This window comes from Sturnus vulgaris, chromosome 5, assembly GCF_052056855.1.
Source record: "Sturnus vulgaris isolate bStuVul1 chromosome 5, bStuVul1.hap1, whole genome shotgun sequence".
Classification (NCBI taxonomy): domain Eukaryota; kingdom Metazoa; phylum Chordata; class Aves; order Passeriformes; family Sturnidae; genus Sturnus; species Sturnus vulgaris.
The window spans coordinates 25,158,911-25,275,544 of record NC_142247.1 but is presented as its reverse complement, the minus strand read 5'-3'; the positions used below and the strand labels follow the sequence as shown (position 1 = coordinate 25,275,544).

At 35.4% G+C, this 116,634-nt stretch overlaps 1 protein-coding gene across 1 annotated transcript; it reads right to left on the bottom strand.

The window, feature by feature from the left end:
• Positions 1-1,054: 1,054 nt before the first annotated feature.
• Positions 1,055-103,503, bottom strand: CFAP54 (cilia and flagella associated protein 54). The gene is made up of 69 exons (XM_088166104.1): positions 103,265-103,503; positions 98,074-98,179; positions 94,393-94,539; positions 92,192-92,363; positions 90,067-90,125; positions 88,589-88,732; positions 88,058-88,168; positions 87,860-87,958; positions 87,138-87,336; positions 86,019-86,093; positions 85,031-85,143; positions 84,748-84,916; positions 84,023-84,108; positions 82,003-82,131; positions 80,826-80,973; positions 79,026-79,081; positions 77,954-78,082; positions 76,543-76,690; positions 75,739-75,816; positions 75,534-75,655; positions 72,117-72,290; positions 69,749-69,841; positions 67,182-67,367; positions 66,023-66,165; positions 63,449-63,596; positions 62,326-62,481; positions 60,550-60,672; positions 58,385-58,516; positions 57,852-57,948; positions 55,043-55,132; positions 54,273-54,399; positions 53,387-53,480; positions 52,299-52,438; positions 50,500-50,718; positions 49,961-50,097; positions 48,130-48,275; positions 47,261-47,488; positions 46,835-47,058; positions 46,599-46,734; positions 44,920-45,034; positions 44,224-44,376; positions 43,519-43,716; positions 42,558-42,645; positions 41,911-42,117; positions 40,286-40,352; positions 38,271-38,453; positions 35,694-35,780; positions 34,588-34,710; positions 33,637-33,690; positions 32,105-32,321; positions 31,632-31,726; positions 29,996-30,165; positions 24,708-24,810; positions 23,288-23,426; positions 22,224-22,381; positions 21,842-22,027; positions 20,517-20,643; positions 20,060-20,212; positions 18,918-19,023; positions 16,344-16,449; positions 15,506-15,595; positions 14,849-14,990; positions 12,521-12,718; positions 11,094-11,287; positions 7,950-8,135; positions 6,630-6,733; positions 5,645-5,831; positions 4,203-4,280; positions 1,055-1,592 (listed from the first exon to the last, which is right to left on the bottom strand). Exons 1-69 carry the CDS (start codon positions 103,501-103,503, stop codon positions 1,473-1,475), a joined length of 9,456 nt encoding a protein of 3,151 aa, XP_088022230.1. The 3' UTR covers positions 1,055-1,472.
• Positions 103,504-116,634: the final 13,131 nt, after the last annotated feature.

Here is a 116,634-nt window from a genome sequence, read left to right as displayed (position 1 = left end):
GAGTGTCTCCTCCAAACTGGCTGTTAGGCAGTCGAATTAAATAATAATACTAACTCACTTTTTAAATTGTCTTTCAAAAATAACTGCCCTATCAATTTTTCCTTTCACTTTTTCCTTTCTTTTTATCATTGTATCATTATCTGTCTAATTTTCCTGGTACCTACAGCATTCCAGAAAAGTGTACACAAAAAACAGCACAACTTTTAAATAGGTACACCAAACCCAAATAACATATATAACCCAAATACATCCAGTCTTCTTTCTTTCATAGGAATGAAGAAAAATAGAAGAAAACTTTATTCCCTTTCTTCCTGTACTGATCACATTTAAGATACTCATTATTCAGAATGTTACCTCTTTCTCCCTCTTCCTCCCTAAAAGAAACTCAACTAGGCAACATTTTTCTGAAAAGCACAAGCCAAGGTAAATCTGCAATTTCCAAATAGCTCAAAAAGTTTATTGTTTTGTCACTGGGCTACAGTACAGGGAATGCCTGACTGCAGTGAAAGGGACTGGCATCTTTCACAGGAAATGAACCCCAGACTGGTAACCATTAATGCTGAATTTTCCTGGAAATACAAAACAATAACTAGTTATAGGACAAGTCTCACAGGATTCCTGCCAATTTCCTGGGATTTTTTGCTGTTTGTAGCTCTCTGGTTAGCTAACTCACTTGTTCATGACAAATTCTCCATCTCAATCACTGGAACATTTGAGATGCTCCACCCATTGAGATGGAGAATATGCTCAAGGATATTGCTTCAGGTAGCTTTTGTTAGGACTTGTTTGTGTTTCTCAAGCACTTTAAAATAATACTTAGAGCAACATTCAGAAAGGTTCCCCTAGCTTTTTAGAATGATATAAAACATATTCTGTATTGTACCATTTTATTCTTTGCACTGCCTTGTTGGGGGAGAGTTGTTTATTTGTTTTGGAGGTTTTGTTCTTTTAAAAAATGCTATGAAATTATGAAGACATCTGAACGATCACTTGCAACCTCAATAACCTGAAATGCTATTTTCCAAACAGATGAATGAAAGAACAAACTCGGTGATGATTTTAGCCCCTCCAAAAATTCTCAACTTCAGAAATAATACCAACTTTTGATAACTTCAAAAGCAATTTTTAAATTGCTGATGAGCATACAACTTCAGGGAAAAAAGGACTATCTATTAGCAAGAGCTAGAAGGCTACAAACTATTCAGCTTTTCTGAACAATAAGACATTATTGAAAAGCTACAAAACCTCTTATAAAGAAACTACTTACAAAATATTAAATTCCTTAAAAATTATTTTCATTTTAAAAACTATTAATGCTTAATTAATTAGAAATAAGCTAAAAGTGAAAATTATAAAACATAACAGGAGCCAAATCCTGGTGTGATTAATGAAAATTTTACATTAACACTAGAACTCAAGTCTAAGTCTGTAACATTCAGCTAATAACTGATTAAGTTTTTGCAAAATAGCATTTAGTGAAGCAGAGAAATGATCCAATCTAAAAGATTTCCTTCAGTTATTATGCATCCATTGGCAAGATCAAACATATCTTCCAAATTTGTTATTGATTTCCAAGTAATATCAAATGGGATCTGAAAGGGAAAAAAAAGAAAAAAGAAAAAAACCCAAATGAATAACTTTATTAAGCTTAGAGGTACCAAAAAGTACATATATACCTATATGTATATATATATTTTATATATATTTGTATATTGGTATATATATATATATATATATACAGGTATATACCAACATACATACACATATATACCAATAGTTCCATATAAAGCCAGATTTCTGAACTACAACCAGTGAGTAAGTTAGAAATATTTATTGGCTTGGTATAAATTTGTGGTTCATGACATCTCTTGCAGGAAACTAGTAAAATAGGATTCAAGGGAGGAAACCTTTATGAACAGTCTTGCTCACAAAATTTATTATGATCACCTGTAGGTAAAATGAAGAGCAGCAAGAATGGTCAGTAATTTGGAAGACTTTTCCTAAGATAAGAAATTGAAGGAATTGAGCTAACAGTAAAAGGTGAAATAGAGGGCGATGATGAACTGGTTTGAGTGTCCATTGAACACAGAGAACTATTTAACTGATTTAGGTATCAACAAAAAATAATTGAAGGAAGAGTTGCTTGGAACAAGCTACCTAGGGAGGTTAATTTTTAATGCAATTATTTTATTTATAAATTTGCTTCTAACATTTAAGATTGGAGCTTCCAAACATTACACTTTATCTCCCTCAAGGACATAGCTACTCATTAAATAGCATTAAAAACAAGCAGGCTGATAATTTTTTATTCTTAAAACATGAGGAGTCAAAGAATTTTAAATGAATAATTCAATGAAAATGCACTTTTTCCATTTATAAATATAATTCAGGGCTGAATCAAAAGCACTGTAAGACACATAGACAGAAAAAACAGAATCAAAGTAGAGACAGTAGAAACACTATGGATGTGTGACAGTTCAGACAATGAGAAAACAAAGACTACAAATTAGAACTGACTTTGTCCAATTAATTCAGCAGATGATGCGCAACAGAAAAGTGTTTGGTGGGGGAAAATGATGAAAAACTACATATGAGAAATCTATCTGCTGCCTTCTCCTGCATGCTTGAAAACAAAGGGATTGTTCTATTCTATGATGTACATAGTCCCTCTCTGAGCTTTCTCTCTCTGGCTGAGACAGGATAAGCACACATACAAGTTATATGAAAGTTTGGAAATGCTACTTTGAAATATGCTATACATAATGAAGTGCTAAGCACCCTACAAGTTCTGTTGGCTTCAGAGAAGAATGAAGATTCTCAGCGTTTTGAAGGATTAGGCTTCAGCTGTTCAACAAAAACTCCCATATCTCCAAGCATCTTAGTTTAAAGTTTATATTTGAAACTTCATGATGAAAAGCTTTGTGATGTTCCACTTGTTGAAACATTTTCGTTTGTTGTGGAATTTAGTGAGAATAAAACAGTGCCGTAAAAATCATATTCTTAATAGGAGAACACCAGTAAATTTGCTCCCTCACTTCTGTTGTAGATTCACAAACAAAAGTAGACAAAGTGAAAGGAATTCACAAACATTTAAACAGTTCCAGAAAGTTTCCATGATTCTGTGAAAGTTTGTCTATATCTTTTCCTAGGAATATATCAAATCTTGTTACCACAGAAGAAACTTCAGTGGGCTCTGAAAAGTGCAGCTTTGCCGAAGGGATGTGGGTGTATTCTGATGCACTGAGAAAGCCAGATTGAGTGATATGAAGGCCTGGGAATCGTTTTAAGAGAGAACTTTCAGGATGGATAATGAGGGGTGGCAAGAGTGGTGCAATGTGTGTCGAAGGGAATTGTGTACTCTCAGGTACTGGACTGCAGGACACACAGGACAGCACGAGATTCTCCCTGCTGTAACAGGCATTAGCCCAACTATTCTCAGATAAAACTCAGATTCTGTTCTGGTAGGAAGAGCTCTCTGACTGGAAGAGTACAGTGGATGCCCTTTCCATTATCATTCCATTGTGAACAATTACTGACAAGATATTTGAGGATTAGTTGAGGGAGGGATATGTTACAGTGGATTCCAGAATCTCCCGTGGAGTCCCTTGAGCCCTGGCAGCTGTGATCCTTCCCTGATGTCCCCAAGGTGGCTGAGAACACTGGACAGCACTGCTCCCCACCACAGGCCAGTTCCCACAGTCTCTTCTGGGATACTGGCTGCACTGGGTAACAGGATGAATAAGATGTTTTGTGTAATGGTGTGCTCTCAAAATATGTCATGGGCAAGGCAGAGAAAGCTAACAAAAATTAAATAATCAAGCCTGAATAACTGCAAAAATGCAAGAATGGAAAGAAATTGCATTTGGCGATTGCATCATGGAAATTCACTGGAGTCTGTGTAAACAATGACCAGAGAGTGGTGGATAATCTGTATTAACCATTGTGAGCAAAAATCCCCTTGTAATACATTTTTGTGTATGAAAATTGACTCTAATGAACAGTGAAGATATTCACAGTTTGTAATCATAAACATTGTATTTTATTTGTAAAGAAGATAAAATAAAACCAAAACAGAAAGTCCAACAATGAGGAAAAAAATGGGAAGATGCTTAGTGGAAGATGCTTAATGCCGTGTTTCAGTTAATTCGAACAACTGTTTTATTTTAGGAAACATATTTTTACTCTTAACGAGAACAACATACCTCAGTTAATGGAGAGGACAGGGCTGGACCAACAGACAGCAGTGCTTTGACTTCAGATAAACACCTTTTAGCAATGTCCTAATGGTATAAAACAAGAAAAAACTTGTACTATCTGTGTAGTACAAACATATGCTGTACTACCAGTCTCCTCTGATAAGCTAACAGATGGCTCAACCTTACAAAATTTTTCAGAATATTCAAGTTTTATGTTATTCTAATTGAATTCACAGCAAAATAAACCTTAGCTATTAATATAAATTTTCTGCAACACAAATAGTTGTGTTTCCTGTACAAACACAATGCCCAAATCTTGCAGTTTCTACTGAGGCAAAATTGCTCCTGATTCAGGTTTTAAATCCAGTGACTGAGCATAATTTTGCTATGTGTTTACTGAAGATATGATAAGCAAACACCCTGACAAGATGATATTTATACATTTATAATGCATGGCATGTTAATCTTATTAGTATTCTAAACATTGTTTTACCAATTACTGAAGTATATTAATGAAAGTTTGAGCAAACACCTTCAGGTAATCAGAAACACCCACTAAAGGACAGCTCTGTCTTCCCTCCTGAAAACAGTGATTGGCCAAAATATCATTTGTTCTCCAAGCTAGTCAAAATACAGCCTCGTAATAATAGCACAGTGCACAATTGTCACTGTTTCACAGCATCCATCAGACAAAATGACAGCCTCTACATCATTAATCATTTCACATAATAGATATAAAGAGAATCCTGTCACATGATAAATGTCTCCCACTTTGAAAATAAACGTCTGTTTTGCCTTGGCATTTATCAAGCAGCACTTAGGCTGTGGCAACATTGTATTCCAATGACATTATCTCAAACAGAGCACATGGAAAATTCTGAAATTACCTTTTGTGTGTGTGTATGTGGGGAGAGTTATTTTCTTGTGGACCATATTCAGCCTTGCTAATAAAGGAAAAGAGGAAGATGGCATAGAGAAAATGAAATTAAATTCAGTGCCAATTTTAGTCATCTCTCAATAACGTTATTAGAAGGTTCTTATTTCAGAAACCACTACTGCCCATTATACATTGAAGATGTGTAACTGATGTTTAAAAAGCACTTTTGGGTTGATCACCAAGCTAATTTAACACACTGCCGAGGATTTTCAGATGTAGATTACTATAAATTAGGTATCAGTTTCCAAATCTATGTACCTGAAGACATAGCCTTTATTTTCAAGTAAAAGGTTGAAAATGCCTGGGTTTTTTTCCTAAAGTGACAAGCAATATTTAAGGAAAAGTTAAATATTAAATGAAGAGTGAAAGTACTTCAACTTTTCTTTAAAGTGGTGAGGAAAGCTTACGTCTGCCTTTATTTCTGCCTTCCAAGCTGCCTGTTATTTATTTCCCCAAAATAGACATTTTAAATCAAGTCAAACACAAGAAGAGCTGAACTATTCTCACTTACTTCTGTTTTTTCATCAAGATACACTTTTGCATCACTCAGTTTGGGTTTATTTGAAGGAATTATTTTCAAAGTTTCACTTTGCTCAAGAAAGTTTGTAGGTACTGAAATTGAAAAGCTTGTAGGACCTTGCATCAATACTTCAACTTGCTTCCTCAGATCAGACAATTTCTCCCTTAAAGAAATAATGCTAAAAGAAGACAAAGATTTTCATTATTACTGTTATAAAAGAACAATATTTGTTGTTTCCAGGTTATAATTAAGCTGACCTAGCTTTTATTACATATTGATTAGGTTTTATATTTTCTTTCATTTCAGGACTGATCTCATAATTTTACAAAAATAAGTTTTACATTTAATAAAGTGGAGATATAGAATGCATTAGCTTTTTACATTAAAAATGGGAGGTTGTGTTTTAGGAATGCCTCTCTAAGAAAAGGTTTTTTCATCCAACCAGCACAAGGGTGGCAGAGGCTGCCCATTATTTCTTTCCTTCCACCCACTAAGCAGTTCTAATAACTTTCAAACTAGACGAATGACAAGGAAGAAATGCAAAATGCCATAGGATGTAAAATTAAGGGCAGAGTCTGGTGCTACAACTGAGAAAAATTCTTGCATTCTCAGAGTTGTAATATGGGATGGAGAAAGTAGGTGATCTCTGAGAGAATGGGAATAACTGCTGGGAGTGCTTCCTAGATCTGCTACATTGCTATGCCAGTGTAATATAATTAGCATATGTTACTTGGTTCTTTAAGAATCAAAATTAAAATGCTAATGAATGCATTGAAAGAGCAACTGTTTAGCTGGTTTTAACACTGTGTACAACATCTTACAGTTTTTACAGTGAAAAATCTTTGAAAAGCAGAAATGAATGCTTTTAAAGATTTACAGCTCTTTGATATTTTGTACTTTATTTTCTCTCATCCTAAATGGCTGATTGATCTTTAATACAGCATGAAATAACAGGACAGAGTCAGTGATTATTTACCTAGCCAATGGAATCCACAACTGGCCTGAAAACACAGATGTACTAAAAATCGCAATGTCGCCAATCTTGACAGGGTTTGTATTATAAGCATAAAGCAACAAAACCTATAAAAGAGAGGGAATGGGTAAACTGTAATGCAGTAGACCTGAACTATTTCAGTGATACAAGAGTACAATAAATATCAAATACAGTACTGATGAAGCCTTAGATAACTGACCTTCAAAAAAGAGAGGAGTGTGATTTCATATAAATTTATACTACACTCAGTTTTTATAGGTTTTAAATTAATTGAATTAAGTAAACTGTATATAGTTACTATGAGTTTAAAAATTAGGTAAATCCCATGGTGTCACTATCAAAATCCCAGCGTTGTCCTGATCCTGGTCAATCATATGCATGGCTGTCATCATGCTAGGTTTAAATCCATGCAGTATGCATAAGTCACCAATCTAATATAGCCATACCATTATAAGAAAATTAAATATAATGTTCTCATCTTTCAATGCAAGAATTTACTAATGTGGTTGAAAATATGCTTCCTAATGGTAGCTGAACATTTTGACTATGTGGAAAATAGAATATGGCATTCATGCATTATTTGCTTTTAAGATTTGTTCCTGGTTTTCTGATGATCTGTAGGGCCATGCTAAAGTTACCTGTAAAACCATATTAAAAGGTATATTATTTACATTACCTTCACAGGGTTTCTATCAGTTTCTTAATTAAGATAAATAGGTCTAATAGAAATTTAGAAACATATCTGCTATGCTAAAAGTTTTGAGATCATAGATTTTTATTGCTGTAGCAGAAATTTTACCTAGACTTTGTTCCCTTGTGTAAAGATAAAACAAATTCCATGTCATAGTCGCTCACATTCCTGCAACTCTCCCATCTCTTTCATCTTTCATGTTCAGTCTGATATTTTAGGAAAATGAGGCTTCAAAATCCTATTTTCCCTGTATATGCTTTGTATATCCTTGCTTTTCCAAGAGTCTCACACCAAACTATTATTCAAATGTATCAGTCAGGTCTACCCAAACTTAGAGTGGAAGTCTTAAAGACATCAGGGATTTACAACTGGCAGGAATACAGCGTGGCCTGGAAGCTCTGTATGGGAAAGAAAAGGTGGGTTTTTGGCCTGCCAACAAAAGACTGTCAGGGCATTCTGTTTTTCTAAAGAGCAGGTTTGCAGCAGAGTAAATAAATTCTTCCTATCAGCATAATTCGATTAAAAAGCTGATAACTCCTAGCACAAATATCCATTGGAAATGAGATTTAATTTGCTCCACTACCTAAGGAACTGCTTTGCTCTAGTTATACCTTAGTTTCTGAATCGTTTGATGACTTTGCCACAGAAGGAATATACCACTGAATGCTGATTTCCTTATCTGGAGCTCTTGCTGCCTTACTCTCTGTCCGCTCACATTCTTCTGCAATGACAGAAACTGGAGAAGCTGTTCTCACATGTGACACTATTGATGTAATGTCAGAAAATTCAAGAGACATCTGAAACACAAAATAAAGGTTTAAATTATATTTTTTGTAGCGAAACAGGAAAAATCTGTTATAATCTAGCATCTACTGGAATTGGTATGACTTTCATCCCAGCATAAATATATGTTTATTTTGGTAAATGGATAGTTCTTTAAAGTGCCCTTTTTACCAAGACTTTTCATAGCTCATGTGATGACACACTTCTAAAGGTAAAACAAAGGATTTGTAGGCTGACTTAGAAACACCTACAGTCACAATGATTGTTGCCTTTGACTTAAAATCATTATGGCATTATGAGCTTGGCTCAAATCTGTTATTTGTCACACTGATGATACAAAATTTAGTGATGAAAAAGTAATTTGTCAAATATACATATTGATAATTAAAATAGGATTCTGAATGTTAAAATAATGCTTTATTTATGCTTACCTATCTGTTTTCTCAGCTGTGCAACTAACAAAGGGTGACACCTGCTGAAAATTTGATCACTTAATTTGTGAGGATTTGTTGTATTTTATAAAATACATATGGAATATTATGAGAGGTTTCATCAAATAGCTACTGTTGGCTGTCATTCACCAGGGAATTAATGCAGCAATATTGTGAGCCAACATTCATTCATGAACAAAATCTTTTCTAAAAATTGTGAAATATTCAATTTAAAGGCTGAACAGTAACACACCATCTCTATTTTTTAGTGTTACACAGATGTGCAAAGAACACTGGCCAAACTGTTGCATTTTCAGGGAATGTGGAAGCTATTTGGAAGGGTGCTAATATGTCCATCATTGATTCCAAAATGTGGACTCTGAAAACAGCTCCCTGGGAAGTTTCAAATTTTGAATGTTTATTGCTGAAAAAATTGAGAATTTTACCTACTTTCTCTACAGAAAATTCAGCATATGACAACGACAAGACAGTAAATCCAAATGAGCAGAAGATGGATTTTTCACAATAACCTAATTTTACACCATTAAGCAGTTACCATCCCACATGAAACCTCAGTAGAAGTGAAGGTAACGATGAATCCAGGCATGTGGATGTCATAAATTCGAGCACATGGATGTGCCTTCAGTGGCCATAACCCGTGGCAAGCCATGAGGTGAGCATGGAGGACCCACCCACTACAGCCTGCATCACCCACCATCCTGCTAGCATGGACTGTGAACAAAACTAGGAGAAAACACATATATGGACATGGGAAGAGCCTAGTTTATGCTGTTCCCCTGAACTAGAGCTCTTAAAATTCTATTTTATGCTATATATTGCTTTCTAAAATGTGTGTTATGGGTTTTTTTCACTAAACTGCATCCTTTGCGTTCCTATTCATGTTGAATCTTTTGGAAGAAGGACATTACAACTGCTCATGTCAAACTGGTGGGTTGCTGAATAGTATACATAAATATTTGTCTATTCAATTTTCTCAAAAGCCTGAAAACAAACTGTCTTAGTTAAGTATTTCTAGTCCTACTTACTGTCATGGACTAGAATGAAAAACAAGCATGAAAAATGTAACAAGGCCCAGAATTTTAATTACAGACCTAACGTAATTTGGATTCTTTGGTCAGAAGACCTGAAAAAACCTTCAAGAGTCAAAAATAGAATACAGAGATAGATGTAAGTGAAACAACTTCTTACCTAAAAAATTATTATTTGAAAAAGTATGTCTATTTGTACTGTTAAAACTCACAGTAATAAATTACAGTTACAATTTTAAAATAACATCTATAACCTTCTGGATGGTTAAAGCTTCTAAAAATGTTGTGATAAAAATCAATGAATCTTAGAATTTAAAAAAGTATAAGCTTTATGCTTGTTAGCTGTCTACAACAGTGAAGTTAACACATGATTATGCAGCTTGCACCCGTCATGAACATGACAGTGAGCTCTGAAGCTTATTATTCTAGGATACTGTAATACTAATTATGTCAAAAAAAGAGCAGACAGAGTAAAATAATTTTTGATATATGATGGCTGTTATAAATGTCACATACCATATATTTACAATTTATTCAGTGGCACAGTCAGCTCTTTGTTAGGAAATGAGTAATGATATGCTGTCCAACACTGCAGAAAGTTCACCAGCTCTAGACAAGCCACTTTCGCAGAAGTACTTTTATTCATTTTTATAATATACCAAGTACTCCCTCCTCAAGGCTCCCCTGTCTCCATTTAATACTGAATATAATAACTAAAAAATAAGCCACAGAGAGTGATCTGTCATTTTAAGTTTTAGTATTAGGATAATTATTAATGTGAGAAGTGGGATTGAGAAACTTTGAAGACAATTATTTTTACAGTGAGTCTTCGAAGACAAATTTCAATCGATGTTCCATGACGATGTGCCATGGTCAGTGCAGAGTCCAGAATTCTAATTCAAGATTCATCTGAGTAATGTATTCTGAGCTGCCTGCATTTGAAAGCTCAAATAGACTGCTCATAAGCCAGAGATCTAAAAAGGCTTATTTTCTAGCCAGCTGATAATCAGTGAAAAAAAATTGGCATAAGAGACCTTAAAAAATTTTTGAGAAAATATGATGTACAGATTTTTTGAAAATGTTTTTATTATAGACTAAATTAATAATATAGAGAGTCGTATATACTAATTAAAAAACTAACATCAGGACAAAGATGAAGATCTAAAAGGTATAAAACCTCAGTCCTTATTGAGTAACAGCCAACTTTATTAACCAACACCTTTTTAAATATCATTCTGCTTAATCTCCTAGAGTCTAAATACAATGACTATGGGATGGAGGTTATTTTTGCAGGAATGAATAACACAAGGATATTTACATTTGTTAACTACAAAATTCACTGCTTGCACAGGATTTTGGTTTTGTACTGATCCTCTGCATAAATAATTTCATTCTCCTATAGTGCTCCCAGAAATATAACCACTGAAATTACTGAGAATCTGAATGAGATACCAGTATTGTATTTCTGAAGTGTTAGAAAGAACATAAGTACCTCTGAAGAATCAGTTTGACTACTGAGTGATTCTTCTGCATCATGTAGTTCTACTGGAAAATTCTCAAGACAACACACTGAATATTCAAACAAATTCTTTTCCAGGAAGGAATGCATTTCTGCTATGCGTAGAACAATTCCCGTGTCAGAAATCAAACCAAGGTGTCCATATCTTGCAAAAAGTGATCCAGGTGCTGCGTTAGGGACAGTTTTAAAAGAGATTTTTAAAAATTACATCATTAGTTTTCATTAAAATGTCAAGTTACTACAGCTACTGTATATTCATAAATTTTGGAAGCATAATAAAATATGTAAATAGATTCAATATCAAATAAATGCATTTCCAAAAGTTATACTGACTGTCCTTAAATATTGGTAGCTTATGCCGTTTGTAATTTTTCACCAGTGATTAGATAATGAAACAAACTCTCTCCAGACATTATAAAGTAATATCAAATGGGACATATATTTTGAGGTGTAGGTACTTAAATTCAGAGTGCAAGCAGCAGTAGGCTCACTAGATGCCTAAGCACGCACTAGAATAAACAAGTATTTATTCAATACAGTCAAAATAAGCTTTAAGAGCTCTTAACACCCCTAGGTCTTAAGACTGTTTAGACAGCTAGGGGCTGATGAGCTGAGTTTCTCCCAGGCTCCCCAACACGTAAGTAAAGCTGAGATTTATATGCAGGTTTTGACACCTGCTTGTAGATACCTTCCTGTCCTTACAATTCTGTGGTGAGCCAGAATACTTTCATTTGGTGCTGCAAAGAGAAAACTCAGCCCTCTCTGGAATTGTTATTTGCAGAGTTGTTAGGTTTCTCTCTGAACAACACCTCCATGTACAATGCGGTATTGTTGTCACCTATTAGGTCATCACTTGTATATCCAAAAGCTGGTCATCACATGTAGCTGCACAGCATTAGGGCCTTGCAATTAATGGATTCTTACTCTCTTTGAAAGGTCCTATCTATTACTATGTTGTGTTTACAGTGAAATAACCCAAGCATGCAAATCATACCTGGTGTTTTATTCAAAATACACTCAGTAATGCTCAGCATTCCCATTTACCCTACACTCAGGTCTCTAAAATGGATTTGTTTATGATGTGACTTAAGCTTGATTTTTGTAGAACTAAAAATAAATATAGATTATTAATTTTTTATAAATGCTTCAGATAAAGTAATAACAATTAAGTTTTGAGGGAGGCCTTCCTGGTATTGTGGAGGCTTATGAATATCTATGATTGCAGCATTTGTAAACTGACATAAATCTGGATTTCCATGAAGATTTTTTTGCATTTATGCAATTGAAAGTAACTCAAAATTAGGCTATTTCAGATTCTAGCCTTTGAATCTGACACTGTTGGCCCTCAAGAACAGTATCTCATCTGTAGCAGTTTTCTAGAAGGAAATAAAAATATATACCAGATAGGTTTGTGTTATAAATTCTTTTTAAATGATTGTGGTAACGAATCATGAGAAACCATGTAATTGTATGTTTCTTCGGGGTGGCCTTGGCGGCAAGATTCTCTGTTCCTTCTCTTTCACTCTGACAGTCTTCTGGGATTTGTTTGTTTTCAGTAGAAGATACTTCAGGAGTTTCAGGGACAACATTGTATCCATCTGCAATTCCATAAGAGTTCAAAAACATGAAGTGCTTGGAATTCAAGAGCTATTTCTACATTGTGTTAGAATTGACTAATCTGTAACTAGAAGTATAATTTGTGGAACTGCTTATATTTTTCATACAAGAAAAATTATTTCTATTCTGTTTTAATGTGAGTTGAAATAGTAAATAGCCTTAAAATTAGTTGAAAACTCTTTCTCAGATCATGGGCAGGAACCTTACTAATCCTTATTCAAAACGAGTAGAGACCAAGGTGCATTCTCTCTGAATTTGATTATAAAACCATTATTTCTACACTTTGTTCAATAGAAAGTATTTACTAAATGGAAACAACACAAGAAGTCATGAATCATAACTGCAGCAGCTGAACTTTCCACTTATGTTGATGCAAACTCAGAAGTATTCATTGTTAGTTTTAATCCTTCATCCCTTTTAGATATTAAGCACATTTTCAACGAACTATACTTTTAACTGTGAAATAAAACAAAAGATAGTATTTTCTTTTGCACTGCCTAAAAGTTGTATTTATGCAGAAAGAGGAAAAAATTGTAAGTACAGACACCAGTACAGCGCTGCTTATATTTAATACTGCTTTTTACTGTATTAGTACATGGCTCTTTCAAAAGCACAATTCTTCACCTCTGTTTCTCACTCCAAATCAAACAAACGTTATGTTATAGTGATTCCTAACAGTAATCTTTCAGGAAATAACTATGAATGCTTCTACAAAAGCTGAATGTCTCTATTGCTCCTGATATTTCACTGTCGATGCCAAAAGTTTAAATGGCCATATTGTCTTTCAGATGAAAACTTAAATATGTGTTTCACTAAGAGTTTTACAGAAAATATTTAGTGTGCTATGCTAAGAATTTACATTTCAATTTACATTTTTGTGTTTTGGTCTACTATTGCTTTTCTACACTTTCTATTATTCTTTGTATTCGCTAACAGAACTATCAGGAGAAACACCTGCTGCATTTGCTAAAAGAAAAAAATGATCTGCAATTATAAGCAAATGGAGCTAGTACAAAACAATCAGATTGAAAGTCTTAGCATACAACACTTGTTTTCATAAACCAATCAAAACACATATGTTTAAACACTGTACAGTGTGCAGACATGGCTCAGATTTGCCAGCACCTATCAAACAGAGCAATTTAGTCTTTGTTAGTCACTTGGGATAATTGAAATTAAGTCACTGAACCCAAATTTTATCACTAAATTAATGGTTTCTAGTTTAAAAACAAACATGAATATTTTGCCTTGGTGTTTATATAACATCTAGCAGTCATTATCTCAGAATTCCTAGTTTCACTGTTGGGGGGGGTTTAAGATCAAAACCTTTCATTTCATCCACTCCTTTAGCTGAAAAATAAAGGCAGAATTTAGAAATAAAGCAGGCAAAGTTCTACCAAGCTAGTGGAAACATATCTAAATAATGATCCATTGGATTGGAAAGACAGTGACAATTTTATTACACTGGCTTTGACTTTTAGAATACAGTACCCAGGCAGAAAACTTTGCAAGAGTTTGGGCTCGTTAGTTTTGGTGGGTTTTGTTGTTTGTAGTTTTGTTTTTATTTTGTTGGTTTGGTTGGGTTTTTGGGGGGATGATGCAGGGAGAGAAGCTAGTCAACACCAACATCTCCTTGCAAAATCAAGAGTAAAACTGAAACTCTCCAAGGGAAAGCTGATATACCTAGGGAAAAAAGAGTTATAAGTCAATATTTGAAGAAAAAAAAAGAAAATAAGCAGTGATGACTGATAGGGAGACCAATATCTACTTTATATGTCTGGGGAAGTCCTGTACCAAAGGACCACCTGCTTTTCCAAAATTATGGCAGTATTTGCACCTTGACTTTCAGAGCCACAGTATGAAAACAAGGAATTTTTCTTAACGTAATGAACACATGCACAGGCTGATATTTAAAGACCTATGAAGTCTCTATTTAATATTTTGTATTGCTGTGCATGATGAGGCTTTTGGTTTTACTTTCCAAAACTGCTATATAATTTTTAATAAATTATAAATAAATAAATAAAATACTAAATTTATTACTAGATTACATGGCATATATCACTTATTATTTATTTAATTTTCTGATATTACTAGGTATAAAGGAATACCAGATATGAAATCTCTGTACGAAGAAAAAAGATCCATAGAAGCAAACTCTGGGATTTGTTGTTGCACTTCATCCTTCATGTTCTGTTCTTTAACACTCTTCATTCCAATTACCAGCTGAGAAGCAAGCATAGCTTCACTGACCTAAAAATGACAATTATTTTATTCGGGACTTGTTCACTACAGAATTTATATAGATTTTAAAATCTTCGAGTAGCAAGATCAGGACAAAAAATTTATTATTAAACATACTACATCTTTAAAAATTAAGAAAATATTCTATTTCTTTCTGACATAAGGTACACATTATATTTAAATAAATCATTACTGCTGACAGCTTAATTACTACATAGTGATTTCAAACCAGGTATCCTCATCTGGCTGCCAGTAATGTCTGCCCACACATCAAATACATGTGCACACATATCAGGTCATGTGCCATTTTATTTGCACTGAATCAAAGTTAAGATAAACAGAGTCAAATCTGTCCAAGAGAGATTAAATGCATTATTCAGTGTCTGCTTTAATTTTATTAAACAAGACCCATGCCAGAAATTTCAGAAAACCTTAACACTCCTGTTTGCATTGCCTTATTTGCTTGTGTAAGTAGAATAAGAAAATGTAAAAAAAAAATTACTTCTTCAGAATATTGCACTAACCTGTGAAGCTGCTCTTATTGCAACCCAGGCCTGTACTTGGTAGACTTCTGATTTTATAGCCTCCTCAGAAGACCGTTCTCCAGAAGAGGTCTAAAAATTATATACCAATTCATAATCAGGATTCTAAATAAATTACAGCAGAATATATTCTAATCATAGAAGAAAGTCCTCCAGCTTATAAAGTAATTTTTAAATTTGTAAGTCACAAAAATTGGCATTGACTGCAAATCCATGTATGAATTGCTAAAAATGAAAAAAATTTCCAGAGCATACTAATTGGATGCTCCTGGAAAAAGTGTCCTCAGAGCAGCTACAGTCACTACTCTATACAGTGTTGCTATCATATTCTATTTTTTTTAATCTTAATTACCTCTTTTCTTCAATGTTACAAATTTTGCTTTCCATCTATGGCTTGTAGGAACTTTAATGTGCTTAAAGACACTTCTATTTCTCATGCTGTCATTCATATTTGTATAGAAAAATTGAAATCTGATGAAGTTAGCATTTAAAAAACCAGGTTGGAATGTTAAGTATATTTTGCAAGGTCTGAATTAATTCGTATATAATCATAAATGAAAAAGATTATATGAAACAGTGAAAACACTGTTGGTTCTGTATCTTCCTATTTTATACAGAAAAATATTTTAAATATGCTCATTAATGAGAGATAACATCAAAAAAGATCAAATTCTATTATATGATTTCTTTATGTGATTTTTCTAGGAGGACTTTCAGTATCAGTATGATGTATAAGTCACTGCAAGTAATAAAATGGCAAGGTCCAAAATACATATTTCCTGTTTTGAAGAAGCCACTGCCCAAAAGATGGAAAACATACACTTGCTTTGGAAGGCACCAACTCATCTGTCTCTGATACATCCTCATTATTTTCGGCAAAATACAAATATGATAGTGCTATTTCAAGGTATGACTGTTTTATTAACCTGTAAGAAACAACACACAGAATAATCAGCTTTACTATCAAAGTAAGCATTACAGTGATACTGACTCCTGCAATAAGACTAGCTAGATACCTCACCAAATAAATCATTCATCCAGTCCCCATCATCTACTTTAAGTATAACATCTTTCAGAAATCCATGGGATCCTGTTTTAAAGTCATGTGAGTCTAAAACATCCCTATGGTATGCTTAACAAATAACACCTTGATTTAAAAGTACATCAAATATAATTTGCATTATTTGAAACGAATATTCCATAAATAAATTGCACATGTTTAGTAAGAAAACCGTAATTCTGCAAGGGAAGTGATCTCTCTGTACTCTTTGTCTTCCTTGATCAAGTTAAGGCATTTATCCATTGCCCTGGTTTCCCTGAAACATAGGTAGCTGAATTTGGATATCAATCAAATTGGGTCATCAGTCAAACTCTCCTAAGAAGCAGCAAAAATACCCACGGTGACCAAAAGAGACTTTTGTTTCCTAATTGGGCTCAGATGAGGAACCTTCTTAGTTTTGAGTTCTGTACAAGAAAGTTTCACATCCTCAGACAGTGCTTGCTTATTCCCACTCTCCTCCTATGTTTCCTTCTCTTTTCACTGATTTTTAGAGTAGTATTGTAAACTAAACAAAAATCATAGAAGCATAGAATGGTTTGGGTTAGAAGGGGTCTTTAATGGTCATCTAGTCCCACTCCCCTGCAAGGAGCAGGGACATCTTCAACCAGATCAGGTTTCTCAGAGGCCTGTTCAATCTTACCTTGAATGTTTTGAAGAACAGGGCATTTACCACCTCTCTGGACAACCTATTGCAGTCAATCACCATTGTAATAAATGTCTCCTTATATCTAGTCTGAATCTACCTTCTTTTGGTTTAAAACCATTGCCCATTGTCCTATCACAACAAGCACTATTAAAATCTCTATCTCCATTCTATAAGCCCCCTTTAAGTATTGAAAGGCTGCCAAAATATCTCCCTGGAACCTTCTCCAGGCTGAAAATTCCAATTCTCTCAGCCTTTTGTCACAGTAGAGGTGTTCCAGCCCCTCCTAATTTTTGTGGCACTCCTCTGGACCCGCTCCAACAGGTTTATGTCTTTCCTGTGCTGAGAACTCCAGAGCTAGGTGCAGTACTCCAGAAGGGATTTCACCATATCACAGTAGAGGAGCAGAATTACTCCCCTCAACCTGCTGAAAATCATTATACCTGGAGAATTTCTCCAATGTTTCTATTCCCTATAGGTTGATAACAGTCTTTTTATGCAGTTTTCTCCTGGCTCTGAAGATTTCTTCAGATCTCACTTATGAATTAAATTCCCCAAGCATAGCAACAAACTCCTGCTCACATAGTTGCTATTCTGGACAGACTCTTACTGCACAGACTTGCTTATATAGTACAATAAATTCCAGCTTTAGTACAACTTGTGCAAAGCAAAATAAAAAAGTCAGAGTACTGCACAGTTGAAGATTGAGCAAACGAAGAAGATGGCAAATTCTACACCTGGTTGGCAACAATTTAGTTAACTGTCTAGTCTTGCTAACAAAAAAGGATGTGAGACATCAAGGAACAACTTTAATTAAATAATCCCAAAGATATCACAGGGCTTGTATAAATGTAAGCAGGATGTTAAGTTCTCTAAAACAAGAAAGCCATGGTCCATTGATGTCGCTGTATATTCTTTTAGAAAGATGGTAGCAAATTAAATAAGAACGTAGCAAATTATACTTGCAAAACTTCACCACAGTCCATTTCTGCACCATCTTCCATCATGCTGGCTGCTTGTTGAGGTTTATTACTGTGCTATCAGAGTTCTGGTTCATTAACTTAAGTAACAGAATACCCGAACAAGCAAGGTAAATTGCTGCCTTTACACTGTCTCTAACTAGATGTGGCACATTATTCATTTAGACTGGTCAAGAAACAAAAAAAACTGAAGTCCAATGTATCAGAGCTGCTTGACAGAATTTATTGACTGTCTTGGTTCAGCTCTTCAGGCATCTTCTAGGCTGATAACTAATGCCAAAGTCACTGTCCTGATATCTGTTTCAAACACATTTCCTACGCTCCTTCTGCCTCTGCTCTTCCAACTATTTCTGGCTGGTAACCTTTTCAAGCTGGATTTCTGTTATCTGGAAGGGGGCAGACCACAGCTCATCTTCTGAAATATGAATAAACCTGCTGTTGAATTGATAGCTCTGTTTCCAGTGTTGACAGATAGGGTACAAATTTGGAAATAGAACAGAAAGCTTTAACTTGTGTAGCGTTAAAAAATGCTTTTAAATATTCTTAGCATTTGTTTTAAATAAGGGAACTAATATCCACTAGCTCTTCTCTATTGAAATAAAACTCTAAAAAATAAAAGAGAAGTCCCACACAAAATCTCAAAAAACTGTTTAAAAATTATATTCATGTATGATTTAAGCTCTTTTCAAAGTTATATAGATAGATTCTTACTCATATTTTTGATCATGTTGCTGGCTGAGCTTAATAGCTTGCAACAGGGTTTCAACAGCTTGAGACTTGTTATGGCCTGCTTCAGTTAACTGGCGCTGTGTCTTACCTTAGAATGAAACACAGAAAGTAGATTTTCAATATGTGAATAATTTTTCTTCTATAAGACCCACCCAATCTGTTTTCCCCTCCAGTTAAACAACACAGTACATTATCTATTCTCCTCCTGATTAGCAAGATCTTTTCCAGTTTGCTTAAAAAGGTAATGCACAATGCTTGTATAACAACTGTCTTCATAGAGTAGCAAAAATAACTGAACTTGGGAATCATAATGACCACTAACATTTCCTGATCCCAACTAGCAGAGCATTATATATGAGGAGTTAATGAGCAGGCACAGGCCTGTTATGTGCTGTACTGCACACACAGTGTGGCACTCAGGCCTGTGTTGTGCTGGGCACATCCCACAGGATAAACACAGCCAGCTTGCTGTAACAGAAGAGCCTGCTGGCAGCATCTTCTCAGGTACCTTTCTGTAAAATGAAGCAAGAGGTTCCTATGTGAACGTGCTTTTTGTTTGACAGTAGGAATGATGAATAGCATTGTTTTCTCTCAAGAATAGCTAAAATACCAAAATGAAGCAATTTTTCAAAAACAGGATTTGCATGTTGTGCTATATCCTGATTGGAAGCATGTTCAATACTGCACAACTTGGAGTCCTCAGCCTCTGCAGTAATAGGACACTATTTACACGATAACATTTTTCTTTTATAGTGTTAACTCCAAAAAAAATGGCATTCTAAGAGATACATCACAGAGACTTCAATGTCTTTCTGGCTGGGATCCTCACAAACCAAAACCTCCTGGTGCAATCAAAATGTTCTTAATCTTTCTGGCCATACCCTCGGATCCCTGATAACATACAGATGAAAGTAGTTCTAATCCAGTTTTGAAATTATTTGTAGAATAATGCATCCTGAACTTCTGTGGTGTGGTAATAAACACAGGAGATAGACCTCCATCTAGACAGTGAGAAATGTCCAAACTTATTCTAGTTTTACAGTAAAATGTCTCCATTGAAAGAGATACCATGTATAACATTGTCTAGGATGGCTCTCGGGATGTACAAACAGGGGTTTATTTACCTATCTGAAAAAGAACTTCAGCTTCCAGATCTATTTTTTTTGTTGCAGATGCTCTGCAAAGATTCAATGCTGATTCTAAATGCCCAAGAACACGTAGCCATTGCAAGCGATCTCTTGCAGCTGTAGAAGCTACTTTTTCAGCTAATGCATGTCCTAAAAAAAAAAAACCAACACAGTTCTTGGCAAATTATTTAGTTGACAACCAATTTATTAAAAAAATAAGCTAATTCCTTAGAAGAAATGCTGCTACATATTTACTGATACAATCCAATTCCCAAAATTTCAAGTGATTGGATATAAATACGAAACTATAATATTGTTTCACTATTGTATGATGCCATTGAGGTTTACCTAGGCCACTCAAAAGAAGCCCAAACTACACCAATCAACCCGTTCATAAAATATGAGTGAAAATTAACTAAAACTTAAAACTAATAATGAGTTGTGTTTTTCTTACCAATTTTCATTTTGACTTGGGCTAGCAAGTTAATATGTGGCAGGTAGATATTCTTCGTGGGTAAGACCAGGCAAGTCAATGTACGGTCTTCTATTTGCTGTTCAATGAGTTCACCACAATCAAAAAGCTATGAAGAGAGTATGCTCAGTAAAATAAAGTTGTAGACAGCAAATCCAACAGCAGTTTGCAAAAGTAAGTTAGGTATTGCAAAACTGAAGTGTCTTGAAAAGAGCTCTAGAAAAGGATTCAGTATTCCTGAATTATTTTACTTTAGTTTGTACTTGTCTTGCAGAAGAGTCTTGTGACAATAAACAATTTTAATGGACTCTTGATTGAATTCAATAACATTAGGCTTTGGTTTTTAAAAGAAAATTCCCTAAAATCAGTCCTTAAGAACTAGATCTCACAAGTAACCAAACCCCTGGAAAGAAACTGTCATTCCTACAAAGAAATCTGACATGCAGCAAAGGCTGGAAAAGAAAAAGAAATTAGAATGTAGGGGCCAGTCAAACCTTTCATTCATGGAGATAAGACAATGGGGAGACACTGTAAAGTGTCAAGTCACTTGAAGGCTAGCAAGTCTCACAGTTGGAAGTTTGAGTCTGAAGTGATTCATACGATTCTTTATTACTTAGGGAAATAAATATTTCAATGGATTAAACTTCTGTTTTAGAAAATATGAAAAAAGAGTTTGATCTAAAAACTTTTTTCAATAACCTGTACCAAGTTCTGATAAAAATGACTATTCTATTTTTGGATCCCAAATAAGTAAATGGTTTAGTACTCTCATAAAGTTCATGTCTTTAGATTTGTTTTTTTTTTAATTGCATATTTAAATATTTACATAGAAATTATTTCTTTATACCAATTGTAACAACCTACCAACTAAAAATATCATGCTATTTTCAATAGATTGTCCTGATTTCAATTATTCTAAGACACAAAGTTAAATTCTTGGATGCCTAAGAGTTAGTAATTTAATGAGATCTACATTCTCCCTGAAGTGTTGAGTATGAACATGTCCCTCATAAGTGAGTGTTCTGCATCTCTTTAAAAAGTCAAATACCTGTTTCTTTTTTCACATCTGGATGTGTATTTTGAAACTATTTAATATTTTTTAATTCTATGAAAATACCAGACTACATATGATGAGTATGGATAAAGAATTTGGTAAGATGAACGACTTCTTTACACTATTCTAATGCAGATGAAACTGAAGGGATCAATTACTAGGAATAGTCCTTTTTAATAACTGATAAAATAGCTTCCAGGATAAATAATTAAGGCTGTTGGAAGGATTTGGAAATGCACTGACATATACTCACTGCTTTAATGGTAAGCTCATGAGCCGAAACAAGCAAGTTTAATGGTTCTACTGCAGAAGAGCAATGTTCTGAATCCTCTACTATTTGCAGAGGCAGTATGTCTGCCAGGAGAAGCATACTTTTCACAAGAGTCAAAGAAGCTGGCAGGGAAATAAATGTATCCTCTTGGAGCAAACCGATGATTTTCTGTGTGGACATAGACAACATAAACCAAAGTAGTTACTATCTTCCTGTCTATTTATGAGGACAAATCACGCAAAGTGATAAAAAAATCTATTTTAGAGGCACTATTTCAAGCTTATTTAATGCTGCCATCAGCTGTTCTGACTACACCAAAAACGCATCAGAGAAAAGTGAACAGTTTTTTCCTTTGGGTTCAAACCTGCAGAAGAAGTTTGATGTCTGCCACAGGACGTTTTTCTTGCAGGTCAAGAATAGCAGCTTGAACCATCACTTCAGCCTGAGTGTCAATATCACCAAAGGCTTCTGCCTCTAATATAACTTCTTTTATCACACTTCTGCGCTCAGCCCCATCGTTTCCTAAAAGAAGAGAATATATGAATAGTAAAAATACAATAGAAAAGAGTATTGTGCATTCTACCATTCCTAAGTAACAGAAAATATGATATTATAAATTCCACGTTGCACGTGCACCATTTCATCAATTTTGTGTCAAATTTACTTTTACTTTCTCTTACTTTCTTTTTAAAAAAGAAAAAACACTTAGTTTCTAAACTCCACTAGGTGTAAGTTATCCAAATACAGGTTTTTATGCAAGCCACCAACATAAATATTATGATTACTTTAGATCTGTTCTACTTATTTAAAATTTGATTTTAGTTAAAATTGCAAAATAGTAACAGACTTCAGAGAAATTATCCAGAACTGATTAAGTAAGAGTTTGGCAATAGACTTAGACTGATTTTGATACTTAAGTGGACATCAGAGTTGTTCATAGAGCCAAGGAATGAAAAACATTTTATTCATAAGCAAACTTCAAAAAATGTATTTTGCAATATCTCTCTTAAATATTAAAAAAAAAATCTAGAACATTTTTAGGAGCTATGTAGGGATTTTTCATTTATTGTAGATATAGAAAGAAAAAAAATTTTGAGACTTTTAAAACCAGAAGCAACAGCATATTTTAAATCAACCGTACTTTCTTAATTACACTAGAACATTTAAAATTTTAGACACAATTATCAAAAGATAATGACCATTAAACGAAAATTAATATAATACTTTCTGTTTTCATTTTCTAGGAGACAATGTGCTCATAAATATATTTTCCTTATTGGACTTGATGAACTTAATATAAATAATTGTTTAGTGATAATACAGCCCCAGAACTAATGCTAGTATTTTTTAACAATGAATAAGAATTGTGTCTGTATAGGCTCATTTGCCCATTTTAATCCCAAAATCTAAAGCAAGGAAGTGTAGTACCTTTGATATGACCAACACCGTGTATCTGTGTCACGAGTGCAGTCACTAACATTGCTCGACACCTCAGCCACAAATGTACATTCATGAGACCTCGTGCTGTTACATGGGGAGGGAGCTGAACACCTTCAGTGGTGGAGTCCTAATGAGTACCAAAAGCAAGAATAATGTTACTTTCTGAGTAACATACTTTACTACAAATACCAGGAGGCCATTTATTATTTAAATTTTAATATATATAAAATAATGTTAAGCATTGAATATTAAACCACTTTTTACATAAGACTCCATGAATATATCTATATACTACATTTGTTATGAAGAATAATTCTAAGAGTTTGGATTTTATTCCACTCAAGCAGGAACATTACACAGAATTCTAAGGCACATAAAGGTCTACTTGTAGAGCAGGATCAGTATCAATTTCTGGTACCTCAATAATGACTAGAAAGAAATTCTTAGTTTTTGATTTCTAGTTTTTTGTGTTTCTTGTGTTTAGAAACAAGTATTAGTGTAGTACAGCAAGTGTTTGTGAGAATTCTCAGCTCAACTCCCTGTGTTATCTTCATATATTCTAAAAAGTCTTTCTACTAATAAAATTATCCATTTCATGTTCTACTATTTCTTTCAGCAAGCAATCACTGGACAATGTACCACCTGTATTTTACTTGTAAAAAATTATCATGCCTGACTTGCATTGATGCAAATGAGGAAAAAAACACCTTAGTTACTGGCTACAGGACCATCCTAAGAAAAGAAAGGAGCAAGTGCAGAGAGACAGAAGCCCCTGATATGCAACACACAGAGAAAATAATTACATTGCATGCAAGAAAGTCCAGTCTCAACATACATTACAAAATCTCACTGCTCAGTTGCTCTGTCCATGTGAGTCAGTTTGACTCACAGTGCTCTGAAGAGTGACTGTGTGGTGTGTGACCAACAGACTTTCCAAAGCAGAGGTCAGAATCCCTATGTGCTGCACAACAGAAGTCAGCTGAAATCATGTGGAATACAGCAATAATGTGAAACGGTCCATCTGGTTCTTTGAAAGACAATTCAGTCCCCAATCAGAAAATCTAAAGTACCTTAACTGAATAATATAAAATTTTCAACTGATAGCTATGTTTTTCACTTCCTTTTTGTTTGGGAGGTTTTAAACAAAAGATTTTCAGTGCTGCCATTTGAGAGAAATAGAAACTGTAATTCCTAACCTCATACAAGTTATAATGATGATTACACACACACTGAACACACCTACAAGCAAGCAGGTATCCAAAATGTGTCAAAGATCTTTTTTCCCCGGGTTAATGATAACCACATAATACAAATAACTCAATGCTCTAATATTATGAAAATCAACACTTAATACAAGAAAGATTCATATATAAAGACAGATAAGTTTAAAACAAATATCCATCCATACCAAACACTCCCTTTCTTCCTTTTCTTCTTGAAAATGTTCCACGTCCATGCTAAGAACTTTTGCATCTTGGAAAAGTCGAATTGCAGAGAAAGCCAAAGCAACACTGTGGTATAGAGAAATATTATTTTTAAATATTAATTATATTTGCCACTTTATGATTTTATTAAAATACTTTAGTTTTTACTGTGTCAGAGACGTAAATCACCTTTACCAATTTTTGCTTCAGTAAAACAAGATTGCACTCAGACTATTTTCTAAATTTGTAGGCACTGCATTATCAAAATGACAAAACAGCAGTAAGAGAAAAAGTTTTTCCAATAAAAGACATAGCCTGCTAATATATCACTGTTAGGATGGTCAGGCATTGGAGTAGGCTTCCCAGGGAGGTGGTGGGATCACCATGCCTAGAGGAGTTTAAGAGGCATCTGGGTCTCAGTGATACAATTTAGTGGTTTAGGGGTCACAGTGGTGATGCTGGGTTGATGGTTGGACTTGATTAGCTCAAGGTCTCTTCCAACCCTGATGATTCTATTAGTCTATCAATAGCATATAAGCTAAAATATATCATGCTCTGTTGGAGCAATCAAAATAAAACTTCATTATAATTTCCAGTTACACACAGAATCATAGAATCATTTTGGCTGGCAAAGACCGCTACGATTGTCAAGTCCAACTTTTAGATCTAGTGAAATCACTAGATCAAGACCAACCATGGCATATATCAGGGATAAGTTCTTAGAAACTAGAAGATGTAAAAATACTGAAAATTACAGGTTCTATTAAGAGTGTTCTATATCATCCACAACTAAGGTTAATACCTTTCTCTTTACAACTTTTCCATTAATATGCATTAATCCTTCTGTTAAATCCACATGGCCAAATATTCACAGGATCTTAGTAAACGCCATCAAGGTGATGAGGCAAAACCTTATCAGTAAGAAATCACATGACATTGCATCTACCTTACTCCCCAACCCATATCCTAAATTCTTTTCTGGACAGCACTGAACTCTGAACAAGACCTTTGAAATATACAGACGCCATTAGGACTGTGCAGCATTCAATCATATGTGTCAAAAATGATGGGCTTAGATCTCAAAATATTGTCAGGTCTCTTAAAATATGAATCAGGGGCTACTGGGTTTTTTCATTTTTTGCTGTCCTTATAAGCACTCAGATACACTCAGATGATGTTCCATTTTCATTATACATACAAAAATGTGTATCTACAGCAGGCAGATTTTGTGAATATAATTATTTGAGGATATGAAGACATCTGCAAAGCCATCATAGACAGAAGACCTTTTCCATAACAGGAATTGCTGTTCAGAGAAGACACTTCTCAAAATATTCTGAGAATTGCCGAAATCAGTGTCTCTTTTTATTGGTTTCTCCCAACTGCATATTTTCCTCTATGTCTGTAAATCTTTACTATCCTACATCTTCTCTAAAACATTTTTGAGTTTGGTTTTGGGGATTGTTTGTTTGGGGTTTTTTTACAATTCTAGATGTTCTCTGCCCACAGAACCATTTTCTAATAATTCTAAGCTACCAGAGAGTATGCCTAGCTCACCACTTAAAAGATTTTTTTCAGCAGGTTAATTGTTAAAAATGTACCAAAGATCTGATCAAAGATCTGATCAGAACCAAAGGTCTAATCTATGCTGTTTTTTTACATAGACTCTCTATACATAGGCTTACATAACATAGGCTGTTATGAAGCATATTAAAAAAAAAATAGAAAATAATTATTAATACTTTAAGTTCCTTTTTATGCTTCCAGAACAACGCAAAGAACTTCTAATGCAAGAAAGATTCAGGGTCTGTGTGAATTTACTCCTTTTGAGATGGTCTAATGGTTGCAAAGGCAAAGATCTTGCTCAAAGAATTCTGAACAAGAGCTGAACTACTTCTAAATTACACACATTATTCTGTCAACATATGTATAACCACAGGATGGATAACCTCCTGTTAAGAGAGCAGTTAAAGCTTTCCTGTCATTTCTGATTCTATCCTCCTTGCTGTTTTTGTGATGCAGACCTGGATGGATTACACCAATTCAGCACAACTAGACCCCGAAGTAACAATGAGAACCAAAGCCGTTAATATCTTGGCTTTTACCTTGCAGAATTCAATCCTCATGAATCTCCTTCACCATCCATTTACCTCAGTTTTATTCAACAAAATCAAAACAGAATAAATCAATGTTGAATTTGATGATAAGTTTGTCTCTAACAACGGAAAAGGTGAAACAGAATGTGCTTATGAAAGCAAACAGAAAATAAGGAGATAATGCAATTATGTACCCCAATTGCTTTTCTTTTTTTAATAGTTCCCCCCTGAAACCAGGCATCAAAGTTAAAATTACAGCAAAATCTGACTTTTCTTAAAACATTGCTTGAGATGCTATGGTTCACATCTCAAATACCTCGGAGAAGGTACAGCACCTTAGAGTATATATAGGCTATAAACAAATATTAACCTAAATTCCTCAGCAACACTGCCTCAAGTTAACTGCTCTTGTCAACATTTAGCAGTATTAAAAATACAGGTATTTTTTACTGACATGTTTACACATAAATTTCCTAAGTAAAATATAGACTACCAGCCCAAAGATTTATATATGCCTTGTTTTAAGTCATAATTTATTCACATAATCAGACAAGCACACATCTGGGTAATTAAAAAACTCACATTTATAGGACAGACACCATGTAAGTACTCTCCTTGAGATCCGTGGGATTAGTCCTATACATAAACATTCTGAAGCATACATTTTTTTGCAAGACAGAAGCTAGTAATGCAGAAGCTTCCCTTGATGAAATTTTTGTGACCCTCTTCTGCTGTCAACAAGAGTGATGTGTCTATATATTTCCCTTGACAAAATACACATCCTTTTATCAGCTGAATCAGAAAGTGACAAGATGATCAAAATAGGAAAGTACAGCTGACTATAACAATTTCACCACTAGGTCATTTTGCCAAAGGAAAAAAAAAGATGAATTTCTGTAATACCATGCAAAGTTTGATTTCTAGGCTGGCAGGCAGGAAACATTCAGCTGTCTGAAGAAATGTTTCATTTCTATCTGAGGCAGACATATCAGCAGTTTCCACAGCAGTACAATAAAACTGCAAAATAGGTTAAAAACCCCCAAACTCTTACTTTGTTTTTTTGATGGGTTTTTTTCCCTGCTACTGACCACTATCAATATATAAGACCCACTAAACAAACACCCATCAAAAATTTGAGAGTCACAAAAAGTGATCTATAAAATGTTTGACATCCATGGAAATCCTCGATATTCCAAAAAAGTTTCTTCAATCTGAGAAAAGTTATAAACCAACAGAGAAACTAGGCTCTACGATATAAACTGCATGGCAAAATGAAGGGTGCTGCATTGAAATGTCTTGCATATACTGGAACCAGTTCAGCAGGGTGAGAATGTCTGAGACAGGACTGCACTAATGCAGGTTTTACCAAGCCTAGTATTAAGGTAAGATTACACACACGATATTTCATAAGTGTGCATACTGCTCCTTGGTCATCAGTATAGTGACTTTATAAAATTCAGGACACTCAAAAGTATGATGAGGTGACTGTCAGTGACTCGTGGATTTCTCCTTGACAATGTGTAGCAAATTAATCTAATTCAAAAAGCAGTAAAATAGATTTATATTTAGTGATAAGAAATGTCCACAAATAACCTACAAGTTCTTACTTTGCATCTTCACTAATGACATTACTGTTAAATGATTACAGTCCTAATATCTGAATTTTTGGGAAACTGCTTTCTTCTAAAATAAGATACACAAAACTTGGGGGAAAGACCACATTGCAGACTGTTACTGTTTTCAGTTCAGTAGTCTATACAGCACTGTGAAGCTCCTGTCCTGTTAATTATTTTTATTGCTGTACCATCATAATGCAAAAGAAATTGTACTATTTAAAAGGTATTGATTTGGAGAGTTTTTATTCAGCTAAGATAGCTGAGAGAAGGAAGGTGACTTCTTTTGTCATAGACTAAATCAGATTTTTTTAATTGGGTAAAACATCACACTAAGACTGATTTATCTGTTGGCCTGATGACCCACATACCACTTCATCAGCAATCTTCACCACTATTTTAACAATAAAGAAAGGGTTAATTTTCTCTTTTTTTGATGCTTACTGTGCTATGAGATTTATTGTAGAAATTCTGGTGCGTTTAGTTAGATTAGACCTAACAAACAATACAAATACTGATTACATTGTACCAAATCTCAATCTAGCCTGGCAGGTGATGGTGCTACACCTGAGTATGCTCCATCTGTAATTAGCAATGTGTATGCTCAAAGATTTTTCCCTCTAACAAAATATTAGATAAAAAGAGCTTCACACTAATAAAATGATACATTGTTAAACTAACATCCTTCTTACACAAATCAATGTAAAATTACAGATATGCTAAATAGACAAATCCTCCTAGGTAAAAGACCAAAACAATGCATTGAATTCAACATTTACAAAGAGTTAATATATTTCAGTATGTCCAGTATATTCCAAGAACATGAAAATTGTAACTTCATTAAATTCTCCAAAAGAAATCAGAATCTCAAAAAAAAAAAAAAAAATCACAGAAGTTGGGAATGTTAATTTGGAGAAAATATCAGGCAGATATATACAGATTCATAGAGATAATTCAGCCACAGAGATAATAGTGTCTAAATACTGTTGTATCACTAATAATATAATTAATTCTGCTAAAATCTCGTCTAACATGTTAATGTTTACTTCAATGCTTTTTAAACACTGTAATTTAAAAAATAAAATTTTGACGTTTTAATTTGAAACCAAAAAGTTCATCAAGAAGAAATGTTCCTGTAGGACAGAAATACAAGGCATTCTAGAACAAAGTAGAATTCAGTAGTTCAGAGATAACATCAATGCTCTATAGTACACTTTAAAATTGTAAGAACACGCACAATCTAACATATCCAGATTTTAACCAAATCCATGAAGGTTGCAACTTCTTCTTTGTTTTTATACAACACTTTATCACAAAAACATCTCATGGAGAAATCGTAACTAATTCTCTAGGCTGACTGAATCTTTTACACCTTGTAAAAAGCAAAATAAAGCAATAAAAAAAAAATAAATGGCTACGTATCTTACATATGTAAATATACTAATGGAGTTGTTACAGGTAAGTGCTAAGATGTACAATATTGATGTAGCAATAAAGAAATTAATTTTTTAATCATTGGTGGTCAAGGCTGTGCAAGATAAGGTTGTTCATAGTATTACTTACCTGAGAGCTGCTTGATGCCTTTGCAGAGAAATAGAAGCAAGTTCAAGTTTGGCCTCAATAATAGCCTCTAAATCTTCCACAGAATACCGAGATATGTCCCCATCATATTTTTCCTGTATGTCCTGTACAAGATAGCTAAGACTTTCTTCAGCTTCTGTCAACAAAATCCCCTAGAGAAGAACACAGGCTTGTATGATTTCAAAAAGTAAAGAAATTAACATTTTCTTTAGAAATATTTTTTTTTCTGTATATCCTGTTATCACTGCATCTTAAAATAAATCATATGCCTTTTCTATAAATGGGGGTGGGGTGGGTAATTCTGCTTTTCTCAGGTTTTCAGAATCATTATATTCAAATCAGCAACATCTTATCTGTGCCTCTACTATTGCCATGCATGCTTAACTACATATTTTAAGGCTTAGCAATGCTACTCACTAATTTCCCATTCTTTAACTAATAGCTATATTTGGTAATTTTATACTACTCACTATGCTTAGTAATTTTAAACAACAAATACAATATTAAAAACATTAGAGATGTCAAAAGAAGTCATTACATTCTTTATTAGCTATATTTTGACATCCTTGTGTGCAGTATGAATCCTGAAAGTTCAACTATAATTTACAGTCTTTCTGATCAACAAATCTGTAGGAAGCTGTGAAAAACACACCTTTAAAAAGAAGTTAATTTTAAATTAAATCTCACTTGTGGAGCTTTCAGCAGAATTAAAATTTAATTTAAAGGTTTGCATCATCCAATACATTACTTTGATCAAAATTCAGAGCTCTACTTAAAATAAAATTACAAAAAAAACAAGCCATAGAAACTCCTCCAAAAGAATAGAATAGTTAAAGAAAAATCAAAAGTAAGAAATATATTATGCCTCTTAAATAAGCCCTATTCAATTCAAATGAATATTTCTATTTGAGTTATTTTCAAGTTGCTATTTTCAAGTTATACTACCACTTTCAAGTTTCTAATGTATGACCTTATGCCAATTGCCATACAAAATCATCCTTCCTTCTCCAGATGTACTTTTTGCATTACTTTGATTGTAACAATGGCCAAAAGTAGTTACTTCCAAAGTGGAAGACCTCTCTGAATGAAGAATATGTCAGCCCTTAATTTTGATTTTTTTGTGATATGAAACTGCCAAGCATTAACTTTACAACTAAATAAAATCCAACTAAACCAAACAAAGAAGTTATAAGCTGTGGTAAAAATTGAAATATTTCATATATAACAATGGTAGAGAATGATTTTTTATTTGTATAGCATATTGCCCCATCAAAGAGTGTCTGACATGTTCTACAGATGGTACCCTCTGGAAGGAGATTATTTTATCTTGAAATCCCATTCAGTCTTTACTCTTTATGCTGAAATACTCACACTGAGATCTGATTGTAGAAGTATTTCCCATTATTTGAAAAATAATGCACCAAAAATGAAAAATGATTACACCAAATAGTCAACACTTCATGCATAGCTACTACTACAGTCAAATTAGAAACAGAAGTTTTTAGTCTCCTTTTTCATACCATCCTCTCATCATAATTTCTGTTACATTGAAGGCATTAACAATGTTTTTGGATCAATCTGTATTTTCTTAATCCTTTTCTCCTAAAAATCAAATTACCTTCAGCATGGCCATATTTAATTCATCTTTATAGGCAACAAGATGCACCATTCTGTCTCTTTGTCTCCATTGTCTTGAATTCTGATCAGCATCAACTGTCAAATACATTGTGGATAAAATTTCAGATAACAGATGCAGAACCAAATCGTTCTCAGCAATTTGAAAAACATGGACCTTTCCTCTCTACTTACAATTGGGACTTTCAACATCAAAATAAGTAATAATGGAACAAAATAATGATAACAATAATAAAAATAATAATAATAGTGGTAGAATAGTAGAAGAATAATAGAAGAATAATGAAAAGAACTTTAACAAGTCTTAATGCTTATTTCAAGAATGACAATTTTTTCAGCAACATTTAAAATTAATATTGTTCATAACATGACATGTTAATTAATATGAAGTTAAAAGTGTAAAAAAACCATACTTGAAACAATATAAATAAAATTTTCCACCATCCTTATAATTACCTTTTATAGTTGATGTTGTAGTTTTGTTTGGCTCTGGCAAGCTGCTGTTGTCAACACAATATACAGTTTTTTCAACTTTTTCAGGTATATTATTTATTGTGGCAGAAAGACAAATGATGAGATGCATTTTGGCTAAGGTTAATTTATTCATAATTTGTTGGTTGCACAGTGGTACCACTGTTGAAGACAGACTCCAATTAAATGTATCTTCCAGTACCTACAAGAAGGTTAACAATTGGGATTATTTGAAATGACACATTTTACATTTTTCTTGTTCAAGACATATTCTGCTTCTATTAATAATGACACAAATCAACAATTAACATGAATAATATTAGTAATATCCTCATTAATATGAATGAGTTTGGTTTTTTCCCAAACTTCACCCCTTAGTAGCACTTGCTACAGCCTCAGAGGTTGGTTTTACAGCAGAAGGTGCATCTATGAAGTTATAACTATTATCACTGCAAGTTCTAGTTTTCTGCATTGCAGGTGAATCTGTAGTTCAAAAATCTCAACTAAAAGAAAAGTTTGTTGTTAAGAAAGGGAAAAAATTCTTGCATCACATCATTTTAGCATATTTCATAGACTCTTTTTGTTATTCATTATAGCATCCTTTTTTTATCATGAGTTTAATAGTCTCAATTTAGATTAATAAATTTATAAGTTGAAAGTCTACACAGATTTGCAAGATCATGAGACCAGTAACAGCACTACATATACTGTGAAATGTTCAAGTCAAAAGCCCAAGATAATGCACAACTTCAAAATAAATCAGAAACTAGTGAGATAAAAAGCTGTCAAGGTACATTTCTCATTTCCATCCTGTAATACCAACTGCTGTAGGAGATAGACAAGCATTCTGTAAACAAGAGAAAAATGGAGGGGAAAAAATAGGGGGTTTAATTTACCAATTTATTTTAATGGTACAACTTTTTCACATTCTGCTAACATTTACCCCTACCAGCTCAATGGACCTATGAGAAGGTTAATAAAAGGAAATTATTAAAACTTAAAAATACAAAAGAAGTAATTGATGAATAGGTGATTTAAAATAAAATGAGAAAATTACTGGTTTATGGAGTCACCATTTAAATTTTTTCCCCCGGAAATGGACTTCAATCTCCATCTGAATTAGGACAACTCTACGAAGACAACTATGATTCATAGAAATTATAACATTAAAAGTTTGACATTCTCAATACTTTAGCAGAATATTCACCCAACCTTCCATATCACAACAAAGCCTGAATAATTCCATTAGTGTGTTTTGCACAGAAATGCCACAGATTTGTACATACTAGATCTCCCATCTGAAAAATGGTGAAAATGGTAGTTGCCTTTCCCTTGAGAGGTCAGCCATAAAATTTAAAATTTAGGAAATAATAATCAATTGAGAAGAATGTCTTCTATTTACTGGATTTTTTAATAAGAACAAGGATATTTTCTGAATGGGATAATTCTTATCTTAAGACAGAGAAATAAATATTTATGTACAGCATAAAACATTTACTCTTTCAGGGTTTTTTTACCTGCAAATTTGTAGCAGTCATGAGAGGTTTTGAGGAATCAAATTTCTCTAAGGCCTGTAAAATGGACAAAAGCAAAAGAAAGTAATGTGTTACCATATGAGTATAAAACCAATGAGTTAACAGAGGTGGAAGGAGGGAAATATCCTTTCAAATCAGCTCATGGAACTCAATTTGCTCTGCATCACTGTCTGCAACACAGGGTAAAGAAAGCAAACTACGTTTGTCCAATGCTTGACAATGCTATTGTTGATGGAATTTTTCCTACAGTTCATGCTGAATTTCATCTGGTGCTTTGTCCAGAAGTCTTTTGTCATTTCACCTACCCCAAAGCACCACTCAGATAAGAGAGACCTTGATTGCATTCATCCAGGATTAAATCATTAGCTTATTTTAGTATGTGCTTGGGAAACAAGGAAAGGATGGTCATGGGAGAGGCTTACTCGACAGCCTGATCTGCCTGCACAGGTGTGCTCACAGGTAAGACAAAAGTCCAGGTCAGTTGCTAACAGCTTCCAACCCTTGTAGCACATTAGTGGTCAGATGGAGAGAAAATCAAATTGGCCTTGGGTGATGTGAGTGTCAAGGCTCTGTGGGCAGCAATAGCTTTTATGGCCCAGCATCTCCTGAGGCTGCCCTGCCCTCCCCAGGGTCCAAAACCCCAGGTCAGCTTTATCCATACTTTTCATGCCTGCATATGAAATCACAAATTGTTTTTTTTACGGTAGTGTCTGCAGTACTCAGTGTATAAAACACACGTTTCAAAACTGATTTTTGTTCCTGCTGTATAGTGAGAGATTTTAATGCCATCCAAAGCCTACTACTTGATTCATCTTTTGAAACAAATTTAGGAATTTCTTAGGAACGTGTAACAACTGGCAGATATGGAGTATATGTAGTTTCATGAAGAAAATGGATTGTTACAGTTCAATGTCATACTTTTCTGGTGTTTACCTGCATTTGTTCAGTATATCTGTATCCTGCTGGTATTTTCCATGGAATTCTCTCTCCCAAAAAAAGCAGGGATAGTTCATGAAAGGCCTCCGTAAAAAATCCTATATCTGTAAGTACTTTAATCTATGAAAAATAACAAAACCTTGATTTGAGTGTTATTCACTATTTTTTTTGCTCAAAATAAACTGTATTTAAAGGTAATTTTCAAATAGATTTGGCTATCAGAATAGTACATTGATGGAGAATGATCTTCAATGGAAGGAAATCTTTTATATATTATAGGGAATAATTTCAAAGATGGGTCTTTCTCTTTTAAAAACAAATTCTTTAAAAACTTGCTCCTGACAAAGGGAAAGAACTTGCTACATCTGGTAAGAGTTTTGCCTGCCTGCTCAAGATCAGTACCTTATCAAAATCTGCTTCATAGATTGTACTCATCTCATAATACTTAGCTACTCTACCTAACCTATATCAGCATTTCCTGAAAATACCTAAAACCAATATCACTTTGACTCTTAATACTCTTACTAACTCTTGATACTTAGATGACTTTAAAAAAAAACCCAAAACTCACAAATTATTTAAACAACAACAACAACAAAGGTGAATATTAGTGAAAAGACAAAAAAATCTGTTCCTAGATTTCATGGAACGTTGTTCTACCATGATAGTAAGAACAAATCCAGAAGGGGAAAAAATTGTCATTCGTGTTTTCCACTTAAGAAAACATTAAAAAAGTGGAACAAGAGAAAAAATACCAAGTGAGAAGTCTGGACCACAGAAGGAAAACCTCCCCTTCATTAAATAGAGAGTAGAAAGAATTTATAGAACCACTCAACAGCCTATGAAGGGAATTAACAGTAAAAATGTGTAAATAACTCTGCATGCTACTAAAATTGAGAATATAAATAATAATTACATTTAGAAAGTACCTGTACCATCTGCTGTGCTACGAAACACTAAGCAATACCGGAACTTCAAAGCATGACTTTTAATAGGAGAAATATATGAATATTAAATTCACTACATTTGACAAAGAATTGAATGTTTTTCAAGCTTACTTGAAAAACAATGTGTTTTGAGAAAGAGAAAGCTTATTTGATTACCTTGAAGATTCTTCCTTCAATATATTTAGCCGGGTCCTTACAAATCTCAGATACAATATATTGGTATAATGTGAACAGAGGTAAACTCTGTAGCAAAATAGTAGGTCATGCAGCTATAACATCATACAGGGTACAATTATGGAAATAAGCATTGCAATTACATATCAAAAGTATATAGATAACATAAGATTACTACTTTGACCATCACACACCATCACTATCTCTCTTATGCTTTCTGAAAGATTAATGTGTTAAAAAGTTCTTCAGCTCGCTAAAGCTAACCACTGATACTACCTTATATGTAATTCACAATATAGGAAGTGAAGTTTGTCCAAATTATTCTCTGTGTTCAAGGTGGGGTCTTTTACAACATCATTACTGAGCAAACCTACCGAAAATAGGTTGATACAAGGGATTTTTAAAACTGTCTGCATTTTGATGCCATATTTTTTTCAATATAACTAACAGAGGAATAGAATTCTGTAAGCTTTTTTAAATAAACAAAATAAAAATTAAGTCCTGCAACTGTCTAAGTGAAACTATACCAGTTGTAAAATAAAGTGGATGGTGATGAGACTTATTGACAAATTTATTTACCTTCATTTTAAATTGAAATTTTTTCGTAGGGACAACTAACCAAAAAAAACATTTCTAAACTGAGCTTTATTAAAGTATAGAGACACTGTATATCCTTCCACTATCTGAAGGCAGCCTACAGAGAAGCTGGAGAGGGACTCTTCATCAGGAACTGTAGATAGGACAAGGGGTAATGGGTGCAAATGAAAAAGGGGAAATTTAGGTTAGATATTGGGAGAAAGTTCTTTACTGTGAAGATGATGAGACACTGGAGCAGGTTACCAGTGAACTTGTGGATGTCCCAACCATGCAAGTGTTCAAGGCCAGGTTGTGTGGGGTGTTGAGCAACCTGGTGGGAGGCATCCTTGCCCTTGGCATGGGAGGCTGGGACTACATGATCTTTAAATGTCCCTTCCAACCCTAAACATTCTATGATTCTATGATCTACTGTTATACAATATTTCAGAAAAAGCAGATTCTTTCCTAACACATTCATGTGTTTATTGAAAATGAAAGAACTTCCAAAATTTAATTACTATTCAGCTTTTACATTTTTCTTCACTTTAAAATGTCCCCAAGCTTAGAAAATGCTAACAGTATTGTCAGATTTTTTGTCAAATTCACTTTAAGTTTCATAATGTAGCTTAATACTTCTGAATTTGGATCACAAAAGCTTGAGGCAAATGTTTTAATTGCACCCATACAGTTTCCTACTGATATTTGAAGTAGTTCAAAAAAATGAGTCTTTGAAGTTTTATTTTTAATAAAACTTGAATCTTCATGTATTTTGATTTAAGTGTCAAATCAACTTTGCACCCCAGCATCCAAAATATCTCCACACAATAAGCATTCAGGGGAAACGAAGCTCTCATTCAGCTAAAACTGCAATTGCTTTGACCATGATCCATGACTTGGATCTATGTTCTGCTGGCAAAAGTGCAGAAAGCATAAAAAATGTGCACAGCTATGTGAAGCAAGCAGTCAAATTAAGCGCCTCTGGCTTCAGGTAATTGTCTGCTCCTTGATTTTACTGCATCTCTCATAGCAAGGACAGTTACACAAAGCTAAATAACAAAGTGAACAGTAAAGCAGGATGGGAAGAACCAACGATAGGAGTTAGCCTGAAGTTCCAAAAGAAATCAATCCAACAAATGGTTTGCTGACAAATAAGGGATAACATCTTTCTGCCTCCTCCTGTCTAACTCCTCTTCTATCTCTACCTCCTAACATTTATTACTCCCTGCTGCCAGCCCTGCAATCTTTTCCCCTCCCTGGCATTGACTCTGCCACTTGCAGGACCTTACCATAAGTGGATTCAACTCATCAAAGCTGGAAAAATCTATCTGCTTTTTCATTTGGAGAGTTTTCTGTCATGTATGATTTACAGAGGTACAAAATAATCACCTGACATGAAATTCTGTTAGTGCATACAGGACCAAACCAGAAAAAAGAGAGCATTGGACCTTTTTCAGTACTACTAATCAATTCAATCTATTTATTCTAATGTACAGCACTGCACCATTGAAGTAAACTGGATTAAACAGGAAATGGTCAGAAGACATGAAATGGAGGAAATAAGAATATGACCAGCATAGGAGGGAAGTTATAAAAACACTTCATACAGAGGAATAAGAGAACATGAAAAGGAGAAAGGCAGAAGGGACTTTTATCTACTGGAAGTTAAAGTATGGAAAGCATTCTGGACATACTGTATTTAAAGTATTTTTCTGTACTGTGTATTTTAATAAGTATATAATAGAAAATTTCCTCTAAAATGCCTAAGCTAAATGAACCATGTGTTGCCATCTTCCAAAATAAAAAAATTTCCCGTGTTTTCTAAAACATGCATGCAGCAAGCTATACCTTGTTTTAAGTGCCACACAACCTAGCCATAGGGGTATTTTACTAGAGATTCTGAGGTATCTCATAAGTAAAACCCAGACAAAAAAGTAAGACTAGGCATCTTAAAAATAATTTCCAGAGCATGAAAATAATACTTACTATTAAATTTTGTTTTGCATAATGTAGTTCAAACATAATGAAATTCAGACTTGCAAGTACAGTAGAGATATCAGCTCTGTAGCGATCAGAGAACAGGTCAATACCAGGAATAAGAATATTTGTTTCATATTGTACAAAGTCATAGTCAGATGTTGGATGTGGAAGAGAAGCTCTAAACAGGGTCTGAAAGTAATAACAGTGAATTATTTTTGAAAAGTTGTACAGCTATTAGTGAGAAACTACAAACTCCAACTCATAAATTACTTCATAAACACAACTCCATCAATGCCTTAATTATTCAGCTGTTTCCAGACACAATATTGAAAAATATTTTTAGAGAAAATGTTTCATGTATGATGGAGAAATAAACAAGCTGTAAATAGTCTAAGGACAGTATGTCTCCCATCATTTCTGGCAGAGTTGCTGACTCTAAGGCCAGTTAAAAGCTAGTTCCACCCCACTTTCACCTCTAACTAGGTCAGGTAGTGCAGCTTATCAGCTAGCGCAGCTCAAATCATGTAACTAAAAACTAATACGAAATTTAATAATTTCTGGGAAAGTTGCTGACTTTAAAGCCAGTTAAAAGCCTGTTTCAGTCTAGTTCCACCTTTAATTAGGTCAGCTAGCACAGCTTAAATTATATAACGAAAAACTAATATGAAATTCAAGGAAATAATTTAAATGTTCTCTCTTAAAAAGGGAAGAACGCTAACATTGTAACTGATGTTGGATATTCCTTCCCAATTGTGTTTATCTTGGTGTAATTAGCAATGATATGCCAGAGAAATTTGCATTTACACTCAGATCTGAGATATTAACAAGCCTAAAGCCTACACCAGAGGTGGAATTTAAACAAGGTTATAAAAGCTTTCCAATTCAAGGAACAAATTATGGCTTGAACTTCTTGCAGTACAGAGACAGTAATTGATTATATTTTTCAAGACAATCACCCTGCAAGCTGCTTCTATCCCAATTAATATCAGACCCACTTCAGTCAAGTCACAATTATTTCTACTGTTATACAACTGGAACAAATGCTTGCTACCATTTCTGTCGAAAGAAGGAATCATCATTGTTCAGCTTTGTAATTGTTCAGCAATTACAGTGCTAGAAGCAAGTAAAAATTCTCCTTTACCTTTTTTTCTTCAATTTGTTCTCCCTTTGGTGAACTTAGCAAGTTTTCCAATGTGGGCTAGGACAGGTCTCACAGTCACAATCATGACACAAGATATCAGACAGTGTCATTGCTTGGTTTTGGAAGAAACCAGAAAACTTCTTGCAGCTGCACTGGGATGAGTCATCATTGATCCCAGGAGAGTATAACTGGCAGAGCACTTGCAGTTTATTTTCCTGTACTACATTTGCTACTGGCATCTTAACTTCAACTTAAAAGTAAACTGATTTTTTTTCTCTATAGGTATTTTTGCTGAAAGTCTGCAAACTTAATTTTAATGATCTTATTTTCTTTGTGAGTGAAACTGGATCATTTTTTAATATCCTCTGGTTTTAGAGCAAACTTATTATAGAGCTGAGATTTCAGTACTACAAACTAATATTTTTCAGTGCTAAAAAGGATTCAAAAACTTCTTTTTTTCTAAAGAGTCTGTGCTCTTGGTTGAAAATGTAAGACAACTGTGAAGACTGCAGATCTAAAAGAGAGCATTCTGTTGTTGTTGATGCCATCCAGCTCTTCCTGAGCAGAATAATTCAAGAGAAGAAAAATACATTTGACTATCAAATGTTTTAGTCATCTTCTCTTTTCAGTATTTTTTCTCTGAGACACTCTGACCTTCTATTGAAGTGATAGCTTTTAGGCTATAATACAGAAATAATGTTAAAAAACAAAGAATAAAAACATTGTATCTAATATGCATAAATTGTCAACTACCTCTGATCTCCATTTTTCCTTTACAACCACAAAGAGAAACAAAACAAAAGGAGAATTATTTTAACAGAGGGTCATTTTAGAAGCAATTTGTTAACTTCATGAATTTGAACTGAAATTACATTCTTACCTTAAAAAGTATAGCAGAAAAATAGCAGTATTTTGTTCTTAATCTCATCTGTGATGTTGTTATATACCTAAAGCACAACAAATAATAATACAAATGTACCCATCAATAAAAATTATTTAAATCCTTGGGGTTTTAGTCTAATGTGAAAGTAATACTAACACAATCTAGATGTTTCTCCTACTGGAAAACAACTGCCTGTTTTTAAATAGGTGCTCAGCCACACCATGCAAAGAAGCATTTGACCAGAGACATACCTAGACAAAGGGAGGTGTCTAGGTTATCTTCAAATTTAAAGGAGAGACACAGGTAATCTAAGGGCAAGCTCCATCTCATACAAAACTAAAAAGATAAAGCAGATTAAGCTACTCACACTTTAAAGTGTATTTCTTTCCATAAAAGAAGCTTAAGATAACTAGCACATGGATTTTAACATGGCAGGTGTCTAGCTACATTTAATGATTCCCACACAATACCTCATCAGAGCCTTAAACCATTATGGTAGCAGGGTAGTCCTATGATCAACAATCCTAGAAATCTTTACTTCAAATATTAGAATCCTTTAATGTGCATTTACAGCCTGTGACTAAGCTCCTGTATAAAGAGCAACTCAAAAGATGTTTAACAGTCCAAGTCAGGTCTAAACACAAAAGAACCACCTGAAGGAGAAGCCAGGAGAACAGCTCCCTCCAAATCCTGCCAGGATTTGGAATGGATGCATTAGCAGTGAAGGGATAGTATCCAGTGCAGCAAATAGGTGCCACAAACACCTGTAAAAGCAGCTAGGGATTTGGTCTCGCCTAATTAGACCTGAGACTGAAGCACAGCTCAGAATTAGAGGAGCTTTCATTTATAACCAAGTCAAACTCACTTCTTTTCCTTTTGGGTGCTAATTTTAAGTGTGGCAATGCCACTTCATCCTGAAATACCCATGGTAGCACTTGCAAAGCTACCTTGGCTTATAGACATTTTGCAGGTCTATTAATATGACCTGCTCCACAGGTAAGGCAATTTACTTGGATGAAGCTCTGGCCTTTCATGGTTATAGTGTTTTTAAGGTCATTTAATGCTGTCTTGGGTACTTCTAGATTTATATTTTGTACATTACATTGAGGAGCAACTCAGAATTACATTCACAGTGTTTTACCAGCAGTCAAGGAGTACTGGAGGCAAATAGTTATTGACAGTACATTTTTATACAGTAATTCAAATTTCATTTAATTCTAATTCATCAGAAAACTAGTACTCCAGGGCAGTAAATCTGACCTCAAGATACATTAATATTTAATATGTGCAAAAACTTGATAAATGTGATATTTTGATTGAAAATCAATATGACTCTAAAGTCCTTGAACTTATGACTCTTTATTATTTTGTTTTCTTTTAATGATCTCTTCATATAACATACAGCTGCATTTATGATCAAAGATGAGCACTCAAGAAAAGGTAAAAACAACATTCTCCAAAGGAATAAATTCCTCCCTGAAAGGAAAAATTCCTCTGCTTTTGAGGAGCCTTTTTTATAACAACTCACCATTGGTTTTTAATTAATTTGAAGTTGCCTCATATCTCGGATGAGCAATTTGTTTAAAATACAATAGAAATACATATATGGGTGAGATACTTACTGAGCTATCTTAGCCACTAGGACTGCTGCATGTAAACATCCCCAAGCTCCAGCCTGAGAAAGAAATTTCTGACTCATATCAGTTGATCTTCTAACTGCAAAGCAGTCTGTAGCATCTTTTGGAAAACTTAACTCTTGCCAGGTGTTAAGAGCATCAGCAATGTTGAGTGTTTCATCAAGGGCTTGACACCAATATTTAAAAGCTGCGCTGTAACATAAAAAATATCATCATATTGCTGACATTTTCCAAAGTAGGAGATAAGACCTGCTTCATTTTTCCTTTACTGCCTGAGATTTAACTAATTCTGATTGGGTCACAAACTGAAATATAGTTTCTATAATACACACACAAAAAAAGATACCATTCCTGGTCAAGAGACTTATTTGGACTCAAATCATCAAGCCATAGACATTACTTCTTAAAAACACAAAAATGCATCATTCTTTGCTTAATTAATTAGGTAGCTAAGAAAAATAAACAATTTATAGGAAAAAAAACCCTCTCAAAATATAGATAATAGTAAGTTAGATGAAAGAAGTTATATGGACTAGTGGACAGCACAAAACCTTACAAGACAGTTGAGGGGTTAGGACTAATAATCAAAAAAAAATTAAACTGTGCTCTTTTTTAATGCAGTATCTATTTACCTTTTATTTCTAGAATAAAAGTGAAGATTTCCAAGTTCATGTAGAGCCTGTACCTTGAGATCTCTTTGGTTATTCATTTCAAGGATTCCTGTAATTTATTTTTAATAAATTAAAAAAAAAGTTGTCATATCATTAAACTGGTTACTGAACCTTGAACAAATTTGGCATGAGTAGCCATGTATTCAAATGTAATTCAATGCATGAATTTTTTTTTCATTTATTGGTCTTGGATATTTTACCTTCAAATGTACCATTTCTTATTTCAACTAACTTTGAAAGCAAAAATAAGATATAGGGACTTCTTTACCAAATCTTTCATATTTTTGTTTTTTCAGATCTCTCAGATTTTTTCTTGTTCACAAGATAAACTAGAAAGCAGGTCATGGGCCCTGCTAAACAACTCTGCCTGTATACAGCACAGCACTCCCACAGACATTTCTGGAACCTGTGCTGCAAATAAAAGCACTTAGAGCATCTGTTGACCTGGTACACTTGCCCTGTTCAGTCATACAGCAAGAACAGGTATTAGTGAGGAGCTGTGACTGTATGAGTAAAGCCACACCAGAATGTAAGATGGAAGCCAAGTAACTAGGTCACATATTCAAATGCACAGAATCTGAAAAGTCTGTTTGCTAGGGAAAAAAAATTGTCATGGAATTAAAATGAATCTGCTAAACATTACATCAAATTCTGAATTGGGGATTAATCATCATAACACCACTGAAGTAATGCTTTTTCATAAAATGAGATAACTAGAAATGATGAACCAGCTAATGGCTTGTTTAGGATCTAATGCAGATTTTCTCAATCAAGAGGAAGAAGGTTCTATATTCCTGGAAACCAGACTTCAGTCAGTTACAGCTGTCTGACAGAGAAAAAATAACAAAGAGATAAACATATGTAAACACAGGCAGAATGTTGTTACTTCTTAGCTGTAAGCAGAAATTTATGAAAAAATTACCTATTGTTTGTTCATAGGAAGAGATAATTACTGAAAGCTGTGACTTTGGTATTTGTCTCCTCTCAACCATACTGGAGAAATTATATTTTTCTTTAGAAAGGTCACATGGTGTCGGTAGAAATATCACTTCATCTCCCACGTTAAATTTCAGCTTTCTGCTTGAACAGATATGACTGCTGATTGCTCTTCCAGCATTTTCTAGATTAGAAAAGTGATTTATATGATCAGTTGGGAAAAGTGTTATACTATTTCTAGCACCTCAAATATTTCTACACCATGTTAGTCAAACAAATATACAATTCCTGTGTACCCTGTTTCCATTTGGTTTCCTATGCTATTATCCTGTGTCTCCTAATTAACTTATAAGACATAATTCACTGGTCAGTGTAACCAAAGGATATGTGCTCTGTTAGTGAAAATAAATTTGGGAAGATCTGCCAGTCAGCCGTCTGACAGAGGTATGGCTGCAAACAGACATGTGACACAGCTGCATGAAAAAAAATTATTATCCAACTATTATACAAATCATACGGAATAAGGCTTAGAGTTGGTGTTTATAGAACTTCAAATTTCACTTCATATTCTATATTTTTTCTAATTATCAGAAACTAAAACTTGAATTTAGAAAAAACTGTTCCTTTTACTCTTTGTTATTTTAACTGCATATACATTTATGAAGAGAGAACACTTCAATGAATCACTCACCTTGTGTGTGTGCAAGAAATAAGGAAAGTAGTTTCCTGCTGTGTCTCAGTGCTCTGCTTTGATATTTAGATTTTTCTAGAGTTTCTCTAAAACATTTTAGTGTATCATTCACATCAAGAGGCACACAAACTAGGGCTTTTGCTTGATTGTTATCTAAAAGGAATTAATAATTATGGATAAAAATTTTGTAATCTAGAAATAAATATTTTTAGTAAATCACCCTGTAAAACATATTTGAATTTTCACAACTTCAAAACTAAAGTATATTAAAATAGTCCCCTTTTTTCCTGTTGCTTTATAAATTAAAGCAAATTATTAACCACCAGAAACATTAAATCTGTCAATAACAGTGCTGATTCACACTAACTTCTGGGTATATTGGTAGATATCAAAAAATTTCAACAGAAAACTGGACCAATGCTGCCTCACAGGCTGTAGGTCATCTGGCACCTGTTTTTCCCTGCTTTCAGACAGTCTGAATATATTTTGAAATATCTTGACAACATTACAATCCATCCAAAATATCAAGAACAACAATTTGAAGACAAAGCTCAGTTTATAATAAAAGACATATTGTAGGAGAAGTGGAAGAACTATGATAAGGAGAGGAAACAGAATTTAAAAAAAAATCCAGTATGAAACAAAGAAAAGACTTTAGGAGAAAAGAGAGCACACAGTACCGAATTTTGCTCTGACCTGTAGCATCATTATTTGTCTCAGGATTGAAAGAGTATGCAGGAAAAACCCCTTCACTGGCAGAATGAGCAACAGGCAGCTGGAATTTGTACCCTATGTAGTTTCTGCAGCTCATCTAAAAAGCAGAATTTGTTTCATGATGACTGAATAATGTTAAAAAAAAAATCAATGTTTGGTTCTTACAGCTAAATATCTATATACGCAGTCATATGACAAAATAAAAAGAAAGCTAATTAAGATAAACACCAAAGGCTCATAACAAGTACTCTTGTCATTAAGAGGTTGAACATTCACACCTAAATATTGGATATAAGCATTTCGAAGTTACTGCACTAAACTTGTCTCTTATTTGGTAGTTGCCATAATCATTAGCAATTCCTTAATGTTCTGCAAATATTCCACCTTTTTTTCTCCAGATGAATGCCTGCTTGCACAGAACCTGTCGCCATAAGCAGGCCTAAAGGACGTGTTGCCTTGGGAAAGACAAGGGAATGCTACATAGGGAGATACAAAATAGCTCTAAGCAAGTAATAACTGCAGCCTAACTCTGGCTGAGAAGCAAACTTCCAGACCTATAAAGAACTAATCCACAACAGACTTTTTATTTTGCTAATGTAGTTACACAACTTCAGTAGCAGAAGGACCAACAGAACTAGTTCTAGACTCTCTGAATGGCACTGATTCATGAAATGTAGCCATAAACTCCAAATTTCTTACATGAAATCCTTATTACTATTAGCTAACATTAGTCTTTAATCTGTAAGCTGTCTTTCAAAATAATGATTACTTTTCCACAGCTCAGTTATCAGCATTATGAAGTGGTTTGCTATGGTGCCCTTTTATAGACAAAGGACCATGTTCTGAATGGCTGGGCCAGAGAGAGTCAGCAGGAAAACAGGAAACACAGAGCACCCCAGCTGCCCTGGAGTGCCTTCAGAGTCCCTGCAAGTCCTGGGCACTGGTGTGCTGTCTCTAGGCAAGGCAGTGGCTCCTGAACCCCGTGCTTATGTTCAGAAGAAACCTGTTTGGTACTTCCCCATCCTCTCCTTAAAGTCCTCTCTTTACATTAGTAACAGAAATATCCGAAAAATATCCACAGTGAGACTGACTTCAGCAAAACTTCTTAGAGATAAACCTTACATTAAAAAAAATGAGAATTCAAATTTCTAATTGCTATTTCAATTAAAATTTTGCAAGTGGCACAGTTAAGTAAATATATAGAGCCATGCCTTTTAATGAGAGGAACTTGCTGGGCTACATAGCGTTTTTTTGGTGGTGATCAAGTTTTCTAAAGTTTTTTATCAGCATTGTCAGTGTTTGGTTGAACTCAAGTTTGTTAACTTTTGAAGCAGTGTTCCAATGCAGAAACAAAGCAACATCCAAATAAATGTTTTAAGGTTAAAAGACTGACATCAAGAAATAACATGAAATTAGAGTTAGGCTTATAATATGGAACGGGTATGTTGTGCATGGAAGAAATGTCCTCTGGGTCACCTTCTGCTCTTGGAATCATGTCATACAAGCCTTTCATGCACTTCAATCAATTATGTTCATTGATTTGTTATAATTGACTACTTGGGAACACTATGAGAAAGCATATTAATCTCATCAGTGAAAGTGCTGCTCCACATTTAGCTCATATTAGGAGTCAGCGCCCCAAAAAGAAATCTGTGTTTCACCTTCTGTGTATCATCAGACAGGTATTTCGTGAAATGTGATTCATGGCTGTCTGGGCCACTGAACTGCTGTATCCTTTCCAGCAGCTGCCTCTGAGCATATACCAGCAGTGGACTCACTTGTTCTGTAAACCTCTCACTGGAAAAAAAAACCAAAGTGTAGTAATTGAGCAATACAATGGTATATTAAACTATATAATGTTAACTTTTTAGTTTTTATGAGAGTCAGTATAACTTACTGTGTAAGTATGTTAAATTGTACAGCTATGTGTACCAGTGCTTCCCACTTCTTCATATGATATAACAATTCTATTGTTTTAAGAATCAGATTACATATCCATCTCAGGTCAACCACATTCACATCATCCAGAGGAGGCTGGGGATGGAGATTAGAACCACCATTCTCATCCACAATACCGCCTAAACAACTGGGAATGCAAAAGTCTCCTTTGGGATCCACAATCTACAGTGAAGAAACATTATTATACCTGTTATTTTCAAATGTGTTTTTAGGAAAAATCAGTTACAGAGATCAGAAAGTACTGTAATCGTCTTGAAAACTTGTTACAGAGAATAACTTGGAGATAATATAATGCAAGAAAGAGAAAGCTCTCTCTCTCAAGTGAAAATGTGATAACAAAGAATTGTCTTAAAATAATTTTTACCTTAAGAGAACTGCTTGCCTGTAGGTCAATTATCATATCAATGATCATGTCTGATGCAAAATAAAATGGCAACCAGATGGTACTCCAAAGAAAATCCCAGGTGATGGGAAATGCATCCATACAAGAATGTGACTGGTTAGCAATCAGTTGAAATTCTTGAGTATAGTTCCAAAGTTCTCGACAAGCATTTTGAAGCAATGTCCAGTGGCCACCACGGTGAGCAAGAACCTGTGAATACCATTAAAAATATAATTATACCTTGGAAATGCAGAAATTAAAAGTTTCATTTTTTATTGCAAAACGTAGGCGTAAGTAATCTTTCAGACTTGCAGTCTAGGCATTATAGAACCTAAATTTTTACCTTTCCATAGAAGTACTAATTTATAATTTTAATTTAATTGTAGGTTTTGGTGTGAAAGTAAGAAATAAAAATTAATTCACACCATCTATATGTGTCTTTTTACTTGGGTTTAGAAGGTTTTATGGGAAGAGTAGTTGGTCTGCATTTCCCTTCAATCACTGGTTCTCCTGTTTCTAGTATGACATTCACTAAGACCTGTAAAGAGAAAGGTAAGTCTGCAAGTATTTTCAAAAAAATTTAACAAACATGAAAAGGCTAATTACAAAGGTGGAATGAAAAATAGAACAATTACATAAATTATTGTATGTTTGATAGAAATATATATTATGATAGGTGACATGTCTGATATTTCATACACTGTACTTGGGTATTTTTCAGAAGATGAGAAAACCAGTGAAATTTTTTTGAATTTTCTGAAGCGTGAGGTCTTTTCATGGAAAAAGCAGTTAAGTATTGTAACACAGTGCTTAGTAATATATAGTTTAATAGGAAACCAACCACATCTTACCACTGCTCTTTTCAAGTGCAGGAAGATGCTCGTAAAATGCTTCAGCAAAAGGGTATTTGATGGAAACTGGTCCTGTTGTTCAGGAGTCTTTGTTGATCGACTTCGAGAAGTTCGACTCTGTTTATTTCTGTTCTTAGGAGATTTAACTGTAACAGAAAACAGAAAGTTCACTCGTTAAAATTGAGTTGAAGTTCTCAAAAATAAGAAAAAAACAGTCAGGATTTTCCTGTGACAGCTTTTCCTAACTTAAATGTTAGGAAATGCCAGTGTTAAGGTTATCATGTTTGTAAGATTACGATACTTAAAATATAAGATGCTTTCACTTAGGAATCAGTAGAAGTGGGGATGAAAACAAGTTTGAGCAAAATAATGAAGGGTACCAAATAGTTTTTAGCCTCAAAGCCAAAACACAATCCTCATTTAAGTTCTAAGAAGAAATCACCATGGCAAAAAAATCTCTTGGCAATCTTGCAAGAATTTTTCTTAAATAGAAACCTCTTAAAGGAGATGAAGAAAGGAGGATTTCTGGCAAGTTCTGTAGCATGCGTAGAATTCCTTCATTATTTTATTCACTTTTAAATATGTCCCAAGGGGAAAGGCAAAGGCTCGTGGTAGTGGGATATGGTAATACCTGAACCATAGGTTTGAGGCAGAAGCTAATTCCAATTTATACCATATTTGAACTCTATGGCAAACTACACGCTTTATGTAATTTTTTAATCAGACTTTTTGCAAAGGCTAGGAGATATTAAACAGGACTTTTTTCAGGTTTCAGCCAATTTCAGTGTTCTCAGTGACTGGCAAGTATCAAGGCAATGGTGTTTATGTAAAAGTCAGCTGATACAAAGAAAACTGGTGAATTAAAGTTCTAGTTTTTGTCACACCTCCTTGGAGAAGGCAAAGAGGACAGTTGATTTTACCTAAGGAAGTCCTACAAAAGAAAGACAGGAGAATTTTGATCTTTACTGCTGTGGCAAGAATGTGTCCGTGAAGAGCTATTGAAAAGACCAGACCTGTGATTACTTGTTGAACTTCTGGTGCTTATGCAGACTTTGTGTTGACTTGTACACTATTACTAACCTCTGAGGAAATCAAAGTCCTGCATTTCACAATTACACACAGACAGGAGCCTTTTTGCTCCTGTTGAAACCTCACAGGACTAAAAGTACCTAGAATAATAATAAATGCCAAATGTCAAAGACAGACATCTGAGGTAGCTTCTGACACAGGGAAAAATTGGGGAGAAAGCAGTAGAGAAGGAAAATTAAATCCTACTCAAAATTTGAAAGATAATAATAAAGTTCAGTGTGTAACTTTAACACCCACTTACAGAATGAACCAGAAAAATTTTGACCTGCTAGGAAATGTAAAGGAAACTAACAACCAATTACAAACCTCAGAAGCTGAAAAAAATTATCAATGCATTCAGAAAAATTTGGAATATTATCAATTTAATATGTGTAGGTAATGTGGTATCTGCAAACCTAAAGCTAGTATAATTAATTTTTTTTAAACTTACAAACTTGTTAATAAAGTATAATATAAAGAATAACTAATTGATAAAATTTAGCGTATTTATTAATAGATTAAACAATGTTCAGAATTATTAGATATGCCACATCACTTACTAAGACTTCTGTTATAGTAGGTATGCCAAAAAATCTAGAGGACAATTGAAACCTAAAAATGTCTTCTATTAACTCAGCATGACTGACTGTTTTTCCAAAGGTGATGTAGACAACCAATGATGAGGTTAAGACAGACAGAAATTAAGAGAAGCAAAAAGTTAAGTTGAAACTGATTTCAGTTGTGCACCAATAAAGATTCTTACGGCTTTGGGTTTCAATCACTTCTGACTTTTCAAGGAGAGGAGGAGTTGGTTTTCCTATGTTATCCTCTACAGCTTCTCTCACCAGGACAGTGCCAGAATTGTTTAATGAGAATATCTCAGGATCCAACATATTGTAACTGCAGAATGGGAGAAAGAGAAGAAAACACAAAAAAAACCCCACATAAAATATCAAAAAGAATTTTGGTCTACATAAACAAAATTCAGTTTCTCAGAAGTGATTACTTTCCACGAGCTTTAGGAATAAGAAATAATGAATGATAGCCAAATGTTATAAGGAACAAAAAGTAACATAATGTAAAATATTTCAAAGCTTTCATCTCACCAATGAGGTTAGCAACCAAAACTGTGCCTGATGTCCACAAGATGGAAAACAAAACCTTTTACACAGTAGGAAGTAATTTGTATTTGAAAGATGAACTGTTCATAGGAATATATTGTAATTCAGATCTGTCTGCATTAATAGCAATAACACAATAATCTACATTAATAGCAATCACTGATAGTGAAGTAGTATGTACCTGTCCAGATGCTGTGAACCACTGATTCCAATATTATATTGCTCTTCCAGGTTCTTTTTAAATAAGTGGTAGTGTGCAACTGCCAGATAGATATTCATCTGAGACTTCCAGGGCATCTCTTCAAGACACATTTGACAAAACTTACTTCGGGTTACGTATTTACTCAGCAGCATTATTAAGGTTTGAAAAGCTAATTTCTTCAACTTATCCTTGCCTTTCCTAAACCAAAACATATGAAGTAGCAAAAAATGAAACTATTTTCTTGAATCTCTAGAAAAGAAAGTCCTGGTAAAGATACACAGAAGTATCACATTGCATATTCCCAGATTTATATGCATAAGCACATGACATTTTTCTAACTAAAACATTTTTGCTTTAGTCAAGAAAAGCAACTGTGCTTTCCCTCTAAGTGCACTTAACACACAATAAATCCTATTTTATATTTTACCAACTTCTATAAGCTATTTGTCTTAGTACTTTAAAAAGTTTAGCTTAGCTTGAAGTTATTTGTACCTGAATTGTACAAACAGATTATTACAGCAAATTCAATGTGCTTCCAAGTCAATTCAGGAGGGTTTTCTATTATACTATAAATCTGGATAATTTTTTTATTGCTTTGCTTTGGTAGTTAAGCACCTCCAATATGAAGAGAACATAGTTTTTCAAATTTGCATGCCTGCATTTAATTTCCAGCCAAAGCTTTTTAAATTTTCCCTGACAGATGAAAAAATTCTGTATTACTTCACAAACATATAATGTTATATTCAAACTGAATCTAATTTTTTCTTTTTTTTTTTAATTAACTGTAAACTGATCTCTTTATTAACCTAAATTATTTTTCTGCCTGTTTTCCACCTTTAAAATGTGGGTAGAATAGCATACCAATTTTGATTATATTATACAGCATTACTATTATGTAAGAGACAAAACAGTAGCTCATAAAAACCCAAGATAGGTTTAGCATCCCCTCTTCTGCTGAAAGCCATGAAAATCATTTCAAGTAAGGTAAGGTTTCTTCTGTCAAGGAGGAATAATAACATTTTTGGGTGGTTCAGGTGAATATTTAGAAGATCATATGGAAATGTTTTTAGGTTATTTAAAACACTTCCAGAATAATTTACATGATTGCTTATATGCAAATATTTATAATTTCCTGTTTTGCTAATTGCTGAAAGCATAAATGACCAAGGGACCAAGTTAAGAATACTACACATTCTTTTAGGTCAGAAGGTTATGCTATTGGCAAGTTAACCAAATATAAACAAATATTTGCCAAAAGAAGAGGTGAATTAATATATTTTCTTTTTTTTTTTTTTTTTCAAAATCCAGTTTTCTGAAAGCTACAGAACAGATAGTCCAAACAGACTAGCACAAGGACCACAAAAATAATTTTGAAACTACCTGAACAACAGGAAATAATAAATATTTTTATTGGCTTTGTAACAAGCAAACTGCCCAACACAGTTTGAAAAGCATTAAAATACACAGATTAACAGAGTTTTTCCACCTTGATGAATCAACCTGCTCAAGCTAACACAACTGAAACACAATCTTTAATTATTAATACCAAGACTTGAAATCTTTAACACCTATTTTCTTAAACAGAAATGCAAAAGATTTTGTTTTCTTGAGGGGAAACCAATTTTATACTACACTAAATCAGAAAAAATGAAAGGACTGTGCAGAAATTAGTCTCCTTGATATAAAACAAAAATTAAAATACACACTTAATTGTAAACTAAATTTCAGTCAAAATATTTTTTTTTCTGTATACGAGCCTGAAAACTGTGTTCATTTACTTTTGTGTTTCTGTAGAATTCATTGCATCCGGATTTTTCATAAGATACTCTCTAAGAGGTCCTTTCTTAGGCACGGCTTTTTTGGTTGGTTTCTTCAAAGGTGGTGCCTTTGGTTGCTTTGAAGGTGAGGTATCCTTTCCCTTTAAAAAAAATCTTGCATCAAAATCTTAAATATACTTCAAATAATTATTTATGTCTACATTACCAATTACTTGAGGTACAGAGCAGCTTGGCTTATGGAGAAACAGAACATTTTTAAAAAATCCTGTAAATGGTCATCAAAATAAGGCTGCAAAAGAAATACTTAAAAATTCCAGAAAACGTCACAAATTTTTTGGAAAGTACATGTCAAATGCCTGACACAAAGAAGCCAGTTAGGACCCTAAACATTTTCTTTCATATGCCCCTGTTTTCATCACAAAGATAATGATAGTTCTTTTCCTAATACTATTAACAGTAAAACTTTGCATTGCAAAAACTGAGACAGAAATAACCTTTGCCTAATCTATATCGGATGCTAGCAGTATTACATTACTATAGGATTACGAGGAACAAAACTCTTCCTCCAAAATAATATAAATCCATTAAGATTATTTGCATCTTCCAGTAAAAGTAAAATTTATTATAAATTAATTCTGAACAAAAAGCCTTTATTGTGCAATTAGAATATCTACACAGGAAGTTAGCCATGAGCAGTTACTCACAAAAAAGTGTAAGCATGTGCTGTACAAACAGGCCTGAGCTCATCTCCTTTTCTGAAAGTGATGGTACCCCAGTCATTTCCTATTACCACCATGCTATTTCAAAGCAAGTAAGGAAAGGCAAGTTTCTTCTGATTTTGGAATGCCTTATTCTGACTCATCTCAAAATCTCACAATTTTTGGTCTTTCAGATATATCCCATGCCAACTTTTCTTCCTGGTTTTAGGAGTGCAGAGGTCAGCTGAGGATTAGAGTTTGTATCCCAAATTTTAGCAACGGTGGATGTCTCTAGACGACGTTTTTATGAGACATTTTTTTAAAATTTATTTTGTTCTTATGGTATTGCTACCCCACAGAAACAAACAACTCCTTAAAAATAAAACTCACTTTCTGAACATCTGCAGCACATGTGCTTTCTCCCAAAGTGAAAGATCGTGCTTGTGCTGAAATTCCATCAGTACCAAGGAAGTTCTCATTCCTCCTGATAAAAAGTATTTTTAAAACCATAATCATCATAATCATTATGTTAAACTCCTTTCAGAGTAAAAGGTTATCTTTGGGAACATACAGAGCATATCACGCAATTCCTATTTCATTTGCAGTTTTAAATTCAAAAAATTTTATTTTCTTTATCTTCTTCAGAAAATAGAAGTGCTAATTTTCAAGGTTTATTATAGAAATCTGAATTTGTGAGGTAATATAACAACTATATCACCTTCCTAATACCTAATAAAACAAAACAGTTTTCTTCATTACCCAAATTATACTACAGAATTATGCAAAGAATTTCTTCCCATCTATTGTTTTGGTCTCTTGTAACCACAATTCCTGTTCCCTAAAATCTATATCTCATTTTCACTGATTACTTTCCTTTCATAGCTGAGAAACACTGATATGCCTTTTTAAAAACGAGATCTTTTCAGGTGTCTACAATTTGGCTCCATTTATCTTTTCCCCATAGAATTTTTTTTACACTATAGTAGGCCCTGATCAGTTTGCTTTTGATTTAATCCATCATACCTTCCCAAGCTATGCCACCACCCCATAATAACATGCCAAATCACCACAATTACATCTCCATGTCTAGTCAGGTCACAATACAGTATTTACTGAAGCTGTGTAATCTTCTGTGTTCATGGAACTTCTGCAGACTAGGAATCATGGAAATTACTCCTGATGGGTCTTCTGACAGGTAAAACTTACACTTTCTTTTATAACTGACTCTCATGAGCCTAAGTAGCAGTTTTTCACTACTGCTGTAACAGAGATCTACCTTTTCATGTAAACTTCCACACTGTCTGCCCACTCCAGAACACACTGAAACTTCTCTTCATTCAGGACTTTGTGCAAAAGTTGAACAAAGAACTCAAGGAAACGTGTTTGCCCTCTGAATTTAAGCACTGAAATAAAGTAACAAATAACACAGAAGTTTATGTTGTAAGAATATTCTGAATTCAGGTAGAATTACAGCTATGTATGTCTCAAAGCACTTATTTATGTCACGTTGCATGCTCATAGTGACACTAAAATCAGGGATACACAATGGCAGTTGCTAAATGCTTCTTGTGATTGGGCATCCAGAATCACAAGCTCATGCTATTTAATACACTCCTAGAATTACAAACATTATAAAGACAGAGATTTCTGGGAATTCCCCTTCCAGTAGAATAATTTAATGTGGAAATGGGGTATCTGAATTTTAAAAGAACATTCCATACAAAGAGAATCTTCAAAAACTTGGCACAATTTTTTTTAATTTACCTATTCCTAAGGTTATTAGAAAACAAACATTATTCAATTTAAAATATTAATATTTTATATACTTAGCATCAAGACCCCAAATAATTGGTAGCATTCACTTCTCAATGCTTTTATATTGAGAACTTTCTATAGCTATGTTTCACTTGATTTTGTATATTTGAGAACCAAATGAAGATAACATTTTCCCAAAAGCTTATTCCAAGCAAGAATGAGATTGCTTTACTGGCAACTTTCTGAAGTAAAGAAAGCTTTACAATTAATATAAACACCAACTATCCCTACCTTCTCGATAAGCACGCTCTGATGTCCAACATGAAATTACAGGGTAGAGGAACAAAGGATCTTCCTTTCCTGTAAGTTGTGTTCCAGGACCTGCATCAATAACCAAATGAAATCCATTATGAAAAGCAGTGAGAATACACCATAGAAACTCCACAGTAATTGACTATTATTGACTAATAACTCCATATAACTGACAATTAAAAGCTCCTTCTCTAGCACAGAGTTTGCTTTTAAATCTCTCACTGTCATCCAGAGAGAAATTCAAATGCTTGGTCTTTTCTTCTTATGTAAGTAGCTGTACAATTTAAATAAGAACTTACAGATGTGACTGATGATTCATGCCCTGCATATGGATAATGTAAACAGATAGAGGATTCTAATTTCTTAAACTAAGTACTTACATAAATATATGTATAGAAATTAATTTATATTCTATAAATAATATACTTTATATAGAATACACATATATGAATAGTATACAGAATATATAGGACAATAACTTGGATTCAAGCTTCTGACAGTTAAACACAACTGCATTACCAGCTGATGAGCACCAAAAAATGTTACATGTACTACTTGTCATTTTTCCTTTATAAAGAAACAAAACCAACTAATTTTGTGCTTAGGCAAGTCCTATGGTTGAAAAACATCAATGCAGCAAATCTCTGAAAAAAGCAAAATTAAAAATGCACTCTAGAACCAGTTGTAATTGTGCATCAGTAACTACAACCTCCAGTGAGAACAGTCAATTTAGGTCTGTTGAATGTAAATAATGTCCAATTAAGTAGGACTGCCAGCAGCAAAAGCAGACATTTTCAAATTTTCTTTTTAGGACACCGTTTCTTAGTACTCTCTCCCATTTGACAAGTTCAAAAATATGTTGCTCCAAATAAGCACTTTTGCAAAGAAAAATAGGTCCCAAAAATTTTTTAATGGGAAAATATTTGAAATTTCAGAATTGAAATGGCACTGTGTGTGAAATGTTTTGGTTTTCTCTTCATTTGAAAGAAGCAGTTTCAGCTCTTTTCCATTTTTCTTGTAGACTATCACCAATGGAAACCTAAGTGTTGACCCAATTATAAGGATTTCCTATGACAAGGCTTTTTTAAAAACATTTCTAACAGCATGCCCAACATTGCCCTAAACCATTCACATCTATTCATAAGGAGAGCTGTAAGCTTTGCATGGCCACATCAAAAGGCTTTTTCTCAATTTGTGTCCTGAAACTATTGACAAATAGGCTATCTCAGAAACAGAGCAGACTTTAGTGATCAATTATTTGCCAGGTACTGAAAATGTGGGGTTTTTTTAACTGATCAATCCATTAATTTAACTTTCATTAAGTAATCAACATGATTTTCAATTTACTTACAGAATTCTTTCCTCATGTGACTTGTTCTGCAGGAATGTAGGCACCAACGTGAGCAAAAACGAAGGATTATTGCACAGATTAATGGAATTTTTTCATCACCCCTTATCCTATTTTTCACAAGAATACTTTCTATCCTGAACAAATGCATATACAGAGATGATGGATGATAACTAGAATGTGAGGGGTGTGCCCTTGCAGCAAAGGCCAGTGGGCTATACTAGAAACAGCATGGCCAGCAGGTCAGGGGACATGACTGTTCCCTTCTCTTCAGCACCTGTGAGAGCACATCTAGGTTACTGTGCCTGGGTTTGGGCACTGCAGCACGGCAGGACCTGGCACAGCAAGGCGAGTGAAGGACAGCCAAGATGATAAGGAGCTGTAGTGCATGACAAAGCAAGAAGAGGCTGAGGGAATTGGGTTTATTCAGTCCTAGGAAGAGAAGGCTAAGAGGAATCTACACCTACCTAACAGGAGGAATACAGAATGTGGAGACAGACTGTCCTCACTGATAGCACAACAGGCAATTGAAACAAGCCGGAAATCAGAAAATTCCAAACACATAAGAAGAAAACCTCTCTAACCGTAAGAGTGGTTAACTATTGGAACAGATTGCCCATAAAGGTTGTGAAATTTATTTCTTCAGAAAGATTCAAAACTTGACTGGACAAGCATCAGAGCAACCTGATCTAATTGTACCTGTTTTGAGAAGGGGGTTGGAATAAATACCTTCCAGAAATGTCTTGCAACCTATACTTCTACAATTCTATCCAGGCTCCAAGGAGTACAAGATGCCATGTAAATACAATGGAAAAAAATCAGTGATGTCTCTGAGTTTAAGTTCTAACCAAATTTTCTTTATAATTCTTACTTGTTAATTCATCTTAGGCAGAAAATTCTTGTGCTTGATCTGGACTCTAAGACTTTTTAAAATTCATATATTCATTCCTGAGTTAAAAGGTAGTTAAATACTAGTATGCATGCAATTCCCTCACAAAAAGGACAATTTCTGTTAACTTTCTTCAGAGAGAATTTTCTCCAATACAATTTCCTGCAGTGGTCATGACTACTAGCATTGGCAGGGTATTAAGACAAGGTATAAATGGACAGTAGTCTTTGCCATTGCATTTTCTGATTTAAGGAGACAAAACAAGCCTAAATAACATGGAATCCAATTTAAATAGACTGGGAGAACATAAATATTTGCATAATTGTTCACAAAGGAATATTCCTTTTAAAGAATAAATGAGTCTTCCAGTGGAAATTACAAAAAATATGAATACACACATCACTACCAGGTGATCATTACCAAGATCATTATTGCTTTAGTTGATTCATCATAGAAGATAAAAGAAATAAAGGTAGTAAATGTGTTTTTTACAAACAAACCATAGAAAACTCCATGGACAAAAGTAAGAAGTGTTTCAACAGTACACCCACCTGGTTCTGTCAGTTTGAGGAGACTTGATTCAAGAGTACTCAGATTTTCTGCCGCTTTTGCCATTGCAGCTAAATGGGATATCCTTGAAGAACAGTTCTGAAATATTGAATATTTTGTTATGAAAGCTTAGCTTTAACTAAACTAAAACCAGCTTGTCAATAGCAGAATTTAGCTTAGATCCCAAGTCTTCTAAATCTGTATCTTATAATTTCATCCATATTGTATTATTTTTTTCTTTTCTGATGAAATAAAAATTCTGTTCATGATTGTTTTAGCACAGCATGTTTTGTCAAGCATGGGGACTCCCCATCTCTGGAGGTGTTCAAGACCTGGATGGGGCACTGAGCAACCCGGGCTTGTAGAAAGTGTCCCTGCCCAAGACTGGGGGTTGGAACTAAATGATCTTTAAGGTTCCTTCCAACCCAAACCATTCAATGATTCTAGTACAAAAATTAATAAATCTAGTCTTCAAAATAATAGAATACAGAATTTAGAGAAAAGAAAAAGTAAAAACCAGAGCAACTACTTTTACCTCTTTGCCAGTGTGTGTTTCTTCAGTTTTCACATCTGACAGGCTGGGTGAAACTGCTGGTGAGATCAACAAGTTTTTCCCATAGTTAATGATAAGTACTGCAAGTTCATACTCTTCCCATGAATGCAGTACCTATAAAAGAATCATCTGTTACAAGTTTATTAGTTTACATATGTAATATTTCATTACTCTCAACTTAAAATTGTCAAAATGCATGAATATTTTAAATAGAAATTAATTACTCAATATGCAAGTTTCTTTTAATAAAAAAACCCAGGATTGTAGACATGTAAAATAATTGGAATTGCAGATATGTTATCTATGCGTTCTGCTTCTGCTCAGCCTATCCCTCAGAGAATAGAAAGATTTATCCAGAAGTATCTATTGCTGTGATTGACATTCTCCCTGTTCTCAGGCAGTACTGCTATCAAAGAACATAAAGGGCAACTAAATGATCCTCATTTGCCTCTCTGGTATCAGGTGCACATTTTAAAGTCTCAACTGTATTACTGAAAGGACTGGTGAAATTTATTTTTAAATTACAAAATTTATAAATGAAAAGTGTAACGAATTTTTTTAGATGGTTTTATCTTCTTTAGATAGAGCTCTAGAGGCCCAAGTGCTTCTACTATGTGCAAGCTAACTTCACATTAGGATCTTTGCCTTTGTGATCCTAAGTGCATAGATTACCTTAGGATAAACACAGTATATGACCAGACTGTAAGTCAAAAGAAAAACATACACCATGCTTTAATGAGAAGCATTTGCAATTCACTCATTCTCTTTGCTATTCTCTATGCTATCCTGTTGAAATGCTATCTCTAAGGGAAAAAAAAATCAGCAATCTAAGTGGTAGTCATTTACCTGAGGAATCCAACAACAAACACTTAATCAAGGTTTCAAGGCTTCTAATAGGCTTTCTTGGTCCTGATAGCATTCACCTGGGGCCTATGCCTGTGGGGCCAGGAGTTCCCTCTCAGCTTAGCTCTAAACCTACAGTTCCTGCTGGCTCCTATATGGCAGAAATGTTGGTGTCCAGCTTGGTCCAAGTCATGCCTGGGTGTGGCAATGGATTCACTAGACTGAGCAGCTGGCCCACAGACCAACCTCTGAGCTTGACCTCAGACTGTTGCCATCATGATGGACCAGCCTGCTGGGCTCTGTCTGACCCTAGCCAGCTCACCAGGCCTTATCCTGACCTGTGGACTGACTTCCCAGCTTCACATCTGACCTCCCTCATCACCCCAAATTTACCTGATCATCTGGATGCCTGGCTGAACCCCGATACCACGTGCTGCTCTGCCAGCCATGGCATTGCCCTTGGCTCCTGGCCTCAGAGCCATGCCAACCTTGCAGAGCATTTTTAGGGTTGTTTGATGCTGGTCTGGTCTCGTGAGGTAAGCACGGACATTTGGCTCCTATAAAGACCAAGCTGAGGAATCACCAGCACAGAGGAATCCCTCAAATTATTAGCCACAGCTCAGCTTCAGTATGAGCTCTCAGTTGGTGTACCCAAAGCTAGAGGAAAGCCGACTTTTTCAGTATCACACATTTATGATAGCAAGTAATTAACTGCAGGATGTCTCTATACTTAAGGGAAAAAATCCAGTACCATGTTTCTCCTTATCTCACTAAATTGAGTCAATCACTAGACTGAGTATCTGAATCATAAATGTCATCTACAGATATATATTATGGTTGAAAGTCAAGGTATTATTCCTGCCAGCATGCAAGACTAAACAGTATAAAGTCCCTTGTATCTAATTAGCAACTAAAACAGATATGTTAATCTGATTAAAACTACAAATATGGATTATTTGCAATAAATAAACTTTTAAACTTATATATTACATGTATGTCTTATTGAAAATAGTACTACCTTAAATGTAAAAATACACACAATGATATAAAATGTAGATCTGATGACATGGACTAATAGTTACAGACTATTTTCTGAATAAATTGTAAAAGGTTAAAATGTCATTGTTATAAAAATGCACTGATTCAAAGATACTAATAAATATTTGTATGCCTTTACTATCTAAGATTGCTGGTTCTCTAAGATATCATTCTGAAGGCCAGCTTACTAAACCTCTTTTTTTTTTCTCAAAATGACAAGAAATATATCTCAAATGAAGTTGTAAGCATAAAAATACACACCATACCTTTGCTGTATGATATGAAGTACAAGCTATCATATGCTGAATACTCTCGTAACATCCTTCCTGTCTCCTTTGCAAAGTAGCACTTGGAATTTCTTGGAGAACAGCCAAGCATTTGATAAGGATCTGTAAATACAAGGGTTAAAATAAAGTTTGGAGGCTGGACCATACTTACAAGCTTGTACCTCTGTACAGCTCATTGTATTTCATGGTGAACTTTAAAAATACTTTGAAATCTAATGAATAGGATTATTCATTAGCATTAGCTGTACAACTGCCAATAATAAAATTTCCATTTAATTTAACACTGTCAAGATTTCAACCACAGCCCTTGGGAATAAACTACATATTCACATAAAATCCCAGATATTAATATACAGATCCATGATGGATATTTTTGCTGATTTAACTAACATGGAATCCAAGAATTTTTTATTCATTACATAATCCTACTGTAGGACCATTTAAAAATATATTGAGATGGTAAGAATTTCAAGGGAAAAAATATATATTTCCAGTATGCTGTAAAAATAAAATACTTCTTTCCCCAGTTCTGTCCATCAGAAATGAAAATAACATGTGCCTAAATTATTTTTCACTTTAATTAAGAAATCTGAAACAGGAGCCATTTCTAGTGGCTAGCTGTACCTTTAGCAGGACACCACAGCCAACAATGTCTTAATCAAGAAGCTATCCCTGTATTCAAATCGATGTTTGTTTGGGTTTTTTTCTAAGCACTCCTGAAAACTTCTCAGGGCCCTAAGTGCCCCAGTAGTCCTTCCCTGAGCATCCTCACTTGAGAGCTCCCCTCATACCCTCTGCCCAAGAGTGCCAATCAAGCTCAGGCACAAGCTTTCAGTCCCTGCTTGTGCTGTGCTGTGCTGGTCTTCTGTTCTTTCTCCTGGATGGACCTTGGACCTGTGTTGTAGCCTTGTCTCCAGCATCTGGCTTCAATTCCTGCATCTCTTGACTTTTTCTCCTGGAGGCACTCTGGGCCAGCCCAATAACCTCATGTTCTCTTGACTGTCAGTGCATCCTTTTACCAACATCCATCTCTGTCTGCCATATTCAGATGCTGCTGGTCTGTGCCTCACCTGCAGTGCAGTCACTTCACCCTTTCTCACAGAGCAAATAACTCTTTTTGCTGCTACCTAAAAAGGCTACCTAATTGCAGGAAAAAGATTTGCATGTTTCTACTGTATGCTTGCTGAATCTAAAAACCACATCTGCTGCTTCATAAATGGCAGGGGAAGATTCAGGTACTCTGTTTTTGAAGAGAAGGTGCTTGTTTCTGGAAAGGAGCACATGCCTGAAAACTAAAGACTGAATTATCAAAACACTGAATAGCTTTCTTTTCTTTAAAAAGAAAACAAAACTGCATATGAAGCAAACGTTCCAAAAAAACCCCAAAAAACAACAAAAAACCCAACACAGGCAAATGCTGCTTTTCTTTCCTCAAAATTGCCATCTGCAAATAACATTGAAGTAGAAATTACATTGTAGATTCTGCTACAGTTTAAAATACCAACAATCACCCTGAAGAAACAATCGATACTCTGCAGTTACTTTACCATATCTGAGAGCAGAAGGTGTGCAGCTTACACCAAACTTATATGCATTGAGAACATATAAAACTCTAAAAGGCTTTTCTTTCATCAGCTATTAAGAAGTCAAAGCCTAGAGATATTTAGCTCTCCAACTGTACTGCCTATTATAAGTTTAATTCGAATCATTATAACTGCAGGACCTGACAGCTGCTTTGTCTTAAAATGTTCTCACCTGAACTACTGGCACTGAAAAAATCTTATGATAAATAAGTGGGGCAAGGAGGCCATAACATTGTACAACAGACTGCAGGGTGTAACTTGCATCGTTCAAACAGTTGCTAAGTTCAATTGCCACAATCATTCTTTCACATTCTGCTAATCTAGAAACCTGTAAAAGAAAAACACATTTTTATTTAAATATGCACTCTGTTGTTTAAATCATTTGAGAGTGGAAGAAGATGTTATTGCAGTTTAAAAAGTAGGATAAGCAATAAGTAAGATGAAAGTCTAAAAATGAATTTACATTGAAACCTGTTAGAAGTATATTAAAAAATACCTGATACTAAAGGAAACGATTGCTCTTGATCTAATTGTGCCCTCTGAGTTTGCCCATATAATTTCCAAATTGAGGTTGATTAATAACCTCAAAGTATGTGGACTGGAAATTTCACAAGCTAGCTTCTCAGAGTAGGTAAGGGAAGGGTAATTCCTTCCTATCCCTTCAAGTTATCTGTTGCAGTCCTTGCAAGTGAGAGTTGACCTCGTAAAGTTACTGAATAATCAACTGCTCATGTTTTTTTACAAGTACTTTTGCAAAGAAAATAATAGAATAGGAATGCAATAAAACAGGAGGCAAAGCTTGACAATCCAAATAAAAAAGAAAGGGTGTTTTTTGTAATTAACATGCCATTATACTATAAAAACCCTGAAATCAAATATTAGTATATTAAAACCATTAAACCCTGTTAGAAGTCACAGCTTAATTAAAATACATGTATTAAATAGCAGAAATGTTTAGAATTTAAAACTCAAGGTAGATCTTAATAGGACAAAAATAACAATTATTATACTTCTTTCTTATATTATAGTCTACCACCACTGAAGCTAAGAAAAATCTTCCTTAGTAGAAATCAGTGGGCTTTCGATTAGGTAATAACTGATTCAGAAACCGTAACTGCAGCAGGATGTAAATAACCAACTTCTGAAATACTTCAGAAAAAAGGCCATGTAACCCACAGAAAATGGAGTACTCTGTAAATAGGATTAGTTGGTTGCCACATCTATCTTGCAATAATGAAATAAAGCTGATGAAAAAGTAAAATCAAATCCAGTATATTATTTTAAACCACACATACTTGCTCCTTATAAAATATCTCATTGGAACAGATGGAATCACAGAAGAGTGCTCCTTCCATGACATTAATGTCAGAAACAGCAAATATATTCCTCAAAAAGAGGTGCAAGGTAACAGGAGAAGTCTGAGATATAGCTTCAAAACGTAACCTACAAAATACAAAAGCAAAAGAATGATAAAAGCATGTTAATTATGATTCAGATCTTGCATGCCTGACACTGCATTATAATAAAATCAAATCTTTAGTTTTTAAATTATGGAAAGAAAGGATTACTATAACTTCTTCTGGAAATAAGAGTTACATATAAAACTGAAAAAATGCTTAAAATTTCTAAATTAAAAACGAAATAAATAAAAACATTACTTCTTTTGAAATTGCTATCCACTTTCTACTAATCTAAGATAGCTTTTCCGTATTTGCATTATCTAATCCAGGGAAACTAAATTTGAACTATCTTTGAAAACTTCAGATGCTACAGCTTATTTATTTTCACTGTCTCCTTTTACACATTGTTCTTCTGTATTCTGACAATGATACACGCAGTTGTGAAGTCCATTACTAGGTATTAGTAACAGACTCCTTTTCAACACTTAATGTCTTGTATTACAAGTCTCAAAATAATCTTTTTTATTTTGCCTGCTTTTGTGTCAAGATATTTTTTTGGTTGTTTTTTTCCTTCCTTGGGGACAGAGGGGGCATTTGTACTTGCTGTATTTTTAAAATATTTTTGTTACAGGAAAAATCCTATGGTTTTGAAGTACAAGAAATAAATTCCTTCTTCTCCTCGATCGTATTTCCTGAAAGAGACTGAAACTCGAGAAGGAAGATCAAATAGACACATTCACACACTTGACATTACCAAGATATCAGCACCGGGGCTTCTGGCAGGAAACACAGGTTTCCTTTCCCTCAGGCTCCCTCTGCTGTCCCTTCAGCCAGTCCAATTTCTTACCTGCTGCTCAGTAAACTGAAACTGCCTGATACTGCAGCTGTGAGAATCTTCCATGTTAATTGCAAAAAAGAATAAAGATGTAGATGTGGGTTAGGGATTTAACCCATTGGAGAGGCAGAAATAAGACACACAGCTACATGGTCATCCCTCAGGATAGGAAGGAAGCATTTTATTGAGAGCACGATTCATACTCATAGCATGTTCTGCAGAGCTAAGACAAGACAGTAGCTCATTGAATAATTGAGAAAGCGCCTCTGGGACAGTACTTCAGGATGAGTCCCACAGTTGGTACCAGGTGTTCATCTAATGTTGTTAATTCCATTCTATTTTGACCCAATTATCATCCTGGGAGAAAATCTCCCTCACTGGCACTGAACAAGCTATCAGCCTGGGAACGGATTTGTGAGAGAATCAGGAGAAACTCCAGCCTGGGAATGATTTTTCCTGGCTGTAATTTTCCTAGGTCTCTAACAGTGTGTCCACATAAAGAGGCTTGGCCATAACCATCAGAAAAGCAAAATCCCTGAAACTGTGCTGCACAGCTGTTTAAAATTTTCTGTCTTCATATGATTTATGTGAAAATAGATTCATTACAATGTTATCTCCAGAGCTGGATGTGTTAAAAAAAATTGCTTATGAGAAAAACAGTAATAACAAAACAAATGCAGAAAACAGCACAATGAATATTCCTGCTTTGTTGCCTAGGCCAGGGATAGATTAAAAAAGCCCACATAGTCACGAAATAGGATGTATAGTGGTTATCTGCCAGCATCCATGAAGTCCACAGGCTGTGTGTAAATCCCAAGTGTTGCTATGTCTATGGAATGTAACATCAAGACCCTTGGTGCCATTTGTATGTCTGGTATCAGACACTTGGTGGCATTTCAAGAGCAGACAGTGAAGTTGATTATTTGTATTTAGTTATATTAGATGGTGATTCATTACCAAATCATATAAAAGTATTCTTATAATATTTCATGTATATTAATTAATAAAAATGTCTTTTATCTGGGAATAAATTCAGCTTTGATGTGTTTCCGAACATGGACCTATTGAATTTCAGTAAACATAACCACAAAATTTCTAGCTGGGCTATGAACTTCTATACTTATGGTGGAACATCTGAAAGTTTTTCATAAAAGAATTAATTTTAAATATCTCTAAAGCCCTTTAGCATATGCAAAGATTACTGGCACATTATATAGCCACTCCAAAACAAGCTTAGCAATCATTTACCTATTTTGGTTGGTGTTCTTGACAAAATGTTCACAATTTCTGAGATCTATTGCTCCCTTAATTGGAAAGTCAAGAATCCAGTGCATATGATACATTTTGCATATGAAAATGCATCACACAAAACTAGTACCCACTCTAGAAACATTTCACAATTATCTTAAGAAAACAGCCATTATAAAGAATTAGGTGTGCAAATGTTAGCAGTTCCATAAATAACAAAAATCCTCTGCTAATTATAAACCTTTTTTTCAGAACATTTTTCATATCACAAGCCTGAACAAAATTCCACAACTTGGAACTCTTCTAAATAAAATGTGCACATCTATAATAAGAAAATAATTAAAATAATATTTAATTAATTATCTATAACTTTGTTTCACCATTACCTTTTTTCAGAAATAGTCAAATTACTACTTGCAGAAATAACAGCTGCATTGGGAGGCAGTGGAGAAGAATCTGAAACAAAGTAATCCCACATTGGTGAAAATGCTGCTCTGGCTAATCTGAAGTTGCCCGTCTGATAGGCCACCTACAAAACAAACAAGCAGTGAGTTGACATGCTCATGAAATAACCAAGCCAGATGAAATTATAGGATCAATAAGATTTCAAAACTCCCCACAACATGCAAATTTACAATTTCTCTAAGAATATTCTGACATAGTTGAACAAAATACACGTAGCAACAATCAGATTCTACTAATATTAGTGTGGCTCAGATTTACAATGAGAGAAAGCAAAGGAGTTCCTTGACTGCTGACCCATCTAACAGCCTTCTGTGGAAAACTTTACAAGCATTGTGCTGCAGTTTTTGAAGGCATATAAATTCATCTTGGTTCATTTTTCTTTTCTTAATATTGCAGAATGCCCTTCTGCATAACAGGACGCAAACTAAGCCAAACAAGTAGGCATAAATTCATGTGAATACATCTTACACTGGAATACTGGAATATTTTTGGAAAGCTTCTAATTGTTCCCCATGATCTATATATAGGGATATCTATCTATCTATCTATCTATCTATCTATCTATCTATCTATCTATCTTTCACTTTTCTCTGTGTCACAATCTGTTTCAAATATCTTTCAGTAAGAACACAGAAAATTATAATGATCTGACAACCTTTGTGGTCTTCCACAAAGATACTACAAAACTAATTTCAATATGAAAATGGTTGGCTTTGATAACTGCTAAGTTCAACAGCATTTTTTATTCCATAATGACTAAAAAGATGATTTCTAATAGTCTCAACCACAAAAATTTAAAAAAAAATATATAAAAAAAAGGAGATGTTAAATGAAGACTCTAAAACAGAAATGGGTAAGAAAACTGAGTCCTTTCCACTTAACCTGACATTTAGGATAATTTTGAATTAAGAATCAACTTACTTAGATATACTATTTTTATGTTAAGATGTGACTTGTACTTATCAAGTTTTTGGCAAGAAGGTCTCAAGCTGTTACCAGATGCAGTTTTAGAACAACCACTGAAAACAAGTAATTACAACCAAATGAAAGTAGGTGTCAGTTATCATATTCTAACCCTACCTGAGTTAGATATGCTCGAACAGTAGTAGCAGAAAGGGGTGGATAGGCAAGGATTGGCTTAGTCATTTGCCCAACAGCATCTCCAATAAGTTTTCCATCTGAAGAATACGCTGCGACAGCAAATACGTATTTCTCATTGGCATCTAATCCTTTTACTTCTAAGAGAATTTTCCCATTGGCCGGTATCTACCAATAAAAATATTTCTCTAGTTATACTCACTGTACATACAAAAAAAAAATCCAAATTCTAAACTTTTATTATTAAACAAACTATTGAATGGTCTTGGATACAGTCAAAGTACAATCTAGATTAACAGCATGCCATGTACTAGATTCTTGTATTAAATTCTTGAAAATGATGAGAAAACAATGAAATGATAGGTGTAAAAAAGCATCAGTTTTCTCTAGAATGCTGATGTGTACACAGAGCACATAACCAAAGAGAACAGTTAAGTACCAGGACCTGATGTTTTTTCTAAGATACTTGTGTCCATTTGAACATTCACACAGTGACTGTCCACGCTTGCAGTCACTGAGCTGAAACATTCTGTCCCTGAGCTGTGCTTCAAGACAAAGACCATACTGCTCTCCTTCATACATGCCACCTTCTTGTATTAGATATAGGCAGAGATATCTCTGGCCCTTTTGGCACCATTAAAAGCACTTTGGTGCCTGTGAAGCAAACAACATACTTTCAAGATCTTCATTTTTCCTTCAAGTAATTGGATACCTGCACTTTAACATCATGGCTCATTCCTAAGAGGATTTTCCACCTTTCTCTCTGTGACCAAGCTGACTTACACAAGAAGATTCAGACTTCAAGGGTCTTGAAGCAAGAAACAAGTGCCAGTAATGGAAGGATAACATAAGAATCAACGCAGCATATAACGCAGCATAACTCAGCATAATGCAGCATCAACACAATGCTCTTATTCAAACAGTCTGTCCTTCATAAGGAGACCTCAGAACAACTGAAATGCCCTCACATGCTGGGGTTGAATCCTGAATCAGCAGACCAGAAATAAGTGTACAACAGTCTGCAACATCCCTTTATGATAAATTTATAGATCATTCAATCCACAAGAACTTTAAACTTCTTTCTTAGAGTCAGCAGATAGAGACTTTGTCTGTAGACCAGCATTTTGCAAAAGCATATCCTAAGGCAAACAGAAGTTCCATTGCAGAGGTGTTATGGTTAACCTCAGGTTTGTGTGTCTCCAGTGCCTGTCAGAGCTAAGATGGTCTGGCTTGGACTGCAAAAAATTCACAGGAAAAACAGCTGGAAGTGGGGTGAAAGTCACCCGTCAAAAAAACTTAATTCACCTGATATGGGACAGAATATTGAAACTAACTCCCTATACATCACAGGAAGCTTGGTTTTGTGGATTTGATTATCAGAGTATCGGGAATAACATCAAAGCCTCTACCGCCAGTACTTACAAGCACCTTCTCTTAGCATACACTTTCCTGAGAGAGCCAGGGGAACAGTGCAAAGGGGAAGATTCCCTCTCCATCACCAAACATAAGCCTATCAATGTAAGCTTGCTTACAAAGCTTGGAAAGCCTGAAACATCAGGCAAAAGAGGTGGAGATCATTCTTCTGTCACAAAGCACATGTGACCTGCCTTGCAAAGAATAGAACTCTTCATAAAGATTTCCAGATATAAAAATGATCACTGAGGTGATCAGTGAGGTGTTAGACTACAGAAAAATCTGCTGATGAGGACATGCTGAAGCTTTCTTGCTCCTTTCTTTAATCACAAAATGCACAGTATTTGGATGGTTCGTTGTATCTTGTCATACAGGAAGACAATGCAATAGCAGGCATGAGTGAATGAAAACCAGAACTTTCTCAGTCTGTGCAGAAACACCAGAATGTGATCCTAAAGGAAAAAAAATCTACCTAAAAATGTGAAACCACACCAAAAAACCAAGAAAAAAAGAATTAAAGGTCAAATTGTAATGAACAAATAACGTAGGAGTACTAACACAGTCAACATGATCAGTCATAAGTAATTAAAGATGTGTGGGATGATTCACCATACCACATGTTCACAGAATGAAAGGGAAAGAGCATGAACCTACAAATAAACTGTATCTGAATGTGAAGGCTATTGAAAAAGTTACGTTATCGTGCTGCCAGAATTAAATAAGGCAATGTCTTTTTTAGAAGAAATAGCTGATAGAAGTTACACAATTAAGAAGAGTAATGAATTTTTATATGTTTAGAATTTCTCCTTTTTTTAACTCCTGGAAAGAACAGTGTCCGGAGCACACTCTAGAAATACTTCATATACTTTCTTTTATTTTTGCCTTTCTTAGAGATCACTCAAAAGAACATAGTAATAATAAGGTTCAGATTTGTTTAACTTGAAGCTTTTGAGTAATTTAAATTTTTATTCAAAAAAGATTCCTGAAAGTTTTTTGGTGTAAAGATAGAAGAGTTTGTCAAACGTTTAGCCAGTTATATGATTTTTAAAAATGTGTCAGATAGAAAGATTTAGACAATTGGGTTTTTTAGAGGAAGGGAGGAAGAGTTACCTAAAGAAGTTGTACCTCTGTCTTACCTCTTCTCCTGAATTTTGAAGTTTATTGCTATTTAACCTTACTTTTGTATTACTTCCTCCTGCTATAGAGCCCAAAATACAGTACCATGAAACCTTTGAAGAAAATGAGAACAAAATTAGTTGATGCACAGTATTATTTCCAATTTTTGCCTAATGTAGAATGTACAAATTTTGTGAAAGCAGTCTCTGCAAAAAAACTGATCTTAATTATAAAACAGTATAATCTAACTGCATTAAAAACATCAATTAATTAATTTAGCTGGAAGACTACTACTAGTGGCAATAAAAACCGATGGTTCTCCATTATCCTAACCCCACTTTGAGTAACCTTATTCCTCAAAGCTATCCGAAAGCACAAATTCTACAGGTCATAGATTTAAAGTCACCTAGATCCATTATTTGATCCCTGCAATGGTATTCTTCTGAAGTTGGCACTGGGTTCCTATTTAGCAAACTACTTGAAGACAGATCCTTAAACTCAAGGAAAAGAAAGGCAGGTATGACATCCCTTCCTTCTGTTGTGTCAACTGCAGAGCTCAGCTTCCAATCACCAAACCTGCTGAGGCTGCTCTCAATCTCACTGTCTGTCATCAGTGCAGGTACTGAAGAGCAGGAGTCCCAAGAGTGAGCTCTGAGGGACCCCACTCATCACCATCCACTACCTGGACACAGAGCCATGGACTACAACTCTGGCTGTGTCCATCCAGCTGATTCCTTATCCACCGAATGGCTATTCATCCATCACATCCATCTCTCTTCAATCTGGAGATCAGCATGTCATTACAGAAATCTAAATGAGATAATATTTGTTGGTGTTCCCCTGTTGACTGTTTTTCACAAGGTGTTATTGAAATTGAGGAGATTATTTTCAGCAAATGAGCCTTAAGATCTGAAAATTTCACAGGTATTTTGACTCCTACAAGAGTCCAAGTACAAGAACTGTATATATCTAATTAAATCCTAGTCACACATTTATCCTAAGAAACTAACTAAATCCTAAGAATTCAGTTAATAACTTCTACATTAAAAAAATACCTTTCCTGTCTGCTCAACAGTTATTTCTTAACTTCAGAAAAAAAAGTTCTTCTAGACTATCTGGGCTCAAATTATAAGAATAATAATCACACTTCGCCATCTAGCGGCCCAAGATGCTGCATTCACTCTCCTGCATCAAACAAAAGGAAGTTTGAACATATACTAAAACAAATGAACTCCCAAACTTTAAAGGTTTTTTGTTTCATTTTATTTTAGATTCAGTAAGGATAAAAATTATAAACCTTTCCCTAATTAAACTATTTGAAATTTACTAATAAAACTGCAATAAAACTGCAGGTTATGAAACAACTGTTCACAGAAACATTCTTACCACTATTAACAAGCTTTGAGTTTCTACTGGGTGTATACACGATTATTTTGAAGAAGCTTGAAAAATCACTATGAAAATTTCTATCTCAAGAAAACTGCAGGTAGTGTATTTTTCATACTTCAACCTGTTTGAATCCTTTCTGGACAAGGGAAGGTGAGTAAGGTGATTTAGAACCATCAGAAGGGATTTACCAAGGGCAAATCACGGCTGAACACCATGACTGGCCTCTGTGATAAAATTACTTGATTACCAGAGGAAGAAAGAGGAGTAGACGCCATTTACTTTTTACAGTTGTGCATGGTAGGAGAAGAAAAAGCAATAGACCTAAATTGAAGCAAGGGAGACTCCAACTGGACATAGGAAAAAAATTTTTCGATGAACAAAGAAACACACTGTTGAAACACACTTTCCAGAGAAGCTCTCTCCATTCTTGGAAGTTTTCAGAACTGACTGCATAAAGCTCTGAGCAAACTGGTTTAGTCTTACAGCCAACCCTACTTCAAGCAGAAGGTTGGACAAGAGACCTCTCCTAATACCCCCTATGATCCGCATAGTCCTGTGACTCTACATGTCCAACAGAAAGTGGATTATTTCCACCTGAACTAGGCCACTTCATCACTTCATTAACAGACTTCAGTGTGGTACTTTTTTGCATCACATGATGCAATCGTCTTGCCTCTCTTCAGAGAGTAACTAGGAGTATGTCAACCCCTAAGCAAGAAAATGAGCTTTTGACAAGTGGAATAAGTATTAGACAACAGAAGCACCAAGAGACATGATGCACGAGATTAAGAAAGTCTCATGCAAATGTGAAGATCAAAACAGTGAGTCACCGAGGAAAACTGACTCACAGAGGAAAAAAAAAGGGATACTTAATTAAGTCAGAATAACATAATCCTCTCAGGAGTAAAGAAAAATGTGTTGGTATAGCACTGTGGAAATAACCTTTTCTCTTGTGTATGGTTTAGTTATTTCTTATGCAGTCATCATGCAAAACATTACCTGAATATCTGAATCAAATGGGGCTGGTTTAAATGTCATGGAGCAATGTGATCTGGAAAGTAACAGAGGAGGAGGAGGAGTTTTGGTTTTTTTCTTGTTGCTCATAGCTTCTTTGAGACTGCGATACAATGCACTTTGTTCAGCTTCAACTTGCTCAATTAAAGTTAGGGCTTCCTATTAATGAAATTAAAACAAAAGAGACAACTATTCAAATATAACAGACATATTTTTTATTTTTATGCATTATTTTCAAATTGTCATAAAAAATTTCACTGCTATGTAGAAAACTTTCAGCAGCTTTTCATATTATCCTACATCCTAAATGAGGATGAACGGTACTTTGTGTAAGCTTATATACACAGACTAATTTCAAAATTAGAGAATGCAGGGTTACCCATGAAAGAAGCATATCCAATTTTGGAAGAACCTATAGGAAAAAAGAGAGTGATCACATATAATGTTGATAAGCAATTAGTGCCAGCCAGTGGTTAACTCCAAAAAGAAACAAAAAATATATCAACTCCTATTTGGAGAGAGCTGGAAACCTAAACTGTGGAATTTCTAGAGGAGCTGTAGAAGCAGTTAGACTGAATTTTCTGTACTTCAGAAACAGAGGGAAAAAAAATAAAATCTACAAATAAAGAAAAAGGAAAATGTGGATCCAGAAAAAGTAGGGCTAAGCCATTGTTCCCTTGGTTCTCTGTAGACAGCTGAAAGCTGACTGACAGTCAGCTGTCAAAGATGTGGGGACACCCTACATTCAGTGATTAAGTGGCCATTTGGTTGCAGATCAAGGCTACATTTTTTTCTTACTTGACTGAATAGCAAATAGGTAGGTTTCTTCAGCTTGATTTCACTGCCAGTTCAAGAGAAACTTAACTTGGAAATCTAATATTAAGAACTTAGTACTCCTGTATCTTTACTTATGGTAGCTGTTCAGTGCATATCAAAGCCAAAAAGGCCAACTCACAGAGAGGAACAAGGATTACATTTTGTGTAGAGACAAGAAATGACATATTCCTACAACTAGAAATTTTATTTGAAGCCTTTTAGTTCCCTATACTGGACCAAGGATTTAGGCTGAGCTGAGTCTGAACGATAAAATGAAAAAATTATTCCAAGTTATTCGTAATTCATTGACAATCCTATAATCTTGCACCTTAACAGTTCCTTGTTTCTGTCCTCATACATTTAGAAGACACCATGGTGGGTCAGATCACAGACAGAGTGAGCCTGGAATCTCACGTCCAAAAATTATGAAAAGATTACAGGTTTATGGTGAAATGAGTGAAACAGGGAGATAAGATCAAATAGAGCCTTTTGCATGGCTAATCATTTCCACAGACCTAGCACTCCATGCCATTCCCTTACCCTTTAGATTAGGGTTGCATCCACCCTATTGGGACACATTACAGGAAGGATATAAAATAAACAACAAGATACAGAATGACTCGTTCCATCACACAACCATTCAACTTTTTCAATCAGCAGTTTGAAGCTTCATTGCTTTCTTAAATACTATACGTCTCCATGGTAAGCAGTCCTATGATACAATTTTTAATTAAAAGTATCATGGACCCATTCTTGTCTGAGGACATATTTCTGGTTAGTGCAAGGGTGGAAATGCTCCCAGGTTGAATAAAGATGGTATTGTGACTGAGAGTGGTACTGCATGACCTGTACTTCAGTAATTGTAGAACTTGAAAGATAATAAATGTAGCAGTGTTGTAAGATGAGCAAGACTAATCTTGCAGTTGAGGAAGCCAAAAAAACCAAACAACCCAAATGCTTGAAAATGTGAAAAACACATTTTATCCCTGCTTCTGTCACATGATATTGTACCTGGTATTAACTTAATCATATTAATTCAATTTTACAGCTGGTCAATGAGAACTACCAGTGTATCCAATTCTGTAAAAACATGGATGTCCAACTTAGACATATAGGACATGAAGAAAGAATTAAACAACTGTGAAAGACATAATAAAAATGCACAGCAGCTCGTTAAGCAGTTTGATGTAATTGAGTAAACACATATAACTCAGAAGCTTCCATATATGCTCAGTTTACTGCATGAGAAATGGTTATTTGTATGCTTCTCAAAATAAAATAAACTGCTGCCTATTTTGCAACATAATAAAAACAGACTTGTAGCATATTGTGCTGATTACAAGAGAAAAGACCAGAAAATGCAAGTAATTCTATATAAGACTCTACAATAAAAAAAGCAAAAGCATGAAAATCAAAGTATGGATTTTCTGTTTATTAAGTAAGCACCATCCACCTCCAGCGGGAAAATTAACTGAGCATATAATTAAATATTCCATCATAAAACAAATATCAAAAGAGATCGTGATAAGTTTGTCCAGACAAAATTAATTCTGGTATTTCCTGGCAACTATCTGCAGATATATTTTTTTCTCTACATCTTTCTTGGTGAAAAATGCACAGAAGCAAAATGTAGTGAAGGTCAGTGTAAGAGCTTGGTAAATGTTTGTTTGGGATAACCAGATACTTCTTGGGAATTGCTTGTAAATCTTCACTAGTGACTACAGGTACAACATTCATACCATATCACAACATCTGATACATTTATTATAGTCATAAATAACATATATTTTACAAATATGAAAGATATTTTTAACATAAGCATTTTCTGATCTAGTTTTTGCATTCTTCTGATGTAATAAATATATATACTATTTACCATGCTTCCGAATTCATGTCACATAAAAAAAAACCAGTTTCTAGTAACCTCTTGTTTAAAATACTCCTTTATATATTATATAATGAAAATTGCAGATTCTGATATCTGTTGTACAGGCTATAAAGAAATTTCAAGCCCTGTTGATAAGCAGGCAATTTTTATGGACAGATGCTGGCACAAAGGTCAATGGAAATACTCTCATTTATATAAAGAGACTTAAATGAACCCAGGAAGACTCTGCTTTTAGCTCCAGTAGATTTCAAAATCCAATATCTACATTTTTTTTTCAGGAAGAATAAAATAAAGTCCATGTCATCATCACCAGCTAAAGTCTTTTTAGAAGACTTGGAGATCTTGGAAAAAGAACATTGTCAAAGGTTATAGTAAGGACACCTGAATGACATTTTGGCAAGATATCGGTTCATAACTGCAAAGTCCAGGAGAAAAAGTGTAGAAGGAAAGATCTTATTTTCTCTCAGGTTTCCTGAAATTTGCATGTATGCACAAAATCTGGGGATGTGCTCTTTCCTTGTTTTAAGATCACTTTATTCTTTGAAATTTCTCAGGAAAAAAATTGACAATATAAGTTAAAAACACATGATGACCCTCAAGTTCCTTCCATTTTTCTTCTTTCCATAATAAGAAGTATTACACCTCTTAATTACAAGAACATGAAAAACTGTGCTAACAGTAAAGGTGCTCCTTATTACCTCCAGTAGCTGCCTTTGGGAAGTAGTAGTTAAGTCTTCAGGGAACTTTTGTGCAGCCTTTTGCATCAAAAAGATTGCTCTGGATAGCTTATTCCTTTTAATTTTTTTCATTATAAGTTCCTCTATAAAACAGAAATTTTAAGCCATTTATAAAACAGTGGCAATAATTTGTTAGGCTTCTAAAGTCTTAAGTAGTAAGTCTTACCTGATAAATATTGGAAATCTTCAATATTCTTCTCATGAGACTTACTGGACTTAAGACTTCTGTCAACAACTTGAGCACCTGTGTAGGAAGGGAATACTGAGTTATTTTGATAATGCTGTTGCAAAAAATTGAGTGAGAGGTTAATATATAGTTTTAAAGCTCTGCTCCATCGCACGTTCAAGTAGAATTTCTTGTACAGATCATGCCACTAAAAATATTCCACCCTCCTGCCTAACTTAACACCACAGGAAAAGAGAGGTTTTGTTTGATGACAGGGAGCAGGGCACAGTGTAGCTCTGCAGCAGCAAACTAATACTAATAGTTTTTTTCAAAAGCCATTTGGCAAGAGTGGAGTCTGCCAACTGGAAAGATACAGAGACAACTTCACAGGAGTAGAAGTTCACATTACTAAGAGCACTGAATAAAATATTCAAGTCATTCTCTAGAGAGAAAATTAGCATAACGGAAAAAAAAATCTACAGAACATCCCCCAATTTTTCTTCATTGGCATTATAAAAGTTAACATTATAACTGAAATACAACAGCCAACTGTCTAGGAATGAAATCCATTAGTTGCAGCAAGTTTAACTCCCATTGGTTGAGTAGAGGTTGAAGACTAGTATAACATAAATCTAAATTCTGCAAATTCAGTACATCATTTCTGTCTATATGTGGCATACAAACTGCCCAACATCAGCTCCTCTCCAGAATGCAGATACTCCTTTATTTCTTAGTACTATAGAATATATTAGCAAAAATACTCTAATCAAGTTATGAAGATTATTTAACTTTACTGAAACCTACCTTGTGTAATTTTAAGAAGTTTCACTGCTACTCGATGTTGGGCCTGAATGAGGTCCACGTGTAAATCTGTTACAAAACCATTATCTGCTCCTGTTTTATCATCACCACATCCCAAAATAGAATTCAAACTCTGATCATTGGAATACACCTAATAAATAGGAAGTGGCAATTAAGCAAAAGTAAACTTCCACTACTTAACTTTCTGCATTTTTTCTTGATATTGACATTGTTTCAGTAAACTGACAAACACTGAAATTCACCATATTTGTGTAATACACAGTCAATCAAGAAAGCATGGAAGGAAGGAGAGTGACCAGACAGAGAGAGCATGGATAATGGACAAAGAGAACTAGACAAAATCTGAGAATCAATAGAAAACTGGATCAATAATAAAGATGAAACTGCAAAAACTATATTTTATTGTGTTACCAATCCACAAAACAAATATCATATTGATATAGAATGAAAATATTTAGAAAATCTGAACTTGCATCACAAGCAAAAATTTATTTTAATAATAAACAGTTGCAAGTAATAAATATGAACAGGATTTCTGCTCTTATTTTATATAAGAAATCTATATATTATAATTATTACAAATGAAAATGTTAAAGAAAGCCTAAAGGAGTTAATTATCGAAAGAGAAAAATGCTCTTTCAACTTCTGCTGGCTTTGGCTTAGGCAGAGTTCGTTTTCTTCATAGTAGCTGGTAGGGAGCAGTGGATTGGATTTGTGTTGGATATAGTGTTGATAGTGCCAAGGATGTTTTCATTACTGATGAGCAGAGCTCACACAGCATCAAGGCTGTGACAGCACTGCTTCTCACACCACCCCACCAGAGAGGAGACTGAGGAGGCACAAGGAGTTGGGAGCAGGCACAACCAGGGCAGGTGATCCCACTGACCAAAAGGATATTCCAGCCCATACAACATCATGGTCAGTACATAAACCTCGGGGAAGGAGGAAGGGATGGATGTTTGAGTGATAGATTGCCCAAGTCACCCAAGCTACATGTGATGGGGACCCCTGGAGCTGGCTGGACACCTGCCTGCCTGTAGGAAGTGGTTAATTAATTCCTTGTTCTGCTTTGCCTGTGTGCACAGCTTTTGCTTTCCCCACTAAACTGTCCTTATGTCAACCCATGAGTTTTCTGGCTTTTATCTTTCCCCCAAGACACTGGGAGGGACTGGGTGAGCAGCTGCGTGGGGTTCAATTGCCAGCTGGGGTTAAACCACAACACTAATACACAGAGATATATTTTTGGTATTTTTCTCTTACATGGGTCGTGAAGATGAGGTACATTTGGTAGTGCTAAGATTTCTAAGTATGAAGAAAATATGAGGTTTGTGTCATCAAAATACAATATATTACTGATAGATTTTGTTGCAGTGCAGCTTTTTGTAAACTTTACCTTTGTACAGCAGTGGTCAAATATCGACTTTCCATCTGGTAAAAGGGTCATTAACCGAGATGTGTTCATGCCACTAATTGCTTTTTCAAGAACTTCATAAGCAATTTGTAATTGTTCTGTAGGCATTTTCTGAAATGAAAACCCATATAAAAAACATTTCCTTAGATAACATTAAAAACTATAATATAGACTATCAAAATAATGTGCACTTTTTTTAGGTGTTTAAGTTTAAAACTGTCAGATAATCTTTACATAGGTACTGCTCCCCTTAGTTTAATATACTAATATCAATGTTTTAAATGTCCAGTAGGACTGATTTTCCTTCAGCTCAAAAAAAAAAATTACTCCGAGTTAGCTTATAGCCAAATGAAATTGAACTTAAAGAATTCAATTGAAAACATAGTATTTGCAGTTTTTCTATATTCCATTAAACACTATTAAGAAAATATAGTTTTTTCAGGAAACACTACCTTTAAGTAGACTGTCATTGAACTAAATCTTGTCCTTGTGTGTAAGCATTAAGACATATGACTGACAACATTCCTGAATCCTCAGGCTAATGCATATCATTCATCCTTAACGTGCTTTAGCAAGTCATTTGATTGGACAATTCTACAAAGTGCTGAACAAAGCACTCAGGATGTTTCATCTATTCCACATGATTCTTACAAAAGAAGGAAGCAAAAACACAACCCAAAATATTTTCCTAAATTAAGCAAGGACTAAAACTTCTATCATCTTAAAAAAATGTACCAATAAAACATTTAAGGCTGGTACTACAGATTGGCATTAAAAAACGGTATACAGGGGAAATCACTATGCTTATGCGGTAAAAAAAAACTTTCAAATACAATCTCTTCCAGAAAAACAATTGATAAAAAAGACTCATAAAAAATTTTCAAATTTTATTTCATTTGAAAAAATATCTTTGTTTTCCTCCTGTGCACTATTAGGATTGTGTGAAACATTTCATCTTTGTAAAACTAAATTAAAAATCGTATGAAAAGCTTCAAAAAGAAGTATTCTTATTCTATTCAAAATAATGTATCAATGAAGATAAATTGTATGTTACCATCAGTATTTCAGGCATATCACAGGTTTCATCTTGTGAAAGAGAAGCACTTCCTCCTTTTTTATAGGAAGAAAAGAAGAAGTGAAAATCAAACAAATCCAGAAAATTTTAGTACCATTTGACCAGCTCTACTACTAATTTCGGAGTCTAGCAATAATTCTGTTCTTCAGTGTTTGATTATGAGAGGTAATGATACTGTTTCTTGAAGAACTTTCCAGGGCTTAGACACACATTGATGTATGTACAGTTATACTAATACAGGATACTATTAGCCAATAATGCTGTATTTTAAAGGTACCATATATTTCATATCCATGTCATATCCAAACTAATGAAACTAGGACTCATCTTGTAGTTCCTAATATTTTTGTAGCATTCAGATCAATTCTCCATTTTGAAATCAATTCAAACCAATTATTATCTAATTCACAGTTAATTTCACTTATTGAAGAATTTTTAAGAATAAGAGGTCATATTATTAGGATAGATATTACTTAATATTTCTTCAAGTAGTATTATCACCCTTTTAAAGTTCGCTTTGATTGTTTAAATTACTTTCATTTATGAAGAATGCATCCAAACTTATAGTTTCTCTCTTCAAAACAAGAGAAAACAATTTTTTAGTCCTTGGTTAAACCCTCTCATTTAATTACTTTGCTGAAATAAATTATTTTTTTACCCTTTTAGAGGAACAACCTTCTAGTCACTCCTTGTGTCACTTTTGCATATTGCTTTTGCTTGTTCACTGTCTTTTCATAAAAAAGAAAACTTGTATTCACTCAGTATTCATTCAGTAAATAGGTTCTTTTCAGCACAAGCATGTGCTTGACTGTCAGCCTGTTCTGACCTATCTATTCAGCTTCTTTTTCCTCCAAATAGATGTATTCAAACTGAATGAAAAAGGAGGGGTGCTACAATGAGGACTCATTTAGTCTCCCTGAGAACCTTATGATTTTCATAACACCATCAAAAACAATACCTATTCTACCTTAATAATAAATAGTAATTTCTCAAAATTTTTTTATTTCCAAAAGTGCCAAACTATTATAATTTATTTCTGCTTCTAGATATGATCTAATAAGATCCTTAACATTTACTCTCTAGTTACTGTAAGACATTTATGAGATTTATTATTCATATTCCAAAATACAAAACAGAAATCTTTTAAAGTATGTCTAAAAATTCATATTTTACAGTATCAGGTTTTGGAAGGAAATTTGTTTAATGTGATTGTGATAGCATATCCCAATAATGTCAGCCAAGTTCAGCTTCAAAAACAATTGAATTACTATACAAAACTCACGAATATATAGAGAAGAAAACCAAACTGATGACTCAATAAATGCAGAAGCTTCAGTATGATCTCAATATTTTTCCCTTTTGTTTGGCCTGCAACTAATCAACCAGCGTTTGAAGGCTCCAAGTGAGCCACAGCACATACTGCCTTTTGCCTAGCCCTTATTCAGGGAACATAGTAGTGACCTGAGGCTACTCTGAAGGGGCTAAGAGACATGTAAAAGACCTGTGAGGAGAGCGAGTAATAAGAGATATATAATTCAAAAAGGGGCTACTTCAGTAGAAATGGAAATATAAAGAAAGAAATCATAAATCCTTGGAAAAACAGGTTTCATTTGCTCCAATAATGGGTGAAATTTTGTGTGAAAAACACTGTCCCTCTACTCTCAACAATCTCTTTACAATATCTTTTGAATATGTATGTTAGTCAGTTTTCAGGTCAGAAAAGTTTCAATCTTAAAAGTCATTCTTGAAAGAAAATTTTGTTTTTCTTGAAAGCTTTACCTTCTTTTTCCTTAGATTCACTTGTAGATTCAGCTACATTTTCCAGTATTGCCGCTAGACATAAGGTTATCTCTGCAAACATCACATTGGTGTCTGCTATGTTGCTCTTCTCAATTATTTCATTCATCATCCAGAGTATATGAACCCACTAAAAATGAGGAAACAGTAGAAAAAGAATCAAGACAGAGATAAATCAAATTTTTGGAAGACTGTGATGTATTATAGAGGTAGACAGGGTTTTGCACTCAAAATTGTTTAAAAATATTCACAAGCATTCACACAACTCCACTCCTGGATCTGGCTTCTCTTTTAAACGTCACCAGACTAAGATGCTGAATTTACAGTGCTCCATAGCCCCAGTTTCTTCAGATGGCAGACCTTTTTTATTTTAGAATATTATTATTCCTGCCATTCCTTTTGGAAAGTTTTATGAATGTTCTGCAGTCATAACTTTTATACCTTGCTCTAGTGCAGTAAGCCTCCCAGTAGATTTGATTACGTGCCTCTCATTTTTCTCCGTATCTTCCCACTTAGAATAAAAGAGACCAAAGTGCTACTGTTGTACATACAGACGAATATAACTGTATACCATCTTCTGGGGAACCTCAGAACAATTTTACTATGTAGAGTCACAAATTTAACTCCTCCAGAAACTGGTTGGTTAGCACCAAGTGGCAGCCCAGAGAGCCCATTTCACCAAGAGCCTCTCAGCCACAGGACAAATGCAAGGTGAGGCTGTGACTCTATCCAGCGAGCTCAATGCCATTCTGCTACTGACTCCCATTTCCCTTGTCTTAAGTTGTAAGGGTTTTTTGCCACTTTGTTCAACTGACCTAGGGAACTTTCTTGAAATACATTGATAGTTTCTGCCACAACATCTCAAATTCTTCTTCTTCTTACATCCTGCTCAAATGTTTTCACAAATTTAGCTTCTTACCAAAGTGGCCCACTGGCAGACAGTGGGCTACTTTACTGCAAAAAGACTAAGAGAATATTTTGGTACTGGTGTATGTGAGCACAGTGTGTTCAAAGTGTATATATAATTCATATTTTTGAAGAAGATTTATCCACATTTTACCATAAGAAAAGGTACTTAGACTGGATACCAGTATTTCATTGCTGTTAGTGTAACAGACTGCATTCACATTAAGAGAAATACATTATAATGAAGGAGTACTTGGTAAGCTCGGTGCATATATTCTAAGCAGTCATTTCCACTCATTTGGATTTGCTGAAGTTCTGTTTTACACTTCTGCCACAAACACATTACTACATTAACAAGCATTTCTTTGTCAGGATGGATTTTCTGGAAAGATAAAACAATATAATTGTAGAATTAGGGTAGGCATATAAACACACAAATAACCCAGTCCATAAACAGTCTCAACATTTTTCAACACAAGTAAATAAAATATGTCACTTTCTTATAAAGGATGACAACATTTTGAAAGCTTTAGAAATACTTTTAAAAAATAATTTCTGATACACCCCCCAAGATTTTCTTCTCTCAATAATATAAGAGGGGTTTTTTTTATTGTCAAGCTCTTAAAATAAAACGGACAGGGAATTCAGTGAGATGAAAATTACATGAGAGAGAAAATTAACTACATTGCTGAAATCAATAGATTCTGGAGAAACTTTATTTTTATTAAAATATTTAAATATCTGAAGAAGGAAATCTAAATTAATAGTTTTATTTTGCTTGACAGAGTACTTCCATGGGCTGTTGGTGCGTTTAAGATGATGAATCATTGAAAAATAAACAACTAGAAAAAAATTTGGAAATATCTATCAAGTGAAAGAAATGTTAAACCCTATCTGCATCTTGCAAAGAGAATAATTAACAAATTCAAAATTTTAGTTGGTTAACCTCCTGATTAATACATTTTAAAAGGCAAGAGTCCATTTATATGTTAAACACATTCTGAACAGTAAGATCAGTACACATCTCTATCACCAGTTATAGCAGAGCTGAATTAGTATCTCCAGTGCAATGAAACCTGATATATCCACACTATCTATACTCTCATATATGTTTGAGCATAAGATTTATGGGATACTGATAATGAAACTGGGGGGACAAAGAAATGGAAAAAACATAAATCAAAAATTTTTTTGCCAATGGTTTGGTGGCAGCAAGCTGCAAATGTGCGTCAGCTATATATCATGTAACTTCACCATCAGTGAATGCTCTGTTAATCAGGGGCAAATTTGTCTTTCTTCTCTGGACAGAAGATCAGGAAGATTTGCAGGAAAATGTAGAATAACCAGTACAGTTTAAATCCAGGTAACTGCCTCCATATAGAGGTCACATTAAAAACCGATAAATCATGCTATCTAAAGGTATCTGTGGGGTACCTCACAGTCAAGATACTTTTAATAAATATACTACACCAAAGCTAAAAATGTCTGTGCTCCAGTTACATCCAAATTGTGGCAATATTCAAATTATATCTAAAATAAATTTTACAGTTAAGATATATGCCATGTTATCAGAGCAGGCTTTTTCTAAGGAAAAATTTTTGTTAGTCTTTTGGATCACAAACCATTTTAACGTAAGTGCTAGTAGTGGAGACATTGCACTATAATTTCTTCCCTCCTGAGTACCACACTGAGGGGGAAATCTCAGTTTGAGCAAGTAAAAGTGGTTACACTGGGAATAAATCATCAGATACATAATGGGATTATTTCTACAGTAGAGACTTCAGCACAGAGTCCCAGTCTCATTTGTTTTGTTGTTGCTGCTGCTTGTTTCAGTTTTTTGCAGTGAGAATTTACCCTAAATTGCAGACATAGTGCTATTAAAAAGGCATTATCATTCCTTAGGGTAACTGCCCTCATTTCTATAAATATTGCAGAAGAGTTTTCCACAGCTGAGCATATTTGCCCACCTAAATCTAACATATGTAAAGAAATTCGATCTCTGCTTGATTAGTTGAAACATGCAATCAGCCTATGGTCTTCCAAATAGATTTAATATCTAATAAACATTTTTAAAGTAACTGATTACAGAGCATTTTTTAAAAATGAAACTATTTTTAAAATCACAAACTGATAACATTCATAAGTACATTTTTCACTTTTTATATTCTTGCAATTTGTTAGTCATGCAACTGATTCCTTTGATCTTCAATTATATGTATTCATTACAGATTATGTGATACTTTGAGAAGAAATGTCTCAAATTCTGTTGTTACCTGGTCAGATGTGGAGACACAGGAAAACACGGTTGTTGCCAGAATCATAAGATCATGAAAAGGATCTCCAGGCTTTAAGGATTCCTCTACATTCAACATTTATAAAAAAGGGGGGAAAGGAAAGGCAAGATATTTTACCTAATTTAAAACCAAAGTTTGAAAATATCTGAGTCAACTGATTTACTAATATAAGCCAGCAGATAACATGGTCTAAGAAACAATAAATTCAGAGGGGAAGAGATAACTCCAAGTTCATTCACTTCTTGAAAAGTGACCATTTCTATTTTTAGGAAATAAAAAATTTTCAAGATATATTCAGGTTTTCAGTTGTCATAGAATTAAACTGAAGTTGCTCTAACAAGTTTTTCTTGCTTCTATGTAAAGAAATTTTGCAAAAATTAAGTGTAAGAACAGACAAAAAAACCCTCAAAAATCTGTTTCACTTCTCCCTGAAAACTTGTCTGAAAACATTCAATCATTTTGCATCTTTGCTTATAACTTGATGCATGTTTAAGATACATCATGCATTTCCCACTTAAGGGAAATCATATAAAGCCATATTTTGAAAATGAAAACTGGAAAAAAATAAGTGGCATTTTCTCAATTACTACTTTTTATTATAGACTGTGTATGAACCATATCACATAGTCTTGAAATAATTAAAAAAAACTCTTGCTGCAAAAATATTCAAAATTCAAACACAACTATAACTGAACAACACTCACTTTTAATTGTCTCTGTCTTTCCAGAACTTCGACGTGTGCTGGTTGCTTTGCTATTGTAATCACTAATAGAAAAACTACGTTCAAATTTTCCTGGGAATACTAAAGGTTGCATCAACGTAAGGAGTTTGAGTTCTATTTCAGCCTTCTTCCATGTTGGGTCATCTTGAGCCTAATTGAAAGGAAGAAAACCACAGAAATTGGTCTTTAAAATATTCATTTTGAATACTCCTTACCCTCATAGGAAAAGATTAAATAAAGAACATCTCAATCACATCCAGATTACCTGAAGGAAATTATCAACAAATTCAAGAGCAGAATAAAACACGTTCCACTCTTCATAGCTGAAAGCTAGTTTTACAAATTTCACAGCAGCATCTCCAGACACCCCTTTTTCTCCTGCAGTGATGACAAAAATATTTTCTCTGTTTTATAAATATGTATTCAGAAGTTTATTGAAAGTTTAATTTAATTTATTTTCATAATTTGGGTAATGATAAATACAAAGATAAATCTCCATGCATTTTTGAACAGCCAGCGTAACATTGAAGGATGTTTTAATAACTTTAAAAGAAACAATAGCTTTATCTTTTCACAGTAATGTCTACGTTTACAGGTTGCTTTAATGATGGATCTGCAACCATAGAAGCATAAAGGTTTGAAAAGACCTCCAAGATCATAAAATCCAAAATTTAACAAATATCACCATGCCCACTTCACTATATCAGTGTCCATTCAAAAGTTCTACAATTATTCATATTAACATACCTGTGTAGAGAACACCAAGGATCTAGTCCTTGCGGAAGAGCTTATCAGCCTGTACAGTCCCTCACTATCCAAAATTTGCTTTAAAAATTGCATAGAAACACATACAATTTCTTTCAAGACAGGCAAACATTTCTGATTACTGTGTCATAAAATTATCATATACACATAGCGAGCCTATTTTCTTACTTTTCAAGTTTATCCTGACCACAGTAAGGCAGAAAATAGACTTCCTGGTCCATGGAGCTCTCAGCAAGTGTTTTAGCTAATAAATTCAGCACTGTTGTGCAGTCCTAACAATATGCCACAGTCACTGTCATGAGTTGGAAAGGGCCCACAAGTTGGATCACCAAAGTCCAGCTCCTGGCCCTGCACAGAACCACTCCAAGAGGACACCATTTTGCAGACTCTTTATGTATAGAACGGTTACTAATACGAAAATTAATTCTGCCTACTGAGCATTTATAACACTGGGTAAAAAAATCCTTTGAAATTCAAAGCCAGCTTACCTGTTAGCATCAACTGCAGAAGACTAGATGATGGATTAATTATACCAAACTGACTGGTGTCATTGGTCTCTCTACCTGCAACACAGACAACTTACGAAATCAATTTATAATCTATTTGACTTTTTACCTTCTAATTAGCCAGTAATCATACCAAGAAAAATATCATTCTGGAGTGTACTTAGTCTCTATACATCCTTTTTATTGGCAAAAATGCCTGTGTATCCAGGACTATATTCAGCCCAGACCCCAGCAAAAAAAGGTGTGGAAGTAACCACCAAGTCCAGTGTTTTTCTCAAGTTTTCACATCTAACTTTGAATGGATTTTTTTTTTAATAGAATACATCAAGCACCATGGTATTTTGACATTGCCTTGACCCCATCCAGCTGCTCTCTCATTTGTGCTTCACAACAGGACAGGGAGGAAAAATATCGATGGAAAGCTCATGGTCTGGATAACCTCAATAAAGAAAACAAAGCTGTGACCGCAAACAAACTAGAAAAGGGAATTTATTCACTCTTTCCCGTAAGTGGGCAGACTCCCAGTCACCTTCTGGTAAGCAAGGCGTCAGGACATGTCGCAGTTGCTTGGAAAATCCCCCTATCCTCTCCCTTAGCCACAGGTGCTGCTGCTGAACTGGATGGGTTTTGGTGTGGATTAGCTGTTCGGGGAGTTCAGGTCAGCTGTGCCAGCTATGTCCTCTCCCAGCCTCCTGCCCACCCTCAGCCTGGTGGCTTTCGGGGAAAGAAGGGTTGGAGAGACAGCCTTGAGGCTGTGCAAGAAATGCTTAGCAGTAGTAAAAACATAGGCGTGTTAACAACATTGTTTCAGCCATAAATACATGGCACAGTAAATCCTGGAAAGGCTGCTACAAAGTTAACTAAGAAAATACATGCATAAACTGCTGCAGATTTTTACTGATAATACTAGACCATGGACACAAGCAGAGATTTTTATCTTCTATTATATAAAGATAAGAAAAACAATCTGCTTTTACAGGTGGCATTGTTATAAATTAAATACATACCTTCAAGCACTTTTTTCTTTTTTTTAAATAGGAAAAAAATAAAATTGAGGGCCAGGCCCCTCACCAACACTATTTTTGCTTCTTAAACTGTTACCTGAGAGGATTTCGAGGCCCGCAGAAAAAAGCTCAGAAGTGACACCACGAATTTCAGTTTCATCAGGAACAGGAGGACGAGGGGGAAACAGATTCCTGCTCCTATCAGACAGTGCTTCCAGGATGGCGAGGAACTGAGCTGCAGCACCATCAAACATTTTCACCAGCAGCCGCTCAGTAGTGGTGCGAGGCCATGACAGCTACGTAAGAAAAGGTAAGTTAAGCCTTGTGACACCTTAACCAACTTGCAATAAAGCAAGATTTTTTTCAAAATATTTCTCTATCAGAAAGTAACTACATGTTCAAAACAGAAAATAAAGTACTGGAAAGCATATTGCTGTTATTATTGTCATGCTTCAAAGGCAGAGCAAAGCCTCATGCTAAGCAGGTACAGTACTTAGGAAGACTAATCATAACCAGACACACTGCTGCATGGTATTTTACTTCAAAAATAGTACAATAGAAATTATGAGGGGGAGTGTTAAGGCCATGTAGTTTAAAGCCATGCAGATCTTTCCTGATAATTTTCTACAGTAATAATTAGTAACATCTTCCCTACTTTCAAGCTTGTTCTGAGTTTTATTAATAAATTCTGTTAATTATGAAATTGAAAATATAAAACTTTCAGCTTGTGTATAGCACCATATGTATTTAGAAGAATTATGGTTTCATCACATGACAGTAGTAAAGGAAGAGAAGGATTATATGAAATGTTAGACTTACATTTACTGCTTTTCTCGGGTTAACTTTTGGCTCAGGTCGAAAGCTGTTCGACTTTCTTCTGGATTCATATACTGCTCTCTTGAAAATCATTACTGACATCTGGCACAAAGAAAAAAGTAAATCAATATCTATGTTATATGTTCTGTTCATAGAGATCATAACTACTCTACCTTTTTAGAATGACTTGCAAGATAATACCTTTAAAGTGGCCTCTTTAAAAATCTTTTTTGTCTCTGTATTTTCCAGAGAACTGATATCTTCTAATTGCTTCAGTTCATCAATTTTAATCAAACCACGGCGAGCAAATATCTGTCCAAAGAATTAAAAAAAATAAAAATATGTACTCCATGTTCATATCCTGTATGTTTATATCTAATTTTAGAATAATATCATCCCTGAATTTATACAACTGCAAAAAGCTGCAATGAAAGTCAGCTCCTGAACAATTGAAAAGGAAATCAAAACCTTTGCAAAGTACATTTTGTATATATGCGTGGGACCTGGCCAGTGTTTAATGCTAGAAGTCTGTGACTGTGAGTATATTACAAAGTGCTATTGCATTTGAGCTGATTACACATTAACTTGTGGAAACACATCTCCACTTTGCAGTAAATTTTGGAATATGGACAGAACACTAAATACATATGATCTGACAATAAGTAAGAATATTTAAATAAATATTTCCCATTTGATTGCATCTGAAATGCTACATAAGGTAAATCAGAATACCTCCCCATGAATGCTGGCTTGACAATCAAAATAACACTGAGAAACTGCCGTATATAGGGTGGCTCTCCATGTCAAATAATGCACAGATAAGAGTGGAATAGATGATTCCATGCATATGCTGGCCCACAGCAAGTATTCCAGGACCTGTATGGAAGAAATCTAATTTAAAAATGAATGCATTTTAACCTACATAAGCATGCTGCCTATTACTAAAGGACAGATATAAAAAACTTATCCTCACCTGGTAGGACAAATTGAAAGAGTGTAGAAAAATCACAGAAATTTTGTTACTTTTTAACGTTTTATAAACTAAAAAGCATTCCACCTACATAGTATTGGTTTTATCCATCTTAAACTGTGGTCAAGCACTATTTTAGCCTCCAAGCTATCTTAACCACTCCAGTTCACTATAGTCTTGCCACCAGACAAAGATCCTGCCCTTCTCTCTCATCTGCTCTTGAGAGTTATCCCTCCCTTTTCTGGCAGCTCTAGTGATCAGTTTTCAACAGGATCAGTAACTTATCTGAGATGCAATGGAGTCTGTCTCTAATGGTGAAAACTTGTGCTTAATTTATACCCATGGAAGTCTTGGCTCCTAACTTGCAGGGTAACATAGTCATTGCAGCAGTCTAATTTTAATAATTAGTCCTTCTCGACTGTATCTGTATCTTCCACTTACTGTTTTCTTGGGCCAGCTGCTCCCTGAGGTACATAAAATGTGCAGAACCTTTGTCCTAAATTAAGCCAATATACAAATTTTCTTTTGGTCTGAATTTCAAGAATCGGAAATACTCATGACTAATTCCTCTGTTTCCTGTATAGTGGACGCCTGAGTATACTAAAGGAGGTGCTAAATCACTTCTGGTTTTAACAGGAGATTCAAATAGATTTTTTTTTTAATAGAAGATTCAAAAAGAAGATAAAAAATCTTTCCTGCTCAGTGAAAGATTAATTAAAAAAACACATAAGAAAATATATTGTATTAAGGCTGATTCAAATTCTGTTCAAGTTGTAGGAGAAAAGAGAAAGCTAAGACAAACAAAAATTACATTCAGAAAAAAAAAGTTGGGGGGAAGGCCAGGTTGTTTTTATCAAGTATTCACAACTAAAACCCTAGCCACCAGGTGTCAGCACATTTCCACATTTTAAGAAACAAAAGACCATTCCTTGAACATACATAGATGTCCAAAACAAAGCACCTGGAATCCTCTGAAACAGAATAACATATGGCAGCTCAATGTCCAGCAGACATTACACTGGGCTCCATTCCACAGCTGAGGAAGGAGCAGACTCAGGAGGGCATGAAGGCTTAGAAATCAACCACTTTGAAACACAGACATTTTATTTCCTTGTGAAAAAGTACTACTATTGGCAACGACAGTGAAATTGAAAAGTCAGGGTACAGTGTTATACAAAACTCAGGTGCATTTTCTAAACTTCTGCAAATTTTACAACCCTTTCTATTTATTTTGCTGTACCTTAGCAGACTCACCCACCACCATCAAATGTCTGCATATGGTGTAAATATGGATAGTACCTGCAAAGATAAATTACAATAAACAAACAGGTAAGTTCTATAATCCTACGTGAAATTTGCTATGCTAAGAAACTCAATCTTTTTCTTATTATCCGGGTTGTTACTTCCAGAGAAGAACAATTTAATGACTTTTCATTAAACAAATGAAAAACTAATGATTGTTCTGTAGCACCTTCTAATTAGAAACAATGAAACCATTAAATTCTTCTGCAATATTACTTTCAAAAGTATCTACATAGTGAAGCATGAGAATGAAATCCTAAAAATTTACTGAATCAAATTTTTACTCAGTAACTGCTAGAGAGACAAAGCTTACTTTCATCTCCGAATGCCAGGCCCTTTAAAACAAAATACCACCTCTCCTCACAGACTTCATCTTACATGATTTTTTTAGCCCATCATAGCAATGTCCTGGCAGACACCACCACTATTATGTGATATTAAGTATGATAAGTGACATGAAGAAAATTGAAAGCTAGTAGTTTCCAAGAGCATCAAAATGACTTAGAAATAAAAACCTGTCAAAAATGTATTTGACTTAATCAATGTCATAAAATTTTTAAAAACCAGTCTTAGAAGTATAAAAGACACTGCAGTTCTGGGAGACAAAAAAAAAAGCCTATTCTTCCATCTGTATGAATGTTCAAAAAGGGACACCTGTGGCAGCAGGAGGCATCACAATGTCAACTGTCATAGCCAGAAGGGTGTTATTATCCCAATAAGCTCAAATGGAGGAAGTATTAGGAAGATTTCTTTTTATCAGTCAAATGTGTAATGAGGCACAAAATCTATTGTCTGAAATTGCAGAAAAATACTCAGGAACTAGGGAAAATCTGAGTTACTGCCTCCTTCTAATTAGAGCAGATTATTGGCTAGGATTGGTATAGAGACCTGTCCCATACACAGACAGTGGGATGTAAGAATAGCAGGTGAGTATATCTTTTAATTTTAATTCTTCTCCCATAGAAACATACAATCAAAAAACACACCTCAAAAGCAGGGACTGAGGGCAATAGGAGTCCCAGCAAAACAAAAGGATAAGAATTTTGACCAATCATAACTCAGAGAAAGTATATTTTTCAAAATGAAAGCAAGACCATGTTATCTCCTCAATTTATATTTTGACAGTTGACCACAGTAGCTCAGTTTGTCAGAGCATGGTGCTAACAATGCCAAGGTTGTGGGTTCAATCCCTGTATGGGCCATTCACATGAGCTGGACTTGATCCTTGTGCAGCCCTTCCACTTCAGAATATCCTGTGATTCTGTAAAATTCATACTAGTCTGTTTATTTTTTACTAAATAACATTGTCTTTCAAAGCAAAAATATACAGTTGTTGTTCCTGAAATGAAAATCTTGATAAATCATTCTCTATGTATCTAGTTTGCAGAAGTTCCATTCTTTTCTCAATTTTTCCCTAATACAAACATTTACAAGCAGCACTCTGAAATCTTACACATAGATCAAAATTCTCAAGTGCCATATGATATTTTTAGAATAGTTTTATTATCAACTCTTCCCTTCAAAGTGCTTTCAAAAATACAAAGACGTAATGGCAGACAATAATTTTCTACTCTTAGATCTGCAATCTTTTCAAAAAGAAAAACCAAATCCCAACAACAAACAAGCAGAAAAGCCTCCAAACCAAAACCAAAACAAGAAACAACAACAAAAAAATCACCAACCAAAAAAAAAAAGACAAAATGAACCCATGAAAATAAGCATTTTATTGACAGAAAAATCTTGAGCGTTTTTTTGTTAATCCGGATTTACTCCAGATATGTCCTTACTTTTGATTTTATTAGTATTCTTAAGCAGAGTTATGGTGAAAACGTTGATGCTTTTACAACACTGCACCTGAAAATGTATACTGTGGAAATCTTAATTTTAAAATTCTTTCTATTATAAAAACAAAAAAATTTAAAAAAAAATTCCCTACTGTGACTGAAGACTAAATTGAGATTTATTCATGACCCTTAGGTTGACCTTAAAGAGTATAAAGAGTATAAAAGTTTCCCTTCACAGCTTTGCTTAGCAAAGAAATGTAAATGGAAAGCCTGAGGTACCATTGTAGATAAGCCAACATAAATTCTCCTGAGGTAGAGCCACTTGCATAGTGAGTCGTAATGAGGTCAAGACATTGAGACAAGTCTGCAGGGACTCTTGATTCTGAAGATTTCTGTCTCTGCTGCAAACCATCTGATAAATGCAAACATTTCTCGCTTGCAAAGCATGGAACTAAAACACATAGAAATATATAAAAAGTTAATTAAAATATAAACATATGTCAGTTCATATGAGCCAAGTACAACAACATGGTGAGTAAGAAAAGATTAGGCATAACAGCAAAAAAAAATCAGCATGACATTGAACTGAGCATTAGAATATGGAAAAAGTGTTAAAGTACTTCAGGGTTGCTGTGACATTAACCTGAGTCAGTTTCCCCTGTGTCACAGGATGAAAATGCACCTAGTACACTAGGAGTGCTGGAAGGGATGTAGGGAGAATGAAGCATTAAACTGCTATTCAAAGAATCTGGCTTTGACACTTGGCTTCTCTGTAGATGTCTTCTTTAAACTAAGGCAAGTTTAACTTTTCTACACTTCTCCATCTCTATCACCAATATCTTATTTCTCACTCTCACCTGTTGCTTTTCTCTTCCACAGATGGATTTTTCATTCTCTTCCTTGTAATACCTAAGACAATGTGACCTCAGTCATGCCTGGACTACAGCATCAGCCAAACAAACAACATGAAAAATTGGGCTAAGTGGGACGTGACAAGTCAGTACCTACCAATCTCTCAAAGGCCTCCTTATTCGGTAACATTTGAAATTGTATTCAATTAACTGTATTCCGTTAATTCACTAAAGCTGGAAGTTTCTAGCCCCAAAACATCATTTCTTAGTGTTACATTAAAAATAAAAAAGCTAACTGCAGGAACATGGCAAAAAAAATTACACCTAAAGCCTTTAGGACATTTGACATATTATCATTTTCCATTTCCAATTGCAGAGATCATTGCCAAACTAGATTCCATATCTGAAAATGTAGAGATATCTCAGTCTGTAAAGGCTAAGTTACAGAACAGGCATTTTAGTATAGACTTGCAATAACATTTGGCAGTGGGATAGGTTCAAGGTCTAGCCAGACACACAGAAAAACAGAGGAGAGAATCTCTGGAACTTCAAATTTATTTACAAAACATTTTTAAAAATATATAAACACAGTCCTTGATCATATTCTTTCTAGGAAGCTGAACCACATTTTAAAAACAAAAAAATAATACAAACCAAGTATCTCTTCTATCATGGTATCTGCTTCTAGCTTTTAAGCAAACTGTCTGCTTTCATCTCTTCACTAAACACGTATTTACACTCTTTTTCAAGGATATGAATTTGATTAGCTCAATACACAGGAGCTGCCTACCATTTCTGTTCATTGTTCTTGATCACAGAGTAACTTGCATTAATTCAAAACACCCACCATGTATTAAAGTAGAGCTTCTCAGTAAAGAACGCCTTAAAGTAAAATATAACATGTTTTAGCATTCCCCCTATATCAACTGAAACACTTTCTTCCACAAATAACAAAAGGTATACTGCAAGTCCCTACCTTGATAAGCAATTAACACAAAAGGATTCCAACACGTTCTTAAGGTCACCCAGCTTCCTAGAGTTTAAAGCACTTGGAAAACTATTCAGCATTCTGCCCTTTTTTTCATAGTGAGCAAATAAGCTATAAAAAACATAACACTGTTTTTCTGTCATGACCTTTTATTACAAGTAGTGTTTTGCACACTTGTGGTACAAAATACAGGAGAATGTTTTAATTGTATTGCATTCTGCCTGGGTCTTAGATAATACAATACAGAAATTTCCAAAATTGCAGGACATTTATCAAATTTTGCCCACATCCTGACTCTGACAGTGGATAATAGCAACTATTTCAGAGCAAAAACTGCTGTAAGCAGTTACAGAACACCACATTCAGAGAAAACTGCTGTTGTAACACTAAGTTGGTGGTGGTTGGCTTCTGCCACAAAAGCATTAGGCATTTATATCCTCTTAAAAATAAACACCAACTCCAGATGTTCACCTCATACATATGATCATTAAATCTCAATACAATTTGTATCAACAAACTATTAAATATTAGTTAATGTTAATATATGATTATTATGAAATACATTTGCAGAGGATAAAATGGGCTACTCACTTTGAACTGTGAATGTTTTGATCAGAAAAATTTAAAAACCCACAACCTACCGTAAGTGCTGCCTTTTTGTCTCTGACACCATTTGGAAAAAAGGTGGATTTAAAGCGATGCACATCATCCATGACATCATCAAGGTTTACAGAAACAAACTGCTGAAGGTATCTTTCATAGCACTGTAGAAGTGCCAACTTATATTCCTGAAAAAAAAAATCATATGTTCTTTTTGTAGTTTGTATATTGCATTTATATTTCTATAAAACATGTGGTTTCTTATTATCTTTATGAAAAAAGTATCTAGGTGAAAGAGCAACAGGAAGTAAAGCACTACAGCTTCATACAAATATCCAGCAATGTAGTGTGAACACTCAACATATGAAAGGTTGAAATACTTAAAAAAATGGCCTGTGCTTTGCACAAGCACAAAACTTTTGCAAGTTTTAGTGAGTTTTGTTTATTCTAATCATAAATACAACGTATCAGAGAACAATTATACAGCAGGGTCCTGGGCTACTGTAATAAAGAGTTGCTGGAATACAGTTTTACAACAGTAATGGCAACAATACTACACTTCAGAAAAAAGTACTTCATAATGTAGACCTTTATAAACAATATATAGATATAATCACTTCTCTCTTCCTTGTGTCCATGTTGTCAAAGGGCTTTTTATTTTTTTTATAAAACAGATAGAAAGAGTAAGATGCATTAAAAAAGATAGAAAGAACTGAAAACTGGAATTTACATATGGCCAAGAAATCAGCATTAAAAGACCAGGAATTGCCCTGGGTCTTTAAGAACTGTTAACAAAGAGGATGTTGAGCCTTATGTCTCATTCCAAATACAGCTCTCCTGCAGCAGGTCAAACCACTCTAAAAGCATGCTGACTCTATGGTTCAGTTCTGACTCAGATCTGGAAGTGACACTTACTGAATCACCACCACCACTTCCTTCAGCAAGGATTACATGTAGGTTTCTCTACCAATTTCACTAATTCTAGCACACACACTAAATAAATTCTTGAGGAAAAAGTAACTAATTTCTGCAGGTAAAAATGATCCTTTAATATTTAATCACACAACATTCTTATTTCCTTGCACTCCCTTATTTTCTTCAATATAAATTCCTTCCACCACAGTGACACTTAAATTTTTAATCATCTGAGGAGTCTAACTCACATGGCCCTATTGTCCTAATTGCTATGTGAAAGCAGAAGCCATACATAGAAACTTTGACTTCCCATGGACAGTTATGGGCAGTCACTTGTGTAATCTAATAGGTACATTCAGGCTGTGATAACTCTTAGAATCCAAAGCCATGGATCAGAATACCATTAAGATAGTTATTGACACATAACAAAAAAGGTACATTCTAAACAGTTTAAAATATGTGTGTATGACCAAAGATAACAGGCAGATACAGGCAGAGTGGGAGGCAGGGAAAAAAACGAGTCAGTGCTGATCACATGATGACTAATGGACTAAGCAATTTCCAGATATATGACTTCATGAATTTAGGTGTGTCCTAAAATATACATAGCAGATGTATTATAGGAAGGACTCTAAAGGCATTAAAAAAATACAGCAAGAGGACAGAAAGCTAAGCAGGTGCCTATCCACTGACTATTCATATGCAATAATTATTTTTAAGGACTACATGTAGTTAAGTATTATATAATGTGCAGGTTAAAATTCAAAATATTCAGCACTGGTTGTCAACTAGGAGTCAAGAGGGGTACTTATGAAATAGGCTTTACCCCACCTATCACAGACCTTGATTTTACACTACATTCATCCTTCCCGTAATGCATTTGAAATTTGCTGACTCCATCACCTGTTGTTTCTATTTATTTCTTTTCAGGGAAAAAAACAGAATGAAAACTAATTAAGTTAAAGAAATGCACTTAAAAGTGGGAGCTCAAAAAAAAGTTGAAAGTATTAGGCTGGTCAGCTAAACAAATTCTTCAACAACACCAATAACTTTACTGTAGAAAAACACATTATAATAGAAGTTTGAGGTTGCAAGCAGAAGTCTTTGCACAGAAACATGGACTATTTTCAGGCTATCTAGGGTCAGGTCATTAAGCACCTTGAACATAAGGACCAAACTATACTGGAGTGCTGCTTTGGGAAGCCAGTGCAGAGTACAGAGAACAGCATTTGATACTTTTGAAATAACCTTACTGAGTTCTCTGTAAGAGCAGCAGTTCCCAAGCACTAAAAACTTCACATAATGTTTCAAGCAATTCCTAGAGCTATGAAAACTTTAGGAATATACAAACATGAAGAAAACATGAACAGAATTGTCTAGGCAATGCTATTAACAACTGCTGCTATTCAAGCTTCCTTAAGAATTTCCGTATGTCTAAACCTACACTGTGACCCTGCACCTTCAATTGTAATGGCTCCACAGTTATGGACTCTTCTATATGCCTTCTTCAGCCTTCCAGTGAGTGCTGAGTGCTGCTGAAACTCAGCTTCAGCTGGCTGTTCTTTATTCAAGAGTAGGCCACTTTTGTGGAATTCCTTGGGGCACGTGCAATGAAGGATCTAGAAGACTTCATAACATCTGCATGGTGCTTCTGCCTTTGCCAGGGCCTGCAGAAAAGTTCACCAGGCAGCCACACGTAAACACTCTCCATAAACAGCACAAAGAGCATCTCTCCTTGCTGCATTCCATAAGCAAAGGACATAAGAATGAAAGAACGGTTTCACTGGGTATGTGTCTCAAAAAGATAGCCCTTCAAACCACCTTGATTCATTTCCAGTTATGCCCTCTTCTTTTTATTTATTTTCTTTTATTCCCATTATGTTAAAAATTAAGTAGAAGTTACAGAACTGGCTTTCTAACTATACATCTCTGAGCTTCTTCTGAGTGTTGTTTAGTAACAACACTAGTACCCTTAGTACCCTTAGTAAAATTGAAAGCCCCAGATTTTATGACACGACCTTCTGACACAAATATCACCGAGCTTGTAAATGGCTCACCCTGGGATTTTTTTTCCACAGGAAACACAAAGGACAAATAGTATATAAAAATATATTTGCCTTACTGAGTCAGATTGACAGTTACTAGGCTGGCACCCCATCTCCAACAGTAACATATGTCAGTAACATATGACTAAGTAAAAGCAAAAAATGGAGTTATCATATAGTGAAACATCCCCCAAATACTCTGTCTTCAACAATCTAGCTCCTGAATCTCTTTTAGTTGTGATCTACCCTTTTGGAGGAGACCAGAAATGCATACGTAACTCAAGATGCAGGAGCATCACTGATACATATAGTTGTACAATGTGTAATTGCACTCTGATTCTTGTTCTCTGTTCCTTTCCTGATAATTCTTTTTATTCATGTTTGGTTAACTGAGCATTGAATTGTCAGTAGAACTGCTCTATCATCGTCAATTTGCACTTTAGCAGCATTGAAAGTGCAGTTAGATATTGTACTCCGCCATGCTGAAACATCAAACAAATATTAAAGAAAGATTTTGGGGTGTTTGAAAAGGCAGTGGATGCATAGAAAATACAGACATAGAAAAGATACTTAAAAATTAGGGCAATTTTACAGCAAAAAAGCAAGAAATACAAACAACCAACTGTCACTGGAATTATTTTGCAAAAGTTTTTGCTACTTGCTAAATAGCTTTCAGTAAAATATGATTAAAAATTAAAGTAGCATAGAAACATAATGAAACAAAGGCTATGATTGAACCTTTTCTGATTTCAAATGACTTACTTTGATCTGAGCAAGTGTATCACCAACTTTCACAAGTCTTTTATTGTAATACCACTCTGGTAGTCGTGGCTTATATTTGATCCAAATGTTAAACAGAGTATTTGCTCTAAAAAAGAAAACAACATAGGAGAAAAGGTTTCAGAATAAACTGGCAGTAGACCTGTTATAAGAAGTAAACAAATCAGGAAGACTTCAAATTGTGAAAACTCCTTTCTTCCAAATCTATTTGAACTTCTACATATTTCAAAACAAGTGATCATTAAAACCAGCTTTAACAGGCAGGCAAGGACATTTCTGGGTTTCAATTCTGTTACCAGATTTTATTGTACATTTTAAAAAGGATGAATTTTCTCCCATGTAAATTCTTATTAAAATGTCCTAGTAATAATCCCCTTGTGTTGTTCAAGCACAGTCACAATCGGAAAATCTGTCCCACCTTTCAGCTAGTATTTGAGAAGTTCTGTTTGAAGAAACAATTTGATATCTTAGAGTCAATAAATTACAGTTCACAGCAATTACTGGACTGGAAACTACAAATGTTATAAGCAGAAAAAAAAATTCCCAAAATAGCAATATATGGCCAGGTAGCTGCAGCCTTGGGAACTGGTAGCCATGGAATGAACCATAAAGCTATGGAGTCTATAGAACTAGGGTATATAGAGCTCATGGTATACAGAGCTATACCATGAGTCATGAAAGAAGAAATGTTCAGGAATTTTAAATTGTAAGGGGTAGGATTCAGAGAGAAGCAAATGACACACTTACTAAAACAGAGACAATTTTATGGCAATAGTTGTGATGCTCTTCTGTTGCCTCTAATTCTAGCCACAGTTGTCATCAAGGATGTCTTAGTGCGACAAATTGCCTATTTTGCTGAACCAACAAGCCTCCCACAAATGGTAACTGATTCTCAGCAGCTTCCCTCTGCTACAGAGAGAATGACTATATCATGGCTGTACTACAGTCCCTCCCAACCATGGCTTGATGGCCTCGTGCCCTCATGTACAACTTCCCACACTATGCTTCTTTAAGAAAGCTACATTCTAGCTGGAAAACAATAACTGAGCAGACAGACTGCCAGTAAGTACTGAGACTTTTTCATAAAAGAGTCCCATTAGGAAATCATTACCAGTATTGACAGTGTTCACAGTGCCAGGCATCTCTTACATTTATTCTCTTAACAAATCCCTTGTCCAGAAATGTCAGCAGAGTGCCTTGTGATACTGCTACAGACAAATTATTTATAGGTAGCAATTTATGAGGAAAGAAAACAACTGAAGAAATATAAATTAACATTAAAAAAAATAACATCTGAAAAATATCTTTGTAGATGAAGTGTCATGCATAAACCATATGCTTAGTGGTGTGAGGTGGCTGGAACTTTTCAACTTCTTTTTAGACTGGGATGGTAGATTAGAACACAAGACACATTCTTAAACTGTTCTCTGACATTCAAGCACTTGGAATGTATTCTCACAGTCTCTCATAACTCTCCATTTCAACTTGTAAGAACACTCCCAATTAAAAAAAAAGCACAATAAATAACATTTTTTCCACACAGAAATCTGTGAGCCACCTTCACATTTCAAGATGAAACAGATGGCTTTATGAGAAATCTGTCAAAATAATCTTTACAACAAAGAAATGCAACAATCATAATCTTTTTTTTTTCCCTAAAAGTATAATCTCAGCACAATTCTCAGTTCTTGAAAGTAAGCAGCAAGGAAATAAGTAGGACATCCTAGAGGTGTACCCTAAAGGAAAAATGCAGTAACAGCACAAACTAGGCCAAAAGCAACAATCAGAATAAAATGTGCTAAGGCATTTTTAAGGAGACATTTTTTAAGGAAATCATAGCCCAGTGAAATGAAGGGAAATTTACAAATGGATAGGAATGAGTCCCTCGCAGTCCATCCTTAACAGTGAATAGCCTAGGTGGGTACTGAGTTCTTATACTGATAAAAATATTCCACAGCAGTTAGTATCTGCAAAGAGGCTTCAAAGCAAAGGAATCTGTCAGGCAGCTGAGCAAATTTCCCTTGGACTATTAAAGGAAGAATTTAGGAAAAGACTTTCAGAGACCTAGAGATTTGATGGATTTTAGGGGGAAAGGGGCTTAGAAGAGGGAAAAGAGATGGCAAGAATGACCTGGATGAAGCTTTGGAAAGGTAAGACTAGTACATTTAAGACTGATCAGCTCAAAGTCCCCCAGCAATGGTGATCTTCATTTCTTGTCATGAATGTTCATGTTAACACATGAGATTCTCAGATATAATAAACAGTAACAAATCCGTAAAAATCTAGTTTAGCAAAGTACTGACAAACCTGACCAGACTTTCCACTTCAGTGGGAAGCTTAAGGTAAACTGATTCTACTACAATGCCATGACTAACTGGAAGTGAGTTCATGACACAGGAATGTTTCTTTGACACAGACAAAAGAGGAGAGTGAGACACTTCCCAAACAGCTCCTCAGCCTTTCCTTTAAACAGCCTGTAGGACACCAGATTAACAAGTTAAGCAAGTGAATTCTTTTAAAAAATGGTGGACTGTTGGAGCTCAGAGGTGAAATTTCTTTATTTCCATCCATAACAGAAAAAAATTTCCCTAAGGTCAACCCATAATATGTGCACAGGATAAGGCCCACGTGGCTAAAATCTTTACTACAAGTATAATGAATTCTCTGATACTGATCGAAAGCCATATTATTAAATACGGGTGGCTAAGCCACACAACATGAGATAAAATCAATAGTTCAAGGGAAAGATCTGATGGCCCTGCTGCCAAGAGAAATGAGGCAAAACAACTTATTGTTTAGTTGAGGAAAAATTACTTTTGATTGCTATTTCTGACTAAAAAGATTTGTGATACCAGGGCAAATCCTCAGTAATTTTTGTTTCCTACATTAGAATATTTAAGTGCCTAAGTTATGGCCTTTCTGTTGGGCTATAAACAGCAAAGTTTGAAAGAGTTGGAGGAATTAAGCTAATAATTTTATTTTTCTAAATTGAATATACTTGCCACATGGAAGCTGGTTTTCTTGTTGCTTGAAGAACAAGAACACTTTGATTTCAATCTATGCCACAGAAGATAGCTTGAAAAATGACATAGCAACAAGTCTTTAGAGAATTTAGGAAAGCATCTGCAATAGCCATTACCTTAAGAAATTCTTAGGATCAGCCAAACTAGAGCTGGTTCTGCAAGCAGCACATACTCCAATTTTGAGTTATCAAATAATGAAGCAGTAAGGAGAAAAAACCCTGAAATTTCACAATCACAAAAAAATAGGCTTGACTTTGCTAACTGCATAAACATATGCTAATAATCAGAATTCCAGTCTTCTACCTCTATGCTGTCCCTATACAAAATGAAGAACGCCTGAGGAATGCAGAGCTATTGGGAGCTTCATGTTACTCAATATTCCTAATGCCCTGGAATTTTAGTAGGAATCATTACCACCAGAGACTTCTACCAAGGCCTTGATAGAGTCAGTTCTCATCTCCACTATGAACACTGCAGATTTCTTCAGATGTGAAAATGCTCTCATGCCAACCAAGGTATGCACAGTCATGGGTCACGTCCACAAAATACCAGTTTGAGTAAGACAGAACTTATTTAGGTTTGAGAGGTAAAGCAAAAAAAGGCCAATTTTAGTAATGTCTGAAGCAGCCAAGTAGTGTTGCTTCTTCTAAGAGGGCTTGGAAAGAATAGCTTTCAACATAATAATACTGATCAGCTAAAGCTGAAAAAAAAAGGGCTGAAACTACCAAAAGACTTCAAAATAGCAAACCACTGAAATCAGCTGCTGAAACAATATAAAAAGCCAACATACTGAGATTCTAAACACTAGAGGCAAAAACCCTGGAGACTGACACCTGCATGATACATCTAGGCCTAGACCTGATGATGAACATGCCCCATAAACCAATTAGGAAGCCAGATAGCTTAGAAGAGTAAAGATCTCAGCTCAGACAAAGGCCAGGCTGCAGAATCTGAGTAAATTTCCGAAAATGTATACACCTACTTCAGAGCAGGATAATTTGTGGACTATTTATAGGCAACTACTGAGTGAAATATGCAAGGGTAGAAGCTGCATCTAAGTGCTAAGGTAACCACCCTGTAACCTAACTCCTATGCTGTTTTTGAAGGATCTTTTGATACTCAAGGAAAATTGTGGGGTTTATGTTAAAGACATGTAAATTTAGAACAGAGTAGTATTCAGTTAACAACAATAGAAAAATCAACTATTTACCTTAAAAGAAGCAGTTGAGCTCTTATATCACAAAGTGCCTAAATGCAGCAGAGAGAGCTACATGAGAAATGCACAGTCTTTAAAAGACATATGCATGCACTATGAATCATACACCGATTCCAGTTGCTCCATGTTAACTGCATTACAAAATCTCGACTTATGCATACCCACAGATATGCATGTATGCGAGCAAACAAATATGCACTATTATACTTGCCATATGCTCTGCCTGCATCCATGCGTATAAAAATACACCAACGTAGACAGAGACATATGCACCGGCAGAGTTGTGTGGCGCTATCCTCGCGTCGCCCCGCTTGGGAAGGCACGTAGGTGCCCACAAGCGCTCACCCTCGCACGCAGCACCACACGCTGGGGAGCTGCCAGTCCCTGCAGCGCTGTCAAGGGATTTTCCCACCAGGAAGCTCAGGCAGCTCTGACAGAACCAACATTGGTGCTGCCAACTTCCACAGCCCCTTGTGCTTTTTCCCTAAAGCACTGACTTGTAGGAAGTACTGGAATAAAAGCGGTGTTCATATTTTTAAGGGGTTTTCGTTACAGTGAAATAAATAAATAAAAAGGGAACGGATTGCCGGTGCTCTGGCACACTGCTGGAGAAGTTTCTTTGGCGAGCACACTCCTGGCTCTCTCCCAGCTCAGCGGGCGCGGGATTCCCAGCGCAGCCCGTGGCTGCGGCGTGAGGAGGGAGCCGAGCATGGGGGGCGCGGCGCCGCGGCGGTGCCCGGCGGGCCGGGAAGCGAAGGGGCAGCCCGGGAGCGGCGGGCCGGCGACGCGGAGAGCCCGCGGCGCGGCTGAAGGAACAGAGCGAAGGAGGAGGGATGCGGCCGAGAAAAGGAGCTGAGGCAGGGGCAGAGGGCGCGGAGAGCGGCTCCCGGAGCGGGCGGCGAGACGGGAATCGGGGGCGGCGGCGCAGCCCTACCCCTGGCGGTGCAGGTCGTGCTGCGGAGGCTTGGCCTCCCCCGCGCCCCGCAGCCGCCGCAGGGAGCTCAGGACGCGCCGCAGCTCGGCCTCGAAGCTGTCCACCACCGGGTTGCCCCGCGCCACAGGCCCGAAGAAAGCGGCGTGCGGGGCCTGCGGGCCGGCGGCGGGGGTCGGTGGCCCGGCGGCGGGGGTCGGTGGCCCGGCGGCGGGGACCGGTGGCCCGGCGGGCTCCGCCATGCTCGGCCCGGCCCGGGCGCGGACGCGTCGCTGTCTCTGGGCAACGGCCGCGGGCAGCGGCCCCGCGGGGCCCCCCTGGGCAGGGCGGGACGAACGGCATGGGACGGGTTTTCCACAGCCTGTCTCACCGGGGACGGCGGTTGGCTCTTACCGATTGTGCCGCTGTGCCTACTGCACGGCTGCGCATAAAAGAAAGTGTGTTTATCCTCTAAATGGCTACGTTTGTCTATTATAAAAAGAAAAACAAACACAAAAGGTGGTAAACTAGGAAACTACCAGCCCGTATTTATGTTATAGGAGGTGCCTATAAGCAGCCTATGTGCTTTGAAATTCTTTACGGACACTGTGGTAAAGAGGTTTGGGACGGATGTGAAGGAAACTGACTCTGTTGCCATGCTCGTCATCACTATGAGCGTAAGGGACAGCTGAACTGGAAACATGAAAGTGAAAGATATATGTTAAGTGAGCCGTGTCCTGGCAACCAGGGCCTTTGGAGGCAGTTTCTTGACCGTGAATGGAAAAGGATCAATAAAGATGGGTAAAGCAAAGAAATACTTGAAAAGTGCATCCAGGTAATTCATAAGTGACAGCAAAATAACTGTCCTTCCAACAGCTGGAGACACACAGCATCAGCATGCTGAATTACAGGAATCAGAAAATATTAGCGAGGTCAAAGAAATGACATGAGAATCATCTAGATACTATTCATCCTTGGAAAATTGGGAAGATTAAAAAATATTATTAATTTATGACTAATGTGTCTGACTCATTTTACACATTGATTTTGTATTGTTACCTGCTGGGAGTTGTGTGGATCCATTGTCCAACAGGTATTGTGAGACTGTGGGAAGATCCAGTGACAATGGCTATGCATTTAGGTGGGAGCAAATTTAGACAAAGCACGAGAGGGAGTGGGTTCCTCAGATATGTGTGGAGGAGGTAGAAAATGAAGTCTGCAATGAAAGACATGGCAAAAAGATTTTGATGCAAGAATAAATGAAATATGAGAACTTGGCTTGGAGAGCAGCTACTGCAACATCTAAAGATTTTGCCTGTGCTTTGCCATGCTAACCAAAGAATTCCCCGTGATGGATACCAGATGACTAATAAAACACTGGACTCTTGGGAAAAGTGGCCTGTGCCACTGTAAGTATTGCTGGTGGCATCTGTTTCAAGTTCCTATGAGGTTCTGAGCTAGTTTGTCTCACTAGATGGTGCTGCATCCCAAAGGGCTGATATTCACATTCATGGAATGCAGAGAGTGCTGTTCTTAAACCAGCAGTGCCTAGAAGTTTCAAGGGGAACTTGAGAGACTGGAAACGAGACTGCTGAGTAAAACTTTACATATCTCTAATTTTTGGGTAGCAGATGGTGGAATGAATATAACATTTGCAATCTGGATTAGCTTTTCAGCCATAGAAGCAGAGTCAAGGAAAACAGGCGAAAGGGAGGATAGCCATTCCCCAGAGGGCAAGATTGCAGAACTATGTAAAGATAAAGCTTTAACCACTGGGTGGTTAACCAGGGCATAGTTGGTCAGCCAGCTCATGAAGTGTTTAGTCTAAAAATCCTGGGTCAGAGTTCAACAGGATCAAAGTATGCATTCCCTGCTAGGTGGAGGTTTAATGTATGGAGGGCAGTTCTGACTCTCAGCACCCAGGGTGGACCATAGCAAGGTCCACAGACCACAGACCTACACCACCACAGACACTATGGTGTATATATTATTTCAATTTTGGAGGCTTACAATATTGACTCCTATTATACTGTTCTGGGGAAGACTGGAGTTTAAACTTCAGATAGTCTCCATCTAATATTTAGTGTGTTGAAACATTTAATTGGGTCCAAAAGGCAAAAAGGCTTATAGAGAAATGATTAGAACTTTTTTGACTTCAGAAGGAGTGTAGATTCTTCAGAAGCATTCAGCTTGTATAACCTGATCTTTACAGAGAAAAGGTTGGTGTATACAAAACAGTAAGAGTGATGGCTACTGAAGTTTTAACTGTCGTAGGATAATTTCTTCAAAAGATAGAGCATACCTGTATGACTTGGAAAGTTTATAGCAATTTTTTGAATTACATTACATTAGGGTCCCTACACCCTAAAAATATGTGATCTGTTGATTGGAAGGCTAATGATTTATTCATCATTGGTAGGTGAACATTTAGATAGTAATTTGAACTACAGTAACATTAGGGATTAGAAAGTAGGTTAGATTATAGAGCATTGGCATGGAGAGGATCCCAAAAAATTGAACTTAGGTAAATCCCCTGACCCAAACAGAGAGGGTATAGCAACTTGTGCTTTAATACCACCAGGTCAGATAGAAGGAAGCTGCCTCAGAAACAGAAGAACCCCCAAAGAGTTAACTTAGTAAAAACCCATATAGGAAGTGTCTGCTCTCATGGACGTGGGGCCAAGAGTATGCTTGAGCTGTAAAGGAGAAAAACATGGCTGTTAACTCCTCAAGCTGCCTGCTTACTTCTCCTGTGTCTATTCCACTTGGGTGAACAGCAGTGGTTGCTAAGAGCAAACAAAGGGGGGAAACACTGCATGATCACAGCAGAGTTGGGCAGGAAGAGTGTGCAGTGATATCTGGGTACAGGGGCTGAGGTAGCGTCTGCTGAGCCCTATCTAGAACATCAATCAAAGTTTGTTTCCTATGGATGCTTCGGAGATGCATGTTCAGATCCCTTTCAAGGATGCTTGTAGAAAATATACACCTGAATTATGGCGCCTCTAGATTTTTCTGTTTAATATTCAGAGACAAGAGGCAGTTATGGATGCTGTATTACCAGACTTCTGCAGTGTAACTTGACAGTCCCCAGAGATTTGAAAGAGCTACATTTATGTCATATCTTCCTTGATGCTTTCAGGAAAAATAGTCTGAGCTGAAATGATTCTGTGCCATCACTTAGTATCTCAGGCTGATAGGATAATGAAGACATGAGAATTTTAAATAATGCTTAACACGCTTATGTACTACATATTCAGAACTGGGATCTGCATTTATTCTACTTGCAGTATGCCTGCTTGGTCCTAAGAGCCAGTGGGAATCTACTTTGAGTAAGGTATTCTCCATTGAATAAGAGTGAATTGTTGGATTCAAAAAAATAGAAGAAAATCTAGAGGAAGAAGCAATAGCAGGTGTGTAGTGATTGTTATGGAGAAATTCACTTTGTTAATGAGTCAAGCAAAACAAGGTCAAGAAAACACAACGTCTTTTATGACAGTACAGCATTTGCTATTCACATGCTATAGGGGAAATCATATATAATACAAAGTAATGGCTCTAAGTTACCTGATAAGGCTCCATAAAAAGCCATCAGACAGCTGGAAGAAGTGAACTAAGCTGCTGAAGCCAGGAGCACTGGCACTTTATAAATACAAAGAAGTTGCCCGATGGCAGGGGGAAAAATAATAACTTGTCCTAAGCTTACAAGAGGCAAAAAACATGCTGGAATTAATGTACCTTGCAAATAACTAACTGTACAGGAAGCAGAGAGGTGCAGCAGACCTGCAAACTTCTTGCTATCACCTCCTGTAGCACTTGTCTATATCTACAGCTAATGAGATACATATGGGAATCCTGAACCTTTATGGGCAGCTATGAGAGATTATAGTCAGCATTTCCTTCCCACCTCCTTGCTTCTTGGCTGGTTTTGGTAAAGCTGCTTGTGGCTTACTGAAAGTGTCTTTAGACTCAGATGCCTTACTTAAGTCTGCCTTTACATTCAAGCAAAATTTGTGGATTCCTACCCTTATCTAAGGGCTACTGACTACCTTCCCATAGGAAAGTTATCAAGGAGATGAGAGATACACTGTCCTGTTTTGAGAGCATTTTTATTTTTTTTGCTGTACCATGAAGAAATATGTCCTGAACCAGGAAGCTACATGCCTGATTGTAAAAGTAGGGAAATGTGAAAAGATGATGGGAATGACTTACTAAGGACACCTTTTCAAACAAAGCAGAAGTTCAAGTCCTTTACTGAGACAGTGACACATATTTGTAAAATATTTCAGTACTCTTCCTGTCAGTGAGCAGTATACAAAATTTGTCAGACAATGACATGGTCTCTGAACTCTGGGACATAGATTAACAATAGCTGAAGCATGTGTGTCTTTTGACAAGCAATTGATGATCTTTTAATTTATAATGAAAGCAGATCTGGGATAGTTTCAATGCAAGTGAATGCTAAGAGAAGGAAAATGCTAAGTTTTTACTTGAAAAACGTTCTTGGCTTCCTTTCTGATCTAGATCATCAGTGTTGTAAGAGGAAGGGAAAAGAGTGATCAACACAAGAAAGAACTGCAATGACTGAGAACTATGCCAGTGCCAGGTTCTTACAGAGCTGTGTTCAAGCTTGGGGTGACGGCTGTGTCTGTGTTTCCATTGTGTTGTATGAAAGGCTTCAGTGCCAAACTCTAAAGATTACATGAGAGCTTACAAGATTACAGTATATGAAAGTGTTTTTTTCTTTTAAAATCTGAGTGTGAATGCTCACAAAAAGATTTTCTCAGTTTCCTTTTATCATCAGGAAAATTTTCCTAGGTGTATAAATTAATCTCAGTTGACTTGCAGAAAATGGAAGAAATCTGGGAGAAGTGATCTTGTTCAGCTGATTTTTTCCCCCCACTGCAAAGAAAGTGTAGGAGTGTGTAATATTTGTGTGAACAATCTGTGAGATTGGACTCACCCACTCAAGTTGTATCGTTATGCATTGAGTGGGTTAAGCAGTCTTTGAGGAGGGAGATACAGCAGGGGTTTTATATAGCTGCTTGAGTTTGTAAGAGGTTTAAATTGAAACATGACAGATTCTGAGGTCTTCATTATGGACTTAGATGCCAAAGGTAGCAGTTGGAAATATGAAAGTCCACGAATTACTTTCCAAAAATGGAAATATTGCTTCAAAGAGAGAGTTTGCCTACAGTTCATGTTATTCTCTTAATTTTTTTAAGATACACTTCATTCCAGCTTACAAGTAAATTCTATTCAAGTAGACATCAAGTGATGATGAGATTATTTTGCAAAGGCTTCTAGGAACCTGCAACTATTTCATCTGAGAATATACTATTTTCAGTTCACTAGACAGACTATGGAGGAAAGTTCATGTCTCACTTAATGACCTTGTCTTAAATCTCATGAAGCCGTAGGGGTTCTTCTGATGAAGAAGCTACACCTAAGGCTAGTTTAGAGCAACAGTAAAGATGTCTTGGAAATAGGCCCTGAAAATTTCTTCCACTCATGAAAAAGTGAGAGTATGCACAAGATTTTTTGTGATGCGTATGGAAGCTGCATCTTAGAAATACTCTAAAAACGTGGAACACTTAGATTGTGTACAAAAAAGCTAGAGAGAGTCCTTAGTTAAAGACAACATCCAATTTATTGAGCAGATATGGCCAAGGTAGTTTTTTGACATGAAATGTGAAGTAGCAGAGATGGAGTGTGCAAATAATTTCTATTTTAGCTACATTCAGCTTAAGCTGATTGCTAGGTAGGCATCTAGTAGTTAGATTTGATTTTGGAAAAAAAAGTGGTGGCATGTTTTGTTTAAAATACATTTTCTTCATTTCATAAATATTCTCAAGACAAACGTTAAGTGAGAGAAAGTATAGCATGTTCCAAGAAATAAATTAGTTCTGAAGATCTTCCCAAATTCTCCTGAAGCCAAGTATGACAGTGCATTTTTATTCATATTCTCCTGATGCACATTTGCTCTTTATAATTCTGAGCTGCTGCAAATGTTGAAGATAGAAATGATCCTGGGGAAATTACACTATTGTTTGTATATATAACTCCTGAGTAGCCAAATGCTTGCTTATCATGACTCTTTCTCTGTGTGCATTTGGTCTGGGAGTACTCACAGGATCAAAATAGACTCTTCTAGGAATTAACTATTGGCAACAAAATGACACCTAAAATAACCTGGTGATGCCCTCCAATATTTTTAGATAAATGCATTTCTGTTCAAGCCTTTTCTTGCTGCATTACAGTATGAATTTTGCAACTTTTTTACACCATTGCTTTCATTTTCCATTCTTAATAGTTTTGCATTTGCTTGTAATAATATTTCACTCCAAGGTGAAAGTATCTGCTGATTGAGGTTTTTTTCAAGCGACTGACAGAAATTGTTTTGGACAATAGCCTGACCTTGGACTAGGAGATTTAGCAGCCTGGAGGTCAGCAGTAGAAAATGACACAGTGTGGAAGTGTAGTGACTTTTTTGTTGTTAAGCATTGCTTATTCAAGGAAGTAGAAAAAAAAAATCTTTGTTTTCACATAGTTATTTGGATTCTTCATACTTTACAAAAATATTCTATGCAATTATATTTTCTAACTTTTAATAATATAAACCATTCTGATCTTTTTATATGTATTATTACTAATAATGATATATGTAATTATGTAATTGTGAACTTTTATCTTAATACTTTAAAATTTTAGAAAATTAATGTTTAAGAACAAGTAATTGTTTTGCATATTACATACATATGAAAAGAAAAATAAAATTGTAATCTTTACCCTTTTCTCCCTCAGAATTTCAAATTAACAAAAGTGAACAATTGTCTTTTCTCTACGTGATGACACCTTAGGGAAAATGGAAATTGCTATTAGCACTTTACTGCAATAACAAAAATGGTTAGATCTTGGCCTCATAAATGTAGATGAAACCTTGGAAGCAAGTTTTGAAAATTTTACTAAAATGCTTTCATGTGGACATATGGCTCTTCATCTGTTAGATATGGATACATTAAAATAGCCAATTTTTTACTCAGTAGACCCACTTCATATACTCTGGCATATTTATTACATTTAAAGACAAAATCATGGTATTTACCTTTGTAGAATCAAAGCAAATGAGTAGATTGTATTCCTTCTTCTGTATTGTTAGCAATAGACTTGCTTCATAAATTATCCTTAAATAAGAAAATTTTGTTATGTTGTACCTGTATAATTCCATTATAAGGCTGATAGAATGGTTCCTTGAAGAAGGCAGACAGAACTTCTCTGGGTTAGCAAAAAAAATAACTTACTTATAATTTTCTCATCAAAAACATAATCACTAGGTTTAAAACATGAATTAATAAATTCCATGATAATTTGGAGGTGTATCTACGTTAGCAATTTGGTTGTGATGAAGAGCACACTTTTGTAGTATCCCCAGGTGCAGTAATATTCTGCACTTGTTGTATGTTACAGAACGATCTTGTGTCCATGGGCTGGACTCCCTCTGAATGAAGCTGAGCTGAGGTGTGCACTCCACGAGCACATCTGACATCATCTAATACCAGAGACATTCAGTCTTCAGGAACAGTGAAACCCCCAAAATGTGCATTATGTGAATATCTGGTCCCCGTGACTTGTTGTTTCACAGTACAGATCTGCTCTGATTACACTGGTTTTCTTGTTAATATAGCCATATTTTCCTAATTGGGAAAAAATTTCTTTTGAAGCAGGATGAAAACCAATTATGCCATTTCTGGAGAGCTGTTTTTTAAGATATCTATACTTGAAAACACAGCCTAAGACACCAGTGCTATCTCCACTTTTCTTTGCAGACAGAGGAGAGGGAAATGCTTACTAACTTTAAGCCACAAGTTAAACATTTTTTACTTGTTGCAGAACTACATCTTCTGTTTGTCTTCAAGAGGTAAAGATTTTGAGTGTCTCCTCAGTACCATTAACATAGAGGACAAAACTGCAGTGATTACAAATACCTAACAAAACATGCCAGTGCATCGTGTATGGTATCATATCAGTTTCCAGGTTAAAGTTTATAAATAGGGCCTATGCTCCTGGCTTGTAGTTTGTATTATGATTTAGTAAAGAAAAAAAGACCACTTCATTAAGCTCTTTTACAAGAAATATTCTCCAGCTCTGGAATAACAACATCCTTTTCTTTATATCTTTGGTTTATTTCCTTAAAATTATAAACTTAATGGATCATGTACTTTCCTAGGAGCCTCCATGTTTTCTAGGCTACCCTCCATAGGCCATCTACATGTAAATGCTGTCCCTCAGCCAGAGATCACTGTGTCTGTGCAGCTCTGCTTGTAGGCAGCAGATCAGGCACTGGCTGTAGGACTCAGTGTGATGGCTCTATTCACACTGTTTCATTACAATCATTTTCAAGGGCTGAGAGAATAGAGAGCCTGCCCTTACCATGCAGCATGGTTCTTCCAGAGAACCCATAATAACTTCCTTAAAACACATACTAAGACACATGTCTCAGTAATAATGTTTACTCTACTGTAATAGTGCTCCTCTTGTTTGTTCAGCTGTCCCAGCAATACCCACCTAGCCCTTTTCAGCATTTATATAATCTATAGTTTGTAGGAGCCTGATCATTCAGGGACAGTGAAAATTGGTGTGTTTTCAGGAAAGCATAAGAAGAAAAGGAAATTAATTGATTGGTGCCATAATGCCAGATTTCCATTGCAGTGAGAGGTCAGATGACTTTGTTGCCTGTTCTGATCTGACACCAGATGCAGAATCTGAGCCAGCTCTAATCAGGCTTAGCCGCTTGGCATAGCACTGATCAGTGTGGAAATACCAAAACAATGTAATTACAGCAGAAGGATGTACCAGAACAGTCTGTCTCCAGACTCAGTGTATCTGGGATCACGCTGTGTATTTCTGATAGGGTGCTACTTTGCATAGTGTGGGTGCACTTTTAATGGCCAGTATTCACAGTAACACAGGTGCACAGAGTGAAGGATCTGAAATGTACAGGCATGGAGACGGCAAGAGGGGAGAGACTATTGTTAATGGGATGCAGAAACTGTGATTTGCCTTGGAAAGCTCAAAGGCTGTAAGATGTGGCATTTGGCATACAGAGAGAAGGAAGTATAGTAGATGATAGTGCAGCTTCTGTTGTATTTGTACAGGATAGAAAAGAGCTTGTGACTGGTATTCCCTTTTCAGGGCAGAAGAGAAGGGAGCCCAGACAGAATATGGATATTCACAGAAAGCACTGGACAAGAAGGCAAAGATAGAACAAAGGAGTGAAAGGACATGAGAGGAAAGGAAAATGGTCTGCAGCATCCTAAGTGCCTGTGATGTTTGAGTAGAGTCCTCAGGAGAACAGTCTTCCCTTAACAGAAAAAGCATCATGCCTTTAACGTTGATGGAAGTATGTCTCTCAAGTACATCTCCAGAGGTTGCTCAGGATAGTGAGAGACAGTCTGGACAGAAGATGAAAATATATGAAAAATTAAAAATAATGCCTTCTTCAGAATCCTTCCTTAAAGAGATACTTCCATATGTGTTTGTTGTGGTCCGGGGTTTTGGGCAAAGAAAAGGATAAAGTTAGTTGTGGCAATTTTTTGCCTCTATTTCTCAGATCTAAAGTTGGACAAACTTATCTTTGATAACAGCTACACTGACTAGTATCTAGCTTGAGCTCCATGCCTGATAGTGATGCTGGCTGCCTTTAGACGTTAAAAGGGGAGGGAAAAGAGCCTTAATTCTCAAGGGCTTTTTTTGTATTTTGGGGGAAAGAGGAAGCTGAGTGGGGGTTGGTTGGTTGGTTTGGGGATTTTATTTTCTTGTCTTTGGAAACCATGCTTTTGCACTGTTTAAAAATAAAAATTAAGACTTCTAGCAGAGGCAACTGCTCCTGCAGTTTCCATTATCTGAGCTGTTCTTTGGAGCAGTAACTGAAATAGAAGGCAGAGAGTGGGAGTGCTGAATGGGAAAGTGAGGGGCCCTGGCAGATCTCTGCAGTGCAAGTGGAGCTCCCTCAAGCCTCTGACTTACATTTTCTGAGTCACAGAATTCAGGGTTGATGGTGGCAATTATGTACGCTGGGTACAACAGAGATCTGAGATAAAGAGATAATGGTGCTGCTTATAATAAGAGAGAGGCAGCAGCTGAGAGCAATAGAAGAAGAAAGCAAGAAGAAAGGAAAAACATTAAGTGGGAGTAGGTCAAGGCATATATTTTAGCAATGGTGCTGGAATTTCAGGTCTTTAAACTCCTTGAACAGGTGATACTTCCTCCCTGGGACTTTGTAGCTATTAATATGGAAGTGAGACATTAAAATGTAGAGAGACAGTCTGGCGCTTAGTCCCTGAGAAGTTTGCAGACAGGGAGCTGTGGGAAACTTCCTCAAGGAAAAGCGTTTTGCCTTGAGGCTACAAGTGGTGGAACAAATTTTCAGGGTTGTTCCTAAGCAAAGGGACCTTGGGAGGTTCAGACCAAAATGATCTTCTCTCCATAAGTGAGCTGTAAGAGGTCCCAGTGTGTTTTGGAAGGCTTGAAGATGTTGCTGTTTGTAAGTGTCATGGGATGACTTTTCATGTTCACCGTGTTGGAGTCTGAATGATTTGATAACACCTACACTACACTTCTCTTACAGCCTAGGGATGTCTCTGCACTTTAATAACTTTCTCAGTAATACATTTGTTACCCAGCTCTGGTCCAGTGACTGTATTTTTTGTTAATTTTTTAAAAATTTATTTTACTTTTCTATTTTTTTCAAATTTTGCCATCTAATGAGGTGATTAGTGCACTTTAATAACTGAAATTACTATCCCATTTTGGAAGTAAACAGTTGATCAGTAGTTAGGCTGAATCCAATTCCCTTTAAAAGGCCAGTTACCCAATGACAGGTCACCTGTGGAGTTAAAGCATATCAACAGTAGCCTGAAGCTATTCAACACTGTAGTATTCAGTGAGTAGTATTCAGATAAATTTGTTAGACTTCAATACTAATAGTTCCTCAGGCATCATTATTATATATAGTTTATTCATTGTGTTTTTTTCTGTTCTGTGAATTTCTGTAGCACCTCTATTATAATAATTTGGTACATCTCTATCATTTCCTTTACTGTTATTTTCAAGAGGTAATACCTCAAAAGTAGACACAATTAGATTACTGAATAATGCAAACCTCAAGAGACATTTATAGAGAGAAAAAGAAACTATAAGCTATTGGCTAGTTCAACCTTCATTAAATACAAAATGTAACAATTATGGTAAGGTTTCCAAGTTCCTTAAGTGTCCTGTATCACCTAAGGCCTTTTTTTCAACCATAGAGCTGTGCAGCCCCTGCATTTAATGTGCACAATAACTTTTCAAAGGAAAGAAGATTTTTGCATTTGCAGGCGCATATGTATTAGGTAAAACAGTCCCCAGCAAGTGGAGAGAAAAGTTCTCCAGGTCATTTCTACCTCAGTAGGACCTGCAGGACTTAGAAATGCACTGATTTCTGAACGCCATTGTAAAAGTCACTGTGATGTCAGAAAAAGTTTTATTTTATCTCAACTCACTTTATCCCGCTCAGCACCTCAGGCATTTTCTCTTTAGCAGTTATTTCACATCCATCATTAGTGCACACTATCAGGATGTCCTAGTGCAAAGCACTAAAAAGCATCATGGTAAATGACTATATCACTCCAAAAGACATTATCACTATAATTTAAAAAAATATTCACAGCTCCTGCCACATGCGCATGTCTTAACAGGATAAACTGAAACAAAACAATTATCTTAATTTTACTTCTCTAGTTTTTGAGAAAAGGAAATACAAAAGGGAATTAGAACATCCAGCGCTCTTGGTAATAATTATCATAGGCATTTGAAAAACAGTCACACAGAAAAGGATATGTGCAGAGTCAGAGACTGCAGTGACCTCCCACACTGCCAAGTTCTTTAGAATTACTGAAATTATAAACAAAGTAAAAGCTCTTCTTTCCCAAACAGCCGCCTCGATGTCATTTGCTTCCACATTCTGGCTTCTGTCGCTGCAGCCCACACTTTTTCTGTTGCTAAGTGCTTTAGGCTTCTGCAATATGTTCCAGCAAGCAGCTCCTTGTTTCTCTCATATCTCCTAACGTGCTATCATCTGAGAGCAGAATGTCTAGGTTTATCTGACACGGCAAGAAAAAAAATTAAACTGTACAAATTACAGATTCTTAAAGAACACTCAAATTTTCCATATGAAAAAATGTCTTTGTAATCTTGCATGTCATTTCATAACATTTTGTTAGAACATGTTTTCAATTCACAGTAGGATGTGTGAGGGATGAGGGCACATTATGGCTCCTGGGAGCAGCTGTAACTAAATCTCGACTGTAAGTGACAATAGCAGCACAGAGCACTGGGTGCCTGCGGATGCTTACATCAGTGCTGCCACTGAGCTATGCAAATAAAGACGCTCATAAATAAATGGAAATCATAGGAAAAGCAGGGAAAAAAGGACAATACAGCAGTTAAGAATTTATATAATTTTGTAATTATATTGGTAAATGAAGTCTGTTGCATCTTTCATCAGTCTGGCTCAAACACTGGTTTCTTCTACCCTCATAGCAGGCACATAGTAGCTTCCATTCAGGAGACAATGACATTGTCACTGTTATTCACCCAGTTATGTCTGCCTTTCTTTGTTTTGGTGAGTTGGCATCTTACTGAGTGAAGTTTTCAGCCTATTTGCCTCTACCCACCCTAGGGTACAATTCCTCAGTTCTCCCTGTATCTTGGCTATAATACCAGCATACCTACTATTGTTATTGCTGGCACGTTTTTCTTTATGTCTGTCATTCAATTTAAGATGAGCAGCATTAGCTCTTTAATAGTGATTAGAGAGCTGTCTAGTGATTAAAGAGCTAGCACATATAATTAAATTGTGTGGGCATCCCCCTTACCAGATACAAGAAACATTGTAGGCACATTTGTAGGTTAATTTTGGCATTTCCCAAAGCCAGCTCAAGGTACAGGAAAAACCAAGCAGTATTTTCAGGAGAAAGTAATTCAGCACATAAGGACTGGATTGGTAGAATGAAATAGTTGATACTAAGGCACCTCATTTTTCCATGATATGTGTTTTAGGGGTTTATTCTAGATTATATTTAGCCTGGTCATTGGAGCCAAACACTTCCACTACACGTGTGTTTCAAAGCTTTCTGTTATGTTTATGTTAGGTATGTGCTAGAGGACCTTGTGATGATGCAGCTCACATGCTATTTTGGAACCTCTTGTCCCCATTAGCACTAGGGTGCATGTGGAGCAGACTGGAAGCAGAGCTTCTGTTTTCGTTTCCTCCTGAAGGAATTTGGTTTGTACGCACCAAAACCACTTTGAGAACTGAAACACCACATGCTAAGTGGAGACAATGACAAGATTTTCCT

What these genes read in the sequence shown, in the direction of transcription:
- CFAP54 (XM_088166104.1), bottom strand. Translation starts at nt 103,503, where the DNA reads ATGGCGGAGCCCGCCGGGCCACCGGTCCCCGCCGCCGGGCCACCGACC. An exon ending in ATATGCACCGAGCTTACCAA is followed by an intron (nt 80,974 to 82,002) that starts GTACTCCTTCAT and finishes CCTCATTTTTAG; the next exon opens with TGGGTTCATATACTCTGGAT. An exon ending in CAATTTAACATACTTACACA is followed by an intron (nt 46,735 to 46,834) that starts GTAAGTTATACT and finishes TTTTTTTTCCAG; the next exon opens with TGAGAGGTTTACAGAACAAG.